The sequence below is a fragment of the Sus scrofa genome, chromosome 4 (assembly GCF_000003025.6).
Source record: "Sus scrofa isolate TJ Tabasco breed Duroc chromosome 4, Sscrofa11.1, whole genome shotgun sequence".
Taxonomy (NCBI): Eukaryota; Metazoa; Chordata; class Mammalia; order Artiodactyla; family Suidae; genus Sus; species Sus scrofa.
The window spans coordinates 106,385,104-106,526,800 of record NC_010446.5 but is presented as its reverse complement, the minus strand read 5'-3'; the positions used below and the strand labels follow the sequence as shown (position 1 = coordinate 106,526,800).

At 51.3% G+C, this 141,697-nt stretch overlaps 1 protein-coding gene and 1 long non-coding RNA gene across 9 annotated transcripts in view; one reads left to right on the top strand and one right to left on the bottom strand.

The window, feature by feature from the left end:
• SYT6 (synaptotagmin 6) lies at window positions 41,333–106,187 on the bottom strand. 8 transcript variants are annotated; one of them, XR_002343499.1, is made up of 8 exons: window positions 100,876–106,187; window positions 88,819–89,167; window positions 86,934–87,489; window positions 54,496–54,616; window positions 49,636–49,807; window positions 48,287–48,437; window positions 44,716–44,784; window positions 41,333–42,901 (listed from the first exon to the last, which is right to left on the bottom strand). XR_002343499.1 is itself a non-coding variant. In XM_021090020.1 (7 exons), the coding sequence occupies exons 1-7, from the start codon at window positions 101,036–101,038 to the stop codon at window positions 42,830–42,832; spliced, it is 1,584 nt and encodes a 527-aa protein (XP_020945679.1). In that variant the 5' UTR covers window positions 101,039–106,187; the 3' UTR covers window positions 41,333–42,829. The 8 variants fall into 8 exon arrangements, 5 of the variants coding, with proteins under 5 accessions (XP_020945679.1, XP_020945680.1, XP_013843574.2 ...); XR_002343498.1 differs by lacking the exon at window positions 100,876–106,187 and having other exon boundaries at window positions 48,308–48,437; window positions 88,819–89,985; XR_002343497.1 differs by lacking the exon at window positions 100,876–106,187 and having other exon boundaries at window positions 88,819–89,984.
• Window positions 129,318–141,697, top strand: part of LOC110260341 — a 15,745-nt gene continuing 3,365 nt past the window's right edge. The window contains exons 1-2 of the long non-coding RNA XR_002343495.1: window positions 129,318–129,570; window positions 129,958–130,071. This is a non-coding gene — a long non-coding RNA (uncharacterized LOC110260341). The remainder of the gene's footprint in view (window positions 129,571–129,957; window positions 130,072–141,697) is intronic.

Below are 141,697 nucleotides of genomic sequence, written 5' to 3'. Positions count from 1 at the left end.
CAGGGAGATGGTGCAGCCAGTACCTTTTCAGTTAACAGGAGATGCTTTGTAATAAAAATCATGCCCAGAAGTGGGTGGATGATCTTAGCATAATAGGGCCAGGGTAATTACTTCCCAAAGAGGTCAAAGCTGCGTTAATGGGAAGAATGTGCACTCCTTCTGTATTCTAGACTCTGGTCTTTGGAAGAAAATAAATTGTTGCCCTAGCAAGGGGTGTTCGTTTTGGGGTCATTCAGGGGAAAAAGCAGACTACAGCATTGCTGGTGGAGAGAAGCTGAGATGGAGTTAAAACACCCATAAGCTGCTCATCAGCTCCGGCAGGCACGGAAGTTCTCAGTGGACCTGCAGAGCCCCAGAGGAGGAAGACCTTGAGACAGCCTCCTGGAGGGATGAAAGGCCAGGAAGATAGTGGGCTGATCCTGTCATCATCCTGTCGGAGGGGGAAGAAGTGGGACGAGGAAGAGAGTTAGGGAATGAGGACCATTCCCTGGGGCCTTGCCTCCCCTCTGTGTAAATAACAGTAGCTCTCAGTTACGTGAGGATTGAGTCTGTTCAAAGCTCTTACATCCATGGTTTCCCTTAACTCCACCCCCCCCCCCCCGCCCACAACAATCCTAAGAGAAGGCACTATCTGTTTTATAGATGAGAAACCAAAAGATTAAAAAGCTCATGTGACTTGCCCAAGGTCATTCCACCAGCAAGTGGTGGAAGCCACCTGCATCTTGGGAAGTGTGAGTCTGGACCTCAGCTCCCAAACCCTGCACTGAACCCGGTATAAAGAGATGGAAGCAGAATGGTGTCAACTCCAGTGCTTGGGATCTTTCCAGCTTTGGGTGCCCTTGGTAAAGAGCTGCTTCAACTGCCATGACAAATGTGACTCTCCAGCCTGGCAAGGACTGACCAGGCTGTACCAGGAAAAGGAGAGTCCGCACTTGCTGGTTATCTGACACCCCGTGACAGCTTTGATTACTCAGGCAGAGAGGGTGGCCAGATGGCAGGTTATTCCCCTGCCACCTAGAGATTTGGAGGGACCTGTTGCATGGATTCCTGGGCTGGACCTAAGCTGGTGATGGCGATGCCAGTCCACCATGTTGCATGGCAGCTAACGAGACAGCTGTGACAGTGGCTTAGGATGGCAGAGGTTGCAGGAGAACTGAGTTCACCTTAGCACCCATCTGTCTGCTAAGTCAGCTTTCTTTAGGCAGCTGCATGTGGCGGAAACAGGCTGAGGCAGGCTTCCAGAAAGCAGAACCACAGATCCTGGAGGAGAGCGATGAGGGGCCCTGCTCATTCATTCAGCCAGAAATGTTCACTGAGTGAGGACTCTGAGCCAGGCACCGTGGCGGGTAGTAAAGATCCAGGACCTGGTTTCTGCCTTCAAGGTTTTTACAGTACAGATAGACAAACAAGCAACATTCAGTTGAGTGTGAAAAGTGGGAGTGAATGTGTCAGTTTGGGGTGGGGAGAGGACAGGCATATGCCCCTGGGAAGGGTGGTACTCAAGCTGACACTGGAAAGTGCGTGGGAATGAGACAGGCCTGGGTGGGCTGGTGGTGGCAGGGGAGGCATACAGCTTGTGTAAAAGTCCACGGGTGATACAGAACTCGGACAACCTAGTAATGACCGGTTGAAAGCTGATGTCAGGAGAGGTGACCAAAGCAAGAGCATGAATGGCCTCGTAGATTCTGTCACAGTGTGGATTTTATTCTGGGGCCATGAAGAGACTTTGAAGAGTCTCCAGAATGGGAGCAGGGAGATGAGACCTTACTTAGCAAGGTCACTCTAGCTAAGGTGTGCAAGGTCGTTGGGAGGGAACCAGGCAGGGGCAGTTGAAGTTTTCCAAGCAAGAGATGATGGTGCTGTGACCTTCAGGTCTGTGTAGGACACCCCCAGACCAGGGAGAGATATCTGTAGATGTGTTTGGCCTTCCTTTCCCGGTGTCTAGCAACCAGGACAGAAGCACCAGCACGGGCAGCTGCAGAGTTTACAAGTAGAGTAACTTAAGGTGCCCTCACGGAGTGAGGCGATCTGGAAGACCAAAAATTCCATCTCATGTAAAAGAGCTGTCACAACAGATATACTTGGGTTAAATAGCTTTGTCTGTCATCCAGCCAGACAGGAAGTATAGGCCAATCCCCGGGAAGGGAAATGACTCCTTTTTGGAAGTTCCAGTTGTGGCTCAGCGGTAATGAGGATGTGGGTTCGATTCCTGGCCTTGCTCAGTGGGTTAAGGATCCAGTGTTGCCATGAGCTGTGGTGTAGGTCACAGACATAGCTCAGATCCCACGTTGGTGTGACTGTGGTATAGGCCGGTGGCTACAGCTCCCATTTGACCCCTAGCCTGGGAACCTCCGTATGCCATGGGAGCAGCCCTAAAAAGCAAAAAAACAAACAAACAAACAAAAAAAACGAAAAAAAAACAAATTCCTTTGTGGGACCATCTCAGGGTAGGAGGCCTATGAGAGCCAAGGGGACTGAGGGTGTGGTAGCTTTGGGGATTCCCAGGGATAATAACCTCTTACCAATTCTTTCTCAGTTCTTCTGGCAACTTTAAAATTTCCCTAGACTTCCCATTTAGAAATTCTGTTTGCAGCGTCTTGAGGACACTCAGGTAGCCCTGGGGAGAAGCCCATATGGAAGAGGACTAGCCTGCTCACAACCGTGTGAGTGAGGTGCCTTGGAAGCAGGTCTTCCATCCTCAGTCAAACCTGCCGGTGATTTCAGGTCCCCAGGTTTCAAGTTGTCCAGGTGAGACCCAGAAGTTGTGGGATGGAGTGGAGACAAGTCATTCCTGGTGCGCCTTGTCTAAATTCATGAGACACAACAACTCTGAGATAATAATTGATCATTGTTGGTTTAAGCTGATTTGTTTGCAGTGATAGTTAAGCAATACAGGGATGAAGTTGGACCTGGCCTGGATCTGAGAACTGACTCCCTTAAGTTGAGTTGAAGAGAGGACCTTTTGTTCCCTCACAGTAGACTTACCTATGTCAAAGCTTCACCTACTTATGCCCTCACATACCCACCCATCCATCCATCCCAAACAAACAGAGTAGAAGCTGTGAACAAGAAATCTGTCTGGCTTATTCACTTTCCTGTCCCATTGTCCAGGACAGTGCCTGGCATATAGTTGGCACTCAATGTATTTGTTAAATGAAGATAATCAATTGCTTGCTCCTCTCCTCAGAGAGCCTCAATGTAATGGTAGCAGACAAAGAATATGCTAGAATGGAGTTAAGTATGGGGTATTCTAGAGGACAGAGGAAAGGCCTGTAACTCAGGGTTAGAGGGGTACAGTGGAGACAGGAAATGCTCTGAGGCCTGAGCTGAGTTTTTAAAGGGTGAACAGAGGAGGCTGGGAAGTTGAAGCAGGGCTGGCTTGAGAAACTGTGGAATATACAGAGAAGGGCACCGTTGTGGGTGCCAGGAACTCTTCAGGCCCTTTATTTGAAGGAGTGAGGGGTGGTCAGAAGACACAGGGATGGGGAAGCCCCTTGTTGTGGCTTCAGAAGCAGCAGGAACAACTCCTATAGGGTAGTGCTGGTCTTTCAGGAAGTTTAGTCTCTCTTTAAGTATCTCCGCACCGCCCACCACCACTGCCTGATTCTCACCCTCACTCGCTTTTTCTTTACATTTTCTTTTATTTTCTCATCATCTTGGTCTGGTCGTAATTTTGATTCATTTTGTCTACATGGTTACTCTTAGACATGTACATGATCAATCAACCTTCAAGATTCAGTCTAAGAATTGTCTCTTTTATGATAAATTTTCCTGACCCACCTGCCCCAGGTAAAACGGACCTGTTCTTATGGCCTTATCTTGGCCTTTCATCTGGCCAGTTTCAACACTCAGTGCAGCTGGGCTCATTCTCTTGGCTTTCCCCTGTTCACATTCCCCAGAGGAAGAACCCGATTGGTCTGTCTTATCTAGTTACGGCTTACTAGTCAGCCTAAAGTTTGACTGCCTTTGGGACATGTTAATAGACTAAATTTTTGTGTCCCCTCAAAAATCTATATCTTGAAGCCCTTCACTCCCAACGGTGATAGTATTGGAGGTGGGGCCTGTGGGAGTAATGGGTTTAGAAAATGTCATGAGGGTGGGGCTCCCATTAAGGGATTAGTGTCCTTATATAAAAACCAGACCAGAGTGCTTTCTCTCTCTCTCTCTCTCCACTATGTGAAGACATAGTGAAAAAGTGGCTGTCTGTAAGCCGGGCAGAGAGTTCTCCCTAGGAACTGAATCAGCTGGCATCTTGATCATGGACTTCCTAGCTTCAAGAAGTCTGTGGCATATGGAGGTTCCTAGGCTAGGGGTCAACTCAGAGCTACAGCTGCCGGCCTACACCACAGCCACAGCTATGTGGGATCTGAGCCATTTCTGCAGGCTACACCACAGCTCACAGAAATGCCAGATCTAACCCAGTGAGTGAGGCCAGGGATGGAACCCACATCCTTATGGATATTAGCCAGGTTTGTTACCACTGAGCCATGATGGGAACTCCTCTATTTTTTGTTTTGTTTTTGGAATTTTTTTTTTCTTTTTTTTAGGGCCGCACCTGAAGCTTATGGGAGTTCCAAGGTAAGGGGTCAAGTCAAATGAGAGCTGCGGCTGCCAGCCTACACCACAGCCACAGCACTGCAGGATCTGAGTGGCATCTGCGACCTACACCACAGGTCATGGCAATGCCAGATCCTTAACCCACTGAGTGAGGTCAAGGGATCGAACCCACATCCTCATGGATACTAGTAGGGTTTATAACCTACTAAGCCACAACAGGAACTCTATCTAGGAACTCCTCTGTTTTTCAATTTTTCACCCAATCTGTGGCACGCTGTCATAAGAGCCTGAGTTGTCTAAGACAGGATGGGTGTCTCTCCTTGGTCTTATTAGCTGTGGCACTTGGAGGTAGATAGGGCTTCAAAGCACAAAAGAGGCCCACATAGGAGTTTCTATTGTGGTGGAGCTGATTAAGAACCCGACATGGTGTCTGTGAGGATGTGGCCTCACTCAGTGGGTTAAGGATCTGGCATTGCCACAAGCTGCAGCATAGGTCACATTGCTGTGGCTGTGGCATAGGCTGGCAGCTGCAGTTCCATTTCAGTCCCTAGCCTGGGAACTTCCATATGCCACAGATGTGGCCCTAAAAAACACAACAAAACAGAAAAGAGGCCCACACCTGGCTTCCTCTTCAGCAGAGTTCAGGGGCAGGAAAACTCCCTCTGGAAGGGCTGTGAGCTGTGGGAGGACAGAGGGCAGGTGAAAAGTTTTGGAACTCGTAGCAGACAGCTTTTGGTGTCTGACATCGCATCCCCTTGGGCCACCTCTGCTTTCACTTGCTGCGGCGGTGGGTGGTTCAGGGCCAGCTCAGGCTCATGGCTCAGTGATAGCTCCCCCTCAGGCACTGTCCACCTGCTGCCTCTGAGTATCTCCAAGGACACAGGAGCTGCTCCACTTGGGGCGGGTGGGTGGTCAATACACTTCAGGACAGCCGCGTGGAGTGGAGGGGCTCGAACCCAGGCGAACACGTGCTCTAGCCTCCTGTCTGTCAGGTGGACAGTTCTGGGAGTCACCCAGTCAGCTTCTCAGGGGTCTTCAGTTGTGGGGTCCCTATTGTACCCTATTGTATGGTTTGCTCCCTTTGTCTCTCTCTCTTCCTGTTCTCTCATCCCTTCTTTCTGGACAGTTTTATAAACTATCTGTACCCAAGCCTCAATCTTCAACTCTGTTCTCAGGGTTGAACTGAGATTTATTCTGAAGGCAACAGGGAGCCCTTGAAACTTTTTTTTTTTTTTTTTTTTTTCCCTTTGTGATAGTGACCCTGCAATGAACTCTAGGCACTCTGCCGGGCAGACAGGATACAAATATAACATGTCATAGTCCTTGAACTTAAGGAGCTTATACCCTCCCCTTCCTCCTGTAAACTTTCCAGTGTTTTTATTTCCATGATCTCACTTGGCTCTCTCAGCAGCCTTTCCAGGAAAGTAGTGCAAACATCATTATTCCCACCTTATAGAAAAAGCAGAAGGAGACATAGAAAGATTAAAGCCATTTACAAGGTCACGCAGCTAGCGAGTAGCCTTTATAGCAGTTCACATCTTTGGCTGGGTGTGTAAATGATCATAGTTACTCTGAGAAGCATAACCTTAAAAGCGACACATGTGCTGTAATTTAATTATTTGCTTGCCTTCATTGTATTTTCTTTGTGTTCTCTGTTTCCCTTCCAACTCGCCAGATATGGTACCGGTGTTTAATCCGTGCTATATGACTTCCTCTGTGAAACTAGGTCAGTGTACAATGTGTTAACATAACTTTGCTTTTACAGTTTAAACAACTTTTAAGTTTTAGAAAATTGAAACTTTAAAGAAGAAAAATCGCTTTGCCTGCCATTGCATAATTGTAAGCAGAACGACATGATCAGATTTGCATTTTAGCAAGACGTGTCCGAGGGCGGTATGGAGGAGAGGCTGGAAGGGCATGAGTCTGCATTCCCTCCCCTGGTGGTTCTAGCCCTTCCCATGGCTTTAAATAACATCTCTTTGCTGATGACTCATACATTTTTATTTCCAGCCCCCGACTTCTCTTCGGAGTTCCAGACTGGCACACGCAGCCCCCTAACTGACATCTCTGCTTGGATGCCTCCCAGGGGCTCACGCTTAACATGTCCCGAATGAAACCCCTAGGTTTCCACTCTTCCTCCAAACTGTCCCTCTCCCAGAGTTTCCTGTCTCGGTCAGTGGCATCTGCATAGCCCCAGAGCCCTACTGATTTCTAGGTTCGAGCCAGAAACCGAGAAATGATTCCAGTTCCCTTCTCTCTCACCCTCTGTATCCAGTCAGTTAGCAACTCTGGCCATTTATATATTTTGCAAACATGTCTCAGATCCGTCTACTTCTCCCCATCCTGATCACCGTCATCTTCTGCCTGGACTATGATCGTAGCCTCCTAACAGTTCTCGCTTCTACTCTTCTTACTCTGGAGACGGGGCAGAACGGAAGCACAGTTTTCCTTCTCTTTGGCTTCATGTTTCTATGTGGAGGCGCCTTCATTAGACGACCAGTCCTGGGCTCCCTGAGCGATCTGAGGGGTGAGTTTAGGAACATGGAATCTCTTCCATGGCTTAGCTTTCTTGCAGAATAATCTGCCTGCCTCAGAGAGGCTGTATGGGTTTTCTAACGCTGTGTAACAAATTACCACAAAGTTAGCAGCTTAAAATAACCCACATGTATTGTGACTCTTCTCCTTAACTTCCTTTCCATTGAAAACATTTTGGATTTTCTTTCACTTGTAACATCGATGCCAACATGTTTGGGGGCCATCTTGGTGAAAGCGCTGGGTAGCCACTAGGTACCACATATGGGTCAGAAACTGGGGACAGTCTGAGCTAGAGACGGAGACTCAGGAGCCCCCAGCATGTGGGTAGGAGTTGAACCCGGCGAAGGGGACGTGCGTCTGGGGCGGGGGGTGCACCTGGGAAGAAGCACATGCGTACAGGAGAAAGAGGTGGCAGGGAGCCTGAGGCGCACCAGCCCTCAGGAGCCGGGCGAGTGAGAAGAGCCTGCGGAGGCGAGTGAGCCGGGCCAGCCCGAGAGGAGGAAGACCAGCGGTAGGTGAGGCGGTGGAGGGGTTACGGAGGTCAAGTGGGGAGAAAGTGTCCAGAGGGACAGTAGCCTCCGATGCTGCAGAGACTTCGGAGAGGCTGAGAATGGAAAAGGGTCTGTATACTTAGCAACTGGGAGGATGCCAGAGACTTGGGCAAGGGTGATTTTCAGGGGAAATGTGAGGGCAGGGGAGGCAGTCAGGGTGGACTGACTTTGCCAGAAGTTTAGTGGGGGAGTGAGCTTGGGTGAGAGAGGTTTGCAGAAGTTGTTTCCAAGTCCCACTCCTTTGGAGTCTAACTTTCTGGTACTCCCAGAGGCACTAGGAGGTAGATAGTCATAGAATAATTTTTTTCTAGTTAACTCTTAGAGTAGGTTCTGCTACCTCAAAGTAAGGATACTTGAGGAAATGGTGGGCTGGAGGAAAAGGATGAGGGTCTGAAATAGTAATCGTGGAGAAAGGGAGGGGGCTTGAAACATGTGGCAGTGGCGGATGGGTAAGCGTGGCTTGTTGTTGGAGGGGCAGAGCCAATAGAAAGAGAGGAGCCTGGAGACAAAGGGTCGAGGGGACTGATGGCAGGAGCAGAGGTGGGATCTCAGGGGGAAGCGGCAGGGCTGGCCTTGGTTGGGGAGGGATGCGGCTCTCACTGACCTGGGGGGAGGCACGAAGCTGACAGAGGAAGGCAGGCTGCCCGCTGTCGGGAGGAGGGGGAGGAAGGGAATCCAGCCTCTCTGTTGAGGAAGAAGTAACCTTGTTTGCTGGGTCGTGAGAGAAAAGTGGTGACATTGGGTATGGAGTATACATTTGTCCTGTTGTGGTTCCCTGGTTCCTTTTTAAATTTTTCTTTTCTTTTTTTTATTTTCAAACAATTTCACACTTAGAGGAGAGTTGCAAGTACTGTTCTTCTGAATCATTTGTGAGGAAGTTGCCGACGTGGTGGCTCATTATCCCCAAATCCTTTATGGTGTATTTTCTACAAAAAAGAATATTCGCCCACATAACCTTTGAAACACAGACACTCAGGTAGACACAATGCCACCATGTAATTCTCAGACCCTGTTCAAGTTCCGCTAGTTGTTCTGACAGTGTTTATTCGAGCAAAAGGATTCAGCTGAGGATCACGTGTCGTGTTCTTGGTCATGTCTCTTTAGTTTGTTTTAATCTGGAAGGCTTTCCTCAGTCTCTCCTTGAGTTTCATGATCTTAGCACTTTGGAAGATTCCAGGCCAGTTATTTTCCACACTGTTCTTCAACTTAAGGTATTTAGGGTACGAACCTTCAGTACAGTTATCACAGGAGTGATGCTTTGTTATTCTTGTTGCATCTTACCAGGTAACACAGGGTTTCTATTTGTCCCGCTGCTGATGGCATTAACTTTGGTCACTTAATTAAGGTGATGTCTATAGCTCTTTCCACTGTGAAGTTATTCTTTGTTACTTTTGTCATGAGTAGTTTGTGAGGTGGTACTCAGAGACTATGTAACAATCTCCTTCCTTATCAGACTTTCTATTTATTCTGGTTTTTATAGCAATAGGGCTCGTTTTTCCGTTTTATTCAAAGGGTTACAATGTGTTACTATGATAATATTTTCCCACAGATTTTGTCATCGTGATTCCCTTCAAACTGACTTCTGTGACTTTTTTTTTTTTTTTTCTTTTGACACATCTCAATCATTCCTTGAGGACTTCCTTACTTTTTGGAAAAACAAAGTGTTCTAGGTTCAGCTTACAGTGTCCCTATTCCAGTTATGTGCTATGGACCGAATTGTATCCCCAGATTCATATATTGAAGCCCTAACCCTGAAAGTGACTATATTTGGAGACAGTATGTGAGGAAGCAGTCAAGGTTAAATGAGATCATTAAGGTGTGGTCCTGGTCTGGTACCATTAGTGTTCTTATAGGAAGAGACGCCAGAGAGCTTCCTTTCTCTCTCTCTGCCATGCGAAGGCACAGTGAGAAGGCAGCCTTCTGCAAATCAAGAAGACAGACTTTACCAGGAGGTGAAACAGCTGGCACCTTGATTTTGGACTTCTAGCCCCCAGAACTGTAAAGGGCACTTCTGTTATTTAAGCCAATCGGTCTGTGATATTTTGATATTATCTTAGACAGACTAGGATATCATGGGATCAGCTGTTTCTCCAAGAAGCTTTAGTTCTTTCACTTGAGGATGGTATTTAGAAGCCACCAGCTGGATGCTGTAGGTGCTCATGACACTGGAGGTACTGCTGTTCTCTGAGGAGACAGAGAGGGAGGATACAATATGCTTGTGTGCATGTGTGCGTGTGTGTGTGTGTGTGCGTGTGTGTTTGTGTGTACACGTTTACATATGTATTTATTTCTCTGTGTATATTGAAAACCGTGAATTCACACCAGTGCCTCCATTTCAAGACTCAAACTACAGTGTTGATTCTAGTTATCTGCCTTTCCGTGTTTGTAACTCCCATTTCCGATAATGATACATCTAGCTCCATTATGCGTAATTTGCTTGTTTGGTCAATTTCTTAAATGAAGCCAGTCCCCCGATGCTGCCCCCTCCACAGCAAGAACCCCTCCCTCATCCTTCTGGGCTCTGACGCCCAGTGCTGGGTCACTGCAGCTTCCCTCTGTGTGGATGCCATCTTCAGCCTGCCTGGGCCCCCAAACTGCACACAGGCCCACCCCAATATGCAAGTCCTCCTCATGCGCTTGCTCAGATACTCATGCTGCGATGTCCCCACCCTCATGTTACTGTCCTTCCCACTCCTCGCAGGCTCCAACATTCTGCCCTGGGCCAGCTTTGTATGCAAAAGCCACCTGCATCCTCTCAGGCTTCAATACCTTACACTGGGTTGTACCCCCCATCCTGCCATCGTCACCCTCTGGGACTGTGACACCGTCTCCCTCCTTACCCTGCTCAGGCTCCACGGTTCTGTGTTGCCCCTCTCCTCAGGGCTCCATGGTTCTGTGTTGCCCCTCTCCCTTGCTGGTGTTCTCACTGCATTCAGGCCCTCATACTCTGTTCTGGACACCCACCTCCTCCTCAGTGTAGATGACCTCACCTTAATGGGGTTCCGACATCCCATCACAGCCACTTCCCCTCCCCCAGTGCAGATGTCACATTTGTTTAGGTCAGGAAGGGAAGGGAAGAGGAAGAGGAGTGGAAAGGGAAAGAAGAATCTCTTACCAACTTTTGGGTAGCTTTTCTATCTCTGGGAAATTTAGTCCTGCCGCCTCACGACAGAAGCCAGAAATCCAGCTCCCTCTCTTAGCTCCCCTGTGGCTCAGGCACGGACATCTGAATCTTCCAGCCAGCTGACTCTAGAGCCTTTAGTTCAGGAGTGACCCACAGGAGAAAGTAGAATCTGCTTTTTCTTTTTCTCTCTTTTTGGTGAGAGTGGCGATGGAGGCTTCAGCCCTTCATGGATGCAAACGCTGTATCTGTCCATCCTCTGCATCATCGGTGTGGGCTGCCGAGTGGCTGAGATGGGGGTTCTTCGTGGGAACACCCTACAAGGTGCTTGGAGCAGGGTCCCTAACTGTGTAGCTTCTGAGCCCACTGTCTGGTTCTTCTAGAGATTCTTTGAATGATCCAATATTCTTTAATAAGTTCCTTTTCTATTTTTTTTTTAAAAATTTATTGAAGTATAATTGATTTACAATGTGGTATTAATTTCTGATGTACATACAGCAAAGTGATTCAGTTATATATATATGTACACATACATTCTTTTTTTTTTTTGGTCTTTTTTAGGGCCTCACCCACAGCATATGGAAGTTCCCAGGCTGGGGGTCAAATTGAAGCCATAGCGGCTGGCCTTCGCCCACAGCCACAGCCATGCCAGATCTGAGCCACATCCGTGATCTACACCACATTTTGTGGCAACGCTGGATCCTTTAACCCACTGAGTGAGTCCAGGGATCAAACCTGCATCCTCGTGGATACTAGTCAGATTCTTAACCCACTGAGCTACAATAGAAACTCCTCTTTTCATATTCTTTTCTATTACGGTTTATCACAGGATATTGAATATAGTTCCCTGTGCTCTGCAGCAGGAACTTGTTCCTTTCCTGTTTAAACTAGTTAGTGTGGATTCTGTTATTTACAACCAAGAATAACTGATTTTTCTCTTTTATATCCTTTATGATGACATTATAAATATTTATTGATATAGTAATTCTGCATTAGTTTTACTTTTCCAAAGGCCTCCACTTCCCTGGGTAATAAACAAATATTTACTAAGTCAAAGACGTGTTTAATAATAAACAGGCTGTTTAGCCAAACAAACAAGAATTTATTTAGCTGATATTTTAATGTGTCTAACACTACAGGATTTAGAAGTAGGATATAAAACACCATAGACACTAAAACGTTCTTTAAAAACGTACCATTCAGGGAGTTCCCGTTGTGGCTCAGTGGTTAACGAATCTGACTAGGAACCATGAGGATTCGGGTTCCATCCCTGGCCTTGCTCAGTGGTTTAAGGATCTGGTGTTGCCACGAGCTGTGGTGTAGGTCGAAGACTCGGCTTGGATCCTGCATTGCTGTGGCTGTGACATAGGCTGGCAGCTGTAGCTCCGATTAGACTCCTAGCCTGGGAACCTCCATATGCCACAGGTGCAGCCCTAAAAAGCAAAAAAAAAAAAAAAGTACCACTCTTCAGTATTTTAAAATCAGGCGTATCTATCAGTATTTGTGAGGAGATTTTTGTTTTCTAAATAATAGTCTCCCCCAGGGAAATTCATATTTGGTGGGTTTAAGTTGGGGCCTAGGATTCTATTTTTTGTTGTTTTGTTTTTAGGGCCACACCCACGGCATATGGAGGTTCCCAGACTAGGGGTCGAATCAGAGTTGCAGCTGCCGGCCTACACCACAGCCACAGCAACTTGGGATCCAAGCTGTGACTGCGGCCTACACCACAGCTCATGGCAAAGCTGGATCCTTAATCCACTGAGTGATGCCAGGGATCGAACCCATGTCCTCTTGGATACTAGTCAGGTTTGTTACTGCTGAGCCACAATGGCAACTCCTAGGAATCTATGGTTTTTGAAAGCCCCCCCCCCCAATTGATTTTGATGTATCACCATGACAAGAACAACTGAACTGATAGGTCTGGCTTCATGGTGCTGTCCGTTTGACCGGATGGACAAAACAGACACTCAGGTACTCAGGCGAAAGTTAGGCAGGCCGAGGGGCAGGGGAAGAGCACCAGGCTGAGAGCTGGGCTCTGGGCTTATGTAGTTAGGCCTCAGCGTCAGGAAGAAGGAGCTGTTGTCGGTTTAGCAGCAGTGAACAGCCTGCTCAGAACTTGGAATTAAGGTCGCCTCAGAGATAAAGAATAAAACTTTCAATAGATGTGATTGTATGTCTGTGGGAATAAACTAAGAGATGGTCTCTCATGTGGGAATGAAGAATTTGGGAACATGGGAGGAACCCCAGGGAAACAAGACTAAAATGTGATTGGAATTTAGTGGAATCCAGGGATTTGGTTCTAGTGATTGTACCCATTTTAAGAAAAAAAATCTCGGGAGTTCCCGTCGTGGCGCAGTGGTTAACGAATCCGACTAGGAACCATGAGGTTGCGGGTTCGGTCCCTGGCCTTGCTCAGTGGGTTAAGGATCCGGCGTTGCCGTGAGCTGTGGTGTAGGTTGCAGATGCGGCTCGGGTCCCGCGTTGCTGTGGCTCTGGTGTAGGCTGGTGGCTACAGCTCCATTGGACCCCTAGCCTGGGAACGTCCATATGCCACGGGAGCGGCCCAAGAAATAGCAAAAAAAAAAAGAAGAAAAAAAAAAGAAAAAATCTCTGTACACTGAAGAGGATTGATCAGGTTCAAACCTGAATGCCACTGGCTACTTTTGGGTGGTCTCTGCCCAAAGTAAAAATTCCTAAAAATCCTCCTATCCCCCACTCATCATGGCAGCCATTTTCTGCAAAACTCTCCTCTTCTTCCAGAATCTTCTAGCCCATCTGGCTCCTCCTTCATTCTTTGTTCCAACCCCCTTCCTCTCGCCTTCTGAGTCTCCCTCTTTTCCTAGTGCCATGCCTCTTGTAACCTAAATCTGATTAGTCTTTACCATCTCCATTCCACTCAGAGCCTTTTTGTTTAAAAAAAAAAAAGGTGGAATTTTCCTTGGAACTTGGAGGGAGAATGATTGTGAATTGACTAATACTTATGTTTCCCTCTTGAATATGATGACTTTATTAGTTAAGGGTTTTTTGGGATACAATTAACCAAAACCAACTCAAGCTAGTTTAAGTCAAAAGGAGAACTTATTGTATACATTCATGGAACTAAAAGAGGAGTTGACTAATGAGGTTCCTAAAAAGGCAAGAAAAAGGACAGTTCTGGCCGGTTAATGTCAGATATTTGTGGTCCTTCCTCCAGAGTAGGGGCTCAGATTTTTCACTGTGACTCACTGAAGAGCAAAAACCTTGAAACCTTCCAAGGATTCCCAATTTCTAGAGGATAGAAGTATTACATGAATTATCACTGCACTAATAAAATTGCAAGGGAGAATATGCATGCATATGCATGTATGGGGGCATGGTATTAATTGAATTATAATGCAGTTTTAAAGCCTAATTATTGAAAAATGATAGGTCTAAAAGTTCACTACACCCAACAACCACAATAAACTAAACTGATAATTATAAACCTAAACAATCGAGAAGCCAAATTTACAGTGATTGATAATGAATGCAATTTATAATTAATGATCAATATAATTAAGCTACCAAAACCCGCAGTTGATTCAAAACAACACTGATGAGGCACTGAATAAAGTGTCATTACCCCAAATTGCAGGAATTCCAATTCTCTGTGCGCCCGCGCTGTGAGAGCAGCTCATCATTGCCAACTTGGCCCAGCAGACAGCTTCCTCGGCAGAACATCCCATTAGAGTCCTCAGAACATTTTTATAACAGTCCCTTTAGTTTGTAGGTCCTAAATTTTAGTGATCCACAATGACCCATTCAGTAGATATGCGAAAATCATCCCGTGTTATGTATACAAATTTATGGCGTTACATAGAAATGTCCTTCCACAGAAGAAGAGAAGCAAGGACTTGTATTTTGGGGAAGGGTTGAGGCTCACGCACCGTAGTACTTTGAAGGTCACTGCTCTGGAAATCTACCGTGATTTCTAGTAACTAACAGCTCATCTTCCTCAGGTCCAAATCTTTAAATCCCAAGGCAGAGAGTACAGTTGGCCCAGCCTGAGCCAGGTGTCCACCCTGGACCAGTCATCCACGGGGCTGGGTTGGCGGGGGGGGGGGGGGAGAAGGGAGCGGGACCTCTTCATGCAACGATGTTTGGACTGCCCTGTGGAGAGCAGTTGCCCCAGGAGAAGGGCTCCACGGATGACAGCATCCACCAGAATAACACTGGCAGTAGATACTGAACGGGGCTCGTTAGACTTACACCATCCCTTGGGCATCTGGAGGGACCTAGAGTCTTGATTTTGTCTCCAGCCTCTTCATAGCTGTTAGAAAAATCTAGATTCACTTCAATCCGGGCAACAATGTAAACAGTAAGTCTGGGAAACGTTTGGTCTCTCTGTGTAAAAATGTCCCGTCTCCCAGTTTCCAGGGTCTTCTGTCCACGCACCGCCCCCCCCACCCCTTTGGAACCGTGTGGGGATGTCCTTGGTTCCTGAGGTTCCCGTCCCTGGTCCTGGTCACTGCTTGTTCAACCAAAGCCAGCAGCTAGAGGGATTTCTGATTTAGTCCCTCTCAGCTTGGGCAGGCACACTATTACTCTCTGGCTAACTCAGCCTCCCTTTAGGGTTCCTGGTGGGGTGGAGGTCCCTCTGAGTTTCCACTGTGTCCCTCCCCTGGCTCCCCAACCCTGCTGATCTGTTCATGGTCCCTGCACCCTCCTCCTGCCCAACATGGCTACTTGGTCCTCATTATCGACTCTTTGCCTCATGAGGTCTCTGTGTCCTTTTTTATCCTTTCTAGGGCTGCACCTGCAGCATATGGCAGTTCCCAGACTAGGGGTCAAATGGGAGCTGCAGCTGCTGGCCTACACCACAGCCACACCAACATGGGATCTGAGCCACTTCTGCCACCTACACCACAGCTCACAGCAACACCAGATCCTTAACCCACTGAGTGAGGCCAAGGATCAAACCCACATCCTCGTGGATACGAATCGGGTTCTTTACCACTGAGCCATGACAGGAGCTCCTCTGTGTCCTTAATACTTTTCATTTTCTGGGCATTTCAGAAGGTCAATGAGTGTGTATGTGTGTGTGTGTGATGAGAGAAATTATCTCCTTTCTCTGTCTCTTTCTTACCTCCTCCACCCATAACCCCTCAGGACTGAAAGGAAAGGCCTTCTTCACTTTCTCTGTGTCCTGTCCCTCATCTGCCTCAGAGAGAGCATAGTGGCTTCATTGGCCCTCTCAGAACTGGTTCTTGATACACTAAAGAGGAAGATAAAAGAATTTTGAAACTGATGGCCTATGTTTATTGACTACTCATTATGTTCCAGACACTTTGTAACAACTTCTAAGTATTACAGCACTTGATATTTAAAGGGAATCCAATTTATTGAATGTGTGCTTTGTATGTATTAGCTTGTTAAATTCTTATAACAATCTTATAAGGAAGGCACTGTAATTACTTCCATTTTATAGAAAAGGAGTCTTAAGTCTGAGAGAAATTCAGTAACTTCCTTTCTTTCTCTGTCTCTCTTTTTCTTTCTAGGGTCACATCCATGGCATATGGAGGTTCCAGGCCAGGGGTCTAATCAGAGCTGTAGCTGCTGTTCTACACCACAGCCACAGCAATGCCAGATCCGAGCCGTGTCTTCAACCTACACCACAGCTCACAGCAATGCCAGATCCTTAACCCACTGAGCGAGGCCAGGGATTGAACCTGGGACCTCATAGTTACTAGTCAACGGGAACTCCCTCAGTAACTTTCTTAATTTCACATAACTGGTAAATGGTAGAACCTGGATTTGAATACAGACATCGTGCCTCCGAGTCTTTCATTTTAGCCACTTGGCAGTTCTAACTTTTTCAAAATAATGGCTTGGATCTAAAGACAAGTGTCTTGCTGAGAAATCTCATTTTAAATGTCCATAGCAGAATATTAATTTTTTTTCTTCTTCTCTAACAATTTAATCTCTCCCCAGGCAGATGGATCCTTGGGGCTAAGTGAAGGGGAGATCATATCCTCTGAATGGCAAAAGAGAAAAGCATATTAGTAATTTTTCAAAATTTTGACTTCATGGAGTTCCCATTGTGGCTCAGTGGGTTAAGATCCTGACACAGTGTCTGTGAGAATGCGGGTTTGATCCCTGAGCTTGCTCAGTGGGTTAAGGATCCGGCATTGCCGCAAACTGCGGTGTAGGTCACAGATGTCTTGGATCCCACGTGGCTGTGGCCGATTCACCCCTAGCTTGGGAATTTCCGTATGCTGCAGGTGCAGCCCTAAAAAGAAAAAAAAAATTTTTTTTTGACGTCTCATCATCATAATCACAATATAATGATGTAGAAGTGTAGAAATAGGAATATAACAGGCAGATATGGATGGTGCCCATCTAAACACTGTTTAGCGAAAAGAGCTCTTGACCAAGTAGACTTACCGTTAATATCTTGACAAGGCTGCTTAAGAGCTTCTCAAGCTGCTTAGCTGAGAGGTATGACCCAAAGTGATGGGATCTTCTAGAACGACTGGGGTTCACCTCTCACTGAAGGACTTGCTGGCTTTGTGGCCTCTCAAGTTTCTCATCCACAGAGAGAAGAGGCACTGGTTCAGTGCATTCAGGCCTCTGGCCTGTTTGACAGTTGTGTTTTATATGGTAACTAAGCAGATAGGTATCCTATCCTGGTGAGCTTGGGCGACCTAAGCGCCCTTGGGAGAGCTCTTCTATCTGGTTCCGGAAAAATCAAATTTCTGAACTGGGGAGGCTGAGGGCAAGACATGGGATTGATGAATTAACCCAAACCGGCGCACTCTCATGAGACCCACCTGGCAGCCAGGCACTCCTCGGGGTCACCTTTTCTGTCTCTGTCTGTGTCCAGGATCTGCGGAAAGAGCCTGCAGCTAAGGCTTAAATGGGAGATTGTACTGGCAGGAGGGAACCAGAGAGCCGGAGTGAGGATCAGAGGGTGTGAGGCAGGGACGTGAGAGCTGATGCAAAGATGCATTAGCAGGGTGTTCCTGTCAAGAGGGAATGAACCCAACAAGTGTCCATGAGGGCAGCGGGTTCCATCCCTGGCCTTGCTCAGTGGATTAGAGATCTGGCATTGCTGTGAGCTGTGGGGTAGGTAGGTTGCTGATGTGGCTCGGCTCTGACATTGCTATGGCTGTGGCGCAGGCCAGCAGCTATAGCTGTGATTCATCCCCCAGGCTGGGAACTTCCATAGGCCGCACCCATGGCCCTAAAAAAAAAAAAAAAAGCAAAATAAATTAAAAAAAAAAAAACCCCGATGCATTAGCAAGTGGGCCACTCCCTGGTTGTCTGATGGCGTGGGACCATCTCAGAGCTATCTATCTGGAGGAAAGAAAGAAGCAGCATTTCTCCATCAGTTCCCATCCCTTTCTGGTCAGAGCTTCATTCCTCCACCAACTGGCCGAATGTTGACTCCCCAGCTGTTTCAGGTTCCCCTCCTTGTAGGCAGAGAAGTCCTGGCTGGGGGGCAGTGGGTGGGGGGAGCAGTGGCAGCCATCAGGGTAACAGCACGAAGGTGGCCCCATCCCGCAGAGGCCTGACTGTTGCGTAAAGAGGGAGCAGTACCGCCAAGAGTGTCTGAAGGGGTGTGTATGCAGTGCCCGCTCCTTCAAACAGCCACAACCGGCAGTGTGATCTCCGTCAGGGCATTTCAGCCCCCAGGACTTTAGTTTCCTTGTTTATGAGATGGGGGATGGGAGACAGGGCAGTAAACCCAGTCATTAGGGCCCCTTTTGATTTCAACATTCCGCATAGAAGTGACAAACCTTCCCAACGGGACCCAAGGAGAAAGGACAGGTCTGGGACCTGGGAGCAGGCTTCCTGGGCAAAGTGTGTCCTGGGAGTCAAGTGAAGGAGGCGAGGCTGAGGTAGAGGATGTGGAAAGGCTCCCAGGATGTGGGGACAAGGAGGGCTCAGCGCCTGGAGAACTGTAGGTGATTTGGGGATTGCGTGGAGATGGAGCTCCAAAGGCGTGTGTGTGTGTGTGTGTGTGTGTGTGTGTGTGATGGGAGGAGTGGGCGGGGGGCCAGGGTCAGATTCCAGCTCTGCCTCTGACCAGCTGTGACCTTGGGCATGTCAAATGCCAGGTCCCTGTTCTTCTTCCGTGAAGTGAGGGAGGTATTTCCGGGCTCTCGGAGGCTTGGGTGTTGACTCACAGCGGGACGAGTCAGCAACGAGGGAACTGGACAGAACTAGAATTGGTGGCTGACCCAGCTATGGGGTGAACGGGGTCTTTCCAGCCCCACAGAATAAGGAGCGGACCTCTTTGCTGATGCAACAGGCAGACATTCCGCTCTGAGACCCCTAATGAGATAGCAGGGTTTCTAAATAGTAAAGACCTGAGGGAAGCTGGATGAAGTAGCAGCTGGCACCAGGGAGGTGAGGCTGGGGTTGGTTGGGCCCAGGTACCTGTCTGGGCTTATCATCTGGGCCCCATTCTGCTGGGAAGAGGACTTATTTATGCAAACAAGAAGGGCTTCAGTCAGTGCTTCGGGTGGCTGCTGGGACAGCAGTGGTAAATGCTCAACATCACTGATTATTAGAGAAATGCAAATCAAAACTACTATAAGGTACCACCTCACACCAGTCAGAATAGCTATCATTAATAAGTCCACAAATAACAAGTTCTGGAGAGTATGTGGAGAAAAGGGAACCCTCCTGCTCTGTTGGTGGGGATGTAAATTGGTACAACCACTATGGAAAACAGTATGAGATTCCTCAGAAAACTATACATAGAACTACCATTTGACCCAGCAAGCCCACTCTTGGGCGTATATCTGAACAAAACTTTGCTTGAAAAAGATACATGCACCTGCATGTTCATTGCAGCACTAGTCACAGTAGCTAAGACATGGAAACAACCTAAATGTCCATTGACAGGTGATTGGATTAAGAAGATGTGGTATATATATGCAATGGAATACTACTCAGCCATAAAAAAGAACAAAATAATGCCATTTGCAGCAACATGGATGGAACTAGAGACTCTCATACTAAGTGAAGTCAGAAAGAGAAAGACAAATACTGTATAGATAGCACTTATATCTGGAGTCTAATATATGGCACAAATGAAACTTTCCACAGAAAAGAAAACCATGGACTTGGATAACAGACTTGTGGTTGCCAAGGGGGAGGGGGAGGGAATGGGATGAACTGGGAATTTGGGATTAATAGATGCAAACTATTGCCTTTGGAATGGATAAGCAATGAGATCCTGCTGTACAGCACTGGGAACTGTGTCTGGTAACTTGTGATGGAGCATGATAATGTGAGAAAAAAGAATGTATACATGTATGTGTGACTGGGTCCCCTTGCTGTGCAGTAAAAAGTTGACAGAACACTGTAAACCAGCTATAATGGAAAAAAAAAATCATTATTAAAAAATACACTATTGGGAGCTTGGGATTAATAGATGCAAACTATTGCTTTTGGAATGGATTAGCAATGCGATCCTGGTGTGTAGTGCTGAGTACTATGTCTAGTCACTTATGATGGAGCATGATAATGGGAGAAAAAAGAACATATACATGTATGTGTAACTGGGTCACCATACTGTACTGTAGAAAAAAAATTAAAAAATAAATTGCTTGCTTCTTAACATCCAAAAAAATAAAATAAAAAACAGAAACTGGAATGTCTGATGCAAGATAATGATTAAATACTCCAGTTTCACCCAAAGATTGAATTAAAGCCTCTGAGTTTTGACCTGTTGATGGCTTCCTAACTCCAGGAAAAGGGACATAGCCAGCTTCTGCTTTCTCTTGTTACATAGTCTTCCACATCTCACCTCTCACCTCTTCCTGGCTAGGATTTTGCTCCTTTCAGGGTGAGGAGTGTGTGTGTGAGAGGGCTATGGGGTGTGTGGTAAGGGGATGGGGCAGTTCTTACTAGACTGATTTCATTCTGTGTTCTTCTGGCCGGGCAGATACTTAAAGCTGACCTTCCTTTGGAAATGCCAGTCACTAAAGTTCCTTTGGCCCAGGTCCGTGCATCTTAATTGTGAGGGGTCATTTGCTTTCCTCTGTCTCTAGAGACCAGCCTTCTCTTCCAGCTTCTTGCAGCTGGGATCACTGCATCCTCTGGGGACTCCCATTGGGCAGAACCCCTCTGAATTTTCTTGCACGGAGGAGTTTCGTCGTGGCTCGGTGGTAACAAGCCTGACTAGTATCCATGAGGACACAGGTTCCATCCCTGGCCTCACTCAGTGGGTTAAGGATCGGGCATTGCTGTGGCTGTGGTGTAGGCCAGTAGCTGTAGCTCTGATTCGACCCCCAGCCTGGGAACTTCCATATGCCGTGGGGGCAACCCTAAAAACACACACACACACACAACACAAAAAACCAAAACAAACAAAACCACATTGGTCCATGGGAAGTACTCAAGCACCTCTTTATCGTAGCAGGCTCTGGAAGTGCAGACTGGACCCAGTACAGCACCCTCCGTCCTATTTCCCAGGCTAACCACCTCAGTTTCCTCAGGTGAGAGTCAGGCACACGTCTGCTCTCTCTCCTCCTCCTCCTCTCTTGCTAACCCGAGAGAACGTGCGGTAGGAGCTCTAAGTGGTCCTCTCTCCAGGCCTGAAGGAGGTGGCGTCCCCATCCTAGGCCTTCCCCTTGGGTGGAAGGAGTTGGCTGGTTCAGGACAGCAATAGCTCCTTCCAAAGAAATCCTCTAGAAGTCCTTCCTTCTTTATTTTCTTACCTCTTGGTTATATATTATCTGATGTGTCTGCAGGGACTGACAATCGTGGACATGTTCTCATCATTTCCTTTGTAGATTTCATATATGTTATCTAGCTTTGATATGTCACATCTATTGTCCCCTGTCGTTTTGGTGGAAACTTCCTTTTTTTTTTAAAGCCGCACCCGCTGGAGCTTCCCAGGCTAGGGGTCGAATTGGAGCTACAGCTGCTGGCCTACACCACAGCCACAGCTCGCCAGATCCTTAACCCACTGAGCGAGGCCAGGGATCAAACCTGCAACCTCATGGTTCCTAGGTGGATTCGTTTCTGCTGCGCCATGATGGGAACTCCCTGAAACTTCTATTTAATGTCCTGTTACACAGGTAAACAAATTAAAGAGATGATCATTTCAGATTGTAGTAAGCTGCCGGAAGAAATGCCAATGGGGTGAAATGCAGCTAGAAGGTGGCCTCGGGGAAGAAGAACGAATGTAGAATTTAGGCTGGGGAAGGTTCTCCCTCTGAGGAGGTGGCAGTCTGAGTTGTGACCTGAAGGACAAGGAGTTGCTTCTGCCAACATCTGGGTGTGTGTGTGGTGACGCAGGGTAAAGCATTTCAGGGGGTGGGAACAGCAAGCGCAGAACCCTGCGGGGAGCAGGTTTGGTGAGTCCAGGGAAGGCCACTGAAGGCAGCTGGACTGAATGGGACAAGTGGCCAGAGGACAGTGGAGAGGTGGGCGGGGCCTGCATCATGCAGGGCCATGGGCTTGGTGAGGGTCTGGATTTGTTCTGACTGCAAGGGCAAGTCGTTGGAGGTTTTGAGCAGGAAGTGACCTGGTCTGATTTCTGTTTTAAAGAGATCAATCAATAACATGGAAAGAAAGGAGAGGGGTCTATTATAGAATAAAAGAGCCTTAAAGACATAAGGAAACACAGGGTATAGACCCACTTTGAATCCTTATTCAAACAAATTATGAAAAGAGATCTTTGAGAAAACCTAGGAAATTTGAATACAGACTTGGTATCAGATGATATTAAGTAATTATTGTTAGTTTTGTTAAGTGGAATAATAGCATGATTCTTAGGATAAAAGAAATTCTGTATTCGTTTGAGATGCATAATGTGCAGGTGTTTGTGGGTGATATGCCATGATACCTAAGATTTGCTTTGACATAGCGCGCCTCTCTCTCTCTCTCTCTCTCTCTCTCACACACACACACACACACACACACACACACACACACACACACACACACGTGCATACATTAAAAAAGCAACAAAAACTCAGGGCTTTGTTATATTATATTCTCTACTTAGGTAATCTTTTAAAAAATGCATGTGGTATCACTTATATGTGGAATCTAAAAAATGATACAAAGGAACTTATTTACAAAATAGAAATAGCCTCACAGACATAGAAAACAAACTTACGGTTCCCAGAGGGGAAAGGGATAACATAGGGATTGGGGATTAACGGATATACACTACTATGTGTAGATGGATAAACAGCAAGGACCTACGGCATAGCACAGGGGACTGAATTCCATACTAAACTCCATATCTGGTAATAATGAAAAAGAATATGAAAAAGAATCTATATACATGTATGAATGAATCACTTTGCTCTATACCTGGAACATTGCAACCATACTTCAAAAAATTGGGGAGGGAGTTCCCATTGTGGCTCAGTGGGTAACGAATCCGACTAGGAACCATGAGGTTGTGGGTTCGGTCCCTGGCCTTGCTCCGTGGGTGGCGTGGCTGTGAGCTGTGGTGTAGGTCGCAGAGACGGCTCGGATCCCGGGTTGCTGTGGCTCTGGCGTAGGCTGGCGGCTACAGCTCCGATCAGACCCCTAGCCTGGGAACCTCCATAGGCCGAGAGCGCAGCCCTAGAAAAGGCAAAAAGACCGAAAAAGGGGGGGGGGTACATCTTAAAAGTTGCAAAGAAAAGAATTTGGTTTTTGTGTGAAGAAGGGATTGCAGGGGGCAAGAGTGGAAGCGAAGTACTGGTTAGGAGGCCTTTGCAGTCATCTAAAGAGAGGAGAGAGGAGATGGTGGCTTAGAGTAGGGTGGGAGGGGTGGGGGTGGCGATGGAAATAAAGACAGATTTCAGAGTAGACGCCACAGAACTGCAGGTCAGGTCTGAGGGGTATGGTAGCAGCCTGGGTAAGATTAATAAGAAAGGGACTTTGGGGACAATGAGGGAGCCCGTTTTTCCACCCCAGGGCTTACATTCTCAAACTAATCCTTAATAGATTGGGGCTGGAGAAATGGGGAACCCAGGCTCTTCAAATTCTTTATGTCACAGGTCAAATTTATGTTCTTGGCCTTGAGGCTGGGCTGAGCCCAAGTTAGAAACACAACTATGTGGAGCTGGCGAAGAGGCAGGGGGACTGGAAGAATGGCTGAAAAGTTTGGAATAGCTACAGATTCCTTAATGCTGGGCAATTGGAAGAAGTCACTTCCTATTAGGACCCGTAGTTCTAACCTTCAGGTAAAACCCTTGGTTTAGCCTCTCCTGGAAGAAATTGTTTTCTCCCACGCTCGGTCATCCCATAGTGCCCGTCAGCAGCGGAACCCAGAAACACAGATCTCAAATTTACTCTTGGTTAGATCAATTGTGCAAACACCCGTTTAGCCGCCAGAACCACTGTGTCAGCATTTAGGGAGCTTTAATTCAGCTGCAAGTCCTGGTCGCAGCAAAGGATCTCCTGACTGACTGCCTGTGATCTGCCCAGGGGCAAAGCTATTTGTTGGTAGCTATTTGTTTTTGGTGTCACCCTTTTCTTTTTCCTTTCAGTACAACTGGTAAGACAAATGGAGATGTGCATTTGTCACTGTGGATCTATCAGTGGCTTTGGGTTTTCTGGATATAAGCTTGTTTAATGGAGCCAGGTCTTTTTTTTGCCTGAGTTTTTTCCCTATGCGTAAAGCAAAATGCTTTTTTTGCTGTTGTTATTGCTGAAGTGCTCTGATGTCCTGGTGCGAAAATACAAAAACACACACACACACACACACACACACACACAGAGTGCTGTTACTGATCAAGAAAAGAGGCTCTGAACGGTGCCCGGAATGTGGTTGGGATGGGGCTGTGCGAGACGAGGCCGACCTCATCCCTCGTAAGCAGCAGCTGCCCAGCCTGTTCCGTGTTCTGCCATCCCCCCTGATCCGTGCTTTCCGCCCAGCGCTTGGCCTGCCCTGTCATGTTGTTCTCTTGAAAATCAGGTCACCCTGTACCTAACTTTCCCCTGGTCAATGATTTTTAGCCGCCTCTTGAGCTTGTTGTGTTATGTCTAATCCCTGCTCAGCCCAGCCCTGTGCGCTGCCATTAGAGAGCATCACACATCATCGTTTAAGGACCATGATAACCAGCCTAATGGTTAGAACATGAGGTCACCCTCTCCTTTGTGTCCAAGTGGCAGTTGTGAGCGTCTGGAAGAAGCCCCTCGTGGCCTTCTTAACTTCAGCATGGCCTGAGTTAGGGTCTCAAATCTCACTACCCATAGCATCGTTTTCCTGAGAACATGCTCATTCATTTGCTTTCTCTGTCACCAGAGTTTGGCTCCTGCTCCCCAGTTGTCACTTATGAATTTCCCAAGTAGGAGCCATTCCTGACCACTTGCTAGCAGGCAAGTCACTGAACAGATTTGAATCATATTTCCGTCTTAGGTAAATAAGAGTTACATTCCTCCCGTCCTTCTTTCTTGGCATTGTGCCAGGGGCAGGGGTGGGGTGGTTACTGGGATGATCCAATGGGACTTATGCAGATCCTTTACAAAATCTACGACCTGCACTAAGGCTAGCACTCATTGTAATAACAAAGAAGCGTCTCCAGGAGGTGGGAGGTATATATATATGGCAATAGCTAAGCGTGTCTTTTTTAATTCAACAAACCGGTATTGCGTGTGTGCCAAGCACAAGCATCAACAAGACACAGTCCCCACCTTTAAGGCACTAAAAGTCTTGTGTTGGCTACAGATAAGAAAACAGGTGCTTACAATTCTGAGGGATAAGAACTTTGGTAATGCTAAGTCCCCTCTGAGAGTGCACAGAAAACACAACTAACCTAGACTAAGGGAAATCAGAGAAGACCTCCTGGAGGGGTCTGGCATGTGCAAAGCTGAGCCAGAAGAGAGACAGGAAGACAGTGGTGCTCAGCATGGCTCTAAGAGTGAAATCCAGTAACGAGGCTGGAGAGGTAGGCGGAAGCTAGGTTATGGAGGCTTTGGAACGTCGGGGCACTACTGAAGGGTTTTAAGGGTGGTAGGATCAGATTTGTCTAAAAGCCGTATGGGCAATATTTTGGAAGGAGGAAAGACTGAATAAGAAAGATCAGTTAAAAGACTATAGAGATAAGCTAGTTAAGAGATTACAGTAGCATTATCTAAGATGACGCTGGAGGGTTCAGAGAAGTGGATGGATTCAAGAGATATTTAGGAAGTAAAAATCATGAAATTTACTGTTTAATTATATGTGATTGGAGTAGAAGAGACGGTGAAGGGCAACCCCCTGTTTCTAGCTTGGAGAGCTGTATGGATGCTGGTGCCACTCACTCAGGTCAGGACCATGAAAGGAGAAGGATGGTCATACAGAAAGATGACAGTTTCAGTCTGGGCTGTGACTCACTTTCAGGGCCTGTGGATTCCATGTAGAGATAGATATACATAGTATTTGGATATTCTGATATTTGTTTCATGATATTTGGCTGCTCATAACTCCAGGAAGGACAGAATTACAGACTACGTGGTTCTCACAAGACTGGCTTGACATGGGATAGATGGCAGACAAAGAGGCAGAGGATACAATGGCTGACCAGCACCTGTCTGTGTGTGGTCTGGCTCAGATAAGTGAGCGTTGCCAATCAGATTTTGCCTCTGTAGAGTTTCAACCAAGCCACTGAGTACTGCCTGTTACCAGTGGACACTGGTATTGGAAGGTCTTATAGAATCAGGGGCCGTGGTAACACCGTTGGGGCCGTGTGGAAGTTATTGAGAGGGCAGTGAATAAGTTCCCAGTTGTCTTCCTGAAAGGCCTGAAAGAGAGGCTAATGGAATGGACACAGATTGCTGAAAACCTGGGTCACCATGTGTCACCACCCTGAGAGAGAAAGAGACAGAAAGAGAAGATGCCTGGTTTTCTGTTTTGTACTTTATTTCCTTGAGCATGTCTGTCATTCTTTCTCTCCCTTAGTCTGTGTGTGTGTGTGTGTGTGTGTGTGTGTGTGTACACATATATACACACATGTACACATACACCCACAAATACACACATATGTATGTTTAAGTGTTAAACATATTTTAAAAAGTTTACCTTCATTCTTTTAAATGTTCAACCAGAAAAGTTATAATTAGAATGGAAATTGGTACCAGGAGTGGGGTTTCTAGTGCTAGAGCCTTAAGACTTGAGACCAGCTATGGTATCATTGGAATGAGATATAATAAAAAAATTTTTTTTCATTACAGAATAGGAAGTTTTTAGTCTGTAATTTTTGGTGGAAAAACAACTAATTAATTTGCCACCTGCTATCCCTTAAGACCCAGACCACAGGCACACCAACGACGGAACTTCGGGAAGCCTGATGCCTGAATGTAAGGATAAGGAAGCAGATTATTTGTTGTTTATAACCTACATAAGGGCCAGCAGCAGAGACAGGTTTCTGTCCAGAGTGGCTGTCTATGAGTGAATAAGAAAAGCAGGGTGATTATGTAACTTGGATGCAGGAAGCCCATTTTGCCTGTAGCTGGAGCTCTCTGATTACTTAGAGCCAAGTTTAGAAACCAATGGACCCAGCCCGACTTTGGTCTGGTCCTAATTTTCTGTCTCATTGAGTTTCTAGTGCCAAAGTTAAGAGCTCTGATGGACAAAGATGGATGTTCAGGCCATTGGGAAAGAATTCCTTGGGAGGAGAAGGAGTTGCTGGAGAAGCTGATACTCCCGAAAGCCCCTCCAGGCATTTCTCACCCCGTCTTTCCCAAGAAGAACCCTCCCACTGATAGGCAAGTCTCATGGCTGGGGTGGAGTGTGGATAAGGACAGACAGACTAGGAATGACGTGCCTAGTGTTTTTCAGTGACATCCCTTCTGTACCATGTGGTATCAGCCATTAAGGGAAGAACAGTCAGATTGAAGAAATGAATCCTGGGTTCTAAACAATAGAAGGTGTGTAAGCCTGGACCTTGGGATTCGTTTGGGCTGCTAAGAATAGGCAGCTTCCCAAGGACATTGGCTTTATGGTGGCGGCCAGGAGTCCCCTGTTGCTTCGGGATCTGATGTACGCTTGGATAAGGAGTCACTGTATGATTCTTATCCTAGAGATTTCTTTCTTTCCTCTATTTTTCTAAGAAAATGATTTTCCGCTCTGCAGTCCTCTTGTTTTTGCTCTATTGTTGGACAGTAGAGGAGTGGCAACAGTTAAATTTACTGTTTAGTTCATAGCTTACAAGAAAATGAGCAGTCATATTTGGACAGGATCTCACAGAAGTAGAAGAGGGAGAGACAGAAATGGAATATTGTGGATTCTGGGCCAAGCAAGCAACCTTTGAGACGGCCTCATGACACTCACTGACTCCGGATGAGGAGCAGAATGTGACTTCACGTTTCTGTTGGGAAGATGTATGATTTGTAGCTGTAAATGTGATCGAATTAGATGAGAGCAGCTTTGGAAATGTTTGACTGGGGAAAAGGTTATGTGTGCCAGACAGGCAAGCAGAAGAATGGAATTGACAGGCCTTCATTATTTGTCCCATCCAGGGATGCTGGAAGGGACAGCTCTGTATATCACATGATACCCTCCCTCCACAGGGTCATGGCCCTTGGACCTGCGTTGGACACCTAACCCTGGGCAGGCAATCCTATGACCTCTGTTGTTTGGATTGAATGGATAAGCTCCTTTAAGGAGACTGTTTCTTCCAACACTTGAACAAGGATTCATGGAACTTGTGGGCTCTGAGTTGGGTCCTAAACACCTGGGGGTTAACGAGTAGACAGAGGAAGGTGACGGGGTGGGAGATGAGAACAAGTAGACCCTGGCGAGGGAGAGACCGGAGTGCTGCCTCTGTTCTTAACGGGTTTCCCCTGATTTCAATTCCAGATCCTCTCATATCTGGCCATGGTTTTATTTATTTATCTTTGTCTTTTTGCCTTTTCTAGGGCTGTACCTGCGGCATATGGAGGTTCCCAGGGTAGGGGTCTAATCGGAGCTGTAGCTGCCGGCCTACGCCAGAGTCACAGCAACTCGGGATCCGAGCCGCATCTGCAACCTGCACCACAGCTCAGGGCAACGCCGGATCCTTAACCCACTGAGCGAGGTCAGGATTGAACCCACGTCCTCATAGATACTAGTCGGGTTCTTTAACTGCTGAGCCACAACAGGAACTCCTGACTGACCCATTTTTAAGCTCCCATTAGGAACAGATAGGGATCCACAGGGCCGAGCTATTTGCTCTGGACTAGAACCTGGGGGATTTGGTCTTCCCTTGAGGTGGACACAACTCTCTAAGAACCCGCGTTGCCTAATATTTGCAGGGAAGTTGGCAAGAGAGTGAAATGAGTGATGTTAGTCTCCAGAGTCCCCCTCGTTTCCCTTGGTAAGTGTCCTCCTTCCGGGTCCCCAGGAGCAGCCTGCTGCCCCCCAGAGCCTTGGGGGCCGAGAGCACTGCTGCCTCATCAAGGGAGCAGGGAGGGGCCTGGGCTCCAGAGCCTCCCTCTCACAGTCACTTCCCTGGTCCCCAGAGCTGCGTGTGATGCCCCCAGATTTTACTAGCTGGGGGTGGGTAGCGGGGAGCCATGGTCGATGGTATTTTGTGGACAAAGGGTTAGTTTGGAAAAGGCCGGGTTAAAGAAACACAAAGAAATTTCTTTACCACACTCCTCAGAGCGTTAAATGTGTTAATGCACATCTCTCCAGGGGCAGATCGTGGGAAGAATTTCCCGAACCTCCTTGACCACAGAACACTAGGGAGTGTGGGAGTGTTTAGAGTGGTAATGGGGGAGGGGAGATACAGAGTGTGGAGGTGGGAGGCCAGAGGCTTATAAGGACACCGCAAATCCACTTCAAGGGTTAGCAACTCCCGCTGTCTATAGGGAGCAACTGGCCTTGATTGGAAATCTCCCCATTGATAAGTGGGGGGGTCCGTGTCCACGCACCTCTGCAGGTAGGCAGAATTCCTGGCTATCAGCTCAAGGGCAGAACCAGATTGATTTTTATCCCTTAGCTCTTAAGGTCTTTCATCCTCTAATATTTGCTCAGGTCCCTTTGAGGACTCCCTGTTAAATAAGGCCCAGCCTGCCTCACACTCTGCGGGGGTCTGTGGCTGATTGGTCGGAGTGGGTGAGGGCGGGGTAGGAGAGTTCATTATCATTCTTGAACGTCTAGGAAGGCGACCAGGCAAGTTAAGAGGACTCCTGGGCCCTTGCTGCGGGCCCTGACCGCTGGGGGCCCTCTCTTAGGCCTGCCCTACCTACTGAGGACAAGCTGCAGGAGCCTTTGCAGGAAAATCTCTCAAATTGACACCCTCTGTTTATTTTTGCGCCCCTAATTACCCTTTCAACTCGCCCTGGTTTATTTTTAGAGGTTTCCCATCCACCTCATTAACAGTTCGTAAAAGCTCCTGTCTCATATTTCTACCATTTATACCCTTAATTAAACACCGTGGCCTTTGTTATCTCTGAATAGCAGCCTTGTTAGAATTTAAATGGGATGACTCCCAGCTATTGCCTTACCGATTTTAAGCATTCCTTCCCCTTCCTACAACCCTTTTGTGTGCCACTGGGTTGTCTAGAGCCCTGTCTCCCCAAGGTTCTCTCTGTTCCCTTTTGGTTCTTCTTTTTCATAATCAAGAGCTGAGCTTGTAGAAGAACAAGTCTCGAGATTCTGGCTGCTCTGCTCTGTTTTGTGTTGTTGGTTTTTTTCTTTCTTTTTCTTTTTTTTTTTTTTGGCACCCTTGTCCTCCTTCCTCTGCCCCATCCGGAATTAGGAGGAAAGAGATTGGTTGGGATTTTTTTCAAGCTTTGCCACCCAATGTGTGAACAGAACAGCAATGCTTAATTAAATACACCCTAGGACTCAGATCCCTGATCTTACACCTGCTGATCCTCCCATCTCATCAGGAAAGTGCTGCCTAATTACCATTTCCTGCTGGCCCAGTTTATATTCAAACCTTCTTAGCAGGGCTGGCCAAAGTACTGAAAGCATCTATTATCAGAGGCATCGATCTCAGGTACCACTTTGTGAAGGAAAGAAGGCTGGCATGGGGGCAGAAGCAGCACTTTCAGTCTGGTGACACTCAGTGGCATGGGTCCAGGTTTCTAGGACAGAAAGGAAGATGCTTCCTGGGCAGTGTTTGGGGGCCTGTGGAGGAACCTGCACTTTGGGCAGGGCAAGCAGCCAGTGGTCTATCCTTTGTGGCTTGAGCCCAGTTTGCCTGGCAGAGCTCACAGCCTCCCTGGCAAGAGATAAACCCAGTGACCATGCTGATGGCTCAGGGCTGCAGGCTGTGGTGGTGGCCCCGCCCTCTAGAAGCAGGATTAGGATCAGACTTATCTAGGTTTTGTTCTCAGCTCCTCTCCTTGGCCTTGGGCAAGTGGCTTGGCTTCTCTTGTTTCCTCATGTGTACAGTGAGATAATGCTAATAGAACCTGCCTGGCTGGATTGATGTCAGAAGGAATCAGGTCCTGCATGTAAAGAACCTGGCGCGGGGCCTGGCACATCATGATCATTTAACAGATAACAGCGGTTCTTCTTAGTGTTAGTATTGTCAGAAGATAGTGGCTTTGTGGTCCTAAGTGGCCACTCTGGACCACAGGGGTGGTGGGAACACTTAGAGAACCTTCCAAAGGTGTATTCTCTTTCGCCTGTTTCTCCCGGAAATGATCCTATGCTCTATGGATGGTGTTAGATCATCCTGGGTCATTGTGATGATGCTGATTTTAGTCTGTAGAAGTCGTCCACTCATGCTTTCACTTCCAACTTATCCGACAGGCATTTGTCAAGCACCTACTGTGCAGAGTGCAGGGGGGACATCAGCTCTCAAGCAGCGTCTGCTCTGATGGGAAGACCCTGACCACGACCTACGTCAGAATGAAACGTCTTCCAGGTAAGAGATGACAAACGTTGGACCTAGAGGGGCAGAGAGGAAGGAGCTGTTAATTTTGGCTCGAGAGGTGCAGAACTCCGGGAAGACCGAGGGGGAACATTTGAGCAGCAACATGAAGGACAGGAAAAGTTTCAAGGCAAAGGAGGAGGAACGGAAGAACACTCCAGGATGAGGGAACCGCTTTAGCAAAGTGGGAGATGCAGCGAGGGCTGGGAAACACACCTGTGTGGAGAGAGCTGAACGGCACTGACTCGAATGCCTGGGAGGGGATCTGGAGGAATGGAGGTAGGTGGCCAAAGACAAGGGACTTCAGACCTTCGTTGCAGGAGGTGGCTAGCTGGGACCGTGTGAAGATAGGTTGGGTCCCAACATTTCACCATCAGGAAACCCCTTTCATAACTTTACCTCCATAGATCCCATACTTTTATTTCAGCCCTTTCACAAATCATGTTTATTAATAGTCCATGAGGCGGTATTGGGGTACACTTTCGGTAGTTCTTTTAAATATTGACGATCCATAGATAATCCGAAAGTGCCAGGTTGGGAACCAAGAGAAGTCAAAGAGCAGAGATCTGCAGGCCCCCTGGTCAACGCCCACAGTCGCCTGGACCAGAAGTGACAGAGCCTGAGTTAAGGCAGGGCTGGGGTTTCCGAAACCCCATACCTGGGAACAGGTATGGGATAGTCTGCGGTTGCAACGGACAGGACGTGTGAGCGACTGCGGCCAAGGAGAGGGAGGAATAGAGAGCCGGTGATTCGGAGGCCCTGGCCCAGGGAGGGAATGTCACTGGTGCACTAGGCGAGGGTGGGGGCGCAGGAGCCCCAAGGCTGGGAGGGGAGAGTTGGGGAGACAGGGACACTCTTAGTCTGGGGTCCATGCAGTCAGCCACGTGGAGTTTGCCAGCAGGAAGTCAGGAGCCTGGGAGGCATCTCAAGACATTTTCCCAGGGGCAGAAAACCTGGGACTCCGTTGACCTTGCAGCCTCACACTCAGTGCACAGAGTGGGACGAGCGCCCTCCCGGGCCTCCACCTTCTGTTACCTTCTGCTCCAGTCCATCCCTGATCACGTAGAGCCGGCCTCCTAAGATCCTCCGCATCTGTCTCTCAGACCCTGGGTGCTTGTCAACTATAAGAAGGAGAAGATGGGGTTAGGGAGCGAGTGGATGGAGGGGCTCTGGACAGCACTTGGCCACTGCCTGCCGTCCCTGCACAGCCTGCGGTCAGCCTGGTTTAGAGCAGTGCTGTCGGTCATGATCAGGCCGTCTGCCCCTGTTTTGCTCCGTGGCTGCAGAGCGAGGGTGTGGGGTGGGAAGCAGTGCCCTTGCCCTGCTGTGGTCGGGTCTGAACTATTGCCGGTGGGTGGGGGTGACCTTCAGGGCACAGAGCAGAGTTTTCAGAGTGGGGCCCTTTGCTGCCAATCCCCCTTCCTGGTCAGGTTGACAGTGCTGCTCATGGGCTGCCAGACAGATACCTGGTGGGGGCACAGCCCCACCCCAATACTGTCCATGAACGCAGCCCTCTGTGCCTGCCTGCACCTGGAATTCGGAGCCCAGTCCCCCAGGAGCTGGGGCTGGGTCAGGGTCTTCTGGAGTAGGAACAGCTGTCCCACTCCAGGTAAAGCCAGTCTTAATTCTGGGGCCAAATGGTCCTCAATGCATGGACTTCACCAACATCAGAATCACTTGTCGGCTTGTTGAAATACAGATTCCAGAGTTTCCGTCGTGGTGCAGTGGAAGCCAGCCTGACTAGGATCCATGAGGATGCAGGTTCAATCCCTATTGTCGCTCAGTGGGTTAAGGATCTGGCGTTGCTGTAGTTGTGGCGTAGATCTTCAGCTACAACTCCAGTTCAGCCCCTAGCCTGGAAATTTCCATATGTTGCAGGTGGGGCCCTAAAAAGAAAGAAAGACAGATTCCCAGGCTACACCCCAGGTCTGCTACATCGGAATCTCTGTGGTAGTGATTTACATTTTTAACAAGCTTTCCAGGTGGCTCAAGTGCAAAGCCTGAGACCCACTGCTGGAGAATCAGCCTCGTTACTATGATGCTTGATTTTCTAGAACCACACGCTTGTGTCTGAATCTGGGTAACTGACTCTGGTCTTGGCTCCTGAGTCCTCCCGCTTCTGGCGGTAGGTGCGTCCTCTTAGCAGGTCCACGGTGGTGGGGAGCTGGACATGCAGGGCACGGCCAGCAGGGGAGGGGGCAGGTTGCTGGACAAGAAAAAGGCTCTGATCCTGGTCGCTGATGGAGGGAGAGTTGAAATTACACCAATGGGCCAGAGCTGAAGTTCACACACAGCCATGGGAGCCAGCTCGGAGAGAAGTTTGCTTTGGGAAATACTGGGTTTAAGCTGCAGCAGGATGTCCAAGGGCCTTGTCTGTGACAGGTGGCCATTTAGGCCTGGTGCTCTGAGGGTGGGGCAGCGGGGATGCAGATCAGCACCAGCACAGAGGTGGTAGGTGACGTGGAGGAGGAGGTGGGTGAAACCGTCCAGGGAGAGGGTGGAGAGCATTGGGCCCCGGGGACGTCATGATTCTAGGAGCGAGTGGCTAAGAGCTGGGGCGGCTTCGAGGTGGGATGCTGTGGTGAGGAGAGGACCTCAAGGAAGGAGGCTGATTGTGCAGGAGACACTCCATCCGGGAGCCACGGGGACCGAGTGGGAACACTGACTTTAATAAGCCACTGGCTCTGCGTCCTGGCGAGGCAGCAGTGGAGGCGAGCCTTCATGTGCTTTGGCTCTGCTCTAAGTGGGGGGACGCTGGGGCGGTGGAGCACCTGTGCGTTTGGCTTCCCTGAGGGGCTGGTGTGGACTCTCGCACAATCGGGCTGCGAACTGGACAGTAGAAGGGTAGCCCCTCCTCTGACATGTCACTGTGTCCTCCCTGCGCAGCTGGGCTTGGCCGAGGCTGAGCTGTCACCATTTGTCCCAAACCGGCTGCCCCTTCCCCACTCCCCAGGCGGCCCAGAATACCGCAGCCCCAGCTGCTCCTCCAGCCAGAAGCTGCACTCTGCTAAATGAGCTGGGGTTGCTGGAACTTTCCCGTCCGCCTAGGCCACTTAAACTTCCAGGTTGGTTGAACACCAGCCAGTTTTCCATTTGGGTTTGAGGTGCCCCCCCTCCTTGCAGCGCTGCGCCCGCTGGGGTTGAAGAGACTGGCGGCGGAGCTCTGGCTCCCAGTGGGGCGGCGGCTCTGGGGGAGGCACGGAGGTGGGGACGGAGGCTGATCAGTGCCGCCTGGCTTCACGCTTTCTCCCCACGGTGAAAACCCAGCTGGCTCCTTCCCCTGGTTTGTCTGCGAAGCTGTATCTGGTATTTATAGAGGACTGAACCAAGGGCCAATCAGCTCGGAATGGAAATTCCTGAGCCTGGAGTTCTCTGGAGCAACCGGCTCCTGGCTTTCTCTCTCCCAGGAGTTCAGCTGAGGTTTTTCTCCTGAAAACTTTCAAGCTCCGAGAAGTTGGAAGAGGCACAAATGGGGGGTGTACGTGAAAACACACTGACTATCTTCCTCTGGGTGTGGACACCTCGTGGTTTTTGGCATTGATGGCCAGAGGCGGGGAGGGGCCGGAGGATGAATCGCTGGGGGGCCCCGGGAGCAGCTGCAGAGCCTGGCTCTCTGGCGGTGACAGGCATTGTCTCCTGTTCCTGCGGCCTCCAGGATTTCCCGCTTCTGAAATCACGTGTCCGAACTGACCTACTGGGCATCAGCCACAACCAGCGGTTGTTGTTAACACGAACCTTCCAGCTGCAAGGAAAAGGGACTGTGAGAGATTTGACATTTAAAAAGACAGCCAGAATGAGTGAGATATCGACTGACACACTCACTAAATGTCACCACTTTTGTTTCTTTTCAATGTTCAGCGCCTAAGTTATTCTAAATTAATTACATAGCCGCTTGATTTATTCCTTACATTCCCCCTCGCTGCTCCCTCCCACCCTCTGCAGACTGAGAAGCAGCGCGGTGGCTTATCCCCTTTGTTCTCAAGTTCCCTGGTTGTGAAAATGACAGGCCTTCAAGGAAAGAGGAGATGGTCCAGGCAGCAGTGCTGCAACAGGCTCTCAGGGTGCAGTTCAGAGGCGGGGTCTGACCACGGCCACCATCAAAGCAAGGACACCCCTGTCCCACAGGTGGGGTGGTAAGGCTCAGAGAGGGCACTCCATAGGCCCAGGGTGGACTGGGGAAGCTGGGGGAGCCAGGACTTAGCCCAGCTCTCCTGGCTTTAGGCTCTTGAGTTTTCCACATCTATTGGGGTCAAAGAGATGAATCCATCCTCATATGGCAGATCTGGCAGGAAACAGGTAGCTGCTGGAATGAAAAGCGCCTACAGCGAATACAGTTGTACCCCTGCTTCACTGCCAGGGAGCGGGCCCCTGGGAGCGTCAAGGCAGTCCCAGGTTCGAGACCAGGGGATAACAGGAAGAACTTTTCTGCATAGAAGGTCATGCATATTTGGATTATCTGGGAGAGAAAGTTCCTAGTAATTGAAGGAAGACAGTGTCTCCTGCTTGTCTAGCTCTTTGATTTCACAATCCATTTTAACTGCAGTGTGTCATTGTCAGTAATTTCTCTGAAGAGATGAAAGACCATGGTATAAAGGGCCGTAACCCTTTCAACTGTGATTAGCAAGTCCTCTGTCATCTCAGGGACTCACGTTTCCAAAAACACTCAGACTTTCCAGCCACGGGTTTTCATCCCTTATTGCTTCAGCCTGAAGCGTCCCCATAGACCTGACTCAGGCACAGACTGCAAGGTGAAGCCACCGAGAAAAGGAGAATTGCTACATGGCTCAGGATGCCTGAGGCCCCTGCCCACGTTGATGCTATGTGTTTCTCTGGATAATCCCTGATGTGTCACCAAACTTTCCCAATCTGTGCAGAAAAAAGAGTCACCTCAGGGAAAAGAGTCACACATCTCCCCACTCCTCCTCCCAGTACTAATTTACTGCGAGTTAGTTGTCCTCGTCCTCGGCTGAGATCCCTGCAGGGGGAGACTCACCACCCAGGTCTGAAAGGAAAGAGATGCAGGAAGGCGGTGGGTGGGGGGTGGAGGGGGGGCTCGCCTATGTGAGTTCCTGACTTTGCGGGCATCCTCTGAACCCTCTGAATTCTTCTGTCTGTTCTCACCTGTGGCAGCTCATCATCAATTTCCCTTTTTTTCCAGTCGAATGGCACAGGCTCTGTTCGGAGCTGCACATTGTAGAGTGATGAGCCCTTGTCTGAACTCGACTCTGCTTTTCAGTAGAGCTGCTAAACTACAGCCCACCTTCCCTCCTCCTTGCATTGTCCAGCATAGAACGAGTTTATGGGCTGACTCCACAGCTCTTTAGCTGATGTAGGGGATCAAACTAGGATGTGTGACTGAGGGTTCACAAAGAGGCCGTTGTCGCGCTCTCTCCAGGGAGGCTGGGTACATTTAGGGGTGTGCCATGAGGGGTATATGCATAGATGGCTGGATACCTTACACCTCTGCTGTATCTCTACCATTGCCCTCTTTGTAGAATAATTTTCTATTTTCTAATAATTTTCTGATCTACTCCTGTGTCTGTCTCCTCTTCTGAATCGTGAGCTCCTATGTTTTGTTAGAAGGCAGCTTGGCATGAGCTCCTGTGTTTTGTTAGAAGGCAGCTTGGCATGGTGCTTAAGCATGTGAGTCTGGGATTTAGTTATCTGGGTTCAGCTGTGTCCCTTGGGCAAGTTTCTGAACCCTTTAGGGCTAGAGGGAGAAATCAGTGGTGTAATGAGTGTAAAGCATTTAGAACAGTGCCTGCCATATAGGAAATGCTTAGTGTTTGTTAGTTTTTATTATGAATTGATGTGCCCTCAGCCCTAGCATGTTACCTGATATATACTAGGTGCTCGACACACGTTTGTGGAGTGAATACCTGTGTGCAGGTAGAGAGAGACGAGCCACATTCATGGCAATAAGTCCCGCTGAGTGTTCTGGGACTGAGCAGGGCAGGAGAGAGAACTGGTCTGTAAGGTTGAGTTTGAGCGGCAGGCTGGGAGTTGGGCCAGGACATCTGCAGTTGTGGGAGATGACTTCCTTTACTATAAAAGGTCCAATCAGTGGCTTTGACCTCCGTGACTTGGCCCCATACCAAGGAGCACACATGTGTTTATCAGGAGGAACCCCAGAGGTGAGGATGAATTCATGGCCAGAATGTCACCAAATGGCCCTTGTGGGGGATTTAGTTGTCCTTAAAAGTTGGACCCCTGTCAGAACTACTCAAAGCAATGTACAGATTCAGTGTAATCTCTATCAAAATCTCAATTTTTTTTTTTTTTAGTAAAAATAAACTCATCCTAAAATTGATATAGAATCTCAAGGGACTCCAAAGAGCAAAAATAATTTTGAAAAAAAAAAAAAGTTGGAGAATTAACACTTCCTGAGTTCAAGACTTACTAGAAGTTCAAACATCTGAATAGGGCTCACCTCAAAGAGGAACAGAGCAGGACACAGGACAAAGCATGGCCCTGTGGCTGAAGAAGGGCCTCAGGAGGTGAGGCTGGGTAAGGAGGTGTGGCAGCTAGACTGATCTCAGATTCCTGAGAGTCTTGCCGTTCCAGGGGATCAGTCCTTTTGGGAGCAGAAGCCAAGCCCTTGGAGGAGGGAGGGGCAGCAGGTCCTTGCCCGGTGGGGGCAACTGGCAAGAACCAGGTAGGGTCAGGGAGGGCCGGGGAGGGGAAAGATGCAGTCCCCAGGAAGAAACCTGGGCTGACGAATGCCGGCAAGGGGGCAGTCGTACTCAGGGGGCTCCTTGTCTCCCCTGGATGCAGGGCACCTGGCAGCCCTGGGAATTCCTCAGCTCCAGGTCTTCCCCTTTGTGGACCCCTCAGCCAGGAAAGTGCCCCCTCCTCACAGCTTCCACATCCCCAAATCCTACCCATCCTTAGAAGGGCTAGAAGATGTCCGTCCTTTCTTTATTTTTTTTGCTTTTTGCTTTTTAAGGCTGTAAGTTCCCAGACTAGGGGTCGAATCAGAGCTGCAGTTGCTGGCCTACACCACAGCTACAGCAACGCCAGATCCGAGCCACATCTGTGACCTACGCCGTAGCTCACGGCAATGCCAGATCCTTAACCCACTAAGCGAGGCCAGAGGATTGAACCTGTGTCCTCATGGATACTAGTTGGATTCGTCTCCGCTGCGCCACGACAGGATGCAGCCTTATATTTCGCCTCCCTTCCTGCATTTAGCACTTTCTACCATGGACTGTAGTTACTTATGTGGCTGACTTACTAGACTAAAAAGCTTTTTGTGGGCAAGATTCAAGTCTGAAACTAGTACAGTTGTGTGGCTCAGTGTACAGTCCATGACTTCATTCCAAAATGAATAGACTGCAGTTTCCCTTCATTCGTTTCTCTGAGTCAACCCTTCATAGCTGGACCCTTCACGGGACCCCAAGTTCACTGGGTCTTCCCAAGGGCTGATGACCAAATATTTTCTACTTCTTCTTCCTCTGGGAATGAACCCCCTAGGTTTTAGAGACCATATGAGTACTTCTGGGCAAGGAACTGTGAAGGAAAGTGACATGTGTTCTTGTCGGGCCAGAGCACTGGGGCCAGGATGAGATCCTCCTGAGCTCTGTTTATCCCCTGGTGTGGCTACTGACAATGTCTGAGAGGTTGGCTGCGTGGTCATCTTGAGTTCCCCCCATCCATCCTCGCTGACCTGTGATGAACATCTAGCACGAATGAGAAATAAACCTTTGCTGTTTTCAGCCGCTGAAATCTGAAGGTTGCCCCTGTGGCATAGCGCAGCCCAGCAAGCCAGACGCGTTTTACCCTGATGGTTGATCTGCTCTTGATGTGCCTAGCACATCATTGGATCCCTGTGGCTGGTGGGTGACCTGATGGGAAAGCAGAAGCAAGAGGGAGCTGCATCTTTGGGCAGCAAATGCTTCTCTCAGCAGTTCAGCTCCCTTGGTGGCGGTGGCGTCTCACGGTGGCTGCAAGTCATTTTGATACAGATGGGCAAGAAGGGATGGTACTTTCCACTCTCCACTCTAGGAGCTGACGTCTAAATTAATTAAAAGCTGGGGTGAGCAGAGAGGATATTCTATTAAGTTAGAATGTTCTTTTTAAATGTTTGAGTCTGCAAAAGGATTTTCTCATCAAGTTGTGTTTTACGAGAGTTCGCAGGATTTCTCTCCCGGTGAGTGAAAGCTTCACACTTTCTCAATGTGAGTGTGTGAAGCTTCCCGAGAGAAGCCTCGGCATCTGGAGGGGCTGCTTGTTGAGCTGAACAGCTGAGGAAATAGCAGAACCCCGTGTACCAAATGCTCTGAGCTTCAAGCCTGACAAAACACAGGTGGCTTCCAGCCTTGCGGGTTACGCAGGCGTTCCTTGGGCTGGATAAAAAACAAGCCCTTCTCCTGTACCTCTGATTGAAGAGAAGTGGTTATCTATGTGAAACAAAGGTTAAAAATAAAAGCCTTGTAGTGTCCGGTGTGTGTGCTGACTGCCAAACCTCAGGAACAGACAATAACAAGAGAAATGGGCAAGAGACAGAGATTTAATTGAATAGAAACTAAACTCCAGCCTTTGACGGGGTGAAAGACACAAAGCAGTAATTAATAACGTAATTTTTTAAAATGACGATGCAATTAATTAACATCCTGAGTATGGGGCAGGGGGGAGTGGCATTCTTTAGCCTGGAAATACAGCTCAATAAAGGAGAAAGGAACTTCGCATTTTCAAAAAAAAAAAAAAAAAAAAAAAAGAAAAAAAACAACAACAACCCAAAAGGTCCTGGTTGTGGTGACTTTGCAAAACTCACATCACCAAACCAAGAAAGATTTCTCATGGCAGAGGAAGCTGACACATGAATCAACCTTGTATTTTCATTTTATTCTGCAACTTGTAATCATTTTATTTTCCTCCGTGAGGGAGAGAGATCACACACGGTAGATAATGAAATTGGCAGAAATTCAGGTTCCATTCGTGCTTTGAATTGAGGACTGGTCTCCCCCAAGGATGCCGGGGGTGGGGGTCCAGGAGCTGAGAGCTCGATGGGGTGGGCTCCACAGCCTGTAGGCATTTACCTAGGCGGCTGTAGCGGGAGTGGTGGCGGTTGGCCAGGGTGGTACAGGGGCTGACCGTAAACTGCCCAGGAAAAGATTCTCCAGAGCTGCCCCCTCACTGGAGGCTTCCCCGTGAGAGATGGCTGCTTGGACATGAAAGGGTGTTGTTAGAGGGGTGTCTAAGAGCAGTCACTCTCCCACGGTTCGCACTCATCACCCTCCCTTCTCCAAAAGGTCGACGGTCATCCTCACTTGCCCACAGGCTTGACGATGACAGCTGGACATGCATTTCAAGCTCACTTCTGGAAAGGCCCCCTCACACTAATTTCTGGGCTCCTTGTGGCCTAGGAAACTCAATACCCCTTCCTAGTGCGGGTCCTGCAGGATCTACCCAATGATTCAGATGGCCAGCTTGATGGGGTCATTCTAGAGTCAAGAAACAGAATAAGGTTCATGGCCTGTGGGAAGTCTTGTGATGACCTTGAGGTTTTTTGGGGTTGGTTTGTTTCCTCTCAGGAGAACATCCAGCTGCAAGACCACCTAACTGGGAAGGCCTATCAATCACAAGACATTTGGGGAGAAAACTCATCTTTGTACCAATGACGCATTAGCCCCTAGTCCAGGGCTCTGTATAGGGTGGAGTATGGGTTTATCTACATTTTTCTTTTTAAGCTGAAAGCTTCTTTTGCCACAATATCCTGTTACCTCCTGCCCGGTGTGGTCATTTTTAGGACTAGAAGACACTACCCAAAGTTAATGTCAGTACAGAAACCTGATAACTTGGCTTAGAACAAGGGTTACTTTATTGAGTTGTTGCTCCTAAAGCAGGTGACATGTAAAGAGTAAGACACAGGGTATGTGAACAGTGTTCACGTTCTTGACCTTCCATTGCTGAAAGAAGGGTTGTTTCTTCAGCAGACTTGCCTCTTGCAGGTCACACACACAGCTCTGGAAATTGGCATTTCACTGCCACAAACAGACGTAAAAACCCACCTCCACACATGTACCAGGACTATACAGACTGAGATGGAGCAAATCAACCTAGTTCTAGGGGGTTGGTAGGAAGGCCGCTCTTAACAGAAATGTACGATTACAATACAGAAGAGTTCAAACATTTCTTTTTTACTGAATATGGCCTACGGTAGAGATCTAAAGGAAAACAACCCTTTACTACCACTGAAACAAACACACACTGCAGTACTTAGTAATTTATAGAACTAAAGTTAAGATGAACATTGTCCCGGAGTCAAGGGGGCTGAAATAGACTCAAGTTGACTTGGTTTCCATCAAGAAGATGCTCTTCACAGAAAAACAGACTCTACCTTTTACTTGGATTTCACAACTCCCCGTTCAGAAATGAACACATTAGGTAGGTTTTTCTTGGATCTGTTTAGGCATTTTAAACAGCTGCTTGATACTGCATGGAATTATAAAGCTATGTATAATGCAGAAATCATTCCAGAACATATGTGCTTCCTTTTTTTTTTTTTTTTTAAAACAATGAAGGTTATTTTTGAGGACAAAGATCTGTTTTCAAACAAATGTGGCCATTAACTGTGGCACGCCAGAAAACATATGGCATGTTGAGTTTCTGCAGAATCATTCCCAAAGAAAGTGACTCAGTTCCCGTGAGGAATCAAGACACGGTCAGTTCAGGAGGAAAGTCCACGAGGAAGGGGAGCGAGGAGCCCTGCAAGGCCAGCTGAAGTTCTACGGATACCTCGGAGCGCTTGCGATTTCAACACGGGACCAGGAGTCTGAATCTCGGTTCACGTCACATTAGCAAAGAGCTTCTGAGAGTCCTAAGTAGTCCTTGTAAGGGCTCTTCGCCTGGTTTGCACCTTCCCCTTCCAGCTAGCGTCTGCAAAAACAGTCACTGCCCATCCTACCTCCTTGTCCTCTGAGGTTACAGAGCTCGGCGGAGACACAAAATTTCAGAAACTCAAACCACCTCCCCCCCAGACTATTTTACATATTTAATAGAACCAACGGCTCTCCCCTCTTTGTTTTTCTCTACGTGTTTTCCCTTCTTGGCAGCAGATCCATACAAAGTGAAAAAACCACAAAAACATCACCTTGGGAGACAAGAGACGACGAAGACAGCTCTGAGCACGTGACGAGCGTCTCGGCCTTGACCGACACAGGGGCAGTTAAGACTCTGGAGTGAGAGGCGCGCTGCCCCTGCGGCCGCTGCTGCACACACTGTGTTTAGACATTGAACAAGTGCAAAAAGAACGCTGCTCAGTTTCGTTTGTGTAGCCCGGCCGGCTGTGCAGCTCATGGTGTCGGAGGTGGTTTTGGAGACGGGCACGAGCTCTCGCTGTCGAAGCTGGCGGCTCGGCCCTGCCACTGCGGAGAGGAAAAGAGCCGCTTACCCACAGCCGAGGGAACGAACATCTCAACTTCTGCAACTCATCCGGCCCATGCACTGAATTCACCTTTTCCCGGCTTTTTGTAAGCTTTCTTGAATTTTGCTGTTAGCCATGCAAAAACAGAAGGAAAACAGCTTTCGAGCTTCTAGAAAAGATCTACTGCAGAGATAATGAAAGCTTTCTTTAGCACGTGGAGTGTGTGCGTGTGTGAGTTAATGAGATGCTACGGCTGGACCATTTCTGAGTGCTTCAGTCATTTCTCACACTGAAAATCGGATTTTGGTAGCAGCAAAAGAGGCCGTCTGCAGAGTATGCCCTTACTGCCAAGAGCCCGCAATCATGAATTATTAGCAATTTGTCTGGGAGCTGTTAGTACAGCTAAAACCCTGATACTGCTTCGGCGTTGGGCTCTCCTCTTCAGTCTTAGGGGGCCTCACTCCTGACTAGTGGAGAGGTGGGAGCAGATGGCAGCCCCTCCCCCCCTTCTGCTCCTCACTCTCCTGTCTCACAAGTTGGCCACCTCAGCCCAACTCTAACCCTCTGTAAAGACAGTGATGTAATGAGGCGTCATGGAGTGAGGGGAGGGCTGAGGATGGATATCCCACCCTTGGGTGATCACCCCCCTGCCTTTTATTTTTTGCTTTTTATGGCCGCACCCATGGCATATGGAGGTTCCCAGGCTAGGTGTCAAACCGGAGCTGCAGCTGCCGGCCTACACCACAGCCACAGCAATGCAGGATCTGAGCTATGTCTGAGACCTACACCACAGTTCATGGCAGCGCTGAGTCCTTAACCCACTGAGTGGAGCCAGGGATTGAAACTGAATCCTCATGGACCCTGGTTCTTAACCTGCTGAGCCACAATGGGAACTCCCAAACCCTTCTTTAAATTGAAAAGCCAGACAGAGCTGGCACAGTGTCTCCTGGGCAAGGGTCTGACCCCATGACTATTCTTGACCTGCCCCTGGGGGCAGAATAACTTCAAAGCTAGTGGGTGTCCACTGCCCACACCATCCTTTCTGTGGGCAGAGGAGACTCAGTACTCTCCTGGATGCCTGCAGGACTAGGCTCCAGGGAGAGAAGCTAGGTAGGTGGGTGAGATGGCTTTTCTGAACCTGAGGTGCAGTCCCTTCTGCTTCTCGTGGGTTTTTGGGGTCTCCATGGGGAGTGATGGGGCCGAGGAGAAGGGTACTACGCATTTGTGCCATTGGTGGGGGTGGGGTGGGGAAGGACACGCTCCTTCCCGCACCCCTAGCTCACAGCACAGCCCCTTCCAGACAGAGCCGAGCCACCTAAGGATCAGACTGTCCCATCCAGTATCTCCTGTGGGAACCCGCACTGCCGAGGAGGACCCAGACCTGCTGGTCGCCTACCAAGTTCCCAGATCTAAGGAAAGCCTCTGTTACCCTTCCTGGGGTTCGGTTCTCTCTGGTCCCCCCGGACTGGCCAACCTGCAGGTCTTTACAACTAAGCAAGGCTGGACAGGGAGGTCCTGATGCCCACCCTTATGGGATGAAGGCTGAGCAATCTTAGCATGAAGCGACTGGGAGGTGGCCTGGGGGAGCCTCCAGGCTAACTCTCTTGTTCTTGCAGTTAAGAAACCAAAGACACAGAGGAGTCAACGCACAGCTGGTTAAGAGCAGAGCTAGGAGCAGAAACCCGGTCTCCTAACTCCATACGCAGTGCTCTGTCCACTCCAACCTGCGGCCACCTTGGCACCTGGCCACACCAGGAGAAGGAGACACGATGGAATAAGAAACCTAACTTCTTTGGGTCCACACCAGGTACTTACTCCTAACTCCGGGTGGCAGTCTCTCTGCTTGCAGCATCCACGTGAATGAAATCACAACCGAGGGTTTCCCTGGTGAAATATTTCAGATAAATAAATGCCTGGTTGTTGCGCCCACCGTGACTTCTGCCTCAAGTGTTTCTTAACCAGAAGGTGACATAAGATGATTACTAATGCTCTCATTTCACAGACCTTCGTTTTAGAAGTTCTCCTTTTTCAGGACAACCTTTAACGTCAGTGAAAGGTACATTGTAATGACGGGCTTCTCCCCTGGGTAAGCATGCCACTTAAACAACCTGATTGATGGGCCAGTTCGGAGGAGAAAAAGCGAAATGGCCACACTGGGTACCTCTTTTTTTCTTTATATCAGAGCTCAAAGAGGAGTCACACGGAGCATAATTGTTGATGCAGGACAAATGAAGAAGGCACACTGGCTCCCCTGCCAGCCCCTGACTTTTCCTGGGAAGATACACAGAGGGAGGAGATGGGTTTGTGGACAATGAGAAGGTGAATGATTCCTGCAGGCTCTGGAATGGCAGGGGTTGGTCCCCAGCGCACCAAGGATGACGATTGTTCTAGGGCGGCTGTGTCCCAGTCAGATCTTGTATTGTTCTGAAATGGGTCACGTTCCAACAGAGCATCTAAAACCTCCGGCAGATGACCTGGATTTGGCCCTTATAAAACGCCTTAGAGAAGACGGCTGGTCAGCCTGGCCTCGGCGCGTGGTGACAGCCACGACACACAGGCCCTGGGCAGTGCTCAGAGGGGAGGGGGCCACAGCCACTGCCGGGGAAGGATGCTCGCTATGGCTTAATCAGTTTTTATTCATGGAAAAAAAAAAAAATCCCAGCAGGGAAAAATGCCTTTCCAGGTAATTTGTTTCCTCAACCTTATTTCAAAACCCCAAACAAGAGAGCAAGTGTGGTGCCCCCTGTTCTCGTTAATGAAACAGAAATGATCACAGCACTTGATGTTTCTCTGAGAGAGCTGCAATAGGAACACAGCGCTTCATAGATAGGATGCCATATATCTTCCCGGGGCTTCGAGAGGAAGATCTCTCTCTGTCTTATACAAATGGTAGAAAGAAGTACCAGGAGCTGGGTTCTTGCTGGGTTTCCAAAACAGGACCAAAAAGCTGGCGGGATGTGAGCACTAAGGACGGCTGAGATGGTACGTGTTCAAGGACAGAGTCCCACAAGAACACAAAGGGGGTTTACTTCCTATTAGCGCGGTGGGGTTTAGATGCATGTTTATAAAGGTACATAAACTGCGGGTGCTGAACGTGTAGGTACCCATTTGTAAAAATCTGCACGGATGGAATCCGAAGTGGCCAGGATGAGTGTCATTTCCGGCTCCTTCATACGGAGAACCATGATCAGCTGAGCAGAAAAGGGAAGGCTAGGGGGCCGGGGAGGGGCAGGCTCGGGACCTCCGTGTGCGAGGTCAGGCAAAAAGCAAACCCAAGAGGATATGAGTCAATTTATTCTCTTTTCGTTTTCCATATACTGTTACACTCCCTTTTCTGTCTCATCAAATATTCATTTTCAAGGGCTTGATTCTACTTTGTCTTTCTTTTGTAGTCTGGGCTACTGAGTTGGAGTTCTCAAAGAAACAGGACTTGGAATCAATTATGTGGCTTAATTAGGTTGTATTCATCATGGAGAGTGATCCTGGGGCCGAGGGCCAGGCCCTCCATGCTACGCCTGCCCCCCACTCCCAACTCCAGCCACTGCTGGCTGGTTAATCCAGTGTGAGTGGACAGACCAGCTGGGTAACAGTGATGGGTTATTGCAGCTTCAAGATTAGAAAGAAAGGCAATGCAAGACGTGGGCTCAGCTGCCACCCTTCGTCCAGCATTTAGGGTCAGAGTTTTAGAAACGCTGAGATGGGAGGACCCCACCCCGCATTTTGTCAACCAGGAAACTGAAGGCCTGGTGGGGCAGTGAGTTGCCTGAGGCCCTGCAGCCCATCAGAGGCCTCTTAGGGCCCATTCCTTGCCCCGCCCCTATGCTATCCTGAGCATTTTGGTAAACTTACTGTATTCTTCACTATCTCCAAAGGATTAAAAAAAAGGTTGCCTTGCCCCTTCCCTAGATTGTATCAGCCTGCAGTCAGGGGCTGAGTGCTGTCTCAAGGTCATCTAGACTTCTGTCTCAAGGTCATCTAGACTTCTGCCCAGTAGCTGCCTCCTGTGTACAAGGAGGCTGGTGGTGGGCGCCTCACCTACGCTCCACAGAGAGGGCCTTCTGGAAAAGAAGGAGGAGGGGCGCCCAGGAGCTGAGGGACTGGACTCACGCATTCGAGCTCCACAACCATGGGAAAATCAAGGCAACCACGGGACAGAAACGTGAGGCCTCAGATGGACAGCCACCTGGCGCGTGTGCCTTACTCCTCCGGGAGCTTCACACCACCCATGCCTACCTGGGAAGGCAAATCATGAGCCTGGCTCTCTGGAGGCCCCGGGTCCAGGGCCCTCAGCTCTGTCTCTCTGGCGAGACCTCACCCTGCTAGAAACAGGTGGAAGGAGGCTAGTCCACCCTGAGAAGGAAGGGGAGCTGGCAGGTCCTCTGGCCTGCTGTCCACACCTTTTCTGTGTCACGGGTTACTCTGTTTTTAATGCGACTCTGCTTTTAAGCCGACAGACCATGGGATGTCAGGGTTAGAGCTTCATTTTTTTATTAGCAGATTTTCCAATTTTGTACAACTCTCTAGACTTTCTGGCTTGAAGCCTATTCAACTGAGCGAGTGATCACCTGGCTTTGGAGGACCGGGATGGCGTGTGAGATACTCAACACGAGGTTAAAACTTGCCTGGCTACCCTGTGTCCCAGCCCACTTGAGAAAAAGCCGGTCGGGGAAGCACCAAGGTGCTGGATGGCGGGATCTTAGAGTGGTGGAGTTTGGTGGTGGTGGAGCAGATTCCAGTATCACTGGGACATTTTCTTTGCAGTGGAGAGAGAAGTAACTAGCTCAAGATTATACAGCAAGTGGAAAGGGCTGGGGTTGGAGCCAAGTCTCGGGACTCCCAGGCAGTGCTGTGTCCATTACGTCTCTGTTAGGACCCAGCCAGCAGGTGTGCCACCTTGAAGCCACACTCTCTCCTCCAGCCACATTCCCGAGAGCAGGATTTGCTCTCTGGCCAGCTCCGTCCACACAGTGGAAACCGCCACAGGACTGCCTAGCTAGAGCCTCAGGGAACTTACTGCTGTGACAGGGGTGGCCTTTCTTGCCAAGTTCTGACCTCACCCTCTTGGGGCTTCCTCCAAAAGGACTGACCTGGCCCTGGGCCTGGCATGGTCTGCTGCTGGAAGGCTTCACCAAGTTTTTATTTTCCGCTTAGAAGTCAGGGTCGCTTTCAATAGACTCAGCATCAGTGGCTGTCTGTCAGGCAGCTTCCCACCATCTTCGTCCACTTCCTTCCCACCTGTCACACCCTGCCTGAGAAGCGTGTGCCCCCCCTGCCCCCCACACCGCAAGGACCCATGAAGGCGAGGTCTCGCAGCAGCCGACTGCCATTCTCCAGCCCACGCTGCCATGCAGCAAACATGCCAAGGGCCAAGCGCAACCTCACCCACCTCTTTGAAGGATTTCTTTACCTCCACCAAGGAGTGCCAGTGTGCTATGGGCTTCCGAGGGTACGCCAGCATCTCGTTCCAGTGGTCCCTGCCCAGGCCTTCGGCGTTGATCCCCACACGACAGACTCCTATGATCTCATTGTGGCCCACTCTGAGGGAGAAACAGAGGGCCTGGTGTCGGAGACCAGACATGCGCTCCTAAAGGGAGGTCCCCGGGTCTGGGTCTCAGCCCCACACATCCAACTCAGAAAGCTGAGCTCTGCAAACAGATGCTTGGCCGGGCCTCAGGGTGCCAGCGGCAGTGAAACATGGCCCAGCCTCCTTGGGTGGACAGTGGACACAGACAGATGAGTGAAAGGTTCTCAACTTGTTTGGCATCTCAGGACAGGTGGGCAGATGGCCTGGCTTTGGGGAGTGGGAGAGTGTCAGTCTCTGCCTTTATTTGACTCAGCGAGCATTTGAGACACCAGCACTACTTGGAAATAAATCCGCCTGTTCTGAGTACCGTTCCTCCTCACCCAGCGGCTGTGATGTGAGCTATTCACTCAGAAAGAACATCAGTCATCACTCACATTTGCTCACCAGGCACCTACTATGCCCGAGAACTTGTGCCAACGATCTTAGATGAGCTTTTACTGCATGTTTGCTTCCTACCTCAGTGAAATGGCAACTGGAGAGAAGGAGTCACAGAGGCTGGAGTAGTTGGAAAACGTGTTTGAGTCGGCACAGGAGAGCAGACTTTGGAAAGTGGAAGAGAAGAAACATAGCCAAGGAAGGGGAAATCAGGTTGAATGGATATGCTGGGTCCAGATCTGGGGGGGGTCTTAAGAGGCAAGGGGAAGAGCTTGGACAACAGGAGCCATTGATGGTTCTTGAGAAGGGCCGGTCCAGGAGCAAAGTGATTGTTTAGGGAGGTGTGCCTTTAGGGTGCTGGCTGGGTTGAGGCAGGGGGTGAGGGAGGCAGGGCTCAGCTGGGAGGCCGCGCAGCCATCCCCCAGGGGGAGTGGTAGCAACAGCAGGAATGGAGAGGACAGAGGGATTCGAAAGGACAGATGCTAAGACTTGGTGCCAGATGGAGGAACGGGAATGATCAGGAGTGAATTCCGGGAAATTGATGGGTGGGGCAGCCCCTGACGGAAACGAGGCCTCTGGGGAAAAAAGCTTAAGCTTCTGCCTTGGAGGGAATCCAGGCTCTTCCTCAAACCCCTGTACCCTCCTGGGGTGCAGCCAGATTTGAGGCCAGTGAGTGCCTGTGCCGTGACCCACAAGGTCCAAGGTCAAGGAGCCCTACACTGCACTGGGGCGGGGGGGGGGGGCAGAAAACGTGGCCCTCTGGGGCCTGTACCTACCGATCATAATCCATAACCGAGATGAGCAGGCTGACTTGATCCATATTCTCGGGCGGAATGTCAAAGATTATGGCCTCGTTGTAGACGGGGTTGAGGGTGTTCTTCTTGATGGTGGTTTTCTTTTTCTTCAGTCTCCGCCCGTCACAAAGCAGGGACACCTTGACGTATGGATCTGTGCCGATGGGAGCAGCGGGCAGGGAGGGGAGCGTGTTAAACGGATGTCGTCAAACGGCATGTGCGGCGGGGGATGGGAGCCCCAGGCCTGCTGTTGTCCTCAGATGCTGTCCGTGGGTTGTTAAAATAATTCAACCACCTTGTATTTATGTAGCACACCTGTCTCTGAGGACGCCCTGTGCTTAATAAGCACAGAGTCTTTAGTGACCTCAGGCTTCTGGAGAGAGTGCTTAATGGACTTTCACTAATGGGAAAGCTGGCCCCAAATCAGACAGGACACCTGCCCGTGGGCATGCAGTTCATGGCCCTAAACCAGCTCTCTGTTCTTTTCACCTACTTGGAGCCTTTCTCAGGGGACCTGTCAGCATTATTAACCAAAGGATAAAGTGGGTAAAAACAATCGGTGACACCCAAGGAGTAGCAGCAGCGTGACAGAGTGAGTGAACAGCAACATTCCTGATGCTTGTTGTGTCCTTCCCACCTGACAGTAGGGTTACGGGTCCCTTTGTCCCAGGAAGCTCACTTCCCCCTGGCATCAGGGAGAGGAGCAGTGGCCCTGAAGCTGTTTCCTGCCCACTTCAGGGCAGTGGAGGAGGAGGGGCTGTGGCCGGGGGAGTGAGGGAGGCAGCCTCCTGGGACTCAGGGTGGCCGGCTGACATTTCATTTCTCAGCAGGATCTCGGACTTGCTCCAGCCCCCTAGGAGATGTCTTTTTACTGAGTTTCCACGTGCCTCCGATCTCTGTCTCTTCTTTCATTTTCTGAATGGGTATTTCATGGTCAGCTTCCTACCCTGAAATTTTCTACTCATCCAAGTAAAGTGACACCTATTGTATCTCCTCGTGCAGGTGTCTCGGCCACCGTCGTAATTGTTATTTATGCTGCACAGCTCAAGAAATGGGAGGGCGATGCACGGGTAATAACAGCCTTTGAGACGCTGATGTGCTGAGATACCTTCTTGCCCAGGAGCCAGGGCTCATGTGAATCTGCCAGGAGGTGCGGGCCAAGCAGCTGCTCCCCCGCTCCTTGACTCACAGGCATATGGCTCTACCTCTGGGGCACCTGAGTACCCCCGAGGCCTTCTTGCCCCAGGGGGCATCGTTCACGTGGCAGATGAGGCGCACAGCTTTGGGGAAGCTACAGAGAAGTGCGACAACTGATCAGAAGCCCAAGCCTTAGACGCCCACAGGAGCCGCCGTCTAAGCAATGTGACAGCAGCAGCTGTGCCTCAGCCGTGGGGGCACCTGGGTTTGTGGGGGACCTGGGGAGACCAGGAGGCGCTTAATCACCCTGCCATCTCTGACCAAACCTTTGCAAGTGCTCTGTCTCAAGGGGATCGGTAAAGAGTAAGGAGGAGTTCCTGGAGCTGTTGAGAGACAGCTTTCTGGTTTCCACTCCATGCTCTATGGATACGCCCTGGACAAGTGTTCAGGTCCTAGGGGACAGGTGGGAAAGCCACCTCTGAGACCTGCATGAGCCAGGCAACCTCTGCACTCCGCGGGGGTGAATGTGGCCTTGGAAAGTGTCTCTGGGCTTGTGGCTGCCCTGGCGCTGTCTCCTTGCCTGCATGCCTGTTTCCATCCCCACAGCGGAGCAAACATGCCCATCGCCAGGCTTGGAAAGATGTGACAGACCACCTGTCCCATGGGCCACTAGGCAAATGTCTGGTTACTAACTGGGAGAATCTCAGCTTCCTTCCCCAACCCTCTTCATCCCCACCAGGCATATCCAGTTTATACCATTCAGGGGCTGTTGCCCATGACGGAACCAGCAATCTCACCCTCGTCCAAAGAGCTAAGCAGAGAGATGACTGTTTCCTAGGGTTTTTGCTCTGGAGCAAAAGCTTGTGCTTCTAGGGGGACGCTGACCCCGGACAACCTTTGGGGTCCTTTCATCTCTATCGGCCTGTGCTATTTTATGTGGTGAGAGAGGGGCGCAAAGACCAGTAGTGCGTTTCAGCCTCCTTGTCATGAAGCCTCATAATTCAGCATTTGGTATGTGCCAGGCACTGTGCTAAGAAATTTACATATATCGTGTCCGTTATTTATTATTTATTTATTTATTTATGTCTTTTTTTGGCTGCCCTGCAGCATATGGAGTTCCTGGGCCACGGATCACATCCACACACACTTGTTGTGACCTATGCCACAGCTACAGCAACGCTGGCTCCTTTAACCCACTGTGCTGGGCTGGGGGTCGACTCTGTGTGCTTGCGATACAGAGACGCTGCCAGTCTCCTCGTGTGACAGCAGAAACTCCACACATACCATGTCATTTAAACATCACATCAACTCTATATTTATCATCATCTCTCTTTTATAGATAGGGGAATGGAAGTTTGAGAGATTAAGAAACCTGCCTAAGATTTGAAGTTAGGCCTGACTCCAAAGTTTACATTTGTAATCCCTGGACAGAGAGCAGTATAGACCAGGGGTGGCAGAGATGGGCAGGCTTACCGACTTACCACCCCTTTGGGGCGTACTCATCCTTATTATTATTTTGTATTATTTTTATTGCCATAGTTTTAGTGGATAGGCTTAGAGAATTGATTCATGACTGGACTGGATCAAGGAGAATAGGAAGATGCTGGGTTTTAGAGGTCAGTGTCATATACATCAAGAACAGGCAATTAATGAGCTCCATGCGCTCCTTCGTTTAGTCTAACATCAAAGCGGTCTGAGCTGAAGGCAACCTCAGCCTTATCCTCTGAAACAGGAGATCTGGTGTGAGAGGCCCCTGGCATGTGCGTCCCCACAGCATCACCCTCTGACAAGGTTCCTTACGCTGTAAGTTTGTTCGTTCATTCATTCATCATTTATTCATCATTCAGTACATATTTATCCAGTGCTTATTATGTTCCATGCACTGTTTCATACGTTTGCTTCTATCAGTGAACAAAATAGATAGACAGCCCTGACAAAAACAGGACCCCGGGATTTTCAGAATGCAGCCGAGATTGAATACCAGATTCCAAAGTCAGGTAGAAAAGAGGGGCGATCTTGAGAGGGAGGTTAGAACTTCGCAGGAGAAAAATCTCTTGCCCCCCAACCCTCTGACGTGGAACAGCCTTTAAGATTACCTTGGTGGCTTTGCCGTAAGCTTTCTCTCTAGCCCATCAATTTAATTACACCAGAGAAGATAGTGTGGGGACTGGGGCAGCAAAATCCTATTTCCTTCAGCAGTCTTGAGAGTCCTCAGTGAATTTCCATCCCTGCACATACTTATTTTGATATTAAAATGAAATCTACATTGGCTGTATATTTAGAGGAGGCCCTGCTTCCTGCTGCCTCAGAGGTTTGCACAGTGTCAGGAGAGGTGGTTTGAGCTCCTCGCCACGACCTGGTGTGTGGTGGCAGCTTCAGTGGAAGGAGACGTGCCAGGGCAGGCACTGTCTGGGGCAGCTTTTGGCCTGAAAGACCTGAGTGTTGCAGAGACGCGGTGGGGGCTGGGAGCAGAGGCTCTGAGGGACTCAGAGCCGCAGCAAACACACCTTCCTTCAGCGTTTCTTGACTACCCTTCCCCGAAACCTCATTTTTCAAGGCCTCATGTCTCATCTCCTTCCAGCTGCGCCAGGTTGGGCCTGGGCCCAGATGTTTTCCAGCTGGACCGTCCCCGCTTCCTGGCCACTCTGATTATACTAAGGAGTTTTCCAGGAAATAATGAATGATTCAAAGGAAAAATCTTCCATATACTCTCCGCCAAGTTCAGAGGCACCTCTGGAGTGGATTTACATTGGTGATTGGAATCTTCAAAAGAGCCCCTTGGGTAGGGGTCAAAGAAAATAAACCCAGCCTTTCCCTGCATTTGCTGCTCTGAGTGCAGCCCGGCGTACGTGCCTGCTCTTTGAGGCACTCCAGCCCATTTCACTTCCTGGGCTAATGTGAGCTGACACAGGGATGGAGGCGCCAGGGACTCCTCTGTTACATCAGAACTCAGAAACCTTCTCTGACAACGACCTGCAGCATCGTGCAAAAGGATTAAGCCTGTGACACCACATCCAGCCTGCAGGCTCCGAGCTGCATTTAAACAAGCACCTCCTCGGTTGCTAGAACAGGACTTGCTTACTCCTGCTGTACCCAGCAGCTCTCCTGGTGCTGACACGGAGGCCCAGGGCCCTGCAGGAAAACCTCAAATACAAATGCGCTTTGCTTGTCATTGGCTCTGTTCCTTTGACTCAGTCTGCAGGGCTGCCGCAGGGCTGCGTGGACCTACAGACACTTGGACACTCAAACTTGACATAACCCTTGGCAGTCCCGAGACCTCACACAAACTAGAAAGATTTTTCCTTATTTTTTTCTATTTATTTACTTCTTCTCTCCATCATCAAAGAGAAAGAATGATAGTAATAGCTGATACCTACTGAGTGCTCATTATGTGTCTGACACATTTCTAAGCATTTACATGTTTATCCTTAAAGCAACCTGCATAAATTTTTTTCTTTTTTTTTTTTTTTTTCTTTTTCGTGGTTCTTTTTCATTTTTTTTTTTCTTTTTTTTTGGTCAGGAAACCAAAGCATCCCACAGCAAAGTGGCAGAACTGGCCTTCACAGCCAGGCCGTTTGCCTCCAGGGCTGTGCTCCTATCTAAGAGTACTGACGATTCTTCCCCCTTCTCTCTCAGCATCTCTCCAAATCTAAACATCTGGGTTGCCGAGAGGCCACGGGGCAGGCCCTCGGGGAGGAAAGGTACCTGAGTAGCCCGTGATGTCCATCGCCTTGAGGTTCCGACACTTGATCACCGTGAGGGTGAGCCTGCCTGCTGTGGGCAGGTAGCAGAGGGAGAACATGATCTCCCCCAGATCCACACTTTCCTGCAAAGAAGCAGACAAGAGAGCAGGTGAGGGGCACGCAGCACCCGTGGGGGCCCAGGGGAAGGCTCTCCGAGGCAGAGCACCGTGTCTTTAAGACCCGAGGGTCTGGCCTCCATGCTGGGAGTCCCAGGGTCTGTAAGGCAATGATAGCAATATTGGTTCTTCAGTAGAATTCGGCCCCTTCAATATGCCTTCTCAGCTCTGATCAGACTCGGGTCCAGGTCCTCCCCCTCTTGCTTTGGCCTCACCTGCCCTACCTCTGCCCCGTGGCTGCAGCCTCCAGATCACCAGGCCTTCTGGGGCTCACCACATTCTCCAGCTCACCCTTCTCGGTCACTGGTCCCTTTGAGTCCCTGCACTGCCTGGCTTGGTCAGTGTCCCTTACAAGATGCACTCCAGCCATCAGGATCCCCTCTCCCTGCAGATCTGCTGCTAGCCCTCAGCTCAGTCATTCTTTGTGAGTCCCTCTGCCTTGGCAGTTTTCTTGCCTCTCCCGAAACTCACTTGGTACTTGGGACTGGCCCAGGACCTGCTGCTGACCAAGGAGACGTCCACTCGCCATTCCATGTTTGGGCCAGGCCTTGGATCCACTTTGTCCTTAAATGTGGTCATCCTTCAAAAATGAACCCAGCTCGGAGCACACACTCTGCTGCCTCTCCTGCCCCCAGAAGCACCATGACCGGGGATCCCAGTACCAGCAAGCTTCTGAGCAGCAGGAACTAGGAAACTTCAGAGATGGGAAGCACGTCTGGCTGTTGAATTAAACAGCACCCTGCTGGAATGCCTCGGCGTCCTGCTCCCCACCTGATAGAGGAGGGTGCTGTCCCTGCCAACCCCCTGCCTCAGGCTCTGAGGCTGACATGGGGCTCCAAGCCATGGAGATGTTTCCTCCCTTAAAGCCCGCAGACCTGGAGTGGGAGAGGAGGAAGACAGGGTTTGGGGTAGCTTGCTCTGATTTCACATGAGGACTCCCATTGGTTCATTCATTCTTTCAATCTACAAATATTAATTGAGCACCCGCCATGTGCTAGGTGGTGCTCAGGCTGCTGGAGATACAGAAAAGAACAACACAGACAAAAATTGCTGCCTTCACGGAGCTTACATTTTATACTAGGGCAAAAGACAAGAAGGTAAATATGGTGGTAAAAAGGGCCAAGGAGAAAAAAGTAAGGCGGGGAAAGAGGCCGTGGAATGCTCATGGGCTGTAGTTGTTGAAATTTTAGACAGGTTGGCTGGGGAGGCCTTCCTGAAGAGGTGATTCTGAGAAAGAGAGCGGTCAAGGGTGACTCCAAGGTTTTTGTTGCTGCTTCTTCCAAAGAACGACCCTTGAGTGGGAACTCAGAGAGACAACTGATGCTTGGCCCTACCGGAAATAATCCCCCACCCCTTCCAGAGCATGTGGTCCCAATGCTCTCCTGTAGGTGGCACTCACACCCACTCTTTCCCTAGCCCCAGTCCTTTTTTTCACCCCTTCCCCAATCAAATGCCCTCAGCAGCAGGTGAATCCCCCCAGCTCCCTAGGGAGTGGGGTGGAGGGGGTGGGGGAAGGGGGTGGAGTTTGGCTGGGGCAGAGATGGACACACGGTAGAGAGATCCACCACGCCCCCACCCCAGCACACAGAGCCGAGACCAACACCTGTGGGCTCCTGTGCCCTGGAAAGCTCTTCTGTGGCACGCATTCCCACCTTTGGGGCTCATAGCATCTCTGCAAGGCAGGGGGTATTATCATGATACCCTCCAGCTCACAGAAAAACCGAGTATTTAAACTCAAGTGTAAAGTCCTTCCCAGGCTCCCACGGTGAGGGGTTGGGGTGGAGGACACAGCTGGACTCCGACCCTTAGGAGAGCAGCGCCCTCCCAGCTCACCTGGGGAGCATCTCAGGGTAACCCTGGCCCCTGTAGACCTTCGACCACAACCCTACCTGTTCTTCTGTTTGTATCTACTGAGGACCTGCTCGGGGCACCATGTTTTGTGTGGCGTGTGCTGTCCCCTTCAACGCGCACGAGCCTAGTGGGGTGTAACCAGTTAAAAGAAGGCACCAGGATCCCCATCTCCCTCCGATGCATCTCCTGTCTCCCAAGTCCCCTTGTCCCGGGAGGGAGACATAGGGGTGGCCTGTGACCGGTGGTGTGGGAGCCTGACTGTCCCCTCTGCGGCAGGAGTTGGGTCCGCAGTGCACCTGGCTAAGGCACCGAGCTTCAAGGAGGCCCCCCCCCCCCCGCTCCCTTTATTTCCTTATAACCCTCCAAGGTTCAATCCTGCCCAGAGTTAGGGGAACCCTTTCAGACACACTGACAGGTGTAAGAACAAAGGTTATTGCATGTGTACCATGTGCCAAGTTCTTTGCTAAATTATCCCCCTGAGTCTCCCCACAGCCTGTGAGGTAGGCGCTCTTAATAACCCATCGCACACAAGAGCAGATGACTGTTCCCTGAAGTTAGGCAACTTGCCCGAGCTTCCACGACTAGCAAGACTTTCAGAGACCAGCTCTGCTGCTCGAACGCTCGTGGTGACTTCTCCTGGTTTGGCTCCTGGGATCAAGGCCTATCTTCCTAGCTTGCTTTCAGGACCCTCGGCAGTTGGGTTCCTTCTTCCCTCCTCACCCAGTTCTCTCTCTCTCTCCCTCTGCACCAACCCTCTCTTCCACATGGCCGGTGTATCTTTGGTCTCCTTGGCCAGAATGTCTCCTCCTCTTCTCTGTGCTCGGACAATCCCCTGCCTCTTGGAGGGCAGGGATCCTCCCCGAGGCTCGTCCCACACAGAGCCCGTCTCCCCTGCATCCCTGCAGCACTTTCTGGCCCTGAGCTGCTCACCGGTGTTTTTGAGTCCTTGCTTTGCCAGAGCGGGGCCCTCCCATAGCGTCCAGGGACTGGAGGCCCCTTGGGGCAGGGGCTTCACTTCCTGCCTGCTGTGCTTCAGAGGCGACCGGTAGCACAGGAGGAGCTACCAGATGCCTGAAACAGATGGTAACATTTTAGCCGGAAGAGCCCTCGAAGGAATGGTTCTCAACATCAGTGTTACAATCAAGTTAGCGCCCTGGGAAGGAATTTGGAAGCTCCTAGGGCCCCCCTGAGAGAGGGTGAACCAAAGAGGGTCACTCTTCCCCCCCGCCCCCTGGGCCACCTGACAGATGCACAGTGGAGGCTTCAAGGGCATCCCATCTTAGGGAGTCTAAGTTGATTTGTGAACTTGAGAGACGCGCCTGGGAATGTGGGAGATCCTTCAGGGGTCATGGAACCACCTGCAGCTCTCAAGGATGGCTCCCTCCAGGGGGAGCGCTGACCCAACAGGGCCCCCTCTTTTCTGCAGGGGTGCCCTTTCCCTACAGAACTGGAGCAGCTGGAAGCTGAGTCCGCAGTCTGGTTTGGAACTCCCAACCCCCAGCCTGGTCTCTGCATCCAACAGTGAGCTCCACCCTCCATCACTGGGCCCAGACAGGCAAAGACAGCAGGCCAAACCCCCACTATGACCTGGAGGCGGAGAGGAAAGAGGGGCCAGGGGACCCAAAGGCTGGCCCCGGACCGTCCCAGTGATCAGGCCTCACTGGGCCTGACAGCAGGCTGGCTGCTCATGGCTGAGTGGATCAAGGGGATGTTAATTCCCCTGCACACACAGGCAGCAGAGGACTGGATTATTTGATAAAGGAAGATAAATAGGTTACTTTTCAGTAAATAGAGAGGTGGGGCTAAGCAAACAGAGCCAGCATCTCCTGGAAGCCACTTTCCTCTCTGGAAAGCCGGGCCCAGCTCAGCCCCATGGGTGGCCTTGCCAGGTCCTCTCGGCGCCACCCCCTTTCTCAGGAGGTTTCAGCCCAAGATCCTGTGCATCTTGCCAGCCTTTTTAATCTTCATTAGAGATGCCTGAGACGTTGGCTTTAATAAAACCAGGGGTGACTGGGGGCTGCAGGATAGCCGGCGTGTTATTGCTCTCATCTTCCCCCTCTGTCAGGGAAGCTGCCGTAGGGCCCCTGACTGGTAATGAGCTCCCTGGTGCTGGAGTGGTCCCTGCTGTCCAGAAAGCTGCAGAATCCAACTTGGCCCTCTCAGCCGCCCTTCCGGGGGCTGACAGGGTGGATCTGAGCCCAGGAGCAGCTGGTAGAAGTCTTGACTAGTGCTTGGAGCAGGTGGGCCTGCAGCTAGGATGTTAGCTTCTGGAGAAGTCTGTCTTTTAAGTACATGCAGCTTGTCCACCTACATTGCTGGCCATTACAGTAGTGCTGTCCCCTGGCTGCAGTGCCAGGGCGTCTGGTCAGTAAGGTTTGTAAAGACCCGTCCATTGCACAGCGTTGCCCTCGCTGGTTCCCCAGCAGCCCATCTGCAACAGCTCATTAAAGCTCTTCTCTCTCCTTGATGCACTCACACAGCCCTCGGCCTGGAAAAACATTCCTCTCCATGGCGGCACAGGAAAGAGCAGTGAAACACAAGTCAGGAGACTTGGGCTTCACCACTAACCAGCCAAGGGACGTCGGGCTCGTCATCTCACATCTCTGGGCTTCGGTCCGTAAAATGAGGGCATTGCACTAGATGTAGTAGCCTTAAGGTCCCCGCCAGCCGTAAAAACCAATCCTCATTCAATCTGGAAAACCTATCGTCAGCTATCGCCGATGGTGATGGCTCAAGGAGGCCTCACTAGAGTCTGTCATCCACCTCAGAATCTAGCAAGGCTGTTTTTTTGGTTTTTTTGTTTTCATTTTTAGACGCCACATGGCATATGGAGCTCCTGGGCTGGGGATCAGATCCTAGCCCCAGTTGTGACCTAAGCCACAGCTATGGCAATGCTGGATCCTTAACCCACTGTGTCGGGCCGGGGAGAGAACCTGCGTCCCAGGGCTCCCAAGATGCCGCCAACCCAGTGGAACCACAGCGGGAACTTGTAGCCACTCTTGTTTTGAAACCCCGATGCTCTCGTGCCTTCAGTTCCCACTCCCCCCCTCCCCCGCCCCCGTGCAGCGTCCTTCTCCAGGGCCAGCGTTCTTCCTCCTCAGGAGGCGGTGAGTGGCGTCAGCGCCTCCGCGTCGTCTTGGGAATCCAGGCTGAGCCAAGCAAGAACGAAGCTTCCCCATCTCTTAGAAAACACTTCTAGTCTCTTCATCATTAAGTGGCTTGTCTGAATCGCTCATCATCAGCAGAGAAGCATCCACTACACTTTCAGGAAAGCCACAGGAGACCTAGAAGGATCTCTGAAGCACTGGGCAGGAAGTACTGTTAAGTTACCCTAGGGCTGGGGGGCTGGAAGCGAGGTGGGGTGGAAGCCAATTTGGCTCCAGCCTGGGGCTTGGAATTGGGGGGTGCAGATGAGTCAGCGCAGAGGCTGGACGCCCGGCCTGGGCCGACCTCCCTGATACCTGCCCCCACAGCACCACAGACATCTCCGGAGCCCACGCCTCGAGCAGAACTTTTTTGTCGATTGTGGGGAGTCTGTGAGGAATGCTGTGTTCTCATTAGAAAGTGGGCTCTTTGGGGACAGGGATGGGGTCTGGTTTTACTCATCATTGTGCTCCCCGCCCCATGTCTAGCCCAGGGCCTGATGCACAGTGAGTGCTCAGGAGATACTGGCTGACGGAGGAACAGCTGAGCCTATGGATTTGGAGTCTGGCAGCTCTGGGTCCAGCTCTGACGTTTCTGAGGAGGGTGACTTACTTTAATCCCTTCATCGTCGTGGTTTTCTAATCTGTGAAATGGGGCTAATAATAGTACCTACCTCTTAGGGTTGTTAGGTAAAGATTAAATGAAATCGTTTTGTGCAAAGTGCTTAGCACAGTGCCTGGCCCAGGGCAGGTGCTCAGGAAGCATTGGCTGCTATTATCATTGTTACTACTGTAAGGACTGCTGTTCTCACGAGCTCACAGTCTTGGGTCAGGGGCAGGGGATCGGCAGTGGTGTCTGGTTTGATCAGTGCTGGAAGGGAGGTGTGGACAAGGTGTGGGAGGTGGAGGAGGGAGGAGGAAACGCTGCCAGGGGTGTCAGGGCAGGCTTCCCAGAGGGGTGATATTCCATAGGCTCTGGCCAGGGGAGCAGAAGGGGTTTTACAACAGAGGAAACAGGCAGCGGGGCTTAAAGACGCGTAGGGAAGGCGCAGAAGTTCCATGTGGCTAGAGGGCTACACAGAGGTGGGGCCTCGAGCAGCCCAGAGAATTTGCCCTTGACCCCGCAGGTGATGGAGACATCTTGACATTCGCTCCTCCGCCCCCGGTTTCCCACTCGGTCCACAGCGCCCCCCTCCGCCCAGACACCCACGCCCGAGACCATCTTCACGTGTGTGTCATTCATTCATTGCCCGCCTACTAAATGTTCCGGAGTAGGGGGACACGGAGTGGCGAGACGGAGTCCTAGCCCGCCCCTGGAGCTTGTACAAGAATAAAGGAAGCAAGAGAGTGTCTGAGGGCGCCCAGGGAGCCAGGGATGTGAGGGAGGGTGATGAGTGGGGGCGAGGCGGGGGGCAGTTTAGAAGGTCGGTCAGACCTGGGAGAGGGAAGTGACCTTCAGGGAGCCAGGGGACCGCAGGGAGTGCCGGGGCTGGCAGGCGGGGTGGGGATGCGTGGAGGGGAGGGCTGCCCGGCAGGGAGAGCGGGGAGAGCGGCAGGCCAGGGCTCAGAGGCCCTGGGGGACATTTGGATTTTCTTCCCTGTGAAACGCAGGACCTGGGGAGGCTTGCAGAGAATGGATGGGGGTGGGGGAGGTGGAGTGGAAGCCAGACGGTTCCTCGCCCTCCTATAGCCCAGCCACACGCTCTGCTGGCTCAGAGTCCCCAGACTCTCCCCCCCCCCAGCCCCCACCTCAGCTCCGACGGCAGCACCTCTCCCCTGACCTCCCACTTTCTAACTCCCTCCTCCTACCCCTCCGATCTGTCCTCTGTGCCATGAACGGGGAGGGGGTGGCTTGTTCTCCTGCTCAAAACCCTTCACTGGCTCCCCATTCCAAACTTGTTTTGTGGTTGGAAAACTCTTCACATGAAATATTGCTAGAAATCCAAATATATACCCAAATGGATGACAAGTGGCTTAGAGACCAGGTACCCAGTGCTCCTGCTTCAGCCCCTCAGCCCACCTCCTTGGAGCTTCTAGGAGTCGGCTTGAAAATCACTTAGCCCAGCATCAAGTGGCATTCCGGTTTCCTCATGATTTGGCCCTTGTCTTTCTCACCAACCATTCTGGTCCGAGTGCCCTGTTATGGGCCATCCTGTCCCAAGTGCGCATGTGTATTAAGCCATATAATCTTCACAACAGCCTTATGAGATGGGTGCTGGGATTATTTCCATCTTCTACGTGGGGCCCCTGACATACAGAAGGGCGTGCCACTGGCCCAGCACACAGCCAGTACCTGGCAGGGTGGGGATGGGACCCACAGGGCCAGGCTCGAGAGCCTGCACTTTCAGCCACTACACCCTCCTCTGCCAGCCCCTCTCCCCCAGCCCTCTGGGTTCATCTGCACCTTTGTGCCTTCGCCCTGTTCCTTCCACTGCTTGAAGTGACCTCTCCCTCCCTCTGACTGTCCCAGAGCACACTCGTCTTTCCAGGCCAGCTGTCCCATTCCCTCCTCTTGGGCCACCTGCCCTCACTTCTCTGGTCTGACTTGGTTGTCTCCCATGGCCCCCGGGTCTAACGGCCTGGCGACAGGTGTTACAGACTCCTCGAAGCAAGGCAAGGCACATCTTGCTTCAGACAAAATCAGTAGGATCTGGTGACCCAATGGCTGCGGGGGCTGCGGTGGAGGAGAGCAGAGACTGACACCCTGCCCGCCCCGCGCCCCCGTGCCTGGCTCAACTCTCTGCTGGGAAAGGAGAGCTGACGGGTGGGTGCTTCTCCCCCGGGGGTGCCAGGAGGGAGCTCCTGCTGTGAGCACGGGGCTGGCGCTGGCATAGGCTGTTCCCTGCTCCTCTGGGGCCTGGGCTTGCCGGGCTTGGGGAGAATGCCTGCTGGGGGTGGCCGGGGTGGAAGGGCGGGCTCTGTCTGCTGTGCTGCTCAGGCTCCCTGCTGGGAGCTGGGGCAGCTTCTATTTGTTCTGACTTCCACGCCTGCTTTTTCTCTCAAGTGCTTTCTGCCCCAAAGGATTTGCAGCATTATGAATAAATGATCCAGCAGAATGGAGGCGCCTTAAACGAGCTCCATACACTCTTGCTGCGGCCTGTGGCGTGGACACTGAGAGCCCGGGGCGGGCCAGTGGAAAAGAGGAGACCCTCCAGCTTGTGGGAATCGGGGAGGGTGCGGGAGGAGGTGGGTGAGGCCTTGCGGTGGGTTTGGTCTGGTGTGGAGGGGGCGGGTGGGACCCCTTGAGAGACTACAGTATGTCAGTGGGAGGCAAATGTTTCTCTATCTGAGCATCTTCAGGGAAACAGATGGTTTTATTTAGGAAACTTTTTCACAGCTCTCTTTTGTGAACCTGCCCTTGAAAAGAGGTTTAGCGTTTCACACACACCATTACTTTTGGGCAAATATCCGTGAGTCAGAATCACACTGGGAGGTGCAGATCTCTTCTTAATGACTTTTTAAAAGGTGGGTGGAAAGGGAGAGGGGCTACGAGGGGGTGGAAGGAGTTTGAGGAGAGCAGTTTGGGGAAGTTCTGGAAGAGATGGAGGCAATTCTTGGTCAAGCTGGAGGGGCTGCACCACAGGTGCTGGTCTGGGAGAGACCTGACCTCCACTCTGGTCCATCCACTGGCATCTTCAGGAATGACAGAGGGGAGTAAACGGCACGTTCATAAAGTTAATGATGAGACTCTGTCTTTGTTTCTTGTCTCAAGTTGTCCTGCCATGTGGCTGTCAAACAGCTGTCAGTTTCCCCCCAAGAGGGCGGGCAGCTCAGCAGAGAGTGATCTGCTCTCTGCCAGCGCAGAGCTGTCGCAGCAGGCTCTCAGCAGGAGGGAAGATGTCCTGATCCCAATGGGGTGGCCCCCTGGGATGGAGGAGGAACAGCTGGCAAACAGGTGCCGGGCTGGCGGGATGCCAACAGACAGGGCTTTGGTCCCAGCTGAGGGCAAGTGCTTGAACCACTGGGGACGGAGGGCTTTAGCGTCTTTGCGTCCTTGATGACCTGAGGGTTTGGGTCTTCACCTGCTCCAGATGCTCCAGATCTCGGGTCTTGCTGTGGGGGGGCTGCTCGGTGAAGAGCTTCTTTGTAGCCTTTCATGGAGTTGCCCCTGCTGCTCTCGAAGCATCCTCGTCCTTCTCCTCCCACCTCTGCGGCCACTCCTTCCCCGTCTCTGCTGGATCCGCCTCCCCTCCCTGACTCTGAGCAGTGGGTTCTAAACCCTCATTCTCTCCTCACTCACCCGTCTGTTTTCTTCTTTGTTCTTGACCTTTTTGGAGGATTTCTTGACCTTTTTGGAGGTTTAAGTTCTTCTGCCAGCATTCAGTGGATGTTCTGTGTGATTGTTCTACATGTAGATGGGTTTTTTTTTTGGATGTGTTTGTGGGAGAAGGTGAGCGCCTCCGCCATCTGATCCTTCTCGCCCACCCATCATGTCAATGCCCATCTCCACGCTCATGCCCCCTGAATCGATGATGCCTTCAGACCTCCCCTCTAAACTCCAGGCTCATGTGAAACACCACATCCCAGCTTGGACGTCTCACAGAAACCCAGCTTTCTCAGAGGCTCAGTGTGGATGCTGAGCTTCCATGTACATTTTGGTCTCGTTTTCCCGACTCAGGAAATGGCCCCTCCATCCACCCGGCGTCTCCAGACAGACAGAAGCAAGACCTCATCATGAAGGCAAGACCTCCTCTTTCTTTTGCGTTAGTTCTCCAAGCCCTGTCAAGCCCTATCAATTCTAGCTCCAGATCTTGAGTCTACCCACCTCTCTCCACCTCTAGCGCCACGAAGAGGGCAGAGCCACCTCTCACCTGCCCACACGCCAGAGCCACCTAACAGTCCCCCTGCTTCCCTTTGTCCTCCTGCCTCACTTTCCACAAGCAAGGAGAAAGTTCTTCCCCACCTGTAAGGTGGAGCATGTCACTCCTTTGTTAAAACCCTCCAATGGCTTCCCCTTGTGGTCGAATAAAAGTCAAAACTTTCCAAGACTTACAGGGCCCAGCAACCCTCCACACTCCGCCACCACAGCCATTCTCACTGAGCATCAGCCCCTCAGGCCCTTGCCACTCCTCAAGTGTCCCAAGTTCCTTCTGCCCCAGGGACTTTGCACATTCTGCTCCCTCTGCTTGATCACTCTTTCCCAAACTGCTCACAGGGCAGGTGTCAGTCCACTCATCCTTCAGGCCCCTTCCTCCAAAGCCACACCCCCTGCAGAGGCTGTGTGTTCCCCAGAGACAGGAACAGGGTCTGTTTTACCAGGCAGAGCAAACCAGGTGCCCAGAGCACAGAAGCAAAAGCAGCAGAGGGCCTCCCTCTTGGCATCATGCTGCCTCCGAGAGCCAGCGCCGCCTTAAATTCTGCCTCCTTGGGCTTTGCTTGCCTAACCCTGTCCCAGCCCTGTATTTTACGCACCACCGTGTTCCCAAGACTGAGCACGGTGCCTGGGAAACACCACGTGCTCCCCCATAGTTGTTGACTTAAGGAGCAACACAGCTTTGTGGGGTGCATGTGGCGGGAAGGTGGTGAAAAGGACCGGCGTGGGCCCTGGCTTAACCTCAGCCTCGGTCTGCCCAGCAGCGTCCCCGCGGGTGAGTAACGAGACGGGGACGAGGGGTTTCTCAGGGTGTGGTCTGGAGATGTCCTGTGTTAGGTGCACAGGGGAGGAGAGGACCTGACGCCTGAGCTGCGCCCGAGGTCTCCGGAGTCAGAACCCCAGAGGGTGCGGCTGCAGGTGTGAGTGATTGGCAGGTATCCCAGGTGACTCTTCTGTCACCTCGGTTGGTAACAGAAGGCAGACAGGCGATTCTGAGGCCGCCCGGGACGAGACCCTGTTAGAGTCTCTGTGATGTGGAGTGTCACTCAGTAGTGTCATTGGGTGTCAGTGTTGGCAAGTAAACACAGGGTCACAGAAGGGCCCCTTCTCCTCCGATAGCGGAGAACAAGGGTCCAGGGGGTCAAAGCCTTGCTGATCCACCTGGAGCACTGGCTCACTCTCACCCTTTATATTTTCCCGGCGAACCTCAGGCTCGCTGCAGAGCTAAATTTCAGCGAGAGGATGCCTCACCCACACGTAGAGGGGTTAAGAAAACGGAACGGTGTTTTAAAGGTGTCTGACACCTCTGCGAATGTTTCTTACTCGAGCCGTTCTCTAAGGGAGGCTGCCTGCCCAGCAGCATCAGTTTCACCTGGAACTTGCCAGAAACGCCAATTACCCGGCAGCCGTCGCCAGGGGGTGGGACTCACCACTGCACTTAGGGACGGGGAACCACTACTGCCTTGTGGAGGTGGAAGAACCCACTGAGCACCCGCATCCTGGCCAAGATGTTGGAGTTTCTTCCAATTCTTCTCCTTATTTTTGAGATCAAAGCCAGAGTCTGGGGAGAAGGTGACTAACAGGTTGGGAGCTTCAGCTTGCTTGTGGGGACCCATGCTGGGTCCTTCACTCACTGGACTTGGTTCATTTCATTCATACAACGTTTCTGGGGGGAATCCACAGTTATCGCCATACTGAGGACCACAGAGGTTCAGGAATCACCAAGAGTCTCAGAGTGAGCAACCCGGACTCCCGCCTGTGACTCTCAAGGCCTTGCTTCTTCTCCACAGAGCCACGTACCCTGCTCGGAAATTGTGCTGCGACTACCTGCTGTCTCAGACTTAGAGTGGTGGCTGCCCCCTGCCTGCCCAGTGGGCTTCCTCTTGAAAGGGGCCAAGGTTGTGATGTCAGCCTCTTACAGACTCTGGGGGGGCTCACTCCCCTGCTCCCTCCAGCGCAGCCTGGGGCCCTCATCCCAGCCTCGCTGCATCCCGGCCTCGGGAAGCCGTTGCTCATGCAGCACACCTACGGCACGGGCTGGCCAAGTGCTAAGGGGCGCTGTGGGCATTGCCTCGTGGAGGAAGCTGGGCCTGCCCTCTGTGGGGGTCTTCCCACCCGCGCGTCTCTGGGGTACAGACACCGGGCCTGGGAGGAGGAAGCCTTCACGCGCAAGTTTTGGGTGGCTAACGCCTTTCCCTCCGTCTCCTGCAGGGTTGGAGCTATTTTCCTCCTTTGGTTTTCTTTCTTGCTTAGCTCTGGAGGTGCTGCAAGGGATGGTTTGCAGCCTCTGCGGGCCTCCTGGGAGGGTTGCAGGTATCCTGTCTCAGGATTCGCTCCCTTGATGTGGGCCCTTTGTGGATCGTAGCAAGACAACCCCAGCCCCCTGTCACTAGGCAGCAAGAGACCACGTGTGACTGGTCAGCTCATCTTCCAGGCAGAACCACGCCAAACTCAGCAACTGAGGCCTCTTTTAAAACATTCACTCACACCTTTTCCGTGTTCCATCTGGAACACAGGAAATTCCCCTGCTGTCCAATCCACTGCCTCCCAGGTCACTTCGGCCCTTCTCTCCTAGTTCCCGCCTGCTGTTTCATCATAACGCAGACATTACGCCTTCAGAGCCTTGAAGACCGTAGTTTTTACTGCCTTCCCTTCTCCAAAGCTGAGAAATTCAGCATCCTTGGCTGCCTATAGTTTCCAGGCATTTCAGGGCCTCCATCTAGACTCACAACTGTCATCAACAAAGAATTCTTCATCGGGGGCTGGAGGAAAGCTGAGGTCTCAGCTCTTCATCCAACCAGAGGAGCGGGAACCACAATTCTGCTACAAGGGAAAAGCCCCATTGGCGGATGCCTGGAGTTGAGGGCCAAATCCGGGGTTCAGGTCCCTCCTCTACTGCATTCCAGTTGGCATGACTGTGACATCTGTGACCTTGTCTGACCCCCTCTGACAAGGAGCATCAACCATCCCCCAGGTGGTTCCCTTCTGGCAGCTGCCCTAAGCCCCTGATTTGGAGGCAGAGGAGGAAACCTCTTTGCCAGCCGCTAGTAGGAAAATGAAGGTTTATGTATAGCAGGGTGCAGTGTTTGTACGTCTCTCCTTCTCCTGCCACGTCCAGCAGGTGGTAGCCCTGCACCCACGTGGGGTGCTGCCCAAAGCCACCTGCTGGGCCAAGGGGCCAGGTATGCTCTGTGGGTGTCTGAGTCAGCAAGAGAAGGAAGAGGAGCAGCTGCCTTGGCCATGTCCCCACGTAGAGGATGGGAACAGGGCATCTTCCAGCCTGGGTTTCAGAGGCCACAGCCCCTGGCTTCACAGGGAGCTGTACTGGCTGGAAGGCTGCCTCTTGCTTTCCTTTCAGCCCTGGGCTTCCCCACCCAGCGGCATCTAAGGGTCTTCTTGAGCTCAGGTGCCCCCAGCAACAGGACAAACGTAGGGGTAACATTGAACTTAGGGCCAGGAGGCCGGCGGAGTGATCCAGGGCCCACCCCCGGGCCTCTCTGAGCTGCGGTTTCCAAAGTATTGTCCCGATGACCTCACTGTCCCATCTGTAAAGCGGGGGACCTGGAGATGAATGACTGTGTGCCCTGAGCGCCTGTGCAGGGCATCCAGTGTGGAGCAGGCTCTTCGTACACTTCCTCAAACTCTCAGGCCCCTTGTGGCTTTGTCCTGCCGTGGAGCTGCACCTGGCGGCTGGGGCCATCTCCAGGCTGCATCCTGACAAGCCCATCTCTAGGAGGAGAAGCTACTGGTGGGAGAGGAGGCCAAGGGAGGAGGGGACCTGGTTCCAGGACCCCCGAAGATGCGGGAAGAAGTACAAATGCTCTGTGCTGGGAGGTTGCTCTGAACCAGGCCCCATGCCCCCCTTCCCCCTCTGCTCACCCAGAAGCATGATGATGAAACACCAAATTAGCTCCATTATTGTAACTCCTCCAAAAATTATAGGCCGCATGTTCTGCCAGAGCCGCTAATGTCTCCCAGTGGTGAGCAGGTGACACTAATGGTTGTTTCCTCCCCGCTGCAGAGAGGCAGAAACGAAGAGTGAGGCCAGGGCCAGGAGGCAGCCCCGGGGGTGGGCAGGGAGGGCTGGTGGAGCCGAGGCTCCTGGGGCTCTGACCTTCTGATGCTGCCTTTTGGGAGTCAGAGGCTAGAGGTGCCTGAGCTCCGCCGAGGAAGTTCCTGCAAATCCTTCCTTCCTTCTCTCCTGGAGGGACTGCCTCTGGGCCCTGAATGAGCCTGGACAGCCCCCAGACTCAGGAAGAGGTCAGCATGGCACCAAGGCAAGGCCACAACCCACGGCCACATCCTGGCCCAGCCTCAGCCCCTCAGGCCCCGGCACCCCTGGGGTTCCTGCTCCTCCTGATGTGGCTGCTGTAACCTCCCCACCTCTCAGGCTCCTTCTCCAAGTGGCAGCCCTGCTTTCCTGACCTCCCACCCAGAGCCATCCTCTTTCACGCGCCCCCTCCCCTATCTGCCGCCTCTCTCACACCAGGCAGCACCATCTCCTGTCTGTCAGCCGAGGTCACTCTTCCTCAAGGAGGTAGGCCCTTCTCAGGCCCACCCAGACTCTTCCCGCGAGGCAAGGCAATGAGAAATCAGATTCCGGGACCTGGGATGGCTCCTGGAAAAGCACCGCCATGCACACGCCCAGCTCTGTTCTAGCACAGCCCTTTCTTAGAGATGAGGGCTGGAGCCCGCGCTCTTTAGAGAATTCCTAGCCGAGCACCTTCTGTCACCAGCACAATTAGCAGTTTCACAGTCAGGACCTCTCTGTGATGATCCATGTAAGAGTTCAAGGGCCCTTAGATAGCACAAAGACCTCATTTTACAGATCAGAAGCTAGATGGAGTCTTTCAGCGCCTGGACCACTTGTAAGCCCTCTCCCAGTTTGCATTTCATTCCACGTGTGTAAACTGGGCACCTATGAGATGGAGGCTGGGTTAAGGGTGACAGGGGATGTGCAAATAAACAAGGGGTGGCAGTGGAACGTCGAGAGCCCCCGATTCCAGAGACCGCCCACCTCCACGGTGTCACAGGGAGGGTGGTGACAAGACAGAGCCCTCAAGGTTCTACGTGCAGCTCGTGTTCACTGCGCCCTGGTTCACAGGCGCTTGGCTAAGAGCTTGGAGATTATTCTTACCCCCTCCTTACAGATGAGGAAGCTAGCTCAGAGAGGCTCGCAGAGATCGTAACCAGTCCACTCTGCCTAAGAGGAGGGAAGTGCGGCCAGACCCCAGGGCCCACCCTCTCCACCACCGCGCCAAACCCGCTTGGCTCGCTGAAAGGTTGTGTTCGGACCTCCTCCACGATCTCATTACCCGATGTTCTGGTTTCCTCCAGTGCTTCTGGAGCTCTGGTTAGGCCGTGTGTGACAGTACTGTGTGCTGGTTATCTCAGTTCCTCATGTGTATAAATCCTTTTAGAAAGAAACTCATGTCCTTGTCACAACAAATTTATGCACCAGGTCTTAGGATCTCCCCCCGCCCCGCGCCGCTTTGCAGATGGAGAAACTGAACTTAGAGATACTGCTCAGGCTTTGGAATTCAGAGACTGGGCTCTGAGCTGCCGCTGTGATGTTCAGGATTCCTGCCCATCCTAGGAGCAGGAACAGCTTTGTTTTCCGCGAGCATCTGGTTTATGTTTATTTCATGGACTCTGTGACTGGGCTTCCCTTGTCACGTAGCTGCTGGAATGCTTCGGGGCAAGTGTGAGCCTGCCCCGGGCAGTGTTTGGACTGCGGGTCCCCCACGTAATGGGTAATGGCCTCTCTGGACCCTGCTTGACTTTCTTTCATTTTAGCCTTTTGCCACATGTGTGTGATGCCTTCAACTTATATTTCATCATGTTCTAGATCTTGTGAGCTAGCTAAATCCTTTTTGGAGCAACACGAAGCAACAGTTGCAAATAAACGAAAGGTTTTAGTACTTGCTGTGCAACCTGCAGACAATTCACTCAGGCTGTCTCAGCTTGATTTTTCTCTGCCTGCGGTATTAGGCTCATTCCCTACAAAGGCTTGCTGAGGATCAAATGAGACACTGTGTGCCAAAGGGATCTGCCAGTTGGACAGTGCGGGGTGTGGGCAAGGTGGACGTGATAGCAGTATTGTTATTGATAACAAGAGGGGGTCCCTGCCCTTGGGGAACCTGCACCATGAGTGGTCTGGACCTAGGGGTTGGTGGGGAGGGCCTGGCTGGCTGGGCCCAGTCCTGCACGTTGAGAAGACACTTTCAGAGCTGCTGTTGGGTTTCCTGGAGGGAATGGCCCAACGCGCCCTGGGCGTTAGAGCTGTGCCAGGCTGCACCCTCCCAAACTCAGAGGCTGTGCCTGCGGCTCTGCCCACTGGAAAAGGGAAGCAGTCGGCTGAAGAGAGACTGCCGCTGTCCCCAGGGCCACCCCGTGTCCCCAAGGGAAGGTCACAGTGAGGCTCTACGGCTCCCCAGAGGGTCTTCCAGGATGTGTCAACCTCATCGGCCAGGAAGAGACGGCTCCTCACAGTTCAGGGATTCACTGGTAACAGATGAGCGTGTCCTTGGTCCCTGGGGCGGGGGTGAGGTGGGGTGGGAGACCCCGGCTTCTGAGTCTGTCTTCCTTCACTGCCCCGCCTGTGAGCCTCTGCCCTGCTCGCCTAACCGCCTGCTCCGTTTCTCCACACCGCATCCTTCTCTTCCTTCTAGCATTCTTCCAGAATCATTTGATGCCAGAAACTTCCAGCCCTAACCAGCCAGTGCGTCAACCCTCTCTCAGTCTCCAGAGCCTTCCTGCTTCTCTCTGCATTCATGCAATTTTTCTAAGTAATAGGAAGATTTTAGATTTCATCAAAATGTTAATGGTGGTTATCTTGGGATAATGGGCTTCTAGTGAATTGTATTTCTCTTTTTTTGTGGCTTTCTGTATTTTCCAAAATATCTAAAACAAGAATATAATTCTTTGCCTTGAGGCGAGGAAGGGTGAAATACATTACAGTCATACAGCTTTTAAAGAAAATGATCTCCGCTTTGGTTCCCTGTTCTATGGCTTTAAAACTGACTCCAGGGAATCTCCTCAGTTGGCCTCATGTATAAAATTGAAATGCTGGTTTCTAACTGTGTGGAGAGGGTTAAATGAGAGACCGTACTTGCAGCTTGCTTCATGGACATGCCAGGTGTTATTGTTGTTAGAATCGGGAGCAAGAAACCTTGATGAGAAACTCTGGAGGCCCTTTCCTGCTGACATTTCACCTCATCCTTATGGGCTACAGGCCATTTCCCACATTCAACCAATGAGAGAGCAGAGAGGTGATGTGACTGGCCTAAGGCCACACAGCAGAGGCAGGATTCTGTCCTGGCCTCCAGACTCCAAGTCCTACAGACCTGCAGGTTCTGGGGGACGGAGGTGGGGTCTGCTAAATGCCTGCCAGGGCCCCGTGGGTCCTGACCGACAGGCCCGAGCGGGCCATGCAGCCTTGAACCCTCCTGCTCCCTTCTCGGCACGTCGGCTTCCCCACGCGTTACGTGGGCAGGTGACCCTTAGCCCCTTCTCAGCATGAGGGGGACGGTCTGAAGCGGAGGCTGTTGTGGGCTTGTCACTCCTATGGGCATGAACCAGTGGCACGATCTTCAGGACCCAAGGTCTTCCTGAAATTCTTTTCCAGAATTTCCAGTTTCTCAGAACAAACCAAAAGATGTCCCTCTCTGGGGGGGCCTGGAGTCCTCTGGGAGGGGAGGTGACAAAGGGCCCGTCAAGCAAAATTGAAGGGGAACAAGCCCCTTGCAGGGCCCTCAGTGTCTGAGGGACGCAGCGTGTGTGTGTGTGTGTGTGTGTGCGCGCGCGTGTGTGTGTGTGTGTGTGTGTGCGTGTGTGTGTGTGTGTGTGTGCGCGCGCGTGGGCTCCTGAGGTCTGGCTCCAGCTGGCCAGAGCCAGGCTGGTCAGGGGACTCTGCTGAGACACTCCCTTCCTCTCGCAGGCAAGAGAAAACAGCTGTTCGGCCAGAGTTCCTCAGGTAAACATGGCCCACATCGGGTTGGGGAGTATTTTTCCTTAGGGAACACTCACTCCCTAAAGAGAGCTGGGCGTCTGCCCAGTCTCAGATAGGATTTACTAGTACAAAAAAAAAAAAAAAAAAAAAAAAAGGCCCTGTCAGCAGGAACTGGACTTACAAAAGCACGCCCTGTCTGCCTTCCCCCCTTCACCCCTGTCTCTTCCCAAGCCGACCAAAATGCCCAGAAGCCACAAGAAAGTTTGGTTCCATGTTTTGCCCCCTAAAGAGCCACCTCAGAGTCCTAAAGCTTGCCTTCAAAATGCCTGTGCAGGGTCTGCTTCCCAGGAGAGCACACTGGCTCCAGAATTCTCCCTAATTACACTGTCCCTTGCCCTCCAGGCACCCCACACCTGGCTGTCCTGTGTGCTTTCTTCCTGCTTTTTCACTTGCCAGCTAACTCTCCGTTAGTCTGATGTACTGGTCTTGGGGAGATTGGGGTGGGGGTGCTTGGAGTGTCCCCGTATCAGGGCCCTTGGGGAGTGACTCAGCTGGAGATGGTTTCTGACAATGTGGGGGAGGCATTTTCGAGCAGGTGCCTCGAGTCACAAAGCCAGCCTGTCCCCAACTTCTCAAGAAGGGACATGCTTATCATGTTTTCATGACACACCATCAGGGCTGTTTTTCTCTCTCTGGAAGCTGGACTGTTCCTAGCACATGGTTCAATGTGAGTCAGGGATGTGAGTCAACCAACGACTTACTCGGTCCCAAAGGGAAAGAGCCCCAGGCCGGTGCTGCTCTAGGGCTGGGGGCGGGGAGCCCCCTCTCCCCATCCCTCCCATAGGAGGCCTCGGGAGAGGGCTGGGGGGCAGTACCTCCCTTTTCCCTGACCCCCAAGCTGTCTTTCCTGTGGGGTTTTCTGTTCAGTTCCAGCTGCCCCATCATCTTTTGCACTCTCTTTAAAACTCCAACCTAAGTGTAGACCTGAACCTGGCCTATTCCTGGTTCCCACAGCATCTCTAAATAACTCAGCAATGGGAAAAAGAACTTCTCCAACACTAGGGCTGAACAAAAGAAATAAGCACAGACAACACAATGGCACACAGAGAGGGTGCCTTTGGAGTCTTTAACCACTGGGCTCTAGGCCCAAAGGTCTGGGACAACATCACAGGCCCCTCCCTGGCAGCCCTCTGCCCTTTTCTGGGGAGTGGCATCCTCTCTTTTCTGGGCACTCATCTGTGGTCTCCTAACAACCTCTATCCTTCGAGGCTGAAACTCCATCCAATTCTCCCACTGCCTGGGGCCTCCCTCTGAAGCCTCGTTTTGGTGGGCGGGGCTGTTTCAGCCTCAGCCCATTGGCGGAACTGGGAGGGCTGGGTCGGAAGTGGGTCCTCCTATATCTCAGGTAGCCGCTCCCTCTCTCCCCCTAAAGAGGGCCTCTCCTCTATACAGGGATGGTGCTACCTGCCTTTTCTGGGATCACAGGATGCCAGAAGCCATAGCAGTTCTTAGATAACAAGAGAAAAAAAATGCTTTTTAAAACCACAGTCACCTTCTATGGAGGGTGGAGCCCAGCAAAGACACCAGACCAGTCTCAGGGTTCCACCAACCGGGGCAGGGCCGTCATTGAGTTGAATACCTTCTTGAGCTCTGAATGTTTGAAGGTGGGGCTGGAAGTGAGCCCGGGTGGGAGCTGGTGAGAACCACATTGCCCAGGGCACTTAAAGGGGCCGAGTTCATTTGTCTGTGATGGAATCAGGGAACCAGGGAAGGGTGGGGATGGGGAGGGCCGATGGGAGCGGGCTGACTGGGGACCACGTCTGGGGTAAGTGCCCCCGGAGCCTCCCCGGCCACGTGAGGCTGTTCATGTGGCACCGGCGCCTGGATCCCCAGTTCCCAGGAGGACAAACCTCCAGTCGGTGTGCTGCTACTCACGGCGTTGTTTGGAGTGGGCTGGAGTGGGGGTTTGCATCCTGAGACTGGGTCAGTGAAGGAGGAAGAGCTATCTGAGGCTGGGAGGAGGTGACTTCAGAAGGGACAGAAAATTAGAGCAAGAGGGGACCAGGAAAACCTCTGCTGTCCCCATCCCAGGAGGAGGCGGGCCCTCAGGGAGAGCCCCTCTGAGCCAGCTCCTAAGGCAGCTGAAAGGAGTCAGCTCACATACTGCGGCGCCAGATCACCCACTTTGACTCCAAGCTCAGCCTCCCACTGGCTTTGTGACCTCGAGGCTGGATAATAATGGTACCTGCCCTGCAGGGTGGCGGTGAGGATGAATGTGAGCCCCTGGAGCCTGGCACATGGAGGCAGGGAGGCCCCAGCTGATGCCCCGCTCACATCTGTCATGGGCATTCTGCACCCATACGGTGATCTGAGCCTTGTTCTCTCATCTGATCCCATCTCCCCTCGACTCCCACCACGTACACTCAGACACACGATTTCTGATCACAACAGAAAATAGCTCCTGGAGAAACCAGTCTCATTGTCAAGGGAGTCGGTGCCTTCCCTGAACTCCAAGCTGTGCCAAGTCCAGACCATCAGCAGGAAGACAGGCAAGTCTTCTGAAGCAATCACGGGTGCTTCTCAGGCCACCGAGACCGAGGGCAAGGCCAGCCTGCACTGCCACAGAGGGGCGAGCCCCTTCGGCCCCAGGGGCTGTCTCCCTACTCTAATCCCGAGGCCAAGTGGACTCTGTGGAAAACCCTCCTTCCCAAATTTTGCTGCAGCCCTAGAGAGACCCCGAAGGTCTCAGAGACTTTGTCCAGAAAGGCAGGCATTAAATATTCAGGGAGAATGAGCAGGTGCCAATTCAGACCTGAGAGGACAGTGTGGCTACGGGGGACCACTGATGAGGATGAATGATGGCCAGATGGGCACGGGGCTGGCGGGGGACCAGGGCTGGCAGGAGCGTGCCTGCTGGAGAGGCCACATTTTTCTGCATTGTTGCCGACACCAAAACACCATAAAAATATGCGAACACTTGGACGGGGTTGACCCCGACCCTACAGCCCGCTTTTTGGCCCCTTCCTCCTCCAAGGTATAAATATATACCTGCTTGGAGGTCGGAGGGTTCGTTGGCTTAGGGTCCGAGGCACTTTGAAACATAGCTTCTCTTTGCTCCTTAGTCTCCTTGCTGACGCTGCCTGTTGGTTTGCCTGTTCCCGCTCCCAGTAGAGACTGGAAGTCTCTTGCACGGAAGACGCTAACTGGCAGAGAGAGTGTCGTCTCTGCTCTGTGCCCTTTGACCCTTCGTGCCCGGGACTCCAAGTGTTGGCTGTCTTCCCTGCAGATTAGAGAGGCGCAGGCGCAGGCACAGGATGAGGACTGGGAGTGGGCAGAGGCCTAGGAGGGGAGGGGGGAGGGAGTTAAAAAACAAAACAGGGCAAGAGAATCCCCTGTAAAAACCTAGAGACAGGAAGGCGGTGGGAAGACACAGGGCTGGGTCTCGTGAGACCGGGGCTCGGGTCCCAATCTGCACAGGCTCACGGAGCCGCCTCAGACAGCCATGTCACTTCTCTGGTCTCAACCTGCCCATCTGTGGCAGGAGGCGGTTGGGCCTGATCATTTCCAAGGCCCTTTCCAGCTCTGACCTTCCCCAAGTCCATGAGGATATGGAGTCATAACACCGGCGTCTGCAGGAAGTAGAAACCCCTCAGGGACTCCCCCCAGTTCTTCCAGTTTGGCTGCCATTCGGGTCAGAGTAACACCTGGTGACCCCAGTCGCTGGATTGCCGCGGATCCAGGGCACCCATTGCGGTCCCTTCCTCCTGAATGATTCTTGCAGCTTGCATGTCCTTGGCAATGTCCAGAGGGGAGGTTTGGCTGTTGCGTCCCTTGTGACCACATAATCTCTCTCCAGGAGAAGGTGTCAACTGTGGGTTATCAGGTGGCAGAAGCAACAAGCCAAGCGCAAAGGCTCGGCCGGGCAAGGTGCGGGAAGCACAGAAAATGCACCAGTGCTGGAGGAATAGCTTTATGTTGATGCATGAGCTTGTTGCCTAATGATTTCCCACTCATCCTCTCGTAAGGGGGAGATTAGATATTTATGCCGTGGAGATGCACAGCATACAAATGAGGGGCACGTGGGGCCGGGGCAGGGCAGGGTCTGCTGGCCCAGCCAGCTCGGAGCTACAGCAAGCTGCCAGCAGAGGAGGGAGGAGGAAAGGGCTGTGGCCCGGTTGCCAGTGGGAACTGGGTTCTGTGGGCAGCTGGCCAGAGTGGGCAGTGGGGCTGTCTGGATGCTAGGGATTTATCAAGGATGAGAAGGGCACCGTCTCTGCTGTTCTGAGCCTCTGGCAGCCTCTTAGGGCCCCTTCCTCTGCAGCTGCAGGGAAGGACCTACTGTGAAAGCCTGAGTTTAGAAAGGACTTAGGAGAGAACACCCAAGGCCAGTGGAGCGGTTACGGAGCAACTCTGCCTACAGCCGGGTCCGAGCCCTGCCTGCACCAATTTGCTTTGTTTCCGGCACCGCAAGGGAAACCTTTAACCCCATGCACCCAAGAACGGCTACTCATCCCCATTAGCCTAAGTGAGAGGGTGCGGAAGATCTCATCACCTCTGCGGAAGGGACAACTCGCAGACCTGGAGCTCACACCAGCGGTGCAGAGGCCCTGGTGCCATTCTGGGATCGTGTCCCCTCCCTCGCTCGGGAACAGTCACGCTGCCCGGACCCCACACCCTGCCTCTCCCGCTTTTGGGGTTCTTGATGGATTTTCAGCAACCCTTTGCTAGGGGAGACCTGGCCCTTTGCTTAGTCCCAGAAAATTCAAGGTCACAGTGGCTTCAGAACCTGGGGCCTGGGGGGGGGACAGCCACGTTCTCAGGACCTCCGCTTGGAGCATGGAGGGCCCCCTGGGACAGCCCCTCCCAACTTCCTCCCTGTCATCATAGGACATGAGCTGGGGAGGCGGGGCTGCACTCCTCATTCTGGAGCAAGAAGAGCTGCTCCTGGCTTCCAAGCCCCCGTCATCCCACGTCCCACAGTGTCCTTGCAGGGGACAAACGCCCAGGCCCCTTCCCTCCTCCCTCCTCAGGGAGGAGAGCAAAGGAAAGCCCCCAGCCAGCTGCCCTCTGCGCTGCAAGGGACCAAAGAAGTAAACCAGGCAGGGGTCTGGGCTGGACACGCCTCCACCCCCCCCCCACCTGAGGGTGGGGGTGCAGGAGGAGAGCTGGGCATTCCAGAGGCAAATGAGGATAACGAGGCCCAGCCGAGGGAGGGAGGGTAAGTGACCATTAGCAGAGACAAGCCGCTCCAGCTGAGCAGCAAGTAAACAAGCAAGGCCTGCAGCCCTGGAGCCACCCAGGGCCCTCTGACTCAGGCGTGGGGTCAGGCGGCACAGCTGGGGCTCCCTGGGCCAGGCCGCTCAAAGAGCCGGTGGGACTGGTCATCTCATATGTGATTCAGAGCAGCTCTGGCTGTAGGGCTGGGGAAGCAGCCTTCACGGATTTGGGCGGGCAGCCCAGGCCCAGCCTTGCTCCCTTCACACCTCCTGGAGCTTCCATGTGACCTTGATCTGCCCTGCCGGGCTCTTAGGAAAAGCTCTCTCTCTGCCTCTGTCCTGGCTTGGGGCTGCCAGCAAGAGTCCAGACACTTGGGAATTGAAGGCAGAGCTCTAGGGGTGCAAATTCCTGACACAATGTGCTGTCCTGGCCTGAGCTGCTCTGAGTGGACGGGGGAAACTGCCCCCCACCCCCCGCCTTCCCTACCCCCATCTCTCCCCCAGGCTCTGGCCCATTACCTGGAACTAGCCTGCTGGTACTTGAAATCTCATTTCCCTAAATGATACAGAAATGATAAACAAGAGTTCCCCTAAAATGATACAGCCCATGTCCCAGTCTTCCACAGATGACCTCATCTCCAGTGGGGCTCCTCCTAAACGCCTCTTGGCAAGGCTGGTGCTCAACAAAGTGGTCCCGACTCAGCCTGCATCTTCCTCCATCCATCGCAGCGCCCGATACAGCTGATCCTTCCCTCTCTCATCCTGGAGACACGGTCTTTGTTTCCCAGGGCACTGCCTTTGCCTGGTTTCCTCCTGTTCCACTGGCTGCTGCTCAGCAGTCTCCTAAATGTATTTCTTCACCCGAGGCCTCTCTTCCTGACCTTCCACTCTTTATCCAAGCTCCTGACCAGCATCTCCACTTGGATGGCCCAACAGTACCTCGACGACAACAACGTGTCCAAGTCTGGGGTCTTGGTCTTCCTCCCTGTGGGGGTTCTCCTGCCAGGATTCCCCAACCCAGCCAGTGGCGATGCCCTCCTGGGCTGGCCAGGCTGCCAACTGTGATGCTTCTCTTTCTCCCCACCCGCCACCCTATACCCAATCTGTCAGCCAGTACTGAGAGTTCTACTTTCAAAATACACCTGGAATCAAGCCACATCTTACATCCCTACCCTCATCCTTGTGCAAGCCACTGCTGTCTCTTTTTTTATGGTGGCGGCCTCCCAGCTGCCCTCCCCCACTTTGCCCTGGCCGTTTAGGCTCTTCCCACCCTGCCAGCTGCAGTGATGCTTTTCAGCTTTTGACTCGGCGTCTCCATGAACTTTTCCTGCCCCTTCACCTGTCTCACTTCCTCTCCTCGCCTCTCTGCTCCCCAGCCCCGTTTCGGCTTCAGCCACGCTGGACCCTTACTGTTCTTTGAACAGGCTGGACATCCTCCCGCCTCGGGGTCTCTGCATCAGCCATTCTCTCCGCCCAGCCTGTGCTTCGTCCAGGCATCCCCGTGGCTCTCTCCTCTGCTCTTGCGGACCTTCTCAGATGGCCTCTTAGGGACGGCTCCCCTGACTGCCCTGTCTTACCCTGTAATCCTCAACTCAAGCCCCGCCCCAGCCCACCCCCAGCACACTTCCTGACTTTGTTTTCTCCACGCCACTCAGCGCTCTCAGGCGTGCCAGTTACCTCACCGCACCGGGGTCTGGGCTCCAGGAGAGCAAGGCTTCGTTTACCCTGCACGCCCCGTGTCTAGGACTGTCCTTGCCTCGCAGATGCTCACACAGATCGTGCTAGATGCACAGTCGCCCCGCCATCCCTCCTGTACCTTCCTCAGTTCCCGTTGTTCTCGGCTCTCCGCCTACTTGGGACCCTTTGCTGGCCCGCCCCCTCCTTCTTCTTGCCTGTCCGTGTTCCCCAGGACTCAGTTCTTGTTCTCGAATTCTCCTTCCACCACCTGCAGCCCCCATCCCGCTCCCCCATTCTTCCAGCTTCAATAGTCCCCTCCCTCTCCCCCCTTTTCCCTTTTCATGCAGCTGAAATAATTGTGTTCTTTTGATTACACTTTCACTTGCTCTGGAAGCTCCACCCCAACTGTAAACTCCTTGAAAGCAAGGGCTATGTGTGTCTCTTTAATATCCAGTGTTTGGGGACCCCAAATAAGTTCTCAGGGACCACTGAAGACATGGTGGGTGGATGACAGTTCATGATGCTTCTTTCGTGCTCCTGCTGCTCTCCTGGCCAGGACAGAACCGGGACCCTAGATCCAAGGTGTGCACCCGACGGTGCTGCCCCAAGCTGCTGGTCAGGGAGCCCTGGGAGGCCCCATCCCAGGATGATTGAGTGAGTCACAGTGAATCAATGTTGCGGATTCTGGGGCTCTGCTTGCAAAAGCCTTTTGTGAGCTACCTCGGGATTTCATGGACTCAAGGATGTGGGTGTAAGAAAAGGAGGCAACTAACTCTTTTCTGGCAAGGCAGGCGGTTGCGTTGCAGGAGGCCAGCCTTCCATCAGTGTGCTGGGCCCTGCGTGTGCCCCGGGACGGTGAGCCTGCTTTCCTGGCCTCCCCCGTTAAGCTGTGAGGCTTTGCGGACAGGATTGCGTTGCAACTCTTGGACTCCCGGTGCTGGCCGGGTGCCGGCTGCATGGTAACTACCCCGAAGGTAGTTCCTGCACAAACAAAGGAACCCATCACATGTGAGAGAAGTTCTTTCTGGGTCCTTCCAAAGACAACAGAGAAACACTCCCCTCCCTCCTCGAGCATTCTCCTCCTTCACTGCCATAAAGCCTGGCCTCAAATTTTCCTTCTCTAAAACTTTGCCAGACCCGTCTCATCTGACGTGGATTTCTTTCCTCTCTTTCTCCACAACACTCGTGCCCATGCCTTGCAGTGCCGCAGCCTGCGGGATTATGTGGCCAGCATCCTGACCTGGTCTGTCCCCAAGAGTGTACCCGGGGCGCGAGGGGGTCAGGGGCTTGGGGGCCACTGGGCATGCTCTGCCCCCCCACGGGCTGGGAGCTGGGCTCCCTCTTTGCCACACGTGCTCAGTGATTGAACGGACAGCACGTCGTTGACACTCAGTACGTGTTTGTTGAAGGACCGAGGAATGACTGTCACCCTCAGTGCCCACAGGAGGAACCCTGGGGAGATGGCAATGGAATCCAAGTGTCAGCCCAGGAGTGTCCCCTGCAGGGAGGGGAACGAAGCAGGCCACAGAGAGCACAGCAGCGCCTCTGCGGATCCCCTGATGAGCTGCACAGCTTCAGGGTCTGTCTTCCGTGCGAGGGGCCGGGCCGGAACGCAGGCTCTGCTGAAGGCCTGGGCTTGAGACTTGGCTCTCTACCACGTTCTGCCTGGGTGGCACCAGGTGGCACTTAACCTGGCACCTCTGTTTCTTAGTTACATATAGGGCACAATAATAAGCCTTATGGTGAGGATGAAATATGATCAAGTGGCTGTGCTCCTGGGAGAAGCTCCAGTAATAACGTGCATATTCATCACCAGTAAACGGGGGACCTGAAAGGGGGCGGGGGTTAAGCCTGGTCACAAGACTGCCCCGCGGGCAAAGGAGGGAGACAGCGGACCCTGTGGCAGGAACCCCCTGGAGGGCATTTCCCAGGGGCTTGAGGACAGGACTGATTCTCACTGACACTGAAGGGAGGAAGACATGTCTGGAAATTCTGCACAGTGGCTTATGAACCTGGGCTTTAGGCCTCTGCCTGGGAGTCCACATTCCCGGGACTGGGTGGCTCTGCTCTGAAAGCCAGAGAGCCAAGCGCCTCCCTACAGGAGAAGCCAAGAATCTCAGAACCTTGCAGCTGGTTTCTGAGAAAACTGCAGTCCAGGGAGGGCAAGTCACTTTTCCAAAGTCATACAGAGAACAGGTGATGGGACAAGACATAAACTAGAGAAATCAATAAAAGAGGAATAAGAATAACAAATGACCTATCCGGAATAGGTGGTCTGGGCCAAAGTAGGGGATCAGGCCTGGGAGTGGTACATGTAGTGACCCACAGGCCAAGTGAAAAGGAAGGGCACTGTGAGAATGGGGCTCAGGAGGCTGCTCTGTGACAGGCAGTCCTAGGCATCTTGTGTATTTAATTTAATTTACTACTGTAATACCGCTATGTGCTCTGTGTCGATATTATCCCCATTTTACTGATGTTGAAACTGAGGCACAGTTTAGATAATGTCCCCAAGGTCTCAGAGTTAGAAAATGAAGAAGCGAGAATGCAGCACAAGTTTGTCTGGCACCAAAGCCTGAGCTCTTTGTCTGCTGCTCACTCCCAGGCTAGAGGAGAGACTGTTCTGCCTCATAAGGCCTCCCCTTCTCCCTGCAGACTCTTGAATCCAGGCTCCATGGAATATAGAGAGCACTCCGTCACCCCCAACAACACACACACACAGACACACCCACACACATGCACACACTCACTCTGACCTGGCAGGGACCTGGTAGGGCAGGAAGATGGCTGAGTCCATTAATGCCACCGAGCACAACACATATTTATGGCCCCAATTACAGCCTCCATGAAGGAGCTGGAATGGCGACAGGAATAGTTGTGTGCAGTGGGGTCTGAGGCGCCTCCGTAGCAATAACTACAAGATTACAGAGATGTTAGCAAAGCCCGGTGATGGCGGCTCTATTATAATGATAAATCTACAGCTTTATATAGAAATAATGAGACTGGGGGCTGGAGGGGAGGAAGGGAAGAGCAGGGTGGTTTCAGCCAATCAAAGTTCTGGTTAGAGAGAAAATGGCAAGCCGCTGGGAATGCCCAGGAGACCCCCCGGGGACCTTGGTCAAGCCAGGCAAGAGTGGGGTGGCCTCAGAAGCAGCCCTGCCTGGGCCCGAGTGCATTTGATGAACTCCTGTGATTTCCTTCCCACGCCAGCACTTCCTGATTCCAGGGAACAGCAGAGGCCTCCGACTGCCCTGGTCCATCTCTTTTGCCTGCTTCTCACCCTCCAGTTGGGGGGTACCTTAGCTCCATTACAGCCTAGGCTTCCCGCCAGAGCAACCTGGGGGTGCCGGAGCCCGTGTCCCTTGAGGCTTAAGATCTGCAATTAGCAAAAATGCATCCTCCGCTTCACTAGCCTTGAAGCTCCATGGTCAGTGGCTGTGAACAAGCAACACAAATGCTCCAGGCTTTGCTACTTGCCACCACCTTGAGCACCGGGGCAGGGACCCAAACAGGGCCCTGCCTGCTTCCAGCTGCCAGGGCTGCACCTGGTTCTCCCATACAAATGCGAGGAATAGCCAGGGGACAACATTCGTGGCCCGTCTGACCTCAGTGCAGCCTCCTGAGCTCCCTACTCACAGGACCTCTCCTTACACCTCGAGTGTGGGTCACGGACCCTCCACTTCAGTGCAGACTATTGGATCCAGGTGTTAATCTCTTTGTTACTCCAGACACAAACCATCCACCCTAACCATACCTCTGGCAGGAATGCACCGCCTGGGTCTCTCCCCATCACGCCTGGCTCTACCCATTTTCAAAATAGCGCTTGACTCTCTCCTCCAGGAAACCTTCCCAGGTTAACTGCACCCAACTGCCATTGCTTCTCTAATAATCCTTTCCTTGTGCATCAATACATATTTGTATTTGAATTAACTAAGCCATTGGTCATTTAACAAGAATGTGCATAAGAGTTCTTATGTTTGCCTAAAATGACACACTCAGCCCCGAGGGAAAATACAAGAGAGAGTCAAATGTGGGACACAAGCCGTTCCTGAGCCGTTGGGAGGGCCTTGCAAAACAGACTGCGGCTGGGCGTGTAACTGAGGGACCCAGAGAACAAATCCGAAGGAGCAATTGCTGTGAGAGCGGAAGGACTTGGGGGAAACTTTGAAAGGTTTGGTTTGTGCCAGGCAGGGGTGGGGAAAGGCGCACCTGCCAGAGGAAGCCCTAGGAGCACAAGCAAGAGGCAGGAATGCCGGGCGTGTTCAGGGACCAGCCTTTGGGGCCGAGGAGCTGGAGGCTGAAATGCAGCTCTAGGAAGGGAATCTGGCAGGATTCTGGTGCAGGCGAGGTGAGAGCTGGCTGCGTTGCGCACCCCCCCCCCCGCCCCCCGCACTGGCTGCAGGATGTCATATACACTGCGCGCTCCATCATTCCCCGTCGCTGGGACTCAGGCCTCTCTGGGCTCCAAACAATTTCAGTTTTAGAGTCAGCACCAAAAAAGGCAGGTAAATGCACCAGCTTTCTTATTTCCTTTTCCCTTCCTTCGCCTGATTCCTCACCTCAGGATAAAGAGCCTGCCCCTGAGAGCCGGCCTGCCGGGGAGGCTGCGGATGGGAGGGTCCCAGAGGCCTCACCAGGCAGAACGTTCAGTGCAGCCTGAGCAGGCGACCCACTCTCCGGCTTCAGCAATTCCCGGGCCGGGCCGGGACTCCCCCTGCTCTTGGCTGGAATGCTTCCCCTTCCTCTCTGCCCAGTGAGTTATGTGCCCCGGTCCCTCCCCACCCAGCTCAGTTCTCCTCCCTCACCCAGGAAACCTTCCTGTCCTAACTCTCAGAATCGCACACAGCGTTGAGTATTTGCAACTTTGCCTCGCTGGCTGTCACGTGAACATTCTTGTCTCTGCAATCAGGTTATAACGTGCTGGGTTTGAGAGGGTGTCTTCTACCCCAGCCCCCCTCACTCCCCACTCACTCCCCAGCGCCTGGCACAGTGTCCTGCAGGGAAGGAGCCGGAGCAGGGCTGTAAGGGTACCGAGCAAGGATGATGACCACGGCGACGCTTTGTCCAGCTCCTTTTGGATAATCTGCCTTTTTCTGGAGCTGGGCGGGGGAGGGGCTGTGGGACAAGGGCAGGGACAGCCACAGAGTTCCAGCAGGTAGGATGTTGGCGTTCAGGTGAACAGCACCCCTGTGCACAGACTGCCTGCACCAGGACTAGGATTTGCATCATGCCCAGAGCTAAAGTCACAGGATTGGGTGGGGGCCGGCGGAGAGGGGGGGGGTCTCTGGAGAGGAGAAGACAGGCTCCTCGGAGGGCTGGAGTTGAGCCCCGTTGCCCCAGCCCCTGGCTTGCACCTCTCCCTCTTTCTGAGCCTCCCCTCCAGACGGGGAAGATTGAGCTGCTTTTCTCTACCTGTATAGTCACCATAATGAAGCTGCTGCCTTCCGAGACCACAAGGGGAGAGCTGCACCAGATGTAAACTTCAGAGTGATTTATAGAGCAGAGCTCCTGGGCTTAGGGTCGGCGCACAGCTGCTGTTCCAGCCTGCCCCGTCTGCCAGCCCCGCTGCTTGTGCTGGTTTTGGGGATGACGGTTCAGGAAAGCAAAGGTGGGGGACACACTGGGACATCGGACTGGACCGGTCAAAGCCAGCACCAGCCAGGAGGATGGGGTGTCCCAGAGACGTTCCCTGGAGCAGAAACGGAGCCCAGCAAGCTTTCTCCCTTGGAACAAATCAAGACTCTCGCCCTTTTCCCACCAGAGTGGGGCTGACTTCCCCAGCTTCTCTCCTTACAGATGCAGCACAGAGATACTGAGTACTGACCATCCAAAGGGGGGGTCTGCAGACCGGGGCGGGGGGTGGGGGTCACCTCCACACCTAGAGAAATAGTGCGAGAAATATCCCAGGAGACACTCAGCCAGTCACGCAGCGCTCAAGACACAGACACAGGGCCATGGGTGTTTGGTGGTAACACCCCTGCGGGGCTCTCAACTGCCTGGCTGGGCTTCAAGACAGGCACGCCCCCTACCCCTGCCAGGTGCAGCTGCACAGCTTCCTCAGTAGCCACTCGGGGGACTGGAGAATGCTGTCTACACTGTGCAGAAGGGCCCTGGAGATGCCCTCTTAATTTTCTGCCAAACCTGTCCTCCCTCTTAAAAGCCAACTTGAGCCCCAGCTCCCTAAAAACTTCCTGGTTAATTCCACTGGACCGTGAACAGTCAAGAATCGCCGCTTCCATGCGTGGATCAGCCAGGTCTCCCTTTAGGCTGGCCCCCCACCTTCCAGCTGGGCCCGGGCAGGAGCTGCACTGCGTGGTGGTCACTGCCGGTCATTAAGTGCTTCTGGTCTCCCTTCTGGGCACGTGATAGGAGCCCTGTGCCCGGCCCCCTTGATTTTAGGAGTTGTATGTGTCTTGCTTTGGCTAATGAAAGGTGGCTGGACGTGGCATGCGTCTGCATGGAAGCTTTAAGAAATAGTGCACAATTTGCCACCTCCTCTTCCTCCTGGTGCCTGTAGGAGCACAGGTCAAAATGGAGCCGCTGTCGGCTTGGGCCCCTGGGTAACAAGGTAGAATGGAACTCCTGCCAAGCTGCCAAGCATGTGTAACATGAACAAGAACTAAATCTCAGCTGAGTTAAACTACCAGATCCTAGGATTGTTTGTTGCTACAGCATAACCTGGTTCAGCTCGATTAATGTAGCCTGTTGCCGAGGGCCTGCATGAAGCTTCTAGGACACATCAGTGACCTTGGCAGATGCTGCTGCCTGGCCCAGTCCTTACCCACCATTGAAGACATGTTTTGTTTTGTTTTGTTTTTCTTTCTTTATTTATTTTTGTCTTTTTGCCTTTTCTACGGACGGTCCCACGGCATATGGTGTTTCCCAAGCTAGGGGTCTAATCGGAGCTGTAACCGAAGGCCTATGCCAGAGCCACAGCAACACAGGATCCGAACTGTGTCTTTGACCTACACCACGGCTCATAGGCAACGCTGGATCCTTAACCCACTGAGTGAGGCCAGGGATCAAACCTGCAACCTCATGGTTCCTAGTCAGATTCATTAACCACTGAGCCACAAAGGGAACTCCTCTTTTGTTTGTCTTTTTAGGGCTGCACCTGAGGCATATGGAGGTTCCAAGGGTAGGGGTCAAATAGGAGCTGCAGTTGCCAGTCTACGCCACAGCCACAGCAATGGGGCATCTGAGCCATGTCTGTGCCACAGCTCACAGCAACACCGAATCCTTAACCCAGAGTGAGGCCAGCGATTGAACACTGTCCTCACGGATGCTAGTCAGGTTTGTTACCCCTGAGCCACAAGGGAAACTCCACGAGGTACATTATTTTATAGGTGGCAGGTAGAGAGACCCATCCCAGAACACGTGATCAGAAGCGATCGCTGCAAATTCCCTTCCCTTCTCCCCCCATGGGGGCTCTGCTGCCCCTACCCTCCACAACCTGGGGCACAGCAGCAAGGGCTTCCCCAGGGTGGACGGGGCTGTTCGTCGGTTTCCAGAGACCCCTTCCTGTCCTGCAGGGCAAAGGCCCCCTTGTCTGGAGGGGGGAGCGGGGTGGGGACACATCCCATGCGAACCCAGAACCGCACACCCTCAAGCAGCCCCGGGGCAGGGCTGTACTCACGCTGGTGGCGTACTGGATGTCCTTCCAGATGGAGGTTTCCCGGGACAGGTCGGAGGCCTCAAAGAGGTTGTCCAGGATGACCTCCCCGATCATGTCGTGGCGGGAGAAGCGGTCAAAGTCGAAGACGCTGAGGTGCAGCTTGCGGTCGGCCAGCTCCTCGTAGGGCACGGGGAAGTGGAAGTTCTCATCGAAGGTGGGGTTCAGGGTCTTGCGGTGCACCCGGGTCTGCAGCTTGCATTTGCGGTCGGGCAGGAGGTAGATCTTGACGTAAGGGTCGGAGCTGCCGCAAAAGTCCTTGGCAGGGAGGTCGAAGGCCTTCAGGATGCGCACGATCAGGGTCTCGTTCTCGTAGTCGTAGCGCAGGCTGAAGTTGATCTTCCCACAGCTCTTGGCCTCGGATTTGGCATCGTCCCCATCCACGGACTTCTGCTTGTAGAGCTCGGGCTTGATGCGGCCAATGCTGGTGGGCTGCTCGGCCGCGGGGGGCAGCTCGTTGCCGTAGTCCACGCTGGAGACATGCATCTGCCGCGGCAGGTGGCGCTTGAAGGACGTGTGCCTGGCGGAGGGCAGGAGCGGTCGCAGGGTAAGGGGGTTGCAGGCAGACATGGCCCGGGGCCCTGGCTCATCCTAGCCCTCGTGGGGCCCCCTCTTCCTCCCGCTCGGTGACCTTCTTTCCCTCTGCGCCCACTTTGCCTGCACGTCTTAACATATGTAGAGCAGTTGGAATGGGGCCTGGTATACAGTAAGCGGCAGTAACTGTTAGCCGTGGCGATCATTATCATTCCCCCGCTTGCTGCTGCCTGCTTTCTAGGCTTCTTTCCTGGTAGACGTGGCTCTGGTTCCCCCAGGAAACCGTAAGCTCCCTCACTGGGAAGGACCATCACCGCCACCGTAGTTCATGCTTAGCCAGGTTAATCTGGGCTCTGCCACTTTCTAGCTCTGTGACCTGGACAGCCTGTCTGTGCTGTAAGATGAGAATAATAAAAGTAGCAATTGCATAGGATTGCTGAGGGGGGAGTGAAACGAATCAATATACCTGAAGTCCTTAGAAGAGGGCCGGGTATATAATAAGTGACCCATGGTTAGTGCTTATTATCACAGGGATTCTTTCACTGGCTCCTCACGGCAACCTCATGAGAGTCATTCGGCCTATTTTGCAGTCGGGAAAAGTGAGGCTTAGGAAAGATGAGCACCTTGCCTGAGATCAAACCGTAAACTCTGTAAACGTGACCCCACACTTTCATCATTTCTGGCTTACGATCCGAAGCCCAGGCCTGCTTCCCTTTGGCTGGTCCCCTGGGAGCCTGAGGAAGCCTTCCAGGGACCCAGGAATCCACAAGAACCCCAGGTTTCTCCTAAATACAATGCCTAATACCTGGGTGTACCACATCTTTTTAAAGTGTTGTTTGAATTTAGAGTAGGTTTTTTGTCATTACGCGGTTCTTGTTTTTTGCTGTCATTTTGTTTTTTCAGTTAAAGAATGCCGTCCGTACAGTCGCTGTCGTGCGGGGAACGCACAATGTTAGGACTGTCCTGCTCCATCTCCCACGCACTGCGGTTCCTTCGAGAGGCTGTACTGCCACAGCCCAGACCCACCGAGAACTTCTGCGCCTCTGCCGGAAGTCCTTCCTTCCCTCCACACCAGCCGACCCCTGCCCCCCACCCACATCCCGGGGCTGCCCACCTGCACAGCCCCCCACCTCAAAGTTTCCCTCGCCCAAGGTCACCCCTGGGGCCCCCTTTCTAGCTGGTCCCCCGCGGGGGAGCTCGTCCTCTGCCGTGATCTCCCGCCAAAGCGCACGTGCGGTTATTTCTGGGCTGGAATCTCAATTCCTGCTTTGGCTACAGGAAGGTCAGCGCAGGGAAGGGAGGGTCCCCCGCTCACCTGGTGGATGACGCTGGCTCTGTGGTCTGTCGCTGCAGCCGCGTGTGACGCATGATGTGCTCCTTGACGGACATCTGCACCTCGGCCGGAATATCTGGGGACGTGTGGCTGATCTTGACGGCTGCCTCTAGGAAGCCGAGGCTGCTGGGGTCCTTCAGCTTGTCTGCCATGCTGCCCCTGGCGCTGGGGCTCGGGAGGGCCTCGGGGGAGGGGTTAGCAGAGGAGGGGCTGGAGGCCTCCTTGTTCCTCCAGGGCGTCCAGCACAGCTTCCAAAAGAGAAAGAGAAAAACTGCCACCAGGGCCACGCCACACACAATAACTACCACTGCCAGGAGGCTGACAGAGGGGCCTGCCCTCAGCCAGGCAGGGAGGGGACAGAGACAGACAGAGGCGGGGAGACGCGGGGAAGGGTGTTCCAAGAGGGGCCACACAGAAGGGACAGAGACGGAAGAAGAGAAAAGAGTGGTCATGAGAAAGCTGCCCACGCAGAGGGGGGGACGGTTGTAGGGGTAACGGTCCACCTTGGGAAATAGCTGCAGCCACGTCCCCTCCGGCTCTGGCTCCGGCTCCCCCCACCCCCCACCAGCCTGGGGAGCACCTGGGCCTCCTCCCCGGCTCCCCGCGGGCAAGTGCATGGGGAAGGGAAAGTAATTGAAATAGCAGCCTAAGCAAATGTGCAAATTCGTGAAGCATTCACATGTGGATGCTGTTTGAATTTCTATTAGAGCGTTACTCTGGCCGGAGTAGAGCAGAGCCGGTTTTTGTACACAGCTCTCTTCCTCCACAGGCTGCAAGACCTTGGGGACCCGAGGCTGGGCTCCCTCGTCCTCTCCCCTTACCCCGCACCCACCAGGAACTAATATATAGTTACTGGATTGACTTGAGGTGAATGAGATAGGGCGTAATCTCGAGAGTGGGGATTAGATCAACTGCATCTTCTGCACGCCCAGAGCTTTGCACACAGTAGGCTCAATAAACACTTGTATTGAATGGGAGCCCGAGCCACACAGTTTAACTTCAAGGATAAATACAAATGATTCCGATAGCCATTTTTTCCATTCCTGTGGCTATGTGAGAGCTTAGCTGGAAAGCGTTTTTTTTTGGGGGGGGAGGGGGGAGGCGCACACGCAGCATATGGAAGTTCCCAGGCTAGGGCATACACCACAGCCACAGCAACGCCAGGTCCGAACCATGTCTGCAACCTACACTGCAGCTCACGGCAATGCCAGATCCTTAACCCACTGAGCGAGGCCAGGGATCAAACTTGCATCCTCATGGATGCTCGTCACATTTGTTTCCCCTGAGCCACGATGGGAACTCCAAAGCAGGTATTTTTGAATGTGATGGCTGCTCCAGAGGGGAGTGTTCACTGTCCCACCTCCAGCCCTCCTCTGCCCCAGCAGGCTGCCCATTACCCCAGGTGAGCTGTGAACGAGGCCTCCACCCCACCCTTAGGAGTGAGCCTTTGAGCCAAGGGCTGCTCTTACTGTGAGAGGTCAGAAGGCCTTGAACCAGTGGGTTTGCACAAAGGTCACGAGTAGACAAAGCCAGCAGAAGAGTCTTGTTTGGCTTGCACGATGCTTGGGAAATTGAGCAATCCCATCATCACCATTGTCGTCATCACACAGATTCCTGGCTTCTCTGGGAAAGGCCTAAGGACCTGGCATCTGGACCCGTGCTCCTACATGGTGGGAACTGGTGATGCCCTTGGGAAGGGTGGCTGCTCAGCAGCTGCACTCCCTGTTATCTGCCTGGCCCCTGCAGGCCTCTCGACTGTCCTGTCCCAATGCTTTAAGACTCTTGGGATTTAAGGTGAGAAATGACCCCCAAGTACTGAGATCAGGCTGTGCTTTTGCAGATGGGAGCTGTGGTCCAGAGAAGGGACTTGCCTGGGCAGGGGGGTGAGGGGCGGGCGGTCACAGGTCAGACAGACCCTGGACCAGGATCTAGATGTCCACTGCCCTACTCGGGGCTTGTTTTACTGTCGCAGACTGTCCCTGGTTAAACTGTAGGCTACTATAACCCTGTGGCTTTTGTATTTATCTGACTCAGGGCTCAGTACAGAAACTGGTGCATGAGAATGAATGGGTGAATCAATCAATCCATCAACAGCACATAAAACAGCTGTCATTATCTCTCAACCAACATGGACTGAGCACTTGCCACGTTCCAGGTGCTAAACTAGGCTGAGAGTACAGAAATGCCTGGTCCCTCCTGGGCGGGGATCACACATATTCCCACAGCACACAGGCCCCTGGGAAAGCGGTCCCTCCAGAGGGATCTGAGAAGGAGGCTGAGACATCAGCCACCCTCTCTGGGGAGCCAGCACTGCCCCTGACCGCACTGGCTGTAGGGTACCACCTTCAGGAATAGGGAGTAAGAGCACAGGATCCTCAAGTCCTTAGCCACCTAGCCCAGCCCCCAGGCCCCTGCACAGAGACACAGGAGCCTTTCCCAGCACAGGAACTGAGGTGAGTCAGCCAGAGACTGGCAGGGACCAGGAAAGCTGCTTCTAAGTTAACGTCTAAAGGTCTCCAATCCTGGCGTGCATGTATCCTGGCAATCCAAGAGGAAACATGATCAGATTGCTTGAATATTCGTTCATTGTCTTAAAAAGAAGAAATCAAACGTATAATATACAGGTTGATAGTGATGGGAATGATAGCATTTGGTTATTGGATGTAGTCAAGGAATTGAACATGACTGCGTCCTAGGTACAAAGGGCTTTTTAGGTATTCGCTCGTTTCGTAGTCTCCAGTGACATAGGTAAGATGATTATCCTCATCTCGCAGATGAGGAAACCGGGGGTTCAATAGATTTGCCCAGGGTCACACAGCTCCTAAGTGTTTGGACTGAGATACAACCCAGACCGTTCAGGTCAACACCACCCACCCGCCTCGCCCCGTGTATGTGTATAGAATGTGGGAACAAATACATGCAGATTGGAGGTCTTAGATCAAAATAAATGTTGCTCTTAGGAGCTCCTGATCTAAATGGTTCCGAGACCATCTCTTTAGCCCCCACCTAGACCCCAGGGTCCACCAGGAGCGCTACTGCAGATACACCCGTCTTTCTTCTACGTAACCAGCCGTCTCTAGGCCCTTCACATCTGTTCCATGACAGCTGTTCCGGGTGCCTTCTCTGCACTATGAATCACCTGAAAACAAAAGGTATTTCTAGGGTTTTGCTTTCCTTTGATCATACCTCTTACTTGCTCTGGTAATAATTAGAATTTTAATGAGAAAGGGGGAGAAATGGGGGGGAATCCAGAGAGCAGAGAGTGCATTTGAATGTTCAGCCTGAAAAAAAAAAAATGAATTCATAAATGAAAAGAGAGGTGGAGGAATCAATTTTTCCTCGGTGTGGTTGCTATTTTGAATGCGTCTCCACGTGACCCCCGGCTCCGGTTCCCTGGGAGCTGTGATTAGGGAAGGCGGAGGTATGGATTATCAGGACTCAGCACCCAGCACTCAATACTGGCTGGGTAAGACTAGGGGCCCCTTCCTCTCCTGGAAAATCTTCTTCCAGGGGATCTCACAGAGAGGCCATGCAAGGAGAACTACGCCCTGATGCTGGGTGGGTTCACTCCCACGGGGGAGCAAGGTGGTGAGCCAGGCTGGGAAGAGCAGAATGAGGCCTGGGTGGGCATGACTGGACGGGAGTTAGCCCCTCTAAAATCACGACCTGTGCCCTTGAACTCGGCCAGCCCGAAGAGCCTGGCTGAAGGTACACTGAGGCTCCTGGATGGCCCAGGGCTGTCCAAAGGCCCCGATGGGAGTTCACGTCGTGGCGCAGTGGTTAACGAATCCGACTAGGAACCATGAAGTTGCGGGTTCGATCCCTGCCCTCGCTCCGTGGGTTAAGGATCCGGCGTTGCCGTGAGCTGTGGTGTAGGTTGCAGACATGGCTCGGATCCCATGTTGCTATGGCTCTGGCGTAGGCCGGCCGCTACAGCTCCGATTGGACCCCTAGCCTGGGAACCTCCACATGCCGAGGGAATGGCCCAAGAAATGGCAAAAAGACAAAAAACAAAAAAAAAGGCCCCGATGACCTGCAGTATGGGCCTTCCTACCCACCGGGGCCAACCCACCAGGATGTGTTGCCCTAGTGTAAATCCAGGGGCACAGGCAGCCTTTGAAGCCTTATTCTCACTCATGTCTTTTTCTGGGGGGGGTCTTTTTGTCTTTTCTAGGGCTGCACCCACAGCACAGGGAGGTCTCATTCATGTCTTTTTTGAACTTCAACCCTGTGAAGCGAATAGAGATTTGATGGGCAGCTCAGCCACCTTTTAAATCCTGACCCAGTGCCCTTCATGTTTATGCCAGACACTAGCTTCGTGACAAGAGAGAGGTGAGCCTCTAGGAAGGGAGAAAGCCCTTAGCACAGCACTGAAAGAGAGAAAGAACTTTGTTTGTATTCGTATTCTTCCTCCCTCTTTTTCCTTCTTTAATTTCTCTTCAGCCTGGAGAGAAAGAGGCCTTGCCCTGGAGTCAGACTGGGCTCCTTCAATGTCCATCTCTACTGGTTTCAAACTGTGACTTTTCATCTCTCTCAGGCTGCTTTTCCTCGTCTGTAAAATGGGGATAGTGATAGGATCTACCTCGGAGGGTCGTTGTGGGATTGAAATGAGATCGAGTATATCAGAAGGGCTAAGGACAATGCCTAGAAGGTAGTGAACCTTCTAGTAAATACTAGCTATGTCTACTAGGCTTAGCTAGTTCAGCCCAGTTTTGTTTTGAACATCCCCTAGTTTTGAAATTTGTTTCGTGGGCAGAACACGTGCAAACCATGGACATTAATAAACAGCTTTAACTTTATAAACCAGAGGCAATCTTACTGGTAGACCTAAAACCAGGGGCAATCTTACTGGTAGACCTAAAACCAGGGGCAATCTTACTGGTAGACCTAAAACCAGGGGCAATCTTACTAGTAGACCTAAAACCAGGGGCAATCTTACTAGTAGACATAATATAACTATGTCATAGGTAGGTAGAGCTCCCAGTACCTCAAGACATACTGTGTGCTGTATCAAAGATCTCACTCTCCAAGTTTCTCTGTCAATACTCATTTGCTTGCTGCTTGTTCAGTTGTTTTGTCATTACCGTCACCAGCCAGCTGGTGAATAGGAGCAAGCTCCAAAGGAATAAGAAGAAATTTGGGGAAGAAAAATGTACAATTGAGAACATGCTATGCTTTTGCAAAGTTTTCTTGGAAATTGGGGAAAAGAAGTCTGTAATTTAATATCCGGTGTGAAACTTTTGCACTCAGGCATCAGAGGAGAGCAGTATTCAGCGGGCACCTGATTTGGGAAACCATACTGGCCAAGTACCCAGCTGCCTCTAGGAGAGCAAACAGGCATGGAAGTTGGCTTCGGAAATACCCAGTGGCCCGGCGCTGTGCAGGGCACCTGGCTTCTAGCCTTGGCTGGGGAAATGGACCTCACTGGGTGCTCGGACACCAGGCACACATCTCAGCTGAGCACCAGTGCCAGAATCCATCCGCATTTCTAAATGTATGATCTTGAGCAAGTAACTTCACTTCTCCAAGCCTTGGTGTCCTCTTTTACTTAATGGGGATTCTAATTATCCCTCCCTCACACAATCATTGCAAATATTAAATAATCTAAGGCTTTGAGCACAGTGCCTGCATGCTCCCAAAAGTAAGCTGCTATTATTTCTCCCTGGTTTTTGTTTTTATTGGAGGATCATTGTTTCCCGGGTACTGAACGGGCCCAAAGCTTGGCCATCTCAAACAAGGAAGGAGGACCCAGGACCAGAGGGCAAAGCGTCTGAAAGACCTCAGGCCCCTTCTCTCCTGGGAAGTTAAGATCCCCCTGAATGCCATCAGGGCAGCACTTGCTTGTCACCTTAAGTGAGACTGTCTGGCGGGGGTGATGGCTCATGGCCTCCTTCTCCCTCTGGAAAACGGTAGGCTATTAATTAGCAATGCAGGGCTTTTCTTATCTCCCCACTGACACGTCTTTCTCCAGAGATAGAGCCCTGGTGTCCCAGTGTCCCCTCCCCTTCTCTCCACCCATAGTGTTAGGATTTATCAGCAGTTCTTATCGCTTGCTATTGTTCCCACTTTTCTAATGGGTTTCCATGTTGGGAAGATCTACTTTGTAATAGTAACAGGCATTCTCGCTCACAGACTGTAATTGAAAAGATAAACTGGGGAGAGGAAGTGAAAAGAAAGGACCATTTTCCTGGCTGCTCCCAGAGCTGGAGAAGCCTGGCTTCCAGGCCTGGGCTGCTGATGGACCTCAGAAACAGGCAGTGCCCGGCTCTGTTGGGCAGGCGCTGCTGGGCAGGTGCTACATCGGCCAAGGGGCTCCCATTCAGACACAGAGACATAGACCAGCACAACCCAGAGACCAGATAGCAAGAAACTCAAAGCCTGGAAGGAACAGTGTCTAGCCCAGGAAAGGAAAAGACTCTAGACAGAACCATTAATACTAGTAATATTAGTTGTTTATTTCTATAGTGGGCACAGTGCCCCTTATATTATCTCATTTACTTTCATTTACTCATTTTTTTTTTTTTTTTTTTTTTTAGGGCCATATGTGAGGCATATGGAGAGGTCCCCAGGCTAGGGGTCAAATTAGAGCTGTAGCTGCTGGCCTACGCCACAACCAAGCGATGTCAGACGCGAGCCGCATCTGCGACCTGCACCACAGTCACAGCAACGCCCGATCCTTAACCCACTGAGTGAGGCCAGGGATTGAACTTGCGTCCTCATAGATACTAGTCAGATTCGTTTTCTGCTGAGCCACAACGGGAACTCCCTCATTTACTCTTTACATCCTCCCTAAAAAATTAATATTCACTTCTCAAAGATAATTTTTGTGTGTGTGTGTTTTTTTTTTTGGCCACGCCGTGGCATATGGAGCTCCCCGGCCAGGGATCAGATCTGAGCCACAGCCTTGAACTAAGCCACAGCTGTGGCAACACCGGATCCTTAACCCGCTGTGCTAGACCAGGGGTTGAACCCATGTTCCAGGGCTCCCAGGACGCTGCACATCCCATTGTGTCACAGTGGGAGCTCCTCAAAGATAAATTAACTAAACTTAGAGATGTTAAGAAAGTAACTTGTGCAGAGCTGGGATCCGAATCTGGGCCTTCCTGATGCCAAAGCCTAGGCTCTTGAGCCAGACCTCTTGAGCCAGGGGTCGGGACGCCTCTGAGGGAACTGCAGAGGCGACAGCTGGGCAGAGAAGCTGGGGAGGCATTTCTTCACTCTAATTGGGAGAGGGCGGAAGGCATCACTACCCTTTGGCCGGACCCTCTGAACCCGGACAGAACTTTGGGGACTAGGCTTGGGACCAGCCTGCTCATGCCCCATCTCTTTCTTCTTCCCTGGAAAGTGCAGACACTATAGCCACCCAGCAAATAACCACTGGCCCCCGGAAAAGGTCCATCCAGAGATGTACCTGAGAAATACCTGAGTGTGTGTGTGTTGGGGCAGCAGGGGCTATTCTGTTCTGAGGCTCACAGTCTTCTTCCATTAATAATAAACTCTGCTGTGGCTTGTAAATGTATTAGGAGAACCTGGTGTAATTAAAATTCAGGTTGTGGGGAGGGGGAGCAGAAAGCCTTTGCTTCCTTTCCTTCTTTCAGAGATCCAGGCCGAACTACCGATGGGGATAATTAGCAGAGTCCAAACAGAGAAGGAATTAATGCTCTCGGAAAAGCTGTGATGAGGAGAGACAATGCTGGGCTAATTACGGCCGCACCAAGCTTTATGACTGGGCCCCGTTTCCACCATCATTAGGGGACTCAGGGATAAATTGGAGACTAATGTGGAGTGTTACGGCTAACAGAGCATTGACATTAATTTAGCAATTATTAGTATTATTTTTTTGGCAAATGGTAACTGTACCTCTCTGCCCGATTGGTCAGGCGCGTGGCCCCTCCGAATGGGGCAGTCAAGGCTGGGGTGATGCGGGGAGAGGCAGACAGAAAGCCAGATCCTTCTCCCTCTGCCTCCCTCACCCAGTTCATACCTGCAACTAGTGAGAAGAGAGGTCTGCCTGGGTCCTCACGGAGGAGAAAAAGTTCAGTGCTACCCACCGCCCCCAGTAGAGAGAAGGGAGGGAGCGGGTAGCAACACACCCGGAGCGCCCAGAGCTGGATGCCAGGCTAACTTCTACTTTCAGCCCCTCTGCTTTCATTTCCTGAGGGTGGCTGAGCCCTTCGGTTTTTAGAGGCTTCTCCTCCAAAGCTGGACCAGCAGAGGCGCCACCTGGCTGAGTCAGGACTTTCTCTTACCCTGCGTCCCCCTACTCCAGAGAGCCCTACACAGACCTAAAGAAACCTGGCCTGATCCAGATGCCTCCGTCTGAGTCCTAATTATTGGTAGTCACACGTTATACCCACAGTCTGTTGGTGGGATCATGTTAGACTAGTCAGAAGAGCACACATCTTCTGCACAGAGCTCAGAGGGATGCAGCATTCCGGATCTACCTCCCCCGACTCCTGAAGTCCCCACACAGAACTTCTAGACCTCTAAAGCCAAAGGCTCTGCAACTCCTAGATACTGGACCCTGGTTCAGGAATCCCAATGCACAAGACACATCACAGCATCCAAATACCATCATCATGGGTTCAGAAGGATTGTGCATTGCACCTTCCCCCAAGGAAGGCAAAGTCTGCAGAATTCCTTCCTTCCATCAAGGAGTGAGGGAGTGGCTGACTCTTCAGTTATAGAAGCAGGACGCTTGTGTTTTGATGAAATGCTGTGTATTTCACTTGGCATCACAAGCAGGAAAAATATTATCAGCGCTGCGAAAGGCCAACCTCAAAGCCAGGAGGCTGAATCACAGAACCTCTCCAGAGTCATTGGGAAAGTGAACGAACATCACATACATCCCATGGTCATAGGTAAGCCAAAGAATAACCATTCCTGGCTGCCAGCCTGGGAGGGGCAGGGCAGCTCAGGCTCTCCAATAGATTCCTGCACTTTCTGGAACAACACTGTGCCTCTGCTTACTACCTTGAGAACTATGCTACTAGAACCCATGCTCCCCAGACCTAACACTCTGCAACTTGGCCATGTAAAAAGTACATTCATCTCCATAAGACAAATGACACAAAGAAAGGTGGAGAACGGCCTGCCAGTATCCACTGAAGGAGGTAGGGGTGGGTATTAGGAAGGAAAGCAGACCCTTCACTTTTAGAGTTTTTAAAGAAAGATGGGACTTGCTTTTAGCTTGGACAGTTTGTGTAGAGATGTTCCCCCGTCAGGGTCTGGCTGAGATTTCCTGGGCAATTCCTAGCACAGACCTTGGTGTATAGGAGGGTCCCGGTAAATGACAGTAGAGTCTGAATCTCGGTGGTTGACTCTCAGGGTGTTACTAGAAATCCCATAAGCTTGAGACTTAGGGAAGGAGGAAGGCAGGGGGAAAAACACTCAATGGGTAAAGGAAACTGGGCATGCTCTAGTCACTTGCATTTTTCATGAAACTGCAAATGAAAAGATGCAGCATTTCTCTGACTGGAGAATCTGGACCCAGACAGTGGCTCTGAGATGCAGGGAGTTGGCTGGAAGGGAGGGCACTTGGGGACCTGGTCCCAAATTCCACAGCATCTCCCCCAGACCCCCTGCTCACTGAACCCCTCCAACCCCCGCAATTCCAAAGCCATGCCCGACCAGTCTCTTTCTTCTCCTTCAATCAAGGGTCTCCTTCTGCCTGCTCCATCCGTTTCAGCCCCCCAGCTTGGTCCCCGGGCTTCCTGAGGCTTGTGACTCAGCAGCCAAAGTTAAAGTTCCCCAGGGCTGACAACTCAAGCTTGCTTTCTGAAGCAGCCTGCGGGGAAGGCATACTGATTCTTCTGGGCCTTGGGGCTCTTACTTCTCAGCCTTCTCTCACCCCCAGCCTGGCCATCCAGCTACCCACCATTCCAGACTATGAGGCCTCCCTCTGGAGTCAGAACACTAGTATCGCCCTGCATCGGGATGTGCCACAACACATATGCCAGTGCCGTGCCCCCCGCCCCTAACGGCATTTCTCCCCTGAACAGGAGGAACAGCCTCCATCCCAGGTGGAACTCGACAGGTGTGCTCTCACCTTGAATTAGCCGCTTTAGGGTCTGAGGGGTCAGAATCCCCTGGAGATGAATCATTGGAGGAAGAGATGGAAGGGAGCTGGGGAGGCAGGCAGGAAGAAAGCCCCTGACTCGGGAAACGTTTTGTGTCTGTTGGGTACAGGGAGTTGGGTGGTGCAGGAGGTGATGGCACCAGAGAACCAAAGTCTAATAATGCCAGCTGGGCCTAATACATTCTGAGGTTCTTCAAGAAGAATCAACCTCTCGAACCTCCATCATTGTACCACCCTCTAAAAGTTCTTCTGCATGTCTAACCTCAATCCCATCTGCTGCAGTAATCGACCCATTGATTAAACAGGCCAGAGCCAGAGAGAGGGAGAAAGAGAGAGCAGCGCCCCCTACAACTCACACACGGCCAAAGTGGGCTCCACCCACCCAAGGCTGGACACAGCCCCCTCACACACACAAGCCTCCCACGGGCCCACTCCCCCGCTTCCTCTCCCCTATCCTCGAGGCCCGTTCCTAACCCAGGACCTCTCTCTATGTTCGACCTTTAACCTCAAGTGAAAACAGGGCCCTGGAACCTGCGGCCCCAGGGGAGCTTACCCCACCTGTACCTCCTCCCCAAACCGCGGCATCCGTCCCCGCTTCTGGTCCCAGGAGAAGCGCAGGGAGACGAAATTCCCGCCTCCAGCGGCCCCCTCCTCGCTTTCCCGCGCGGATGGTGCGCAGCCGCGGGGCGACCCCCGCGTACCTTTAGGCCCAGCGCCGCTGAGGTCAGGGTCGGGGTACCAGGAGGGCTGGAGTCTGCGGAGCCCAAGGAACCCGGGCGTCTCGGTCCCCGCAGGATCTCCCCACCCCCACTCCGCATTCTCTCGAGGCTTCGCACTGCCTCCAGCCTCTTCCCCCCGGAGGGAACGCGACCTGGTGCCCCTCCCGCCCAGGACCCTCCAGACGTCGGGATCCGGACAAAGAAGCCCGGCTGCAGCGGGCGAGCGCGGCCGCGCGGCGCCGGTGCCGCAGGTAAATACCCGCGGCCGGCCGGCTGCCACGCCACCCACCCTCCCGCGGCTCCGGCCGCCAGGGCGCGACACGCCATTCCAGCTGTCGCGATTCCCGGGAGACGCCGCAGCTGTGCGCCGGGCCCCGGCCCCGCGGGGCTCGGGCTCGGGACTCACCGGCTCCGGCGGGCTCGGCTCGGCTCGGGCTCCCGCCTGGGCTCGGCGGCCGCCTGGGGCTGCGTCCGGCGCAGGGTCCGCGCCGTTCGGGCAGGAGGCGCCCGCTTGGCAAAGTCGGCGAGAGGCAGCGGCTCAGTCGCGCACCGGCCCCCGAGTCCGAGTGAGTCAGAGGGAGACCGAGGGAGCGAGTTATAGGGGCGGGGGGTGGGCGGGAGGACGCGGCGACACCCTCCCCCACCCCGCCCCCCGCCGCCCCCCGCCCCCCGCCGAGACGCAGAAAGCCGCCGGCAGCCGGAGACACCCGGACACAAAGACCTCGTGCCAGCCGCAGACCCAAGTTTCTCCCCGAGAGACCCAGGGGCTCTCGGGCCGCCTTCCCCGAGAGAACAGATACACTGACGGACAGACCGACCGGCGGACCCCGGGACCTCGACACCGGCCAAGAGATGAGTTTACTTCCTCAGCCGGGATGTCCTTGGTCTGCTGCTCGCCCCATGGACCCCTCCCCTGGCAGATCGCCCGCTGGGCGAGTGGAAAGACGCGAGGGAAACTGAGGCCCTTAGGGCACCGCGTCCCTGGAGCCCGCTTTCCGCGGGGACCCCGCAGAGTCTCACGGGAGGGGGCAGGGGGGATTCTGTCTCTCCCGGTCCCTTTCGTGTCTCTCCACTTGCCCTGAGGGCGATAGGCCAGGGCACTGGACCAGGCTGGATCCGAATCCCTAATCCCGAGCCGGAGTTCTCCATCTGGGTTCCGGGGTTCCGGGCCCGCGGCTTTGGAGAGCTGGGACAGCCAGGGCGAGAAGCTAGGAAGGGAGGGGGCCTCGGCTTTCCTGTTACCTGAGTCGGCTGCGCTCGGACTCCGCTCTGGGGGCTCTAGCTCGAAGCTCCGACAAGTCTCCACGTCCAGCCCGAGCGGGGGCGGCCGGGCCCGGCACAGCGAGGCCAGGACCGCGAGCGCCGCCTGGCACCGAGGCTCCCCGGTCCCCCACACGCCGCTCATGCCCGGGACACCCAGGCCCTCCAAGCAGCCGCCCAAACCCGCGCCGCGGCCGGAGTGGGGCGGGGCAAGACGGCCTCAAGAAGACCCTCCCCGCAGCAGCCCCCTCCGGCTCGGTTCAGCTTTTAATCACTTCCCCGCAGGGTCTCCGCCCCTCACGTGGCATCCCGCGGCAGCTGGCAAGTCTGGCGCCTCACGGCCGCCCCCTCTACACTCAGCGACCGGTCTGAGTCCGGGCGGTTCAAGGCTGGGAGCCAGGTTGTCCCGCATCCTGGAGGGTGCAGGACCCAGGAAAGAGCCTGGGATCTGGTTCCGCATCCACTGCCTGGAGTGACCTTAAGCCTTTCTGAGCCTCAGTGTTTCCTCTCTGTAAAAGGGGTATAATAATTACGAGTGTTTCACGGGCTGCCTGGGGATATAAAGATGATGTTTGTGAAAACACTGGGTAGATTGCCACATACCACACAAGTGGTAACGAAATAGATGAACCTTCTACGGAAAGAAGAATGACCCCGCTGGGGGCAGGAGGACCTTGGCCAAGGTTTCTGATGGGAGAAGTTAGACTTGCTCCAGCTCCTGGCTTCGGAGGCAGAAGACCCTAAGACCGCGGGGCGATGCGAACTGCAAAAAGACTTTCTGAGCCCCGCAATCCTGCGGTCCGCGGTACCCGCACGTTGCTATGGCGACGGGAGGCAGCGGCCGTCTCTCTCCATGGCAACCGGAGGGGAAAGTTTCTGCCGAATAGGAATGGGGGGCGTTTCAAGAGGGCGCTCGGTTCCCGCCAGACCCATCTCCCCGCAAAGGTGCAACACAATCGGAGATGATGAATCTTGCTAATAAGTGTAACAAGGGCCAGAAAGACCGAAAACTGAAACGAAAGATTGAGGCTAGACCGGGCAGAACTCTCTTCCAGGAATTGTGGTGTGTGGCCTAGGAGCAGGTTGACTGAGGAACTCCTACATGCCTCAGTCAGCCCTGGAGGTCTGTGGACAGCCACCAGGTCGCAGCCCTGCGGTGGTCCTGTCATAAAAGTCTTGCTTTCTGGGCTGGTAGGAGGGTGGGCCCCTTCCTCTGTGGGATTCACCTGACACTCCAGGCTCAGGCCCCTTTGCCTTCCGCAGCTAGGAAGGAAACTTTATCCGGAGCCTCTGGAAGCCGCGGGGCTGGTGTGTACCCGGGTGGTGGGTGGAGGAGGAGGGTCTTTCCTCCTAATTAACACGCTAATTGGAAGTGGCTTGGGCAGTGACTCAGGTTCCGGAGGGAGGAGATTCGGAGCGCCAGCTCTTGGCGGTCTCCACCGTGCGCCATCTGTGCCAGCTGCGCTAGCCAGCCCTTGACAGCGCCGGGCAGCTAGTGCCCCCAAGTACGGAGAGTCAAGCCGAGGCCTAAGAGGACCCTGGCCTAACTTGGAGGTTTTTTCTCTCCCTCTGCGCTTCGCAGCTCTGTCCGCGGTGCTGAAGGCCCCGTTGGTGCAACCGTCTCGTGGGCACTGCGTTAGGGAAGAAGGGTGGGGTGGGCCATTGCGGCGGGTTCAAAGCTTCCACCCAGACTTTAGGAGCTCGCGATATGGAGGAGCTAGGAAAGCAGGCAAGAGGGACTGAGTAGGCATGGTCGTGGCCACACGATGCAATCCAGGCTGCCTTCCTGTGGGAGGTGCTAAACTGCAGTTCCAAGAACAGGTGAGGCTGTGGAGTCCCCATTCGCCTCCCAGTGCTTTTAGAATCCACCTGAGGAGCCTAGAGGCCAAGTCACTTTTCCCTCCACCACCCAATGCAGAGCTCAGTACCTGGGAGAGACTGGAGCTCAGAGGCCCCCTTGTCACGCGCTCATTAGCAGTTTCCTAGGGAGTAGGTTTGTGTTTATGTAAAATAACAAATGGAGAAGAATCGCTCTCTGCCCATGTTTATGGCAACTCTGCCACTCGGCGGCGACTTATCCCTCCCCCTCTCGAGTTCCTGGGGAAATTTGCAGAACAAAGCGCCTTGTTTTGCCTTTGCAGAGAATGAAAAAAACAAGGTCCGTTCCAAGGGCCCGGGCCGTGATGCAGGGAAATCAATATTTTGCTTTACAACGAGTGAGGGAATTTGCATCTAAACTGAAGGCAAAGGAGCCGGTTCGGAGCAGAGCAGGTGGCAGGAATCGAGAATTAACAGATAATTTCTCATTGTTCCCGGATTCAGCCTCCACACTCGGCAGGCGGTTCTGCGGCGTCTCTGGCGCCTCGGCAGCAGCTCCGGACCTGGCATTTCTCAACTGAACAGGGAGAAAAAGGTTTTGCTCTGATGGGGCTGCTGGAAGGGGCTGGGGCTCCCTGGCCAATCAATAACTATTGAATTTGGTCTGCATAAGTGACTCTGTGTGTGTGTGTGAGAGAGAGAGAGAGAGACAGAGACAGAGATCAGAGACAGACACGTGGAGAGGCAGAGGATGAGAGAGACATATAGACCAATATAGGAGATGCAGAGAGAGATACAAAGAAGAAAAAGACACAGAACTGGCATGCATATAAAGCGACACTCATTCAGAAAGAGAGATAAAAGAAAAAATTTTTTTTCATTAAGAGAAAAGCTCTGCCGTAGTTGTTATCTTCTTGCCCTCTCCCCCGCAGTTAATTGCTGATACTTTTGGTCACATCGCCAGCCACAAAGCTGGAAAAAAAAAATCTCCTGGTAAAGATGGGACCTTTTCCTCTCTAGAGCACCCTTTCCGCTACAGGCCCACTCCCCAAACACATCTATGCTTCTTCCCATCTGAAGAGACCAAATTTACACTCTCAGGGTCCTACTCAGACCCAGGGAGGGAAGGAGAGGAGAGAAGTGAAATTATTGCCCATCAGTGCTGTCTCTCAGAGGACGACCATTCTGAGTTTTGGCTGGGGGTGGAGAAGAGAAAGAGGAGCCGAGACAGCTAGCCTGGCCTAGGAGGCTGGGTTCGGGTGCACTACGCCCTGGGACAGTTGTGTCCCCAGTCCCCGGTCAGGGCCTTGGTTTCCTTATCTGCAAAACAGTGAAATAGGATAACGGGCTCTTTGAGGCTCCTTCTAGCAACTACACTCTAGGGTTTTAAGTGGGGGCGGGGGGGGGGGGGGAGAAGGAAGCTGAGCAGGGAAAGGAAGGAAGGGCCAGGGAGCCGTTTTTTCTGGCTCTGAAGGAAAGGGGGTGTCTCAGATGGTGGGGCTCACTTTGCACCTCCCCCCCCTCATCACTGCTGCACAGTCATGGCTGGAGCATCCTGAGTCTGGAGCCCCCAGGCCAGCCTGCTCTGAAGCAGGAGAAGGGGTTGGAGGTGGGAGAAGAGGCAGAATGAGAGGAGGTTTGAGGCAAAACCAGGGGCCTCCCACTCCTATGGCCTCCTTGCCTGAGAAAAAGCCCAAGTACCTTTCCCCTGCCTCCTACGCCAGGTCTCTTAGGCAGTGGCCTGACTGCCCTTGGCCAGCTTCCCGCCCTGCTCTGAGCAGCAATGTCCTGTTGAGTTGTGCTACAAATAAAATACATTAAAGAAAAATAATAATTTCTAAAAAAAAAAAAATTAAACCTCAGTAGGAAATTGCTAATGCTGTAGGCGGGAAGAATGAGCTCCTTTGACATGAGCCGATGTGTCATATTGTCTTTCCATCTCAATGCAATTTCTAAATAGGGAGCCCTTTCCCCATTCCCTCCTCCCCTCCAAACCCCCAGCAGAGATGTAAAGGGAGCAGTCTGACGTTCAGAGCTGGATCATCTCATGCGCGGGGAGAGATAGAGAGAAAAAGACACAAGCAGACCCACTGCTTTGCCAAGCAAATCGAAGCCAAGAGGACTCTGATTCAACCTTGAATATCCCTGGATCTCTTCTCCCCGCTGCGCCCATCTCCTGCTTGCCGAGGCATCTGGCTGCTTTCTATGAAGCTTTGAAATTTACCCTAAGAACACAGACATCAGTTGAACCTGTCCTACTGCTGGTGGAGAATGAAGCTGATGTCCTGAATTGGGAGGGTAGGAGTAACTTTGTGCCATTATTTGGAACAAAGTGTCTATGGAATCCCCATGGGGTTTCTGCCAGAACAGCTTTATCAGTATTTCCAGCAGATACCACCCTGTGCCTCGCACGCCTACACCAACAGCAACTCTAGCCAAAGCTGGGTAATTTCTGCAAACCATGCCCCTCCAAGCCATTACAAGAGTTGTCAGGAATTCCTCTTTGCCTGAAAGGTGCAGAAGACCACACCTGAGTCAATGCCCAGGTGTGTTTGAGACTCCAGTCTTGTTTTTATTCTAGGAAAGGTCCTCGATGATTCAAACTTCTTGAGCAGACGTGATATTTGCCTGTCTCTCGTTCCGTCCCTGTTTCAAGGCCTCACGTCTGTTCTGTGCTTTCTGCTCAAACATAAAAAGAGTTCCAGATCAGATTTGGGAAGGGCTGGACAGGGTTCGATGCTTCCAGCCTGGGTTTGTGGGCTGAAGCAAGCCGGGGACCAGGAAAGCAGATACAGATTCAAGGTCCGAAGGCAACATCATCCCTATAACAGTTTTAGAGCTGGACCTAAACGTGGTGGGTCCAGGGCTTTCTCTGTATTACTCGAGAATGATATTGAGGGGAAGGGCTGGGAAGGAAGCCAAGTGTGCTCCTCTTCACACTGACCTTGTGTAGAAGAAAGAGCATCAGTTTCAGAGTCACACAGACCTGTGTGTGTGTTCAAATCCTGGCTCTGTCACTTACCAGCTGTATCACTTTAAGCTCTCTGAACCTCAACTTCCTCATCTGTAAAATGGGACATATAATACCTGGTTTATGCTGTACAAGGGTGATGTGTTGGGTTAAATGCCTACTATACTGTGACTGATTCATGGCAGGTATTCAACAAGTGCCAGTTCCTGTCCCTTTCTTCCTTCTCTCAGGTCATAGAGGGAAAGCCAGCAGGCACATTATCTAGAGGCGAACCCATGCCCTAAAGATTGCCAAGAGAACATTGAGCTCATTTACTTTTTTCTTCTTTTGGGGGCCACACCTGTGCATATGGAGGTTCCCAGGCTAGAGGTTGCATCAGAGCCTCAGCTGCCATCCTACGCCATCCATCCTCATCCTACGCTGAGAGCTACAGCAACTCAGGATCCAAGCCGCATCTGCGACTACACCACAGCTCAATGAAACGCCAGATCCTTAACCCACTGAGTGAGGCCAGGGATGGAACCCGCATCCTCATGGATGCTAATCGGGTTTGTAACCCACCGCCGCCAAGCCACAGTGGGAACGCCCTCCCTCATTTGGGTTTATAACCACCCTCAGAGGCAGAATGGGTGACTCCATTTGGTAAATGAGGCTATTAAGTGGCTGGTCCCTGGTCACACAAACCAGGAGATAACACACCTGGAATCTAGGGCTTGTGATCCCTGGTGAGTATCCCTCCTTTCTACTGGGGAGGATGGTGAGGGTGTGAATAATGTTTTTTCTTTTACAAAAAGGTTATAATATTTTAAAATTGACTTCATAGTAAATAGAAGATATTCGGAAAGAAATTACAGAAGAGTGAAAGATTCTCTCCTGTGTCTCTTTGCGAAGGTCCTGGCCCCCTGACCTTACCCGGCAGTTACCCCTTAGGCCCAGTTGCTGGTCTAGAGGAATGAGAGTGTTGTTGATAAAACCCAGCGACAGCTTCCTGGCTCAGGACATGCTTGGCTGCTTCACTCGTGACAAAGACAGGACTCCTCAGAGGGCAGCTTGGGGAGTCCCGGCAGCAGCCGGGCTGGGTCCTGCAGTCACAGCCCAGCTTCCAGGAAAGGGCCAAGCCGAGATTCTTGTAAGACCAGGACCCCAAAGACTGGAATTATCCCCAAGGAGCCTGGAGAGAGAGAGTTTGTAATCTCAGGACTCTGGCTGTGCCACTAATGAAAAGAAACCAGATAAAATGCCAAAACTAATTAAGGTGACAAATCCGAAAAGGCCCTGTCAAAACTAGGAAGTCTTAATCCTTGATTTCAATGGAACCCAAGCAGCAAGAATCAACACAACGTGCTTTGGGTCAGAGACCTACAGCCCCCCTGTGCAATTGAGGGGCCAGAGCCCCTGGAGAGAACAAATCTGTTCCCTAAATTTTAGCCTCCGACCATTCAGTGGAATAAATGTCTCTTTCCAGCACAGCCCCCAAGCCTCATCTACGTATCTGCTGTGTGCCAAAAGTACAGTCAGTGGTTTCCCTGACTCAGCCCCCACCTTTATTCCCACTCCTGTACATTTATAAAGTGGTATGGTTTGCACAACACTCTCACATATGTTGTCTCATTTCCTAGTCATATTATTATCTTCCTCTCCCTGGTGAGGTCTCAAGAGAGGCTAAAAACAACTGACTTGGGATCACAGCTAGCAAGTGGCAGAGCCAGAAGTTGGGCCTCTCTTTTCACATTCATCCATCCATCCATCCATCCACCCATCCAGCATTTATTGAGGTACTACCAAGAGCCAGTTCTATGCATCATCTGAGGCCAGAGCTGATGGGAAATAACAGAGTGTGCAGAGCCCTAACCCCATGGGCTCTGTCCCGGCGGAGTGCACAGAATGAGTTGTGGAGAGAGGCCACATGTGAAATTGGTTTAAAATGAGTTCTTTGACCTCTTTGCTGCAGGGTCACCCATGCCCACATCGACTGGGGAATTCTCTCCGGTGGCGTCTCTCTCTCTCTGGGTTTCCCTCCTTTCCCGATTCTCTCACTCTCTCCTCTGCCTCCTCCCACCCATTCCATTTTCTCCAGGGTTCAGCTCTCACCCCTTCTTCCTTCTGTCTCTGCACATTCTGAGTGATCTCATCCGCTCCGAGGGCTTTAAACACTAAGTGGTAGTAATACGAAAGGCGTACCCAGACTTACTCTGTTTCAGGGTCTATGCTGCTCGCTTAGTATGGATTCCAACAACCCTATTATTATCTGTAGTTTATAGGTACCAAGTGACAGAGCCAGGGCCCAGACCCTAAGGACTCCCAGTTCTGTGTCTTGGATGCATCTGTCTCTTCTTGGTTCTACACGTGCATTTCTAAGCTTCTCTTCTGCACACTGGTACCCCAGACCTCCTAAGTCTAACATGTCCAAGACAGAATTCATATCTTCCTTGGCAAACCTGCTCTACTTCCTTAAAGGACATGACTAAACCGAAAATCTCAGAGCCCTCCCTGATTCTCGCCTCTCCCTCATCCACCTGCCTTCTGTCTGTCACTGAATCCTTTGTTTGCATCTTTAAAATGACTGACTCTCTGTCCTCCTCCCTGTCACTGTCCTAGCTCAGACACTCATCATCCATCTTCTGGATCATGGCAGACACCTTATGGGACACTATAATTATGTCACCCTCTGGCTTAAAAATCCTTCTCAGACTTCGCGGGGCCTTGAGATGAGGTTGGCACTCTTTAGCACGGCTTACAAGTCCCTTTCAGACTTGGCCTCCGTCCACCTACGCAGCCTCCTCTCCAGGCACCCTGGTCATCCCAGTAAACTGCCTGCACTCTGGTCACCCCTGGAGAACCCCTGTCTCCCATCCTCACGCCCCACCCAACCGCTGGGCTTCTGCTGATTGTTCCTGCAGGTCCTCTCTCTTCTTGTGCTCCCTCTAGATTTTGGAGCTTTGCAATTGCTTGTTCCTCAGCCTTAAACCCCTCTCCTCTCTTCCTCACTCCCCCTCCCAATTCCTACAGGACATAGAGGGGCATAGAGGTTAAGATTATGGGCTTTGGAGCCAGACTATATAGGTGCACATCTTAGATCTGCCATGTAGTAGCTGTGTGACCTTGGGCAAGTTACTAAACCTCTCTGTGCTTCAGTTTTCTTGTCCATAAAATGGAAGCGATCATGGCAGTACCTCTCTCGTCAATTTGCTGAGAAGTTTAAATGAGTTGACAGACACGAAGCACTCAGGAACAGCCCCTTCCTTGGCTTCCAAAGCTGTCTCAGAGGTCCCCTTTCTCGTCAGCCTGATGCTCACTTTTTTCCAAGTATAGCAACAGCACACCATTGACTTATTGCTAGACTGTGAGCTCCTTGAGCCAGAGCCTGTATCTCATTCCTTTTGATCTCCTCAGTGCCTCACACCTAATCCACTTTCAGTGAGTGACTATGGCTTTGAAGACAGGTAGATATGTGAATGCAATACCATGCAAAGCCAGGGTGTGGGTCCTGGAAGAATCCCAGGGTAGAATTAAATGGGCCTGGATTTCCCGTCGTGGCTCAGGGGAAACAAATCTGGCTGGCATCCATGAGGACGCAGGTTTGATCCCTGGCCTCATTCAGTGGGTTAAGGATCCAGCGTGGCCTGAGCCATGGTGTGGGTCGAAGATATGGCTTGGATCTGGCGATGATGCTGTGGCTCTGGCATAGGCCAGTGGCTATAGCTCCCATTCGACCCCTAGCCTGGGAACCTCCAAATGCTGTGGGTGCAGGCTTAAAAATTAAATTAAATTAAACGGGCCAAATCAGGGACGGCATCCTGGGGGAGTGGAGTTTTGTGGGTTTTTAGGCAGGTGAGACCCGAAGTAATGGGGACACGCTTTCATTCCAGGCTGCAGGAAACAGCCTGGGACAAGGCGTTCAGGCAAAAATAAGCCCCTCCTGTGCAGGGACGGTGAACAGATTTTTCTGGGCTGGAGCACAGATGAGGGACAAGGTGGGGAAAGGACGGTGAGCCCTCCCACATTCCCGAATGCACCGCCAGGAAGCTCAGTATCACAGGGCTGGATTTTTACAAAGAGCCCAGGCTGTCCCAGCCAGTCGGGAGCCCACTCCTCGCCCTCAGGGAGGGAGGAAGAAGCTCCGGGAAGCTGGGAGGAGCCTGCTCCCAACTCCTCCGATCACACCAGAGTTTGGGTCCTAAGAAGTTTCTTTAGGAGAAGAAATGGCTCATTTTTTCCACGTGTCAAGCCATCGCTGCGAAGCAAGTGTGTGTCTGCTGGGGCAGCTGACTGTTTTCCAGGATACGTTTCTGATGATAACACGGAGTCATTACCGTGCAATTAGCGCCGCTAATGGGGACTGCGGAGTCGAGGTCCCCCTCCCGCCGCCTCCCGCCCACTCTCTCGCCCGCCATCGCCCTCTCCACTCCCTGGGCTTTTTGTCACCCCTGCACCCACGCTCTCCCGTGTCTCCCTCCAACCGCTGAGCTGGCTGGGGGAGAAGACAGGGCCCAGGCTCTCCCGCCTCCCAAGTGAGCGAAGCGCACGTGGAGCGGGGAGGGGGCAGGGAAGAGAGGGGGGAGGATGAAGGGGAGGGAGAAGTTGGCTTTGGATGAGAACATCTGTAAAGAGTTTTTTTCTCAATGAATTTTAATTACCTTTATAGTGGTACAACCATGGAGAAGAGCCTTCCAGTCCCTCTGGAATGATGGGATGCGTGCAAGGCCCAAGGACGCCCCAAACCCTTGGGCGGGGCTCCAAAGGCTGCCAGCCCGTCATCCCGCGCCCCCCTCGCCTCTCGCATCTGTAAAGTCAAAAACGGAGACCCCTGTAGCCTGGGGGCGCAGCCTGCCCCTCCGCGTGGGTAAGGACTCCCTGCGGCCTCAGCAATCTTCCCAAGACAGATGGGACAAGTTTTGAAACTCACCAAGGGGAGGCCCAGAGCCCAGTGAGGCCTCCGTTCCTGGGTGGGCTTCTCCTCCGTGGGCTGGAGAGCCGCCCCCTGATCCCACGGGTGCGCAGAAACCAGCAGCGGGGCCGATGGAGCCCAGCCCCATCCCCCACTGCCTGGGCTGGGGTGGGGGGAGGGGGAGAGGGTGGGCAGAGATGAAAGAACAAGGAAGGAAGAAGATATGGTTAAGCCTAGGGCTTGAGGAAGAGGAGCTGGGGGCGGGAGGTTGCTGAAGTGGGGCCTGGATGCAGAGGAAACTTCCAGATAGCAGGCGTGGAGGGGGCAGCTGGGCCACAGCTCCACAGCTCGGGGGAAGCCAGCAGGCCTGGTGGACAACCTGGCTCATCTCCTATCCAAGTCTTTATGATTTTTGTCCTTGAAAATTGCCGAAAACCAATTGCTTTGCTCACAGCTGTGCACAACTGGAGCGGGAGGTGGTGGGAGGGTGGCCAGGGCTTTCCATTGTTGGTTGGGTTACATCGCTAGAGCCAAACAGCACAACAAAGGGAAGCCAGTTGCTCCCCTTGAAAGCCACTCCATTTGTCCTGGAGGCTGCCTTTGGGCTTGTGAGTGGAATTTAGGCTCTGCTCTCCTTAGTCCCCTCCGGCTACCCTCAAACCCTGCTCACACAGCCACTCGGCCCAGAAAGCAACTCCCCCGCAGCCTCCCTCAGCTCTGAGGGCCTCTCACCCCTCCCCCGCCCCGAGGCCCAGGGAGGCCAGCCTTGGGCCTTGCCGGGTTTTGAGCATCTGCTTTGGGAGGAGGGTCCCATCTTCCTATCTGCTTAGAGCCCTTTATAGACGCTTTATTGCTGCTGCCTTAACTGCCCTCGGACTTCACCAAAATGACGTAACGATCTGTCTCCTAGACCAAAGAGACCAGACCATTGGCCGATGGAGGGCACGTTCCGCATCCGTTTAGGTCACTTTAGTTTTCGCAGCCCTCGCTTAGGGTCGGTTCCCTAGTAGGCGCTCCGTCCCTTTTAATCAAATGGGTTAACGGAGATAAGAGTTTCAGAACTGGCGATGGTGATGGGCAGAGGTGTTTTGAATTTGATCACTTCCTCCTTGCCAGGAAGGGAAGGGATAACTACGAAGTGCCTCATTTAGGACAGGTTTGTGGACCACAGAATGGGAGAGGGGCGTGTCTTCCCCTGAAATTCCTAAAAACGACTGCTTTGAAGGTCTACCAGGTAAAGCCCTGAGATCTCCTCGGAAGCCACCTGGATGAGAGCCGGGGGACCCCTCCAAAGCAGCTTTTCCCCTCCCTCTCTGATCTCCCTGACTCCGATGCTAGGTGCCTCCCCCCCGACGTAGCTCAGGACAGATGCTGCCTGACTGGCTCCACACCCTGTAAATCCTCTTCCTTGAACCGGGCACCTCATTTCGCCCAGGAGCTGTTTGCTGCCACCTTCACCTTCTGCTTCCGGGAGGAGCTGCTTCCTCCCTTGATGCTCCCACCCAAGTGACAACAGAACGCTCTTCCTTGGGTCTCCTTGGGGAGCAATGACAGGCTAGTAGTTTGAAAACGAACCTCAAGAACGACTAAGGAACGAATTTTAGATCATATAAAAAATGTTTGGGGTATTCACATTTGCAAAGCACAGCCTCTGATCAGAGTCCCCACACTCAAGCCAGAAAGAACAGGTGCCTTCCTGCAGTCCTGGCTCCATGAGGTTGAGCCAGTGGGGCTGGGTTGGAGCTGGATCCTGGGAGGTCACCGACTAAATGGCAGGAACGAGGGGCTCCTCAGCATAAGCTCTGAAGTGGCAGCTAATTGGGAGCTCAGAGTACCAGAGAGGCCAAACCTAAAGTCCAACAGGACCAGAGGCAGGAGCCGGGGCTCCCCTCTGCAGACCCAGAATGTCAGAGGCCAGCAGGGATGGGGTCAGCCCAAAGCAGGCCGGGCCCCAGGGCAAGTGCCACAGGTACTCGCGAATGTTCACAGCTTGCCTTTGCGGGGAGGTAGTGGGGTGCTGCGTGGTTGAGTGGCTTGAGCCCGATGTGAGAATCTGGGGCCGAGCAGAAGGCTCCCTTTCCTTCCAGCCGCTGCCAGGCTTCAGATGAGCTGGTCAGGCTACACCAGCCTCTCTGATCGAAACATGAAATAGGACCACAGTAAACTCTCACCCAGGAACTCGGGTGACCTTCATTTTCAGCCCAAGACAGTTGTCAGTGGGCAAGACCCAGCAGAGGTTAAGAGCGTGGGCCTTGGAGTTGGTCAGAGGCAGATATGAATCCTGGGGATCTGATTAATTCAATCTATATACCCCCACCCCAGTCTCCATTTCGTCATCTGTAAAGGGGGAAAATACGACCACCTGTTAGAGCTGTCAGGAGGACTGAGTGTGGTCACACCTGAGAAAGACTTAGCATTCAGTAAGGGCTTAATAAATGGCAGTGATGTTTATTCAGACTTGGCAAGTGATACGGTGTGACCTCAAGTACAAGGGGATAACCTTGGTAAAGTCCCCCTACAGACCCCGACTGAACACCTTAACCACATGAGCACAGACACACAGACACACACAGACACAGACACACACACACACACACCACACACACGCGCGCCCGAGATTGCCCAAGGCTCCGGTAGAGGCTCTGCCTCCAGGTGGGGCAGGCAGGTGTCTTTGCGCCTGGAAACCTTCAGATGCCCCTTTGCCTCAACACTGAGGTGGGCGCTGGTGGAGGAGGGGCCGATGGTTAAATCTAGCCATTTGGACATAAATTATGAATCAGTGACCTTTCCTAGCTTAATTACGCCCAGTGCTGGGTGGTCTGGGCTCTGGTGCTAGGCCCCCGGGGGGCAAATTCTGCTCACAGCCAGCAAAGCCCAGGGCCTAGAGCTTCTGCTTTCATCCACTCTGGTTTGTGTGGCTATTTCTGGGGGAGGAAGCGTTCTCTCACTGTGATGAAGGTCCCGCCCTAGGTCAGGGGCTGGCCCCCTTGGGCTCGCCTAATCTCTTGACCTTTGCAGAATCACCTTATCATTCTTTTAAGCTTGATATCATTGCCAGCTAATTTTTTTAAAAAAGTTGAACCTGAGGGTTATTAATGAAGCTGAAATACTAATAGATCTATGGGTTTGTTTTTGTTTGTTTGTTTTTGCTTTTTAGGGCCACACCTGCGGCATAGGGAGGTTCCCAGGCTAGGGGTAGAATCGGAGCAGCCTTGAGAGGGAAGCCAAGAGGCTGATTTTTTTCAATAGAAAAGCTCAAAAATATGTGAGAGTAAAATGAAATCACACATCCCTGTCCCCTAGCTTTGAAAATTATCAATATCCTCCCAATTTGCTTCATCTTTTCCCCCATTCCTTTATTTTCCTAAAGTATTTTGAAGCAAATTATAGATATTAAATCATCTCACCTGCCAATAGATTCTTTTGCATGTGCTTCTAATTGATAAAAACCATTTATATTATGTATACATCATAAAACTAACAAAATGGTAATTCTCTAATATTACACAATCCATATTCACATTACCTGGTTATCTAAAAAAAAAGAAAAAAAGCTTTTTTTTTTTTTTTTTGCTTTTTAGGGCCGCACCTGAAGCATATGGAGGTTCCCAAGCTAGGGGTCAAATTGGAGCCACAGCTGCCTGCCATAACCACAGCCACAGCAATGTGGGATCCAGGCCGTGGCTGTGGTCCTACACCACAGCTCACAACAATGCCAGATCCTTAACCCACTGAGCGAGGTCAGGGATCGAACTTACAACCTCATGGTTCCTAGTTGGATTCGTTTCTGCTGTGCCACAATGGGAACTCTCCCCAAAATGTCTTTTTATGGTTGCTTTGTTTCGATTAGGATCCAAAGTTGTTGGTTCTTAAGGGTTTTCGTCTTTCAAAGTTGGTGGAATGACCAAATGGAATAGCCTAGAGGAAAGCTTGGTAGTTGCTACTGTGGGGTGGAGATGGCGACATGAGGAAAAAAATCTACATTTTCCAAAGACAAGACCTGAGCCCCAGAAAATTGTTTTAATTGGACTTTTGGGGAATTTGCCTTGGAGCCTTGGGAAGAGATACCCCTTTGGCATGATAGAATATCCATCCTTGCAGGAGGTCTCTCGTGATCACTACAAACTGGGCTGGGGCCGGAGCCTTCGTGCTGCTTGCATCTCAGAAGCTGGGGCTGCCTCTTCCATTCATGGACGGAAGGGATGGTTATTTGGTATCTGTTCTGAGCGGAGAACTAGGGGAGCATAGAGTAAGGAGCAGACTTAGGCTGGGTGTCCTAAGCCCCTTGTCAAGCTTGTGCAAAGAGCAGCAAAAGCCAGAGGAGGGAGCCACTGAGACTGCAGGGAGTCAGAGAAGACTTCCAGCAGGGGTCACATTTTGAGCTGATTCTGGAAGTTTTGCGGTTTCTGAGGGGGCCCGTAGGTCAGATCTCCAGATTTTGGGTTTTTTTTTGGCTGCACCTAGGCATGCAGAAATTCCTGGGCCAGGGTTCAGACCTGCGCAATGGGCCTCAGCAGCGACCCGAGGCTCTGCAGTGACAATGCCGGGTCTTTAACCCGCTGTACCACAAGGGAACTCCAGATTTCCAGATGTTAAATCAGAAGCAGACACACAAATCAGAGAGAGGTCAGATATCTGCTTTATGGCAAGCGACGCTGAATGGGGGAAAAAAGCTTAGATCCAAGGCCCAGGGGGTCCAAGGCCCTGGTCCTCATTCTGAGTGATTTTAAGTTGAATGTAATAGGGAGGCAGAGAGACAGAGACAACAGAATGCCACCTTCAGGAAATACTGAGAAGTTGTAAAATGCTGCTGTGAACAGGTAGAGCTTCGTTAGCGTGGTCCCTGGAGGATGACATTGCGACGTCTGTCTCGGTCGGCGTGGGCCAGGCGAAGCTGTGGATCAGCTCGAGGAGGCCTCACACACGAAGGGAGAGGAGGGCTTCCAGTCCAGCCAGTGGCCTCCGTGTCCTTGCTCAAGGTGTTTTCCTGGCCCAGAGCCCCTGCCCAAATCCTTTCCGCCGTATCCCATTGCTCACAGAGTCCCCTCCAGGAAGGCTTCTCCGGATTGCCTTTTGCTTTCCGTGCCAATCTTTGCAGACCTGCCCACCCGCCCTGCCCTCAGAGACGGCCATGGAGGGCCCAGCATTTCCCCAGGATCTTCCGCATTATACAAGCACTTGTTGCAACGCGAAGTCATCGTCCAGGGACTTCTGGATGTAAGTGATTCGGTTAAGAAGAGGTTATGGGGGTGGGGCCCCCCAAATGGGATTCCTGCCCTGAAAAGGAGAAAAGACCAGAGCATCCTCCCGGCTCCCCCGCCTCTGTCTCTCCACCTACGGGGAAACAGCAAGAAGGCCACTGTCTGCAAGGCAGGAAGAGAGCCTTTACCTGGAACTGAATCATCCTGCCCCGCAGTCTTGGACTCCCCAGCCTCTAGAATGTTGAGAAATGAATGTTTTCATTTAAGCTGCCTAAAAGAGTAGCATGAGCTGAGACAAGAGGAAGCTCATAACATGATTGGGGAGCATGCAAGAGAGAACGGCTGGGGAGGTTGAGGAGCTAACAAGTACGGTCAGTTCTTCAAGGAGTTTTGCTATAACGGGGCACAGAGAAACCAGGCAGTTGCTGGAGGAGTTTGTGGTGCCAAGGGATACCTTTGCTTTTAAGATGAGAGATGTCACAGCATGTTTGTGCGCTGATGAGGAGGACCGAGTGGGGGGCAGGGGCAGTGATGATGCAGCAGGAAGAGGAGGTTGTGCGGGAACCGTGACCTTGAGTGGGAGGGGAGAGATCCAGGGCCTGGCCTTTGACAGCGACACGGACACGTCATTCCTGGTAACCAGAGGGAGGCAGACTCCATGCATTCGCTGTGCGGACTGATAGACGAATACAACCTTGGGAATTTCTCTCCTTTCAGTGACGCCAGATCATCAGAGGAGCGTGAGGACGGGATCGCGGGTGTGGGGACGGGGCGGCGTTGACGAGGTGGAGAGAGTATGAAAGAGGCCCCTTGGAAAGTAGGAGCGTGAATCAACTGGATGAATGTAGGAGCACTGCCTGGCAGCACTGCGGGCTCGCTTAAGGTGTGTGGTCATGAATTTGAAATAAGACAGATCAACATGGGTGTGTGTGTTTTTTTGAGCCACGATCGCAGGTGAGGAGTAGGCAGAGTTGGATTTAATCAGGGTTGGGATTGTGCCAGGACCATACCAAGAATAAGACAGAGTTAGAGAGTTTATTGGTGAGGCATGGTGGTGATGCTATGGACGGATGTGAGATCTCAACAGGAAAGGAGGGAGGCTGGCACGGGCAGGGGGATGGAGGGTTTCGGGCGGTGGAGTCAGAGTGACAGTAAAGACAAATGGGAGCAGGTGGCCAAGGAGGAGGACAGGTTTGGGGCAGTGAGCAAGCCCGGGAGCTGAAAGGCCAGGGCCTTTGATATGGTTGAAGTCCCCGGAAATGGTGACAGGTGGAGAAAGCAAGTAAACCAGGTGATGAAGTCATCAGTGGATGGGAGAGTCCCTAGGAAGGACAGTGGATAATTGCAAAAAGGGAGACAAGTGGGTAGTGTCAGCTGATGGCCTGTGCTCCAGGGAGCTGGGGATTCTGGGGAAGAAAGGGAGAAGATCTTCTGAAAGTGGCAGAGGAGTGAGGGCACCGAGCCTAGGTCTGGGTCCAGGGTGGAGGTGAGGTGTCGGGCTCCTGGTGCCGGGACGAGGCTGTGAACCAGCCAGGCATGGATTTCATGGAGGTTATATCTCAACTGAGGAAGACAGATGATATGCAAGTACGTAAATAAATATACAAGGTAATATCAGAAAATGAGAAGAGTTATGATGGAAGTGAAAAGGGTGATGTTACAATATCGCTTACATGTGGAATCTAAAAAAATGATGCAAATGAACTTATTTACAAAACAAATAGACTCACAGACATAGAAAACAAACTTACGGTTACCAAAGTGGACAGCTGGGGAGGGAGATAAATTAGGGGTTGGAAATGAACATACACACATTATTATATATAAAATAAGCACACAGGTCCTATGGCATAAACAGGTCCCATGGTATTAATAGCTTGTAATAAGCTATAATGGAAAAGGATCTGAAAAAGAACACACACACACATACATGTGTGTAACTGAATCACTTTGCTGTACACTTGAAACTAACACAGCATTGTACGTTAACTCTACTTCAATGGGTGATGTCATTGATGGGGTCTGGCCACTGGGAGTGGGGCGGAGTTGCTTTCCCGTTGGAGTGTCTCAGTGAGTTGGCCGTGGGTAGCAGACATCCCAGCAAGAGGAGAAGCAAGTGCCAAGTTCAAAAGCACGGTACACTTGAAGCAAGATCAGAAAAGATCAGGATTCCTCCAGACCCAGGGGACTGCACTCCACGTCTCAAAGAGGCACTCCGCACTTAGCCGAACAGGGCCCCCAAGAAACGAGGATCTGAACTGGAATCGTGTGTCTACGGTGCCGGAGGATGTATTAGAGCTGCAAAGAACATCCGTTTTTTATTTTTTGTCTTTTAGGGCCGCACGCGTGGCATATGGAAGTTTCCAGGCTAGGGGTCTAATAGGAGCTGTAGCTGCCAGCAACGCAGGATCCGAGCCACATCTGTAACCTCCACCACAGCTCATGGCAATGCCAGATCCTTACCCCACTGGGTGAGGCCAGGGATCAAACCTGCAACCTCATGGTTCCTAGTCGGATTCATTTCTGCTGCACCACGACGGGAACTCCTTCCTGAAAAGAACATCCTTGATGAATCTTTGTGTGGCTCAGAAAAGTTAGAGTATTCCCAATACCCGCTTTTTATAAAATGCCCCTTTTTTTTTTTTGCCCTTAACCAAATTCTTCTCTCTTTGTTTAAAATCGAAGAACATTTTTATTCTGTTTGCATTGTTGGCTGAACATTGCGTCGTTGGTCTTCTCTCTCACTTGTTCTCATTTTTTATATTATTGTTATTCAGTGCAAAACAAAAGGCTGTGATCATGAAAATACAATAGAAGGATGGGTGGAGAGAGCTTGTCAAAACAACCTCCTGGTTAGCATTTTGCTTCTGCTCATCCCTATGACTTTCATATGCATAAAAAGGCCAGAAATTTATCACAAATGGCAGAAAATTGCATTCCATTAATTTCAGAGCCTTTGGCTCCGACAGCTCAATCTTTAAGAGTGGTTGCTCCTAGGTGGTTCAAGGAAATAGCACATCAGAATAGAAACTATTTTGCTTATCTGTTTCATAGTTTAGAAGGATATATTTCAGTACATTTTCTAGAGAGATCTTGCTCAGAGTCTCATCATTTTATTTAGAGTCAGCTTGCCTACACAAGCCCTTGACTTCAACTTGAAAACAAAAGCTTAGAAACTGTGGGTGAGCCTGGTGAAAGAGAATCTCTCACAGGGACCAACTTAAGAAAAGCGAGGTGTTCCCACTGTGGCACGGTGATATTGCTGCAGGTCCGGGATCTCCATATGCCACTGGTGTGGCCATTAAAAAAGGCAAGAAGGAAGGAAGGAAGGAGAGAAGATGAAATGCCTTTCAAAATAAACAGAATTACTTAAGAAGCAGAGACTGAAAAGAAAACTCAGAGCCTTAGGATCAATACTCTCTCCCACCGTATCCCTGATATTTGTTTGTTTAGCCTTTGTTTGCATTTCTCTAGTGACAAGAAACTCACTACCTGTAAAGACAGACCATGGCATTTTCAAGCAGTTTTAGCTGGGAGAAGGTTCTTCCTCTGTAAGGGCAGAAATGGACTTTCTGCCACATTCACCTATTGAGGCCACTTTTATTCTCCAGAGCCTGCTACACACAGAAGTTCGTGTGTGACAAGGCACCTTTTCCATCTCCCTTGGAGTCAATGTCTCTGATCACTTCGCTTTGGAAATGCCATTTTTCTAAGGTCTCCTTTGATGCCCATGGCCTTCTAAAATCCAAAATGCTAAAACTCCAAGGTTGCAACTCAAATTCAGACACAGGTTTTTCTCTTTGTGTTTAGGACCCACTGGGCAGAGTGACACATGTCTGCAGAGGCAAAGGGCCTGGGGGTGACTGCCTGTGGCTCAGGATCTGCAGCAGATGGCTGGGTCTGCCCCGCAAAACCAGAACTCACTCCCAGCCCACTGGGGTCAAGACCAAAGATTACATGAGCACATGAATTTCTTATGCTCTTTCGTGGTCATGAATCAGCTTGAAAAGCTGATAAAAAAGCTCTGGGCACCGTCTCCAGAAAAATGAACATGCACATAAAATACAGGATTCAATTTTGTCAAATGTGCCAACGCCACCCCGAATCCCATGCGTGAACCACACCCCCACCCACGGGAGTAGTTCAGGTTAAGGCGTGCGGCTCTCAACAAAGCCTACGCCACCCCGTGCTGGGTCCTCCATGCTATTTCCAAAGGGTTTGCAGCTGGGGGCTTGAAATGAGTCATGCCATCCACTCATCCTTTCATCAAATACATCAAGTGTGTGTTCCGTGTCACACACCAGGGGATGGCACGGATGCAGTCTCCATTCTCGGGGAGTCCATAGGCCAGTGGGCAGGGAACAAGTAAGCAAGCATGCTCACACAGTTGTACTGACAGCACAGAAGAGGTACAAAGATTCGGCATGCAACCCCATCTGGGGTATTTCCAGGAGGACTTTTCGGAAGAGACTGCTAAGTCCTCCACAAGTTTCATATGTAGATCATTTTTTTTTTTTTTTTGTCTTTTTAGGGCCACAACAGCAGCACATGGAGGTTCCCAGGCTAGGGGTCAAATTGGAGCTACAGCTGCCAGCCTACACCACAGCCACAGCCACAGCTACACCGGATCCTTAACCCACTGAGCGGGGCCAGGGATCGAACCCGCATCCTGAGGGATACTAGTCAGGCTCATTGCCACTGAGCCACGATGGGAACTCCTAGATCAATTTCTTTAAACCCCAGCTTTGGTATTAATTCAGTCGGTCAAACTGGCCCTAGTCTTGAAACAACACAATTCCACATACCAAACCCTCCCTTGTTCTTCTGCTTTCAAGGCTGCCAGCCCCTAACCCTGGCCTCGTGGTAAATACTCTGAGAACCGTTTTCCTTGCCTGTTGTTCTGTCGCCTCCCAGGGGAGCAGGTGCTGCTCCTTCCAAACGTCACTGGCCCCCAGGCAGGTAAAACTGGGACGCAACTCCAGTGGCTAATGAAGAGATGCCGTTCCTTGAATGAACACAGTGGTGCTGGGATCCCTCTACGGATGAATAATTACATCCTTATGAAACACTGCCTTCTGTTTCCCCCCCATTTATTCAGTATTAAATGTGAATGAAATTTGCTTCATGTAAGACTCAGCTCTGACACATTCCTATGGAGTCACCAAAACGTTAATTCTCTGGTGATGTTTTTTATACCACCCGGTGCTCTTCTTTTTATTTATTTTTTAAATAGACTTATTTATTTATTTAGGCCATACCCATAGCATGCAGAAGTTCCCGGGCCAGGGATCCAACCTGAGCCACAGCAGCGACCCTGAATCCTTCACTGCTCGGCCACCAGGGAACTCCTCTTCTTAAAAATCAGAATGTGCCTGTAAGCTTAGTAAGTAGAAAACAGTCCCCTGTAGCTCTGGATTCTCTTGGGACAGATGACAGATGCTCTGCCCTGGGCTTTTCTTCATGCTTCCAGGTTCTCCGGGCATGATCCTCTCCCCTGATGAACTCCGTTCTTCAAGCGATCTTGACCAACTTCCTTTAAGCTTCATGGCACTGGAGCCAGGAAGGGAAGGGTGAGAAAAGGTGTCCTTAGCTCAGTTCTCGGCAGAAGGCTAAGAGGCGATGCAGTCATTTCCCAGCGCAGACCAGGGCTGACTTGGGAGAGAGGCAAGTTCTCAAGGTCTTGCAGGTTTTCCTTCATGGTTTGACTTTATTGTCTGTTCAGAAGCTTTGCAGTTTCTCCAAACATTAGACCTCTTCATATTCGAAGGCGTTAAAGCCCAGGCAGCCTTTTTTTTTTTTTTTTTTTTTTGAGCTATACAGGCTTATCAAGGCAGCTTTTTCTCACATAGAGCATCCAGATTTGTCTGTATTTTGCAACAATCATGACCCCAAATGGGCGGGAGATAGCACGACAGGTGAAGAAAAAGGAATCAGGAGTCAGTCAGGGCAGTGGTTAGCCTTGTCTACCAGGATGGAGCTTCCGGCTCTCCCGATGTTTGCACCCACATGGTTGGCTTGGGCCAATGAGTTGGAAACAAAAGAAACACGAGACGCTTTCACACCAGAGCAATAAATTGCTGGTTTGAAAGCCTCCAGAGCATTCGAACTAGTGGCAGCTCCCTCAGCAAGGGTCCCTGGGCACCTGCAATGAGCTGACCTGCTCTTCCTAGTATGTGGGAAAGATACGCAGGTACCGCTGTAACGAACGCTCAAGGTCCCAAGTGTGACATTCATCCCTAATAAAAATGAATGTAAACCCACATTTCAAAAAGGGGCTCCTGATGGTTTCTTTCATTCTTTTTTTTTCCTTTCTTTTCGCCAATGTCTTGTCAGATCTGATTAGATCACCGTTGTTTTATTGCAGAATATGGCAGGTGTGGAACTCAGATTGGGAACAGGCATGTCAGTTCTGCCTCTTTCTTATTGCTCACTCAGGTTTTTATGATTGGTGTTAACTTCAAACCACAGGAATCCTTTTAAACTGTGTCTATTTTATGAGAGCCATTTAAACTAAAACTAGATAGCACACCTCTCTAACTCAATAAAAACGAAACATTATGGGAAAACCAAAAAAGTGCAGTGACAAAAGGGGACACCACATGAACCCCTCTGGGGGTAGGGCCCCCACTTTTCCTTCAGAGTGTTCTAGACCAGACACAGTTCAGAACCATCCAACATGTGGGCCAAGTAAGGGGTCTGATGTCAAAGTATTAAATTATGCTAAGTGTGATTTCTTATTTTTTAAACTATAAAAAATAAACACTGCATTTTTTTTTCTTTTTATAGCCACACCTGCGGCATATGGAAGTTCCCAGGCTAGGGGTTGAATGGAGCTACAAGTCTACACCACAGCCACAGCAACACCAGATCCAAGCTGCCTCTGCCGTGGCAACACGAGAGCTTTAACCCCCTGAGCAAGGCCAGGGATAGAACCTGCATCCTCACCAATACTATGTCATGTTCTTAACTGAGCTACAGCAGGAACTCCCAAACACTGCATTTTATTGATTGAAGGATGCATAGCTTTTCCACATTTTAGTATCTCTGAAATTATGATGCATTTTATAACTGATAACATGTCCTGGTTTAATTGGTAGCTTTAACAGATTTTTTCCCCCAGTATACACAAAATAATGGTAATCCGTGGTATCTTCGGTAAATACAATATGAGAAATGGAAATTCTAGAATCATCTTCTCTAGACCTGAATGGATGGCTTTGTGGTCACTTTTGGAGATGACTGCTCTGGAGTCTTGGTACTCCAAGTGTGTTTTGGGACCAACCTTATGGACACCCCCTGCGAGTTAGTTAGAAAAGTAGCCCCCCCCTCCCCCGCCAGACCTCTGAAATCAGATCCAATAAGCTCCCCAGGTAGTATGTGTGCATATTACGGTTAGAGAAGCCCTGCTCTAGAGGCATCGAAATTTGGGACTCGGCCAGTGGGAGCTTATCCTGTATTTGATAAGAGCAGCTATACTTCAAACGCAAGCGCCTCATCCACTCGGCTGGCTGGTGTCGCCTCTCTGAAGGCTCCGGGGCATCTTCTCATTGGTGGTAAATGTCTAAAAACTGGGTCTCTGGGAAAGAAGGGAAAAAAAGATACCTGATTTGTAGCATGTGCCACTTTCCATGGTGTAAATATTCCTCCCATGGCTGAGTTGAAACTACCAGTGATTGTCTGGGGTAGCATTTCTGGGAATTGGCCAATCAGCTCTCGAGAGTCAGTCTGAGTCAACTGTGGTAACTTCCTCCACGAAGCCCTTCCTGACGCCTCCTCCTCCCACTTTTCTCCGGTTGGTAGGGACCCCCGCCCGCGCTCATCTCCTTCAAGGCAGAACCACACGTCTTCTTCATCTTAGTCAGTGCCTGTGTTGCAGGAAGGACTTTGGCTCCCCCAGGATGTCCATGTCCTAATTCCCAGAATTGTTAGGAAGTTATGCTGGGTTACTAGCAGCTGGCCTTGGGATTGGGAAGGCAGTTGTTGATTATCCACTGAATTGAGTATAATCACAAGGGTCCTTAGAAATCGAAGAGAGGGAGTTCCGTCATGGCGCAGTGGTTAACGAATCTGACTAGGAACCAGAAGGTTGTGGGTTCGATCCCTGCCCTTGCTCAGTGGGTTAACGATCCGGCGTTGCCGTGAGCTGTGGTGTAGGTCGCAGACATGGCTCGGATCCAGCGTTGCTGTGGCTCTGGTGTAGGCCGGAGGTTACAGCTCCGATTCGACCCCTAGCCTGGGAACCTCTGTATGCCGCGAGAGCGGCCCAAGAAATGGTAAAAAGACCAAAAAAAAAAAAAAAAAAAAAAAAAAAAAAGAAATCGAAGAGAGAAGCAGGAGAGTCAGGGTGACGCAAGAAGGGGAGAAGGCCTCCTTCAGAGTTGCTGGGAGGAGCCACGAGCCAAGGAACAGGGCAGCCTGCAGAAGCTGGAAAAGGCCAGAAAAAGGGTTCTCCCCTGGCATCTCTAGAAAGGAACCCAGCCCTGCCAACCTGTTGGTTCTAGTGAAGTTGATTTAGTGAGGCCCCTTTTAAATTTCTGACCTCCTGAATGCTAAGATAATAAATTTGTGTTGCTTTAAATACGTTTGTGGCAATTTGTTAAAGCAGACATGGGAAATGAAGGCAGTCTGTCTTTCCCTACAGATCAGTGGTTCTTCATCTTAGCTCCATGTTAAAATCACTAAGAATAAAGTTCCGGATGCTGATTTCATCACGGGCTACACGTGAGGATTTTTAAAAGCATCTCAGAGAGAATTAGGGAGCGCTGGGCTCTGGATTCTACCACTGGAGAGCTCATTAAAAAGGCAGCGTTTCAGGCCCTATCTCAGATCTACCAAGTCAAAAATCTGCGTGTTAAAAGATCCCACAGGTAGGAGTTCCTATCGTGGCTCACCGGAAAGGAATCTGACTAGCATCCATGAGGTCACAGGTACGATCCCTGACCTTGCTCAGTGGGTCAAGGATCTGATGTCACCCTGAGCTGTGGTGTAGGTTGCAAATGTGGCTCGATTCCCAAGTTGCTGTGACTGTGGTGTAGACCAGTAGCTGCAGCTCTCATTCAACCCCTAGCCTGGGAACCTCCCTAGGTGCAGCCCTAAAAAGACAAAAAAATAAAAATAAAAAAAGATCCTGCAGGTGACTTATGTGAGCATTAAATCTGAGAGGCATCCCTCCAGCTCAAGGGCATTTTGATGACTGAGGCTGGGCTTCCTCACCTGGTCTCTCAAGCACCCAGCACAGTGCCTGGCATAGAACAGGCACTAAGTAAATGTGAAATGAATGGTTAACTCAGTTCTGAGCAAACAGAGCAGTATGAAGAAATGAACGGATGGCTTCAGAAAGATCTAAGATAATGGTTTTCAAACTTTTTAAGTAGAGGAGCTTTTTTTTTTTTTTTTTTTTTAACTCAAGTCTTAAGTAGAACTTGAATATTTAAGGCAGATAAAAGGGCCACTAATAGATTTCCCACTCAGCCTCTCTCCTGGCCTCTGCCTCCCACCACGGTGGTACCCCTGAAGCTCAGAGAAGACACCAGGGAACTCCAGTTGGAGGAGAGGGCAAGGGACAGCCTAACCAGGAGGATGGTTTAAGTTTAGAGCAAGAGCAGACCAGGTGGCAGTGTGACACCTCCCCACCCCCGCCACCCCGCCCAAGCAAGTGTACAGTAAATTGTTTTTTTAAAAAAACCATTTTATTGAGGTTATGATTGACATACAAAAAAGTTGTACATATTTAATAGGTATAATTTGACATGTTTGGAGATAAATATGTGTCATGAAATCAACTACAATCTATGCCATAAATATATTCACCACTTCCAAAAGTTTGCTCCTGCCCACTTTTTTACCTTTTTTTGATGCGCAATAAGAGCTCTTAACATAAGATCTACCCTCTTAGTAAAAACTTATGTGTACCATACAGTAGTATTATTAACTGTGGGCTTTATGCTAGACAGCAGATCTCTAGGACTTTTGCATCTTATATAACGGAAACTTTGTATCCTTACATTAATACGTCCCCCTTTCCCCCTCCTCCAGCCCCTGGCAACCACCATTCTATTCTCTGCTTCTATGAGTTTGGCTATTTTTTTTTAATGATTTTAATTTTTTTCCCTTCTAGCTGGTTTACAGTGTTCTGTCAATTTTCTACTGTGCAATAAGGCAGTAATCCAGTCACACATACACATATGCATTCTTTTTTCTCACATTATCATGCTCCATCGTAAGTGACTAGATATAGTTCCCAGTGCTATACAGCAGGATCCCATTGCTTATCCATTCCGAAGGCAATAGTTTGCATCTTTTTTTTTTTTTTTTTTTTTTTTTTTTTGTCTCTTTAGGGCCGCACCTAGCTAGGGGTCAAATTGGAGCTGTAGCCGCTGACCTACGCCACAGCCACAGCAACACAGGATCCAAGTTGCATGCAACCTACACCATAGCTCACGGCAATGCCAGATCCTTAACCCACTGGGCAAGGCCAGGGATTAAACCTCTGTCCTCATGGATGCTAGTCAGGTTCATTTCCACTGAGCCACGATGGGAACTCCAATAGCTTGCATCTATTAACCCGATTCCCAGTCCATCTCACTCCCTCCTCCTCCCCCTTGGCAACCACAAGTCTGTTCTCCAAGTCCATGACTTTCTTTTCTGTGGAAAGGTTCATTTGTGCTGTGTATTAGATTCCAGATATAAGTGCTATCATATGGTATTTGTCTTTCTCTTTCTGACTTACTTCACTCAGTATGAGAGTCTCTAGTTCCATCCATGTTGTTGCAAATGGCATTATTTTGTTCTTTCTATGGCTGAGTAGTATTCTGTTGTGTATATATACCACATCTTAATCCAATCATCTGTGGATGGACATTCAGGTTGTTTCCATGTCTTAGCTACTGTGACTAGTGCTGCAATGAACATACAGGTGCATGTGTATTTTTCAAGGAAAGTTTTGTCCAGATATATGCCCAAGAGTGGGCTTGCTGGGTCATATGGTAGTTCTAGGTATATTTTTCTGAGAAACCTCATACTGTTTTCCATAGTGGTTGTACCAATTTACATTCCCACCAACAGGGCAGGAGGGTTCCCTTTTCTCCACATGCTCTCTAGCACTCGTTATTTGTGGACTTATCAATCATGGCCATTCTGACTGGTGTGAGGTGGTACCTCATGGTGGTTTTGATTTGCATTTCTCTAATAATCAGTGATGTCAAGCATTTTTTCATGTGCTTGTTGGCCATCTGTATACGTTCTTTGGAGAAATGTCTGTTCAGGTCTTCTGCCCATTTTTCCGTTGGGTTGTTAGCTTTTTTGCTGTTGAGTTGTATTAAGTTGTTTGTATATTTCAGGGATTAAGCCCTTGTCAGTTGCATCCTTTGAAACTCTTTTCTCCCATTCTGTAAGTGGTCTTTTGGGGATTTTTTTTTATGGTTTCCTTTGCTGTGCAAAAGCATGTCGGTTTTGTTACATCCCAATGGTTTCTTTTTGCTTTTATTTTTGTTGCCTGGGGAGACTGACCTGAGAAACCATTGGTAAGGTTGATGTCAGAGAATGTTTTGCCTATTGTACAGTTAACTGTATAGATAAAAAGCTGTGCAAGTGCACTGGAGTCCAGGTGTCAGACCTAGCTAGGCCGAGCAGGCCCAGAGCAAAGTAGGCTAAGGTCAAGGTGCAGAGGTGACAACTAGGCAGGGGGAAGAAGGCAGAAGCAGAGTGCAGACCTCCAGACAGGGCTCAGGCACGGCCTGAGGGAACAGGCAGGCCTGCCATCCATGGGAATTTCTATCCCTGTGCCACTCTAGTCTATGTTCAAAGTCCAGGGAAAGAGAGTCCAGCTGAGGGAGTTCCCTCATGGCTCAGCAGGTTAAGTATCTGGCATTGCTACTTTAGCGACTTGGGCTGCTGCTGTGGCAAGGGTTTGATCCCTGGCTGGGAACTTCCACATGCCACAGGTGCAATCGAAAAACCAAAAAACCAAAAGCCAAAAAACCCAAACCTAAAGTGGAGTCCAGCTGGCCTGACTTGGGGTCCATGTTCTCCCTGGCCAGGGGAAGGACAGGTTACCACCATTTATAATCCTGTCGAAACTGTACCCAGCAGGAAACAGGTAGTCTCCCCAAAGGAAATGAAGATGCTGACAGGAAGCATTACTCCGTTTTTGGCGCCCCCTTCTTGGCACCAGGAGGAAATTCCTGGCTGATGTTTTTCCCGCCTTGACTCAAGGCCGGACTGTACCCACCCAGGGCATGTTATTCCCAGAAGCATTTGGAACATCTGCTGTGTACCTGGCAGTGAATTCCAGCTCTCACAGAACCCACAGGCGGGTGAGGGAGAAAAGACTTACAAATGGACTATTCTTCAAGGCATTTGGTGCACGGAGTTGAACAGAGCGGTTAAGAGCCCAGATTCTGTGACCAGATTGCATTTGAATTCTGGCCCTTCCACTTCCATGCCGGGTGACTTTGAACAGGTAGCCCAGTCTCTCTGTGCCTTTGTTTTCTGATCAATAAAATAGGCATCATACTCATCACTACTTTCTTGGTTGTTATGAAGATTCAATGAGTAATTACTCCTCGAATTGCCCAGCAAACGCCATGTCAGCATTTGTAAGATAGAGCCATTAGACGTGAACCCAGGAGTTCCTGCTGTTGTGCAGTGGGTGAAGAATCCAACTGCAGCTGCTCAGGTCTCTGCGGAGGTGCAGGTTCGAATCCCGGCCCAGGGCAGTAGATTAAAGGATCCAGTGTGATCGCAGCTGTGGCTCAGATTCAATCTTTGGTCTGGGAACGTACCTATGCCTTGGGTGTGGCCATCAACAACAACAACAAAGCCAACAACAACAACAGCGTGAGTCCCAGGTGCCAAGGAAACCCAGAGGAGAGAGAACTAATTCTGACTTAGAAGCTGGGGGCTCGGCCCGTCAGGGCTGCTTCCTGGAGTCAGGCAGGTGGGACGTGATGGAGGCTGCTGAGGACAAATGGCCCGGGCTCTCTCCAGGGGGCATTTGTGAGAGGTCATGAGAGAAGGTGGGGGTGATGGGGTAGGGGCTTCAGCTCCCTTGGAATGCGTCCCCCACTTTCTCCAGGCACAGCTGGGGAAGGCTGGGCCAACTCAGCTACAGGGGGTTCTTGGGAAGGGAGATGTCGACGGGAAAGACACAGCCCAGCCTGAGCCCCCGCGAAGCCCCCTGCCTGCCCGGGAGCAACGGCCTCTCTCCTCTTACCGCACAGGCCAGGTTTAAGAGTCTAATCCAAGCCCCGCTCCCTGTGGTTTCCAAGTATATAACTCTGGGTTGCCTCTACCTATGAGGCTGTGTACATCCAAGGGATTAAATAATTGACAAGCAAAGGCTGCTTAGAAAGCCAGCTCTCCTCTACCGCTATCCCAGCATGACTCCCATCGCCCAACCGGTTCTAATCATCTCCCAGGCCTTCCACCACCATCCACTCCCATCCAGATAACCTGCACTTTAAAGAAAGCGTCCTTGCCCCAAGGACCCCACCCCCTGGCATGGATAATTAAAGCAGCCTGATTCCTACAAATTTTAACAAGCGCCACCTTTGATGGGAGACTCGCAAGCGCTAATGAGCTTCTTTGCCGACAGGTGGAGAGAGGGCCTCGGACCCACAGTCAGAGGCACAGTCTGCAGGCTGGGGGAGCAGACGCTATTTATAAAGCTTCTCTCCGGGGTCGGTCACCGGCGGTCAAAGCCTGGGAGCTCCTCTGCCCGGGCCACTCCCGATGCTCTGGGTGTACGCGGAGCCACGGTCCCCTCTCCCTTCGCCAGTGCCCTGAGGCGGATGGATCCGGTATGGAGCTCTCTCATTATTCCCATTTCTTGGCTTGTTGAGAATGTGTTTCTTCCGTTGTGCAGTGAGGTGTGGCCCCCATGGGGCCCCTACCCAGTATTTGTGCGAGGGTGACGCGCTGCAAAAGAGGTGGTTTCTTCTTGAGATGTCACACAAACTACAGGACTTAATGAGGCCCATGTGCCGGGACTAAGAAACGTCGTTTCTTGCCGCATGTCATTAGTGAAAGCTCGCCTATCCATACATTGAAATGGAGACAGAGCTGCCCATTAGGTGGGGAGCTAAGCGCACTGTGCAGGAAGGTGGGAGTGGGGGGCTTGTGTGGGACTCAGCTTTGCTGGCCTGCTGGAAGCCCCAACGAGCTGCTCCCTGCTCTCTCCTTGCCAGACGGGAGCGGCCACCGACCAGAACCAAGTGGAACTGCATTAAAGCGAAGATGCAAGAAATGATTGGGCTTAGCATTCTTTCTCTGCTTGGCTGGAAGCTTCTCAAGAGCCAGGGGTGAGTCTTTTATTTCTTCCATCCTCCCACCTGATGCCCTGCCCGCCTCTGTTCTCACCAGAGTGGATGCAGGGCAGGGCAGAAACTTCTGTGATAGAGCGGGGAGGAGGCCGCCCAGAGGGAAGGTCGGAGCCGGAAAGACGGCCCGTGACCAGGATGGTGCTGTCTCTTCCCTTTGTTGAGGCTTCCTGGGGTGGCCCGCCAGGTAGGTGGGGCGGGGGCTGGGGCGCTGTGTTAAGTGCAATTTTTACATTCTCCCAAGGGGAACTTCTTCCCTCCTGATGTGGAATTGTATGCTTAAACTTGCTCGGTGACCTTTGGGATACCATCAGCCAGCCAGTTAAGAACCCAGGAAAAGGCCCTTGGTCTGATTCGACTGTGGTCCCTGCTGATTTGACCATGTGCCCAGATTACTGTATATAGTTGATGGCAATGAGGTTTGATGAATATTCATGTTTGTTGAAGGCCTGTAATTTCTGTCTGCATATTAGCTTTTAATGTGGAAGGGTTGAACGACATTGAGGCGTTCCCACTGTTGTGCAGCAGGACAGGCAGGCGGTGTTTGGGTTGTGCTGGGACACAGGTTCAATCCCCGGCCTGGCACAGCAGGTTCAGGATCTGGTGTTGCCCCGCCCCTGTGGCTTAGGTCACAACCATGGCTCGGATCTGATCCCCCCTGGCCTGGGAACTCCACGTGCTGCTGGGCAGCCAAAAAAGGAAAAAACAAACAAACAAAAAAAAACAAAACAAAAAAAAAGAGACACTACATTGACATCTGTTAAAAAAATAAAAATCAAAATACTGCTTTTTAAGACATTTTACGAATATTCACTTACATTACGGGCGGAAGGTATTTTATTTATAGGTCTATTTATACCAGTGAATATATGGATGGATAACATGTAGTTCTTCAAGAATCTCAGCCATAAGGGTCTTTCTGCTCTGCTGGGGAAGGGGGACAAGCCAGGTGGCAATGGCAGAGGCCCTGTCACAGGCTGTGGGAGGTGTGTGTGTGTGGGGGGGGGGGCGAGCAGGAGGGGGCCTGCGCTCTGTGTCTTTGTTTTGTTCCAATACACATGCATTAGGATGTTTTAGTTGAATCTTCACTGCAACCCTCGGGGTAGGAACTGCTCCCAATTTACATGCGAGAAAACGGAGAGACGCCAAGGGATGTGACGGACAGCTGGTGAGCAGTGGAGCTTGGATGCACCCCCAGCTCTGCTTCGCTCCAAAGCAGATGCCCTGGTCCGCTCCCCCAGATATCCACTTAGCGGCGGCCCTAATACAGGCAAGGGGTCTGGTCCCAGGGTGCGGAACCACGCAGGCTCTAGGGCACGTGTCTCTTCCGCGGGGCGGCTGGAGCGCCGTCACTTTCTCTGCTGGTCAAGGGAGCTCATCATTATGCAAGTGTGGGAGAGCCATGCTATTGTGTCTGTTCTGTTCAAAAAGGAAATGATGCCCCAAATTGAGTGCTTTTAGTATTATTAGTAACAAATTATTTGCAACACCCTTCCCAACCGATTGTCACACATGCCTCAGTGCTTCTCAAAGGAAGTGGCTCATCAGAAGCAGATTCCTGGTCCCCACCCCACTGGTTCTGACCTGGTCCGTCTGGGGTGGGCCTCAGAACTCTGCATTTTCAGCAAGATTCCCAGCCGAGCTGAGCCCATTGGTTCCTAGGCCCCATTTGGAGGAACCCCACTTAGAGGGTGCTGGCTCTTCAGTCCCAGAGTCCTAGGTTTCAGCCAGTTATTCCCCCACCATGTCACCTTAGGCTGGTCCTCTTGGCCCCAGTTTCTTCCGGGGGGCACAGGACTGGTTGATTTCTGAGATGCCCTCCAGCTCTAAGAAGGAAGGCTTCTGGGGCAGGGCCCCCGTCCAGCCTGTCGGGAGTAGAGCTGTGTGCTTTCTCATTTTATTTTTTTATGGACGTACAGTTGATTTTACAATGTTTCAGGTGTACAGCCCTGTGATTCTGTTTTATTTATATATAATTTTTCAGATTATTTTCCATTATAGGTTCTCATAAGCTATTGAATATAGTTCCCTGTGTTGTATAGTAGGACTTGCTGTTTATTTTATATGTAGTGGTGTGTATATGTTAATCCCTAATTCCTAATTTATCCCCTTCCCTTTGGTAACCATAAGGTTTCTATGTCTGTAAGTCTATTTCTGCTTTGTAAATAAATGCATTCATATCATTTTTTTAGATTCCACATATAAGCCATATCATATGATATTTGCCTTTGCCTGATTTACTTTACTTAGTAAGAGTATCTCTAGTTGCATCCATGTTGCTGCAAAAAGCAGTATTTCATTCTTTTTTATGGCTGAGTAGTACTCCGTTGTATATATGTACCACATTCATCATCCATTCCATCTGTTGATGGACATTTAGGTTGCTGCCATGTCTTGGCTATTGTAACTAGTGCCATAATGAACACTGCGTGTATCTCTTTGAAGTAGAGTTTTTGTCCTTTCCAGATATATGCCCAGGAGTTGGATGGCTGGGTCATAGGGTAGCTCTAATTTTAGTTTTTTGAGGAACCTCCAAACTGTTCTCCACAGTGCTGTGTGCTTTCCTGAAGACAGAATAGGGAAGGGAGCTGGAGGAACAGGTGAGGAAGGAGGAGGGTAGTGGACGGATGTGGTCCTGCCATCCAGTGAGTGGGGCACTGTGGACAGGGCTTGACCAAGATGCTTCAGAGCAATTGAATCATCCAGACTTGGATTCCTGGAAGCTTGGTGTGGCCCAGCCCGAGGTGGAGCTAACTTCCTGGGCTCCTGTCCCTTTGGTAGACAGAGTTCAGGGGAAAAGATTCTAGGCCATACAGGTCCTCGATAGGGATTCTGTGCAGAGGAAGCACTTGGGTGGTAGTCAGAAGCCCTGGGTCCTCCTTGCTTTGGCACAAAGCCTGTGCCCTTTCCCTTTCTGTCTTTGGCTTTTGTGGTCAGCCACACCATAAAGCACGGCTCTGGGCTTAGACCAGACCCACGGCCCCTTCTCAGTCTATGATCTGATGATTCCGAGGCACCCTTTGAACTTTGTAGAGCCCTGTATCTCATAGATCCTGTCATGGGCACCAGGCTGTTGCAGACAGCCCTGCATTGCTCCACAAACCGCCGTGAATGAAGACGGACGGCGAGTGGAAGCTGTCACAGCCTTAATTCTATATGAACAAAATGTCTATGCTCAGAAATGCCACTTGTACCTCTGCACACACTCAAAATTAATGTGCTGTTACCACTCGACAGCCTGTTCCTAACACTGCAGCCCCAATCACTTTGCTCCTGAAGCAACATCAGGAGGGGACCCAGCAGGCACCAGCTGTGCCTATGAAAAATGACTTCATGCTGGAAGTCAGAGTTCCTTCATACTGACAACTGTTAATCTGGGCTGCAAAGACATCAAAGGGACAGAGACAGTTTGGGGATTGAGGGGAGGGAGGGAAGAGGGCAGGAGAAGCCCCCGTACCTTGCTCAGCAATCCTGCCCTGCCTCGGCTCCTTAAGCCACTGTGCAGGGAGTAGAGGGGACCGCGGGAGTAGCGTCTTGCAGGTACCCATGTCCTGTCCTGTCTGAGCCCTGCCGGCCAGCCCTGCAACCCTGGGGGCAAGAGCCGCAAGGAAGCAGGGGAGGTTTCTGTCCTTTTAGTACTCTCTCGGTGAGCAGCTAGAGACGGGCCATGCCCTGTGCTGGGGTAAGTGATGCCGAAATGAATCAGGTGCCCAGCCCTCTGAAGACCAGGCTGGTTTTAAAAAAAATTTTTGACCACGCCCATGGCATGTGGAAGTTCCCAGGCCAGGGATCAAACCTGCTCTGCAGTGGTAACCAGAGCCACAGCCATTATAGTGCCAGATCCTTAACCACTGAGCCACCAGGGAACTCCTGAACGCCAGTCTTGAACCACATCTCAGTGCAGTTTTTTATCGAATCTGTCCCAGCATGCCCAGGGGCCCCCTTATTCCGGCTCCACATACTTGGCGCTTGTCATTCTGGTTGACAAAGTTGGGGGGGTCAACCTGCTTGAATCCCATGACATAGATTAATCCACAGGAAAGAAGTGGGTCAGGAAGGGATTCCAGACAGACGAAGACATCAGATTTCCTCAAATAGATTGTTAAACCCATTTTGGCAGTTCCTGTTGTGGCACAGCAGAAATGAATCTGACTAGGAACCATGAGGTTGCTGGTTCGATCCCTGGCCTTGCTCAGTGGATTAAAGATCTGGTGTTGCCGTGAGCTGTGGTGTAGGTGGCAGATGTGGCTTGGATCTGGATTTGCTGTGGCTCTGGCGGAGGCCGGCAGCTGTAACTCTGATTGGACCAAGCTCTGCAACTTCCTGGTTCTGTGACCTTAGGTGAGGTATTTAACAAATCTGATCCTTAATTTTCTCATCTGCAAAATAGGGGTTTTTTTGTTTGTTTGTTTTTTGTTTCTTTTTTAGGGCCACACCCATGGCATATGGAGGTTCCCAGGCTAGGGGTCCAATTCCAGTTCTTAACCTGCTGAGCCACAGCGGGAACTCCTCTATCAGATTTTTCTGATGGGACGAGTGAGAAAGATGAATTATTTTTCTTCTGGAGCTGCTTCGTCCTCTCTGTCATAGGGGAGACATGTGACCCAGGTCTGTCCACTTGGAGAATTTCATCCCTCTGGCCACAGAGTTTGATTCAAGCTGGTCAATCAGATGTTTCATTTTCTTTTTTTTAATTTTTAGAAATTTAAAAATTTATGGCCACATCTGTGGCATATGGAAATTCCCAGACCATGGGTCAAATTGAAGCTGCAGCTGCCGGCCTACACCACAGTCACAGCAACGCCAGATCTGAGGCGCATCTGTGACCTACACCACAGTTCAGAGCAATGCTGAATTCTTAATCCACTGAGTGAGGCCAGGGATTGAACCTACATCCTCCCTGGAGCTGCTAACTGGGAGGATGGAGTATGGGGTGCAGTAGGCAGACCCTCCTACCATGTGGGAATGGGCTGTCCAAAGAATGAATCCAGGTAGAAATAGCTGAGGTTAAGAAAGAGAGCCTTAATTAAATAATGTAAGTTTTGGTTGCAACTCTGTTGGAGAGCACATGACCCTCTCAGTTTTCTGTTAGCCAAGTCAGTAAATTCCCTTCTGTGTTTTAAGTACAGAGTTGGACAGGGAACTGTATCTAGTCACTTATGATGGAGCATGGTAATGTGAGGAAAAAGAATGTATACCTGTATGTGTGACTGGGTCCCCTTGCTGTGCAGTAAAAAATTGACAGAACACTGTAAACCAGCTAGAATGGAAAAAATACAAATAATTATAAAAGTAAAAAAAAAAAAAAAAAAGTACAGAGTTGGGTTCCTGACATCCATAACCCAAAGCCTTGACTAGTAGACTACTTGGAAGTCACTGGGGGAATAATGTCTATGAAGGGATTTAAGGCTGGGTCCTGGCATCTTCCTCCTGCAGGATGAGGTTGAGGCAACCTGGGCCTCCGTCACCAGCCCCTCGGGCCGGTAGAGGCCAGGGTGCTCCTCCTCATGTGCGGTTGCCACAGGGCACTGCCCACGGCCTCCTCCCCCTCTCTCCTTGTTCCATCAATGTGCATGTGATGCCAGAAACACCTGTTCTGGAGGGAAAAGTACCACCTAGTAGATAGCTCTTAGAATGACCTGCTGACCATTTGTTTACATCACTCGGGTCTATGGTCAACCCATATCTGTGCCAGGTTGATTTGGTTGATTTTTACCAAAAAATTTTCAGCGCTTCCAAAATAACCGAAGTTGCAGGGAGCCTGAGAGTGAGTTTGAGACACCCAGACTCTCAAGGAACTTGTTGCCCTGCTCAATTCCTCCTTCTCTGCCTTTTCCTGGCTGTAAGGAAAGAACTGGGGAGCCACAAGCACACCTGCCTCTTCTTACCTCTTCCAAGGCCAAATACATAATATGCAGAATAAGCCACTTCAAGCAAAAGTTGTTCAACCGCCAGTGGTCACACCAGTGTGATAACTCACTTGTAAGGTGCCTTGCAAATGATTTGTTTTATTAATGGTTAAATACTGGAATTTGTAAACGATTTATCCTTTAAAAGAAATCAGAGAAAATTCAAGGTTATTCCTATAACAATATCCATTGTGTTCACTTGTATTGGATGCTTTCTCGAGTGGGGGAGACGTAATGCTAAAACCAGCGGGCATGACTTTGTCATGACCTTGGCATTGGTGGGGGGGATTTTTCTTGCCTGTATGCCCTACTGGAGAAACGGTTGAGAATTATCGACTTTGAGGGAAGACCCCTGCCTGCAAATGCCTTCTCAATAGGTACTTTCGAGTCCACCAAGTAAATGTCTATTAGTTTTAAAAGCTAAAGCTGCTCAATGTTCCCTGGCATATCAGTGTGAATTATAGGATGGACACTCTTGTTCTAGAATAAGGTGTTCTAGAGATCCCAGATGACTGGAGACATTTCTGAGTACTTTCACATTATAAAAACTTCTGGGAGTTCCCGTCGTGGTGCAGTGGTTAATGAATCTGACTAGGAACCATGAGGTTGCGGGTTCGGTCCCTGCCCTTGCTCAGTGGGTTAACGATCCGGCGTTGCCGTGATCTGTGGTGTAGGTCGCAGACACGGCTCAGATCCCGTGTTGCTGTGGCTCTGGTGTAGGCCGGTGGCTACGGCTCCAATTAGACCCCTAGCCTGGGAACCTCCATATGCCGCAGGAGCAGCCCAAGAAATGGCAAAAAGACCAACCAAAAAAAAAAAAAAAAAAAAAACAAACTTCTGAAGGGCTAAAAAAAAAAACCTCCAGCTTTAAAGTGGAGCTTTAAATAGAGTTGAAAGCTTTGAGTTAATAGGTAATTTTATGCAAAATAACTTTCACCCTAGCAAGCAGCTTCCAGAGTGAGTGACAAAGTAGGCAGCAGGTTTTTTTTTTTTTTTTTTTTTTTTCCATTGTGGCAAAGTAGAGCTTTATTGCTTTATTCTTTCAGTTCATTTTGCTTTCTGGATATTTTTAACGTACTTGTAGTATAAGAGAGAGAACCAGATCACACAGCCTTGTTCATGGCAGCATCATTAACAATAGTGAAGAAGAAGAAGCAGCCTGCATGTCCGATGATGGATGACTGGATAAAGAAAATGTGACGTATAGACAAGGGAGTATAATTCAGCCTTAAAAAGGAAGGCAATTGGGACCCACTCTACAATGTGGACTTAATGTCCAGGTAATGTTATACTACAGTGACGTCCTCCAGTGTAACGTCTTTGAGGACATTATGCTAAAGGGAAGTATTAGTATTTTGTCACAGAAAGACAAATACTGTGTGATTCCACTTACATGAGGTCTCTAAAGTGGTCAGACTCATGGAGACAGAAAATAGAAGGAGAGTGGCCGGGGCTGGAGGGAAGGGAAGTGGGAGTTCCGTGGGTGTGGAGTTTCAGTGCTGTGAGATGAAAGGGTTCTAGAGAGCTGTTGCACACCAGTGTGAATACAGTTGACACCATTGAACTGCATATTTTTAAATGGTTAAGAGGGTCCATTTTATGTTATTGGGAGTTCCACCTGTGGCTCAGCAGTAATGAACCCAAAGAGTATCCATGACGACGCGGGTTGGATCCCTGGCCACGCTCAGTGGGTTAAGGATCTGGCGTTGCCGAGAGCTGTGGTGCAGGTCGCAGGTGCGGCTCAGATCTGGTGTTGCTATGGCTGTGGCTGTGGCTGGCAGCTGCAGCTCTAATTTGACTCCTAGCCAGGGAAACTCCACATGCCTCAGATGCAGCCCCCCCCCCAAAAGTTTGTTATACATTTTCTACGCAATTAAAAAATTGTTGGAAAAAGAGAACGAAAACTAGAGCTGAGCTATTCTGTCATTCGAAACAAACAAAAAAAGCAAGGATAAGGAGGCAGTAATCGGCCCCAGAATCAAATTCCGGTAAGTTTTGGAAGTCAAAAGTGACAGGTGATTCCTTCTCTGGCAGAATAAATGTCAAAAGAAACATCCACCTGGTGTAATTTCAAAAAAGGAACATTCAGAAGTGGGAAGAAGAGGGGAGAGGAAGGGAAGAAGGAGTGATGGGATGCAAGCTGAGTTGTAGTCAAAAAAAGGATTATTTGCAGTATTATACACACATACACACACACACGCAAATAAGAATAATGCAGCACTGTCATAGCTGGCATTGTACAATGCATTGCCAGAGCTGTCAGAAAGGCCCTTAATGCTGGCAGAAAAGGAGTGCTTACGACCATTTAAAAATCTCACCAATCAGTGGTGAGCATTTTGGAATTTAATCAGATTGCTTTCCCTACACCTAGCATAATAGAGCAGATATTAAGAATTACCTGAAGGGGGTTCCCGTCATGGTGCAGCAGAAATGAATCCCACTAGGAATCATGAGGTTGTGGGTTTGTGCCCTGGCCTCACTCAGTGGGTTAAGGATCTGGTGTTACCGTGAGTTGTGTCAGTTGCACACGTGGCTTGGATCTGGCCTTGCAGTGGCTATGGTGTAGACCAAAATATAATAAAATAAATAACCTGAGGGCAGAGTTCCTGCTGTGGTGCAATGGGATCGGCGGCATCTTGGGAGTGCTGGGCTGCGGGTTTGATCCTGGACTGGCACAGTGGGTTAAGGATCCATCGCTGCTGCAGCTTGGATCTGATCGCTAGCCTGGGAACGCCATATGCCAAGGGGCAGCCAAAAATGGGGGGAAAAAATTAACCCTAAGTCATAGAACTCTGTAATGATACACAGATCAAGGCCAGGGGTTCTGAGCTATCAAAAGGTGCTTTGTGAAGTGCAAAGGGAGTGATACTGTTCCTCCAGAGGAGGTGGGGGCAAGGCATTGAAAGGAGAGTGAGAAGACAAAGACAACTTTACCAGGAGGAAAGATTTTGGTATCATTGGTTCTACCTTCTCCTTTCCTAGAAACCTAACCCTTTTTATTCTTTTTTTTTTTCCAATTGAGGTATAGTTGATTTACAGTGTTGTGTTAGTTTCTGATGTAGAGCAAAGTGACCCAGTTACACACACACACTATATATATATATTCTTTTCCATCATGATTTATTACAGGATATTGAGCATAGTTCCCGTGCTACACAGTAGGTCTTTGTTGTCTGTCTATTTTATATACAGTAGTTTGTACCCGTTAATGCCGCATTCCCAATCCAGCTCGCCCCCACCCTCTTCCCCCTTTGGCAACCACAAGTCTGCTCTCTAGGTCTATGAGTCTGTTTCTGTTTTGTAGATAAGTTCATCTGCATCATATTTTAGATTCCACATATTAGTGATGTCACATGGTGTTTGTCTTTATCTTTCTTACTTCACTTAGTATGAGAATCTCTCGTTGCATCCATGTTGCCACAAATGGCATTATTTCATTCTTGAGACACATGAGTTCTTACTCAAATTTTATTAGTCCTTGACTTCTTCCCATCCTAACCCCCACAGCTACCAGAGGCTTGAGACAGGCAAAGACAGACCCGCATGGGGAGCTGGCTGGTAGCAACGCTAGGGCTCCCAGGAGTTACCCCAGGCTGGCCGCAAGGCACACACCGGAACGTGCTGGGTCATCGATGCCACACGGTGGTGTGCACAAAGACGGCTTGGTGGAGACTGTCACACAGATGGCTACATGAAAGCCAGCCCGGCCAGCAGCCACATGTCACATCATTCCAACGTGCAGCCCTTCTGGGCACAGAGCGGGCTGGCTGAGGCGGAGTCCCCTGAGGGAGGCTGTGATCCCTGTCCCACCCACTCTGGACCCCAGGATCCGGCCAGCGGTGCTTAGGTGGCGCGCTTCTCCCAGGCGGATCCCATCTATGAAAATACTTGGAGGAGTTCTCTAATTTAGACTTCCATGAAGAGGTTGATTGAGAATGGCTGCGTCTCGCATTCTGGGATGAGAACTACCTAAACTTTACTGTTAACTTGGGAAAACTGCAGCTGAGTTTGATATTGACTTTCACTCCTTCCAAAGTAAGAATGTGAGGAGTTGGTTGATTTTCTGTTATCCAGGCCTAGCTGATCTTTAAAAGTCTTTTTTTTTTTTTTTTTTTTTTTTTTTTGCTTTTTAGGCCCAAATGTGCAGCATGTGGAAGCTCCCAGGCTAGGGGTTGAATCTGGAGCTGCAGTTGCCAGCCTACACCACAGCTACAGCCACAGCAGTGCCAAATCCTAGCCATGTCTGTGACCTACATTACAGCTCATGGCAGCACCAGATCCTTAACCCACTGAGCAAGGCCACGGATCAAACCTGCATCCTCATGGTTACTAGTCAGGTTCATTACCACTGAGCCACAGCTTCTTCCTTTCTGCCTCATTCTTGACTCATTCTGGTTCAGGTGATGGGTTCTCGTAGCAAGGCTCTCGATATTCATTGCAGAGAATTCTCAATCTCTATATCTGTAATCTCTCAAAGTTTGGATTTTAGATAACAAAGGTCATATCAATTGATATCCAGGGAGGTTGCCTTTTCCAATGTGTTCTGCAAAATGCCTCTTGTCCCTTAGTTGTAACCCACAAAGGGCTCCTTTCTCTACTTGCATGTGTTCTTCTGCTCCATCATTTGCATCTGCTTCCTTCTGCTCAACTGCCTCAATGGTGGGCTGGGTTAGGAACTGGAATTCTTGGTATCAAGCATTGCTTCTGGGCTGGATCTGATCCCTTTGGAAGGAAGTATAGATATAGGCCACTTCTTGAACAACTCCATTCAAGCTCCCCCTTTGGCTTCACACGGTTAGGGTTTTATTTTTCGAGTATTTCACATTTGTAGGTGAGGGAAAGAGAGACCTGGAAGACCGGGTCACTCGTGTATGCATGTGAGTTTATGCACGTGCAGAGGTGCCCAGCCGAGGAGGCAAGTAGGGCTGAATCCCAGGCCTGCAGGAAGGGGTGTTTTGTTTTGTTTGTCTGTTTGTTTTTTGCCCCAAAGCAGCAGCTCTTCACTAAGCCATATGCTAGTGGAGTGTGTCCACACGGAAGGGACAACCTTTTAGAATTTACATACGTTAGAGGCTGGCAGCAGCCTATCCTGAAACAGATGCTGTGGGATGGGGAAACTAAGTTTCTAAGGAGCCTAAAGAAAAGTTTACCAGGGTTGTGAATGGAGGAAATTCGCCCTGACCATCCCCCAAATGGAAATCAACCATGTTCAGTCAAAAGACTAAAGGGTAAGCATCTGAACCTCTGCTCCCTCGCGGACTCTCCACTGGGACATGCATCATTTTCCCTAACTCCTTTTTCCTTTCCCCTAACACTATTTCAAAAAAGCAGGAGTTCATTTTCCTATGTAAAAGTGGGAAGGCGGGAGCTTACATAATGAACAAATACCACGGAGCGTAGTAGCCAGTTCAAGACTCTATCCGATGCCATAACCCGACAACACACCCACTTAGCCAGCGGAGTTACTCGGGACCGATCACAATCCACCACTGTGACAGTGGCAGGGGGACACTGTGCCAAGACGACCTGCCGCAAAGAGAGCTTTGTTCTGTGTAGTGCGCTCTGCCCTCAGATCCTGCTTCTCCAGACAACCCTTTCATTTCCTCATCTTTTGCACATCTTCTCTTGCTGCTCATCTTCTATGTTCTGGAATTCTCCCTGCCTCTCAGAGCCTGTTGTTTGCTTTCATTGATGCCCTT

What these genes read in the sequence shown, in the direction of transcription:
- SYT6 (XM_013988120.2), bottom strand. Translation starts at nt 89,453, where the DNA reads ATGCACTTGCCCGCGGGGAGCCGGGGAGGAGGCCCAGGTGCTCCCCAG. An exon ending in GGACATCACGGGCTACTCAG is followed by an intron (nt 49,808 to 54,495) that starts GTACCTTTCCTC and finishes CCATCGGCACAG; the next exon opens with ATCCATACGTCAAGGTGTCC. An exon ending in TCGGTTATGGATTATGATCG is followed by an intron (nt 48,438 to 49,635) that starts GTAGGTACAGGC and finishes TTTCTCCCTCAG; the next exon opens with AGTGGGCCACAATGAGATCA.